Source organism: Mauremys reevesii, linkage group 4 (genome assembly GCF_016161935.1).
Source record: "Mauremys reevesii isolate NIE-2019 linkage group 4, ASM1616193v1, whole genome shotgun sequence".
Classification (NCBI taxonomy): Eukaryota; Metazoa; Chordata; order Testudines; family Geoemydidae; genus Mauremys; species Mauremys reevesii.
In genome coordinates this window covers 59,121,358-59,227,548 of record NC_052626.1, presented here as the reverse complement: position 1 = coordinate 59,227,548, position 106,191 = coordinate 59,121,358, and the positions used below count along the sequence as shown (strand labels likewise).

The 106,191-nt window shown below is 46.6% G+C and overlaps 3 protein-coding genes across 3 annotated transcripts; all 3 read right to left on the bottom strand.

Moving 5' to 3' along the window:
• Positions 1–39,676: 39,676 nt before the first annotated feature.
• On the bottom strand, positions 39,677–66,427 carry IVD (isovaleryl-CoA dehydrogenase). The gene is made up of 12 exons (XM_039538572.1): positions 66,268–66,427; positions 59,272–59,361; positions 57,831–57,882; positions 54,009–54,178; positions 51,313–51,406; positions 50,462–50,598; positions 49,230–49,326; positions 45,715–45,808; positions 43,351–43,432; positions 42,424–42,528; positions 41,250–41,322; positions 39,677–41,002 (listed from the first exon to the last, which is right to left on the bottom strand). Exons 1-12 carry the CDS (start codon positions 66,400–66,402, stop codon positions 40,869–40,871), a joined length of 1,263 nt encoding a protein of 420 aa, XP_039394506.1. The 5' UTR covers positions 66,403–66,427; the 3' UTR covers positions 39,677–40,868.
• Positions 66,428–67,399: 972 nt separating this feature from the next.
• KNSTRN (kinetochore localized astrin (SPAG5) binding protein) lies at positions 67,400–75,846 on the bottom strand. The gene is made up of 8 exons (XM_039538473.1): positions 75,342–75,846; positions 73,259–73,391; positions 73,023–73,085; positions 72,600–72,699; positions 69,677–69,791; positions 69,231–69,289; positions 69,031–69,102; positions 67,400–67,856 (listed from the first exon to the last, which is right to left on the bottom strand). The coding sequence occupies exons 1-8, from the start codon at positions 75,829–75,831 to the stop codon at positions 67,725–67,727; spliced, it is 1,164 nt and encodes a 387-aa protein (XP_039394407.1). The 5' UTR covers positions 75,832–75,846; the 3' UTR covers positions 67,400–67,724.
• Positions 75,847–77,605: 1,759 nt separating this feature from the next.
• DISP2 (dispatched RND transporter family member 2) lies at positions 77,606–103,268 on the bottom strand. Its single transcript, XM_039538472.1, has 7 exons — positions 102,844–103,268; positions 99,563–99,592; positions 90,735–90,858; positions 89,527–89,642; positions 88,199–88,293; positions 86,691–86,788; positions 77,606–83,549 (listed from the first exon to the last, which is right to left on the bottom strand). Exons 1-7 carry the CDS (start codon positions 103,125–103,127, stop codon positions 80,124–80,126), a joined length of 4,173 nt encoding a protein of 1,390 aa, XP_039394406.1. The 5' UTR covers positions 103,128–103,268; the 3' UTR covers positions 77,606–80,123.
• Between the last annotated feature and the right edge of the window lie 2,923 nt (positions 103,269–106,191).

Sequence of the window (106,191 nt, the reverse complement as noted above, 5' to 3'; positions counted from 1 at the left end):
ATGGAACTTGGTGAGGAGGGAAGCTGGTTCATCACTGGGTGCAGCAGGACTCTAAGGTCTAGCTGCCTTTCCTGCACCTCAGCCAGATGCCTCCACATGTCTGTTTGCTCCCCCATCAGTCACAATATCTCCTCTTGTGTGTTATGCTCTTGTTCCCTGCATGCTTTCCTGCCCTCTAGGTCAGTGCGCATGCTCTCTGACAGTGTAAGCCTCCATGCATTCAGCTGGGCCCTGTCAGTCTCGGAGGAATGCATCAAATCACAGAACATGTCTTCCCTTGTCCGCTTTTGTCACCTTCTAATCTGGGACAGCCTTTGTGCTGGTGTGGAGAAAGCACCCTCAGACAAGGTTGCAGCTGCAAGGGAAACCCCCCCACAAGGATAGCCTTACAGAACATACATTGTTGAAAACAGAAGGTTAACTCTTGCAATGAATGAAACATTTCACAGCAGTAAATACATTCCCTGAGGTACACGGCCACATTTAGTCTTTTAAAAGAAGTGCCTACCAGTAAGGTACAACACATGGCAGACTTTCGGTTTGCAGGCAGTTGTGGTAAGCACACAAGAAAGGGAAGGAGGTGTCAGGGCACACCCAGGGACTTTTTTTGGTGGGGAACTCTTGGCACATAATCAGGCTTTTCCGGGGAACACCCTTTGCATGACTGCACTGGCCACCACTGTATCCCAATTGTTTACCTCAGATTAAATATTAAACACAATTGCATTTAATCCCTGTAGTGTGATTACAAGTGTGCACTCACCAGAGGTACCTTCCCGCCATCACAGTCCCGCAACAATAGGCCCTGGGAGGGGATTGGCTCCAGAGTTAGGAAAAGGTCCTGGCTGTCAGGGAGAATGGATCCTCCGCTTGCCTGCTGCACATTCTCCTCCTCTTCCCTGCTGCGCATTCTCCTCCTCTTCCTCATCAACAATGTCCTCCTTGTTGTTGCCTGAGGCTGCCTGGGGCCCCTGGGAGGTATCCACAGAGAGTGTTGGGGTACTGGTGGGGGCCCCACCTAGAATCGCATGCAGCTGTTCCTAGAAGCAGCATGTCTGTGGGCTTAGAACCAGGACGACTGTTCATCTCCCTTGTCTTCAGGTTCGCTGGCCTGAGCGTCTTTATTTTCATGCAGCACTGCTGCGTGTCCCTGGTGTAGCCTTTGTCCCCCCTTCCCTGCGCAATTTTGGCAGAGACGTCAGCATTTCTTTTGCTGGTTTGAGCTCTGCTTGCACAGACTCTTCTCCCCACACAGCAATCAGATCCAGTGTCTCCTTTCTGCTCCACGCTGGAGCGCGTCTGCAGCCCTGGGCAGGCACGGTCAGCTGTGCTAGTGAGCTCTCCATGCTGATCAAACAAGAAATGAAATTCAAAAGTTCCCGGGGCTTTTCCTATGTACCTGACTGAAGTGCAGTGGAGTTGAAAGTGATGTCCAGAGTGGTCACATTGGAGCAATCTGGGACACCTCCCAGAAGCCAATCCCATCAAATTACACAGCGTTGTGTCTACACTACACCTAATTTGACCCGGGAAGGTCGACTCTAGTGCTATGCCTCTCACCGAGGTGGAATACAGGTGTTGACTTTACAAGCCCTTTAGGTCACCGGAAAGGGCTCGGTAGTGTAGACACACACATTATAAATTTGACCTAACGCAGCATATGTTGACCTAATGCCGTAGTGTAGATCAGGCCTCAGTTCCTCACTCTCATTTGATAACATCAAAACCTAAGGTTAATCCCTTAGCTGTGAAGCAAGAGCTCAGAGGGACATAGAGGGGAGAAGTAGCTAGAAGAAACTTTTGAGTGATCTGGTTGCACTTGTCCAGGCAACCCTCTCCCTCACTGCATTCAGCTCCTTGAAAACTGCAATAAACTGGACTTCGCTGGCACGGGACATGCTTAGTATGGAAAAAAATGGTTATAGGAGATTAAAGAGGAATTTTTAAACTAAATATTTTCTTTTCAATGTACTATTCATTAGTTTTAAACACATGGAAACTTTGCTTGTAATAGACACATTCTAAGCGTGATTGTTACTCTACAGCAAAAGCGAGAGCGGGTGGGTGTCACAAGGAGCTGCAGGAGCTGTGCTTCCCTGTTATTTGAAAAGAAAACAATTATCCACGCATTGTGTCAGGCCTTTTCCTCATCAGCTCGGCAAGGACTTTCAAAGTCAGTCATTTACATTTCGCAGTGCAACGATTCCAGGTTGCAGGAGTCTCACCAGCCAGCCAGCTGATCTATGCTGGAGTGAAAATTCACAGTACAAATCTGCATATAACTTTCAAGTGCCACATGACCAGATAAACTGTAATTCATTTGTTAATTACTGAATGAGGTTGTTGCTGTACAAAGCACTAATTGAAGACAAGCCCTCCCCTAAAGACTTTACTTTCTAGTAGATGAACAGAGACTATGGGATGAAGTTGGAAGCCCAGAGGAAGCCTCAACATTGGATCAAAGAAAGTTCCCATAGCTCAGCAGACTGCTGGCTCAGTTAGTCTAGCATCCTTTCTTCAGCAGTGGCCAGTACCAGATGCTTCAAGAAGGTGCAAGAAGCCTGGTAATGGATAATTATGGAATAACCTGCCTGCAGGGGGGAAGGTTCTTGAAAACCGCAGGTATTTAGGCACTGAAGCAAGAGGGTTTATATCCTGTATAGTGTAATTGTGGTATAGGAAGTATGAGCAAAAGCCAGAGGGCACAGCCAGAGCGCAGCTGTGCTCCATGAGGTTAGGGGGAGCTGAGTTCAAGACAGAACAGCCCAGACGCTGGCCCCAGAATATGCTCCCCCCTCCTCCCATTTCCCAAGCTGACAGGAGTTTGGGCAGAACTGAGAATCAGGCCAAATATCTCCTCAGTCTGAACTAGAGATGGGCCTGAACCAACCCTCCCCTGAAACTGGGGGAGGTCTGGATTAGAAATTGAGGGCTCAGACCCATCTCTCAGCTAAGCCCTTAGGGCCTGTTAACCAGGCAAATTGATCATAACATGAGCTCCTGCTATGGTCAGTTTGCTTGTGCAGATGGGCTCTGGCTCAGCCCATTGGGGAGACACACGGTTAGCAATACTTGTTATGGGTGGAGTATACAGAGAGGAACAAACTACACCCGGGTGAATTGTGCTACCAGCCTCTGCTGTAGGCTTGATTCCCTCTCCCACTCTGGAGACAGCCGGGTTTTGGTGGAGGTGGTCGGAGGGCCACTCTCCTTCTTCCTTGTGTTGCTCCCAACATGTTTGGGACATACCTGTCCTCTCTGGTGCGCTCCTGCCCAAGACAACCACAGTGTGTACACTCCCCTGAGAGATCTGATCACTCCTCACAAGAGACATCCCATGCATGCTCCCCTTCCTCTGTGAGACATCTGCTTCTCACACACGCAAGAGATATTGTGGCTAAATCAGCCCATGTATAAGAGCCAAGCACTAATCCCACATCCTGTGGAGAACTAATCCCATCTCCGCCACTGACTCCTTCTGTGGCCTTGAGCATATACTTAATGTCTCTATATACTGGCTGAGTCTCTACCAACCTCTTTTCTGAAAGACTCCTCCACTGCTGAACCTAGTGCAGCTCTGGCAATGGTAAGAGCACTAGCATACACACTGCTGTGGTGTTATAACCACCATGTTATCTCATCCTGCTCAGAGCAGGTCGACCCAATGGTTGGTGGCTACTAGCGCTTTGTCTACACTAGAGCTGCCACTGGGGGAGCTGTGCAGGTATTAGCACTGGCAGGACATTTTTCAGAAAAAGTAGGCTATTGTAGACAAGGCCCCTGTGTTTCCATTTCCCCATCTGTCACAAGTGAATGCCGCACATAGGTGCTAACAAATAACAACTATGTGGGTGCAACCAGACAATCACTGTGCTCTCCAAAGAACTCATATAGGAAAATGATAAAAGACAAAAACGCCCTATCACCTTTCACAAAGCGACCACTCCAAACTGACCTCTCAGTCTTCGTCCTCTTGGGAAACCTGCACAGCATGTTCAAAAGACGAGCCTGGGAGCTTAAATTCATAACTTTGCTAGACACTAAAAATCATGGACTGAACAGTCACACTGGATATATGGATTATTACAACAATCTATAACCCACTAACAATCTGCTCCAGCTTCTCCCCTCCCCTCTTCCTTTCTTCCCTTTGACTAGAGGAGTGTTAACAGGCCACTTCACCTTGAGTGGTCCCTTGAAATATGTGTTTACTTATGCCAAACAATCTGTTCCACCTTGTATTTAGTTGTGACACTCTGCGTACCTTTCCCAGACCTGAAGAAGAGCTCTGTGTAAGCTCGAAAGCTTGTCTCTCTCACCAACAGAAGTTGGCCCAATGAAAGATATTACCTCACCCACCTTGTCTTGCTAATATCCTGGGACCGACACTGCTACAACATCACTGCGTATCACATTGGTGTTATGAGGATTATTTAGTAAATGTCTGTGACAGTAACTCCTCACTTAACGTTGTCCCGGTTAACGTTGTTTCGTTGTTACGTTGCTGATCTATTAGGGAACAAGCTCGTTTAAATTTGCGCAATGTTCCCCTATAATGTCATTTGGCAGCTGCCTGCTTTGTCCACTGCTTGCAGGATTCTCTGGAAGAGCAGCCCCTCCTTGTGGGGATTAGAACCAGGGGGGTTCAGCAGCCCGCCCCCCCCCCATCAGCTCCCCTAAATTCCCTGTGAGGTATGTGGCTCTGCAGCTGCCCAGCAGCAGTTCAGGTGGCCCTCCCCCAACTGCCGTGCTGCTCCTACCCTGCCCGCCCCTCGAGCTGCTCCTGGGAGCTTCCTGGTTGCTGGGGGGGGGAAGCTCCTGCCCCCTCCCCCCCATTCTGTACCCCCTCTCCACAAAGCAGAGAAGGGGGGACAGGCCTCAGGGATAGACAGGAGGGAGCTTGCTGGAAGCTGTTGCTTCCTGTCTGATCCGCGTAACAGGGCAACATACTTGAAGTGGGGTCCGTGTACTTAAAGGGGCAATGCACGTCTCTCTCTCTCTCACTCATGCACGCACTCCCCCCCCCCCCCCCCCAGCACTTTGGAAAGTCAGCACCTGTGCAGCCGTGCATGTGCTGTCAGGAGGAGGGAGTGGTGTGCTCCAGCTGGATAGCGTGGGCTCATCACTTTCAGTTTTTGCAGGGAAGTGTTTGCAGCTACTGGCCTACATCTATTGTGTTTCATCCCTCCTACCTCAGTCCATGCTGCCTTGTAGAGTGTGAGGCTACATTAACAACAGCGTATTAACCCTTGAGGGCTCAGCTGAGTGCTAGTTCATCATTTAGCAGCAAGGCATTCCCTGGGAAATATTGCACCCTCTGACTCCACCACCTCAACCAAGCTTCACAATCATTCATTGCTGTGTACAATATTAAACTGTTTGTTTAAAATTGTTTAAAACTTATACTGTATATGTATATAATGTCTTTTGTCTGGCAAAAATTTTTTCCCTGGAACCTAACCCCCCCTATTTACATTAATTCTTATAGGGAAATTAGATTAGCTTAACATCGTTTCTCATAAAGTCTCATTTTTCAGGAACATAACTACAACATTAAGTGAGGAGTTACTGTACTGTGCTCTGGAGATATACAGTGATATGTAAATGCTGAGTTATTATATGGGCAGCTGCTCCAGATAATACACCTGCCCTCCCCATCATGTGCATCCCTGACACATTTGTTCTTTACTCAGGTCAGCCTCTGCCTATGCAGTTTTCCCTCCCTGCCATGCTTCAGGGGTGGGATAGCTATTTTTTTCCCGCTGAATGACTTCAGAGAATTGCACGCACACAAGAAAAGGAAAGGATAGCCTCTCCTGGCCCAACCTCCACTCCGTGCTCACTCTTTCACAAAGAGGAAAACCAAGAGAGGGCAGCATCTCCAAGTTCAATCCTTTGGTGTCTTCTCTTGGCCTCTTCTCTTTTAGGGGAGGTAATATTTCTCCCCACTATACAGCATAGTGTTGGGGTGGGAGTGAATAGGTTCACATAGCTAGATCCTCCCCACGCCTTCATTGAAAAAGAGATAAAGCGAGGAAAGGCCTGTCACATCTTTAGAGATGGAGCCCTACCCACTACATCCAGAAAGTAGCCTGAGACAAGACTTACCATCTGCAAGGCCCAGTGCAAGAGTCTTCTCTTCAGCCAGGTCTTCCCCACAGTGGAGTTACATGATGGCTCAGCAATATTGCCTCTTGGAAACCAAGAGGAATCCCAGGCGACTCAAGAACACTGTTTAAAACAGAGATGAAAGCTGGGTCCATCTTTAGGATACACAGAATGTCACTCTACACTTTGTATATGGTACCTACATACTATGGTTATGGATGCATTAGAAATGGAGGGGTGGATAGAAAAGAATAGATAGGAGAGGAAGGGTGTTGTTCCTTTGAGATCTGAACCGGGGCGGCTCCAGGCACTGGTGCAGCAAGCACGTGCCTTGGGCGGCAAACTGCGGGGGTGGGGGCGGCATGCCAGTCGCCGTGAGGGTGGGAATTAGGCGGCCTTCGGCAGCGTTTCTGTGGGAGGTCCGCCGATCCCGCGGCTTCGGCGGCAATTCGGTGGAGGGTGTGGAACCATCAGATCACCCGCAGAAATGCTGCCGAAGGCCACCTGACTCCCGCCCTCACGGCGACCGGCAGGCGTACCACTGAAGACCGCCTGACTGCCATGCTTGGGGCGGCAAAAAACATAGAGCTGCCCCGATCTGAACTCATGTAAACTGAAAAGATACAATTTCAGGGGAATACGGCAAGGTCTGCAAATAGTTATATGTAATCTGAATTTTACTTGAAGAGGCAGAAAAACTCCAGGGTGGAAAGGAAGGGTCAGTGAAGGGTATTAGAGAAGGTGGGAGAAACGTTATAGCTACTAGTTACTGCTGAGATAAAATTTTCTCTCTCTCTTTGGGGTTTCTGTAGTGCTCATCCATAATGAGCTTCCATTATCAAGGCTTAGAACATTCACAAGCCTTATTTTTAGGAATAAAATTGCTCAACTTTGGTCTCATCCCCAACAGCAAAAACTACTTTGGATGGAAAGTTTAATAAAATGTTGTTATCCCTCCTCCCCCCCTTTTTTTTTTTTTTTTTTTGAGTATTACAGAAGTGGCTGTCATCAGTGGAAAGATGGTTCCCCCCTGCACACATGCACTTTTTTTGTCCCTGCTGATGGCTGTTTCCAAACTGCAAACTTGGCACATACACAGTCCTGAATGAGGAATTCACCTTGTTGGAAAAAATTTGCATTAGCAGTAACAAAGCTATTAATATTTGAAACTGAGCATGCCCAGTACACTTTCCTCACTTGTTCAAGTATGCACCAAAGTGCAATGTTTCCAGTGCAGAGAGGAAATGTGGGATCATCCTCACCTGTGATTCAATTCCATTTAAAACTGAGGCACTGGGGAGTAAGGGTTGGTTTGCACCTGGCAGTCAGTAAGCCCTAAAGAGTCTCCTCATGTGTCTCCTTTGTCAATAAATGCACACTCTGCAGAGCTTGGCCCTGTTAGTCAGGTTGAGTCCTGTTTAACACCCTTTCCCTGCAGTAATTATCCTCCTTAACTTTAAACCTTGCCACCTGCACAGTGGTTTATAAAATTTTAAAGCTAATGCTCTAACAATATGCAACTAGCACTCCAGCAGATGTTTAAGTGCGTACTCAGATGAATAAATTATGAACATCCACAGAAGTTGCTATTGAGGAGGCAGTAGGTGGATGTTTTTGACAGCAGATGTAATTGAATTAAATGATAGTGTCCAGAGCAATCATCTGGGATTGTCTTTTGGGGTCTGGTCAAAATGTGACCTGGAGCATTCAATGATATTGTGATAATAACAGCAGTGGTGTGAGTGCAAACTACTTGTACTAGAGAAGTAGCAAAGAATCCTGTGGCACCTTATAGACTAACAGACGTTTTGCAGCATGAGCGTTCGTGGGTGAATACCCACTTCTTCGGATGCAAGCAGTGGAAATTTCCAGGGGCAGGTGTATATATAAGCAAGCAAGAAGCAAGCTAGAGATAACGAGGTTAGATCAATCAGGGAGGATGAGGCCCTGTTCCAGCAGTTGAGGTGTGAAAACCAAGGGAGGAGAAACTGGTTCTGTAATTGGCAAGCCATTCACAGTCTTTGTTTAGTCCTGAACTGATGGTGTTAAATTTGCAGATGAACTGGAGCTCAGCAGTTTCTCTTTGAAGTCTGGTCCTAAAGTTTTTTTGCTGTAGGATGGCCACCTTAAGATCTGCTATTGTGTGGCCAGGGAGGTTGAAGTGTTCTCCTACAGGTTTTTGTATATTGCCATTCCTAATATCTGATTTGTGTCCATTTATCCTTTTCCTTAGAGACTGTCCAGTTTGGCTGATGTACATAGCAGAGGGGCATTGCTGGCATATATTACATTGGTGGACGTGCAGGTGAATGAACCGGTGATGGTGTGGCTGATCTGGTTAGGTCCTGTGATGGTGTTGCTGGTGTAGATATGTGGACAGAGTTGGCATCAAGGTTTGTTGCATGGGTTGGTTCCTGAGCTAGAGTTACTATGGTGCGGTGTGCAGTTGCTGGTAAGAATATGCTTCAGGTTGTCTGTGGGCGAGGACTGGCCTGCCACCCAAGGCCTGTGAAAGTGTGGGATCATTGTCCAGGATGGGTTGTAGATCCCTGATGATGCGTTGGAGGGGTTTGAGCTGGGGACTGTATGTGATGGCCAGTGGAGTCCTGTTGGTTTCTTTCTTGGGTTTGTCTTGCAGTAGGAGGTTCATTCACCTGCACGTCCACCAATGTAATATATGCCATCATATGCCAGCAATGCCCCTCTGCTATGTACATCGGCCAAACTGGACAGTCTCTAAGGAAAAGGATAAATGGACACAAATCAGACATTAGGAATGGCAATATACAAAAACCTGTAGGAGAACACTTCAACCTCCCTGGCCACTCAATAGCAGATCTTAAGGTGGCCATCCTACAGCAAAAAAACTTTAGGACCAGACTTCAAAGAGAAACTGCTGAGCTCCAGTTCATCTGCAAATTTAACACCATCAGCTCAGGACTAAACAAAGACTGTGAATGGCTTGCCAACTACAGAACCAGTTTCTCCTCCCTTGGTTTTCACACCTCTACTGCTGGAACAGGGCCTCATCCTCCCTGATTGATCTAACCTCGTTATCTCTAGCTTGCTTCTTGCTTGCTTATATATACACCTGCCCCTGGAAATTTCCACTGCTTGCATCCGAAGAAGTGGGTATTCACCCACGAACGCTCATGCTGCAAAACGTCTGTTAGTCTATAAGGTGCCACAGGATTCTTTGCTACTTCTACAGAACCAGACTAACACGGCTACCCCTCTGATACTTGTACTAGAGAGGCTGTCTGCAATTATTCCTGCTTTCCCCTAATATATTTCTATTAGTGATGGGCCCCAAACTAAAACCTGAACCTAGATGCCTGCAAAATGTGGAAGGGGGCAGATCTGGAATTTGATCCCCAATCTGAATTTGGCAGCTCCATCTCTATAAGACAAACCAAAGCTCCCAGATATGAACAGCTCTGAACTTCAGCTGGAGGGATGAAATCCAGGTTTAAATGTGAATTTTGTTGCTTAGACCCATCACTTATTTTTATTTCTATTTAGGCCTTGGATTTTGTGCCTGTGCAATTGCATATCTGAAGTACTGTATCAAGGATACCAATCCCCTGTGCTCTCTTACTTGCTGTTTTGAATAATATTTTTATTGTATTTGTTAAAAAGAGCAGAGTGGTGGTCATTGGGACCTATCTGATCCCACCCAGCGTACCCATTCAACTCCATTAACCTCCAGTGGAGTTTCTCCTGGTTTATATTGGTGGAAATGAGAGGAGAATCTCATGCCAAGAACCATGCAGGTTCTTGTGACTCAAGTTGCTGCTTGCAGGCCTCAAATGGGAAGTAATGCACAGATATAAAGTAAATTCTCCCCTAGCTTTCCAGGTCATACATCCAGGAACAAGGAACGTAGGCCAGACGGGGAGGGAGGGGGGCGGGGGGGCTGTATCCTGGAAAGTAGTGATGCTGAAAAGCATCCCAGGGTCCTAGTGGACAGGCAACTCAACATGAGCTCCCAGTTCGATGCTGTGGCAATAAGAGCTAAAATGATCCTTGGATGTATAATCAGGAGAGTAGTGAGTAGGGGGTTGATTTTACCTCTGTGTACGGTATTAGTGAGACAGATACTGGACCACTGCTTACAGTTCTGGTGTTCATGTTTTAAAAACGGAAGAGGGTGCAGAAAAAAAAGACACAAAAATTATTTGAGGGCTGCAGAAAATATCTTCTAGTGAGAGACTAAAGAGCTCAACTTGTTTAGATTTTTCCAAAAGAAGACTGAGGTGACTTGATTACAGTACCATCACGGGGACAAAATATTGGGTACTAAAGTCAGAACAAGAACCAATGGTTGGAAGCTGAAACCAGAGAAATCAAAATTAGAAATAAAACACAAACATTTAGTAGTGAGGGTGATTAGCCAGTGGAACAAACTACCAAGGAAAGTGGTGGATCTCCATCGCTTGCTGTCCTCAGCCCAAGACGGGATGCCTTTCTCAAAGATACGGTTTAGCCAAACACAAGTTATTGGGCTCAGCACATGGCTAGCTGGGTGAAATTCTATGGCCTGAATTTTACAGTAGGTCAGACAAGTGGCTCTAGAAAGGAAACACAGTCCTGTGGTTACAGCAGTAGCCTGGGATTCAGGAGACCCAGGCTCAAATTCCTGTTCTACCACAGGCTTCCTGTGTGACTTGGAGAAATTACTTAAGCCTGGGTCTTCAAAGGCATTTAGGGCCCTAATTCCCATTGAAACTAAGACCTCCATACAGGGCTGGCTTTAGGAAGTGCAGGGCCCAATTCAAACAGTTTTTACATGTAAAAAAACACGTGGGGCTTGTACTCACCAGGCGGTGCTCCGAGTCTTCGGGGGCACTTCGGCGGTGGGTCCTTCACTTGCTCCAGGTCTTCAACGGCACTGAAGGACCCGCCGCCGAAATGCCGCTGAAGACCCGAAGCGCCGCCAGGTGAGTAAAAATTAAAAAGGCGCCTCTAGCCAGGGAAGGGAATCTCACTGAGCACAGGGCCCTCTTAGGCGTGGGGCCTGATTCGGGGGAATTGGTGGACTAGGCCTAAAGCCGGCCCTGCCTCCATATTTGGAATTGGGATACAACTTCCCCCTCAGTAAAACTGGGATCATTGCACTTCCCTACCTCCCAGGGCTGAGGTGAGGATAAATACATTACAGCTTGTGAGGTACTCAGACACTATGATAATGTCATACAAATGTCATATGATAGGCCATACAACTATCTTGGATGGATCCAATAGTCTCTTTGGCCTTAAAATCTCTGAGCTTTACAGGTAGCCCTCCTGCCTTTAGATGCAGAAGTCCTGGATGCTATTATTTGCTGAAACAGATTCTTTAGCCATAATATGTTCACAGCAGCTCGGGCAGCATTCTAGGGCCTTCTGAAACACAAAAGACAGTAAGGGTCAATAAGGGTGATCCTCAATTTGTTGTTCACGCTCTTTGATACCATTCTGCAATGTCCACATCAGGTTTGCAGGTTATATTTAGTCTAGCCAGAACTGTCTTCTTCACCAGCCCTTTCCAGTATGATGGCACGTTCACTCTAAGTCCCTATTTGCAGCAGCCCAGAACTTTATGAAACAAGAGGTGATTGGGTAGGAGTCCCACAGGAGCAAACATTATTAAGCTGGAGCCTCACAAGAACTTCAAGTCTGACCCCCAGTCCCCACTTTGGCGGGTGTGGGTGGAAATCTCAGATTTAAATCCCCAGATCCAAATCCACCCCTATGTTGTTGGTACTGGGTGGGATCCAAAGTTGGAAGAGGTCTATTTTCTGGCCCTGGTTGAGATGCAGCCCAAGATTATCACTAGTCACATGCCACGTTGTATGCTAGGCACTTCACAGAAGCACAGTCCTTGCCTGCAAGAGAGTAAGTGGTGGCAATCTTTTTGTGAGATCAGCTGAAATAACTGCACAGGTGATTTTGGTGCTGTTGCCTATTTCAGATCAGTTCGGCATCTTCTGGCCTGCCTAACTATTAATGTCATTACTCTGGAGACTGAAATTTCTCATTAGTGTAACATTAGGGTTGGATGGCACAGAAGTCAGGAAAGGCAGGGCCCAGTCCTTGGGCCTGACTACACTGTTTGTCCCAGGACAAAGGGGGAGAGGGAAATGGGACACTATGCTCCTTTTGCACTCTTCCAAGTTACAGCCTGCCAGGGCCAGTTCACCCCCAGCGTAAGGCAGAGCAGCCTCTTAGCTGCTCTAACTTCCTTTGGTTGATAATGGCCTCAAAGGGGACAATTCACCTGGAGAGCTAGGGCTACATTTTATATTGCAGGAGCCCTGCAGAAGTGCTCTCAAGTTGGTAATTCTGTCATATGTGAGCTAGATTTTGGAGACCATCTTATGTGTGATGTCACCATAAGCTAAAACACCCACATTCAACACCTAACGTACGTTTTACCAGTAAATTGTATCAAATTGAAAATCTGCTCAACAGAAATTATGAGACTTCACACATTAGTATTAACTACACATACTGTATCAACATAAAACGTATCAGCTGTTATACACCCCACTGTAAACTGAGGAGCAAGGCACAGCCAAAGCACATGTCAAAAAGCCCATTGGCAGCACATGTAAAACACTGTTTGGCCAATATTAATATTCTCTGCAAGCTTCAAATAAGGGAAAGACTCACTGGTGTTCTTCAGCTGCTTTTGAGCCACAATTAAACTGCTGATCAGACCAGGTTGACAATTGTTTTCCACCAGCCCCCACTTGGCCTGGCAGCTACCCCACCCCCAGCAGCCCTGACAGACATCCCGCTAACTGCGGCCCCCAACACCTCAGCCCCACCGGCCACAGCCCCCAACATCCCCATACTCCAATAGCTCACCAACAACTCTGCCCCAGACCCTCACCCACCACCTGTGGGACCTCCCTGGCCACTCACTGTGGCGCCCCCAGCTCAGCACTCTGCTCCCATCCTGGGTTAGGGGAGTTGCTCCTAATCCTGGCCACCCTGCAGCTCTGCTCGCTCCCACTGCCCACCCCGCACTCACATAGCTCAGGCGAAATTTGTGTGATGAGTGGTGTTGCGACCTGGCACCCAGGCTTGCACTGCCACTCAGGTTTGGCCTGGTTGGCCACCCTCTATCATGACAGGGGGCAGCCGGGCCAAATCTGAGCACTGTTGCAACCCCATGCACCAAGTCACAAAGCTGCTCACTCAAATTTGGCCCGGCTGCCCTCCCCCACAATCAAGATGGAGGGGCAGCCAGGGCAAATTTGAGTGGCATTGCAGCATCATGTGCCAGGGAAGTGCTGGAGCACTGCTCTGTCCTGGATTTCAGGGGCCAGAGCAATGCTCTGGACTGCTCCAGCACCACTACAGTCCTGTTACACCGGCCAGGAACCTGCAGCAGCATTCTAATCATGACCCCTCCCAGTGACACACTGCCAGCATACCCCCTACACAGGAGGCGGCTAGGAGGGAATGCTGCAGCATGGGTTATGATAACTCTACACCAGCCAGGGATTCCTCCATGTCAAGGCGAGTGCCAGCGGTCTTAGTGCAGCTGCACAAGCCTTTTATACCACCAGAGCAGTGCCAAGGGGCCAGATTGGAGCCGAGTATCTGGTCGTCAGAATTAACGTTTTCACAGCAACATTGGGCCTGATTGTGATCTCATTTACTCCACTACAGACCAGGAAGCATGGAAGCCAGTGGAATTACACCAGTGTAAAGGTGGCGAACATGAGATCAGAAGCAGGCCCTGTGCTCTGCCTCCTTGCATGTCACAGGACTTTCATCCGCTGATCATACAAACTTTGTACTTGGTGTTAGTGACTCGAGAGAGGCCCCCCAGCCTGCTAAAACTATTGAGATCAGTGCCCCATTTCCAGAAGTACACTAGCTGAGGACCTCAACACATTAAGGATATTTTTTCCAGGCACAAAATAAGTGAATTTGCTGGAAATTAGTCTAATAGAAGTTTGTTTGCCAAGTGGCAGTTCCTCCCACTTTGGTTATGCAAATGGTTTGTGTTTAGCTGGGAAAACAAACAGATTCCCAGTGTCCAGCTTCTCACCAGTATGTTCACACCTCATGCATGGGGCTTATCGTTGGCACACGTCCCTGCCCAGTGCTCAGTTTCCTCACAATGAAAATCTCAGTGTTAATGATATTCTTTGTGCTTCTCAGAAGCCTGCCATCTGAGGAGCTCAAAGTATTTCACAGCTGTTAATTGCTTGATTCCTGCCTCAGTCATGCTGGTGTAAATCTTGATGTCAGCACAGTTATTCTGGCTTTACACCAGGCCCAGGAGATTAGAATCTGATGCTAGTGGACCCCTGTGAAATGGGCAAGTGTTATTTCCATTTTACATAGGGGAAACTGAGGCACCGAGCAGTTAAATGACTTATTCACACAAGGAATCTGATCTACAGCTGGGACCAGGAGCAGCTATCCTCATTCCCAGCTTACTGCTCTAACAGTGGATGGTCTGGGAGGGACTTGGTTTGAATGTAGTTTTTGCATCTCATAAATAGTTGAAACTATAGTGCTAGCTCTGCCTTAGATATTACAGCTCAGCACCATGCATTGCCTTTGAATCAATGTCCTCCCTCCAGCTGCTTACAGCCTGCTGGTAATGAGGACAGTCATACTAGTAAGAACACCTCCTTCAGATCGCTCTCCTCCTCTCTCAGAGGCAACGAGCTCAAATAATGCAGAGCACAGAAGAATGATTTATACAGCCCAGAAGAGAACACCCAACACAGCCAAAGGGGATGGGCTTATCCAGCCATTAAAATGCCCTTTCAGGCCTCAGAGCACAGATCCAGAGCCCAGGAAAACATTTGCCGCCTGTCTGCAATCACAGCATGTTTACATAGCGAGCGGGGAGGGCTGCACAAAGGGAAGGCAGGGAGAATGCGATCAGAAGGGAAGGGACAGGGGGTACTAGCACTGCAGCCTGGGGAAGGTATTGAGACTGAGACAAACTCCCCCCTCCCTGGGATAGGGATATAAGGGGCAGGGAGGCAGACTGGAGTTAAATCCTTCCCAGCTCCAGGTTTAAGCAGTTGATGGGACTTTCGTTGGGTGTGTGTGTCCCAGCTCAGAGGGGCCTCAATCCTGACTGGGGCCTCTGGGTGGTACCGTAATAAGGGCAATGAATGTAAGGGGTGTGAAGTGCTTAGAGATGGAAGGCGCTCCGTTATAATGAAAGCAGCTTTATGGAAAGCTGCAGCAAGACTTTGCTGCTGCCCAGAGATGCCTGATTTCCTGAATTATACTGAATCAATGTGAAGAAAGATACACACCTCTCTGCCTGCTGCAGGGTTCTTGCACTTTCCTCTTAGCATCTGGTGTTGCTGGTCACTGTTGCTGACAGGGTACTGGACTCATGTGGACCCCCAGTCTGGCAAGTCCTCCATGGACATGAGTAATTCTGACCCTCTCCCTCAACTCCTCTGAAAAAAACAGTATGGAACAGGAATGGCAGAGGCCATGAGAGAGTCAGGACAGGTTTGGCAAAAGCAATATTTAGAGAAACAAGAAACACGTTCTCATCTGTGGGAGCTTGGTGAAAAAGCAAGAGTGGTCTTATTGGGAAGTGGGACATACACTGTGTTGAGGAAAGGTCTTATGATTCATTGTTTCCACTGGGAAGTGGGATACACACAGAATGAATAAATAATAACACCTAGCTCTTTTATAGAACTTTTCTTTAGTAAATCTCAGGTATAAGAAAGCCAGGACTTGATTCTTCATGCCACCAATAAGGAATCTGTTCTCCCTAAGGAGAACAGAACAGAATTGCTACAGCCAACTGTATGTTAGTACCATTCCAGGAAGGAGTTCCATTCCTTTCTCAAAGGACTGGTCCCCTCAGGTCAGGGATGGGGTCCTCTGATGGTGTGCAGAAGTCTGGCACTGAATTCCCTGTGAAGACCACATGGTTCAACTGCTGCTGAGGATTTCAGGCTACAGCAAAGCTCGGAGATAAATATAAACCTGGAGAGAGGAAACAGTCACAGGTGAAGAAGTGAAATCAGCTGAGCCTCTGAGCTGAAGGGGAAGTTAAGGGCAAATAAGAATCTGGCTACACACAAATCTGCTCCTGCCGAAATGCAGAAGGCCAAAGGTCCTTAGGAAGCCCTCAAAGTGCCAAGTCCTCAGTGCACCCTATCCTGCTTTCAGTGGCACTTCTGAGTGCTGAGCCAGGCATTACAGAAGACCTCCGGCCAGCCCAGAAGTCAAGGCCCGAGCTAGACCAAGCCAGCTAGATGCCCATGCAGCAGTGCTGGGAAAGAGCCAAGATTTTTGGCCTATCAAGCAGCTATGCCCAGGGAAAAGCTGGACACGCCTGAGAACTGCCTGCATTACAATAACCCTCTGCTTATAGAACTCCAGTGGATAGAAGATAAGGACTCTGTTGGGGGCTTATAGATTTACTTACAAAATGCTTCATATTTCCCTAGTGCTGTACAAACATTAGCTAATTAATCCATTTAATAGAGATCATCTCTTGGCCTGCACTGGAAGAGAGGAAAGAAGGCAGAGAAGGTCGGCATTGACCTGAACGAGGAGCACTGGCTGCACTTGGCAGAATGTCATTTTCAGACAATGGCCTGAGACAGGCAGGTTTCCATTTGTTTGTTTCCTTTTTAATAAATTCAGCCATTTCCTTGGCTTAGTGTTCTGGGCTATGGATACACCTAATCTCTTCTCTCAGGTAACTAACTGCTCACATGACTTGTGTTGGGATCACTTGCTGGGCATTCCTTTCCATCTCTCTGATAACCAGCATGCTGCTCATCTCCAGGGCTTGATTTCACCCCCAAGGAGCTTTTCTTTGTGACTGTTCTTGTTTCAGTGGGCTTGGGAAGAATTCTGATCTCAGAACCCCAATTAGCTTGACCTTTGGGCTGTGTATCAATGGAAATCCTTTGGATGTTCTCTCCAGGAAATGGGATCGGGGTAGAGAATCTAATTTTTTAAATAATTATACAAGCATGTGGATTGCAGTATCTTTTTTGTTGTTGTTGTTGTTGTAATTGTGTTGAAAGTAAGTACCATCAGGGTTGTGTTTATCAGTTCCGGGTTGCTCACAACTGACTGCTGGTGTTTATATAGACATTGTAGCCCAGGGGTCGGCAACCTTTCAGAAGCGGTGTGTTGAGTCTTCATTTATTCACTTTAATTTAAGGTTTCACGTGCCGGTAATACATTTTAATGTTTTTTAGAAGGTCTCTCTCTACAAGTCTATATATTATATAACTAAACTAGTGTTGTATTGTAAAATAAACAAAGTTTTAAAAATGTTTAAGAAGCTTCATTTAAAATTAAATTAAAATGTCGATCTTACGCTGCCGGCCCACTCAGCCCGCTGCTGGTCTAGGGTTCTGTTCACCTAGGCCGGCAGCAGGCTGAGCGGGGCCTGCAGCCGGGACCCTGGCTGGCAAGGGTCCAGCAGCCAGAACCCCAGACAGGCAGCAGGCTGTGCAGGGCCGGCAGCCAGAACCCCAGACCGGCAGTGGGCTGAGCGGCTCAGCGCACTGCCACTCAGGGGTTCCATCCGCCGGCTCCTGTCAGCCCGCTCAGCCCACTGCCGGTCTGGGTCCTGGCTCTGCCCACATACCAGTGGGTACCTACCGTCTCCCTGGTTCTGGCCCATTCTCTTCCTCTGTCTCTGCACTGAGCTGAGGGTGGGAGTGCACTGAGCACAGGCCTGGGGGTGAAGGAGCAGGCTGGGGATTGGGGTGTAGGGTCTGGCCAGGAGCTAGAATGAGGGAGGGGGCTCAGGGTTGGGGCAGGAGGTTTGAGTGTGGAGCGCTTACCTGGGTAGCTCCCATTTGGTGCAAGGGGTGATGGTGGGACTGTTGTGGAGAGGGGGGTGCAGGAGCTCCCGTTGGGTGCTCAGGGTGGGGATGTGGGGGGTGCAAGAGTCAGGATGTGGGGGGGTGCATGGGGTGTGGGGGGTCGGGGTATGTGGGGGGATGAAAGAGTCAGGGCAGCGGGCTGGGAGCATGTGAGGGGGGTGCAGGTGTCAGGGCATGGAGTGTGGGGTGTGGGTGAAGGAGTCAAGCAGAGGGCTGGGTGTGTGTGAGGGGGGTACAGGGCTATGGGCAGGGACATGGGGTGTGTGGGGGGCTGCAGGGCAGAGGGCTGGATGGGTGTGTCGGGGGGTCAGGGCAGAGGCCATGGGGGGACTGCGGGGCTGCAGGACAGAGGGCTGGGTGTGTGTGAGGGGGGTCAGGGAAGAGGGCTGGGGGTGTGGGCTGGGGTCGTGGGGTGCTCACGGCAGGGGACTGGAGGGGATATGCCCCTATTCCATCCCCTCCCCCTTCCCCAAGGCCCTGCCCCCTGCTTCTTCTCTGCCTCTGCTGGGAGCAGTGAGCATGCTGACTCCACTCCTCCCCGACCCCTTCCCTCGCAAGGGCCACCAGCTGATCGGCCAGCAGGGAGGGAGGGATGGAGAGGAGAAGGAGGGACAGGAACCCAGCACACTGCGGGAAGAGGCAAGGGAGCCGGCAGGACCAAGCTTCTGCCCCCTGCCCCCGTGGGAGGGGGTGGGGGAGTGGAGGGCGGAGAAGAGGGTCGGGCAGGATTTTTAATGGCACGCTGCTGCCTGCTGGGACTCCGGCAGACAGCAGCGTGCCATTAAAAATCGGCTCGTGTGCTGTCTTTGGAACACGTGCCATAGGTTGCCAACCCCTGTTGTAGCCACTACAGATCTGGAGAGGGGTCATTAGATAATGACTATGACAGATCATCAGACAGCTGGCAGAACAGATGGAGATTTAGTGTTAAATGCACAGGTTCAGATACAAAAACGTATTTTGTAATAACCCATATTTTCTGAGGAGAACAATAGACATTTCCTGGCTACAAACTTCCTCCCTTCATAATAAACTCCCAATAGCTCATTTATCAGTGAATGTGTTCTTGGGTAAGGCAGATAATTTGGGGGCTGGGCGGTGGCAGTGGATTCTGCTCCAATAATGTTAGCTAGGTGTCTTTTCTCTTGCTTGGCTCACAGGCCAGGTGTGGCTGGGAACTGAGGGATGCATGCTTTGGGTGCCATCATTACTTGGTGCTCTTTCAACTCTGTCCTCTATGGGGAACGATTCTTTGCTTTCATGTGGTGTCTGCAGAGGTGCAGTTTCTTGGAAGTCTGCCCACGTTCATGCTATACTTTTGGTATCTGTGGTTGGCAGCCAGCATTGGGGAACTGATGGTTTACTCACATCAGGAAAACACAGAGTTGGGCACCTGAGCTATACACAGTTTGTGAGAAGACATCTGCCTTCAAAGGAGAGATGGTCTCTGATGCACCTCTGATTTACTAGGAGCTCCTTTTAATCACTGCATTGAGACTTAAAAGTGAGGTATATAATTATGATTTGTGTTGACCATAACTAGCCAGAAGTTCATGGGTATCCACACAATGCCCACGAAGCTCCCTCTCCCTGGATACACTGGTTTCAAAGTAAAATTTGGGGCAGTTCCCTTTGGTTGCACCAACGTCCTGGTCACGGAGTGGGAGGGCTTAGTCCTGTATATATGTGAAGCTTAGCTTTGGAACTGGATCCTAATCCAAACTTCTCCAAAGTTCAGCGTTGTTCAGAGCCTGTTGTCCAGTTCAGCTCCATCTCTGCTATAAAGAGGCTTTAACACTGCTGTTGAAAAGAGAACCATTGCTGCTGCTAGTTGCGTTGCTTTTCACCTCTCATTCCTTCAATTCTGTGTGGTTAAATGTTTCCCTTCAGTGCTCTGCTTCTCCTGTTGCTGGTCCCTTCACTGGAAGTATAACCCTGGGTTTATGACTCCATAACTTGTAGCCAAGGGAACAGCCATAATGTCACGTTCACCAGAATGATCCCACTGCCTGCTCAACTATGAGAAACAGAGACTGGCTGGGGAGGCAGCAAACCTACCTTTTCAGCCACAAATATTCTTACCTAGGAAAAAGGAAGTTCTTAAAAAAAAAAAAAGGAAGAAGAAGAAAAGAAGAAGAAGATCCATGTTTGGAAAAAGATGTTTTAAATAGAACTGGGGCTGAATCCAGAGGTTTGGAGATAGCTCTGGAGCAGACTTCCCCAAAGCTCAGGGGCATTTGGATTCCATGCCTCAGTTTGGGCCTCTCTCTAACGTGAAGGTTTTCCAAAGAATGGCGGCTCCTCTTCAGGAGCCAGAAAGGTCTTTGGCAGTTCACCAGCTCGGCTTCTTAGTGCTTTGCATCCCCAGGCTCCTGGGTTCGAAAGAGTAGACTAGCCTCCTAAGAGAGAGAGGGCTGAGTCTGCTTTCTGACTGGCAGGCTTTGCAACAGAGATTAGTGTGAGGGTTGAGGAGTCCTGCCTCTAACCTCTCACTGTGACTCACCCATAAAGCTGCTGTGACTTGGGCTGGCCTTTGTGGCTGAGGTGGAGGTGGGGAAAGCACCCGTCTTTCAGTGGCACGACCGCGCTGCTCTGTCACAAGAGGCAGTGCAGAGGCCTCCTCCTGTCTTTGGTTTATCTAGGTAGCAGATTTTCATTAGGTTGTAGGCTGCTTGTGTCGGACATTTACACTTTTCCCCACAGGCTGACTGTTCCTTTCCCCCTACCACTGGTCAGCTCGAGGCTATTTGACTGTGGTGGGTGACCTCTAAAAAGACAATCAAACCAAAATTGTAATCTTTTAATTATAAATTCTTGTACTGCAGCCCAAATGCCGTGGCAAGTGCTTAATAAAACGGTTACAGTCCTGCTAGATACAAAGAAGTCGTTGCCACTGAGTGGATGTTATTGTGTGCTACATGCTCGATCCGTGATATATGTGCACAGTGGCTTCTGATCTGGGACACTGTTGCCAGCTTTAGATAAATACCGTATTATTAGAAGCAGGCCTGAAATCCAAATCCACGTTCATATCAGAACTGACCTCTTAAACCTCTCTCTGTACAATGCTGCTCCCACATACACCCCCGCCAAAATCAAACCAAAAACCTCAACCCCCTGATTTTGGGGAGTGCTTCGATTTAGAGATGGATTTTCATCCATGGGTTTGGAGAGCGTTTAGATCGAGCCTGGCACTTGCCAAATGTGAATAACTCTTCTCGTGTCGCCTGATCTGCTCATTTTTTTTCTTTTATATACATAATGCCAGATTCAATCATCCACCATGGGGTGGAGCAATCCCTTACTCCACCAGTAGTGCCATTGGAGTCTGTGGGGTTTGATCAGATTTCACTTACACCTATGTAAAACGGGTGTAACTATCTTGACTTCAGTGAGATTCCGCCAGCATCAGGGAGATCAGAACGAGGCAGTCTGGGTCTGTTTGCAGAGCAAGGCACTAGTCAGTGTGAGTAAGGATGGCGGAATATGTCTTGCTCTGTTGAAAACATCAACAGGAGGTAAAAGGAGCGACGTCTCTCTGACAGTCACACAGAAGGGATGGTGAGCCTCCACTTAATTTAAAAAAAAATAAATTCTGCATATTTCCAGAGTTCCTCTGCGGTCACTTCTAGGTGAAGAAACTCTCTGCAGGCAGTAACACGCCCACAGAGCAGAGTACTGATGGCAAAAGCAGGGGGCTGACATGACCCCAAAGTGTGTCATTCTGAAATAGGGACCCCAGTAGATGTTGGTGGATCCAGCCAGGCACAGTTCTCAACACTTGTTCTCTGGGAGAAGAGGGACGGAAGGGCATTGACTGGAAGCATAACTTATTTTAAGCTGGAAACCGCTGGCTGTGCTGCTTCTGTCAGAGCGGGAGAAGCCATTTCTTTGCTGGCACAGGAGCGACCCTACACTGGCACAGTTCTGCTTCAGGGAGAAGCAGACAGGAGGAGGAGCTCCTAGGCAGGATGAATAATGGGGCAGTCTGCAAGGAGCATTTGCAGCAGGACAAAATGAGCCAGAGATCTAACCCACTGACACAGGGATGGGATCGCACTATATTAGACACTCTGCAAGGAGACAAGTGCAAAGAAAGGCAGCGGGTGAGGATCTGCCCCAAAATCCCCCCAACTGGGCTTATATTAGAGAATTCAGTCTGATAGGCTTTCCTTGGCAATTCCTCCAGAGCAGAGCATTGCATTACCTCAGCCTTTGCCATCAGGCTGTACTCTCTGGCACAGAGATCTTCCTGGGCTGAGCCATAGTCCTGACGGGTGTTCCTCAGGGCAAAGACTCAGCTGAATGAACAATAAGACATGACAGGCAACGCATTTCCAGAGGATTGTTGCAGGCCTCAGGCAGTTTTATTGCATCCCGTAGGCCGCTCCAGGCTAAATGGTCTTAACCACCCAAGAAGCGCACTGGGTGTCTGATTTCCACTAGGTAATGGGGTTTGTAAATAAAGATATAGCAGTAACAAGCCATGCACATTCTGGACAAAGAAGCAGGATTAGGGCACCAATTAGTGCCAGCTTGGGTTCAATGCTCAGAATCCAAACTAGATGATAGGGGAAGCACTCAGAGAGCCACTCTGCAGCATGGTCACGCTGCGTTGCAAACGAAGACCTGGCAGCATTTCCACAAAAGACAGACTGTGGATGCAGGAGTGGAGCATTCAGTCTGGCCTGCTGTATAATACAGGGTAGAAAGGTGTTGGGGTTCTGACCGCAGAGAGACAGGCAACAAAGGTCACTCCGGGAAATGGAACCATTTCCCAACGATAGTCATCAGCAGCAACCATTTGTGTTTTCAGTGCGACAGGAGCCACTGCACCCTAAATGTGCATGAAGCAAAATTGTAGGGAGCTAGAATCGTGCAAGACAAGACAGCCAGTGTGAGTGGGAAGGTGCATGAAATGAGCAAGGGCCACTAATGCACCCTGTGGTCCTGCCTCGAGTGACCCTTTGCCATTGCTAAGGCTACCTGAGCCCCAAGGCTCAATTGTCATTAACCTGAGCCCCAGAGAGCACTGCCTGAGGCTGAAGCTCCAACGAAAACTAGTCGCAGCCCCTGGGGATGCCGGGATGCCCCATGGCAAAGGCTCGGCTCAGCTAAGACTGTTTGATTGCAAAGGCTCAGCTGCTGCTGCTGGTCCCTGCCCTTGGGGGGCTGTCCAGCCTGAAGGCACAGCTAGTGCGAGGGGGAAGTGTTCTCTACCCACGGCTGGAGGCTCCTGTTGATTATTTGTGCCTGTAATCTCTCCCCTGTCAGGTAGATTAGTCAGAGCAGAGCGAGGGAGGCGAAGGCCTCTCCCTCCCACTGCTCCTGAAAGGCCCTGTGCGGTTCCTGTCGCTCCAGCCCAGCAGGACGCACAGATTTCAACAGCAGTAAAGTGACTTCCTACGGAGATGGGCTGCTTGCCAGCTGCGCGCGCCACGCAGCAGTCCTGCTGGGCCGCAGCCCCGAGCTCACGGCCTGGTGGGGCAGCAAGCCTGGCTCAGCATCTTGCCACTCCAGCCACCAGGGCTTAGCTCTCGCAAACGCGGTGCCAGCAAGCTGCAGGGGGAATTGACAGGACAATGCCACCTCCACAGTTACTCATGCAGCTCACTTTCGAGTCCTCTGCCGAGACTTCAGGGCAGGGTGTGTCATCCTTGCTGCTGCTGGTTTTGCTTTGCTGGTGCTGCTCCTTCCCCCTTACTCAGCACAGCGGAGCAAAGGCAACCGCCTTTGAAAGCTCTGGGCCGAGTGAAAGCAGCAATGATTGCAGGAACGTTTAACCCACACAGCCCCCTCCCACTCACACAGCAGCAGCAGTAGACAAGGAGAGTGTGTTTGGGATCAGCTCACCTGCAGCAAGGATCATTTCCATTCATCTCCTCTCCGCCCCTCCCTGTGGCTGGTTGCTGGTGGCAGCGGGATTCAGTTAGGGTGACCCCCCGCCATGCAGTGCCTGGAGGTGAAAGTCCGTAAGCTTCTGGGCTCATAGCCCTGTCAAGTGCCATTAGAATGGAGTACCTGGGGGTAGGTACAGGATGGGATTCCTTCCCAGCATCCCTAATTTCACTCTCCACTTTTCTGGAGGGAGCTCTCGTTTCTAGGGCCCCCCCAGTGGTGCCAGGGCTCTGCCCAGCACAGCTGAAGAGAAGCAAAGCAAAGGTGGCTCCACAGAATCTTTGCACCTCTCTGATCCCTGCAGCAGATGGTGGCCACTTGGCATAAATGAGAGCAACCTCAGGCCTGCAATTTACACCTGTTTGTAACAGCCCCTTAGAGGATGTTTTGCTAGCTGGGAATTGCTGGAGTACAGGTGTTCTGCCTCAACACCTACCCTGCAGGAGGTGGGGAGAGGGTTGGGTGGGGATAGGATAGTACTGGCTATATCTGCTCTACATCAGTCAGAGAAATCCCCAACTACCCCTTTCAGGGCCGTTTTACAACCCACTTGTGCTGTGGAAAGGCTTTACAGAGCAAACCAGGATCTGACCGGGGGGGGCCTAATTTCTAAGAAAGCCTCAATCCAGCCTTCAGTTTTACAGATGCAGTTTTGCATTCATAAATAACTGTGCCTTCAGTTTGGCACCTCGTGTAATAGTGGGTGCAAAGCTGTGTCTGAAAACCAGGCCCAAAGGGTTTTTCCGAACTTGCCCATGCTATATGCTGGCTACGTTAAGAGAGACATTCATCTGCCTAACAGAATTCTTATACAGTTAATTTAGTGCTGGTAAAAAGGTACTGGACTTAGATCACGAGAGTTTGAGGTCCCCTGTTTATCCATGGACCAGGCCTTACAGCATATACATTACAGCAGCTTAGATTCCCTTAGACACTGATAAGTGGGTGTAACTACCCCGCACTGATACAGCCTCAGCTGGAGTACTGTGTCCAGTGCTGGGCACCACATTTCAGGAAAGATGTGGACAAATTGGAGAAAGTCCAGAGAAGAGCAACAAAAATGATCAAGGGTCTAGAAAACATGACCTATGAGGGAAGATTGAAAAAACTGGGTTTGTTTAGTTTGGAAAAGAGAAGAAAACTGTTATGTCCCATCTCAGTCAACTACATAAAAGGTTGTTACAAGGAAGGAGAAAAATTGTTCTCCTTAACCTCTGAGGATAGGACAACAAGCAACGGGCTTAAATTGCAGAAAGGGTAGTTTAGATTGGACAATAGGAAAAACTTCCTGTCAGGATAGTTAAGCACTGGAATAAATTGCCTAAGGAGGTTGTGGAAGCTCCATCATTGGAGATTTTTAAGAGCAGGTTAGACAAACACCTGTCAGAAATGGTCTAGATAATACTTATTCCTGCTGTGAGTGCAGGGGTCTAGACAAGATGACCTCGAGAGGTCCCTTCCAGTCCTGTGATTCTATGACTGCCGAATTCGGCCCACAGCATATTATACAAGTACCTCAGCTATGCAAGCAGCAGCAGGAGTAACAGAAAGGAGAAAGCAATTTTGCATTTAAAGGTTTGTTGGTTCAATTTTAAAAAAGGGTTGTGTCATCGTCTTTGCAGCCGTTAAGGACAGAACTATTACTGACTTGGCCGGCCAGACAGCTGGCACTAAAAACAACCTCGGCTGGATCTGCCTAGCCATGTCAGCAGATCAGGTTCGTCAGCTCTGAGTAGCAGGCGAGGGTGGAACTGTGTTTATTTATCTCGGTGTCAGTTTGCCTCAGGTGTTTTTTTTTTCTTAATTCCACAGATTTTGTGCATGGAAAAAGGTGCCAAATTAGAAGCCGGCGTCTTCTGTTTGTCCACTAAAAATACACAGAGAAGTTGTTGGCTGTATTGGCTGCCTAAACACTCATATTGTAGGTAGGGTTTTATAACATGCTCATCTTTGTAGTAACTGACAATCCAGAGAGCTCAAAAAAGATATATTAGAATTAGGAAATTAAAAAAGGCAACAAAAATGATTAGGGGCATGGAACAGCTTCCATATTAGGAGACATTAAAAGACCAAGGTTCGGCTTAGAAAAGAGATGACTAAGGGGGATATGACAGAGGTCTACAAAATCATGAATGATGTGGAGAAAGTGAATAGGGAAATGTTATTTACCCCTTCACATAACATAAGAACCGTGGGGTCACTCGAAATTAACAGGCATCAGGTTTAAAACAAGCAGAAGGAAGTACTTCTTCACATACATACAGTCAACCTGTGGAACTTGTTGCCAAGGGATGTTGTGATGGCCAAACACATAATTGGGTTCAAAATAGAATTAGATAAGTTCATGGAAGAAAGCCATTGATGGACCTATTAGCCAAGATGGTCAGGGATGCAACCTAATGCTCCGGGTATCTCTTAAGCTCCAAGTGCTAGAAGCTGGGTCTGGATGACAGGAGAAAGACCACTCTAAATTACGCTGTTCATTCCCTCTGAAGCATCTGGCACTGGCCACTGTTGGAAGCAAGGATACTGGGCTAGACAGACCATTGGTCTGACCCAGTACAGCCATTCTTAGGTTCTATTTGTTGATAATTAAAGCTATGTTTTAGTTATAGGTATTTTTAGTAAAAGTCATGGGCAGTAAACAAAAATTCATGGCCCGTGACCTGTCCATGACTTTTACTATATACCCCTAACTAAAACTTGGGCTGGGGGCCCTGCGGGTGCTCTGGGAGGATGGTCCGGGGGTGCCATTGGTGCTGGGGGTGCTGGCCCGGGACCCCTGCTGGTGCTGTGGGAGGTCAGGCAGCGGCGGCACACGGCCTGGGACCCCTGCTGGTGCTGCAGGGGGGAGGGTTGCCAGGGCTGGCAGGCTCCCTACCTGGCTCCGACTAGTGTACCTGCAGCTCCTAGGGGAGGGTGGCCGGGGGGCTCCGCATGCTGCTCCCACCACAAGCACTGGCTCTGCAGCTCCCATTGGCTGGGAACCACAGCCAATGGGAGCTATGGAGGCAGTGCCTGTGGGCACAGGTAGTGTGCAGAGCCCCCTGGTCCTTCTGCCTAGGAGCTGCAGGGGCCATGCCAGTGGGAGCTGGGGAGTCCCCACCTCCGAGGTAAGTGCTGCCCTGCACCCCAACCCCCTGCCCCGAGCCCCCTCCCACACACCCAAACTGCTGCTGCTCGCCCACGGAATCCGTGACTTCCGTGACAGACGCACAGCCTTATCCATAAACAATACACAGCAAGTTCATTGGTGCAGCCATATTGTAGTAGTGTTTTACAACATGCTCATGTCTGTAGTAACTGAGCATCTAGATGTCTCAATACACACCAGGAAGGACCAGCCCTAGGAGTAAAAGAGAGATTCAGTTTCCATGTCTCAGCCAGGAAAAAGGGCCCGCCTGATAGTGGAGCAATATGCGAACTGGGATGACAGAAACCTGCCCGTAGGACTGGAACGAGGACCCTCAGCTCGAGCTTTCGTGGGTGAATACCCACTTCTTCAGATGCAAGTGGTGGAAATTTCCAGGGGCAGGTTTATATATGCAAGCAAGAAGCAAGCTAGAGATAATGAGGTTAGTTCAATCAGGGAGGATGAGGCCCTGTTCTAGCAGTTGAGGTGTGAAAACCAAGGGAGGAGAAACTGGTTCTGTAATTGGCAAGCCATTCACAGTCTTTGTTTAATCCTGAGCTGATGGTGTCAAATTTGCAGATGAACTGGAGCTCAGCAGTTTCTCTTTGAAGTCTGGTCCTGAAGTTTTTTTTGCTGCAGGATGGCCACCTTAAGATCTACTATTGTGTGGCCAGGGAGGTTGAAGTGTTCTCCTACAGGTTTTTGTATATTGCCATTCCTAATATCTGATTTGTGTCCATTTATCCTTTTCCTTAGAGACTGTCCAGTTTGGCCGATGTACATAGCAGAGGGGCATTGCTGGCATATGATGGCATATATTACATTGGTGGACGTGCAGGTGAATGAACCGGTGATAGTGTGGCTGATCTGGTTAGGTCCTGTGATGGTGTTACTGGTGTAGATATGTGGGCAGAGTTGGCATCGAGGTTTGTTGCATGGGTTGGTTCCTGAGCTAGAGTTACTATGGTGCGGTGTGCAGTTACTGGTGAGAATATGCTTCAGGTTGGCAGGTTGTCTGTGGGCGAGGACTGGCCTGCCACCCAAGGCCTGTGAAAGTGTGGGATCATTGTCCAGGATGGGTTGTAGATCCCTGATGATGCGCTGGAGGGGTTTTAGCTGGGGACTGTATGTGATGGCCAGTGGAGTCCTGTTGGTTTCTTTCTTGGGTTTGTCTTGCAGTAGGAGGCTTCTGGGTACACGTCTGGCTCTGTTGATCTGTCTCCTTATTTCCTCGCAAGCGGGTACTGTAGTTTTGAGAATGCTTGGTGGAGATTTTGTAGGTGTTGGTCTCTGTCTGTGGGGTTAGAGCAGATGCGGTTGTACCTCAGTGCTTGGCTGTAGACAATGGATCTTGTGGTGTGCCCGGGATGGAAGCTGGAGGCATGAAGGTAGGCATAGCGGTCGGTAGGTTTTCGGTATAGGGTGGTGTTAATGTGTCCATCAATTATTTGCACCGTAGTGTCTAGGAAGTGGACCTTAGATTGGTCCAGGCTGAGGTTGATGGTGGGGTGGAAGCTGTTGAAATCGTGGTGGAATTTTTCCAGAGTCTCTTTCCCATGGGTCCAGATGATGAAGATGTCATCAATGTAGCGTAGGTAGAGAAGGGGCGTGAGTGGACGGGAGCTGAGGAAGCGTTGTTCCAGGTCAGCCATAAAAATATTGGCATATTGTGGGGCCATGCGGGTGCCCATAGCGGTGCCACTGATCTGGAGATATATATTGTCATCAAATTTGAAATAGTTGTGTCTGAGGATAAAGGCACAGAGCTCAGCAACCAGTTGTGCTGTGGCATCATCAGGATACTGTTCCTGACAGCTTGTATTCCATCAGCGTGTGGGATGTTGGTGTAGAGAGCCTCTACATCCATGGTGGCCAGGATGGTGTTTTCTGGAAGGTCACCAATGCATTGTAGTTTCCTCAGGAAATCAGTGGTGTCACGGAGATAGCTGGGAGTGCTGGTGGCATAGGGTCTGAGTAGAAAGTCCACATATCCAGACAGTCCTTCAGTGAGAGTTCCAATGCCCGAGATGATGGGGCCCAGGATTTCCAGGTTTGTGGATTTTGGGCAGTAGATAGAATAGCCCTGGTCGGGGCTCTAAGGGTATGTTGATTTGTTCCGGTGTTAGTGTAGGGAGTGTCCTGAGTAGATGGTTCAGTTCCTTAGTGTATTCCTCAGTGGGATCTGAGGGCAGTGGCCTGTAGAATTTGGTGTTGGAGAGTTGTCTGGCGGCCTCCTTTTGGTAGTCAGACCTGTTCATGATGACAACAGCACCTCCTTTATCAGCCTCTTTGATTATAATGTCAGGATGGTTTCTGAGGCTGTGGATGGCATTGCGTTCTGCACGACTTAGGTTATGAGGCAAGCGATGTTGTTTTTCCACAATTTCTGCCTGTGCACGGGCGGAAGCATTCAATGTATAGGTCCAGACTGTCATTTCGACCCTCAGGAGGAGTCCATGTGGAGTTCTTCTTTTTGTGCTGTTGGTGGGAGGGTAACTGTGTATCAGTGCGCTGTTCAGTGTTGTCCTGAAAGTATTCTTTGAGTCGGAGACGGCAAAGTAGGCTTCCAGATCGCCGCAGAACTGTATCATGTTGGTGGGGGTGGCAGGGCAAAAGAGAGTCCCGAGATAGGACAGACGTTTCTTCTGGGCTGAGTGCGTGGTTGGATAGATTGACGATAGTGCTGGGTGGGTTAGGGGTACCACGGTTGTGGCCCCATGTGGCAGGTAGGAGTTTAGACAGCTTACAGTCCTTTTCCTTTGTAGAGAGGTGAAGTGAGTGATGTAGATCTCCTGTCTTATTTTAGTGAAGTCCGTTTGTATGGAAGTTTGGTTATTGATGAGAGTCTCCAGATTGGAGAGCTCTTTTTTGATGTTTTCCTGTTTGCTGTATAGGAGGCTGATCAGGTGGTTCCTCAGTTTCTTTGATAGAGTATGGCATAATCTCTCACTGTGGTCTGTGTAGTATGTAGATAGCAGTGGATTTTTTACCTTTAGTCCATTTGGTATGATGTCCATCCGTTTGCATTTGGAAAGGAAGATGATGTCTGTCTGTATTTGTGCAAGTTTCTTCATGAGGTTGATGGATTTCCACTCCATACGGCTAAATGCAGTGCCTTGCATGGTGTCAAGTATCAGAGGGGTAGCCGTGTTAGTCTGGATCTGTAAAAGCAACAAAGAATCCTGTGGCACCTTATAGACTAACAGACGTTCTGCAGCATGAGCTTTCGTGGGTGAATACCCACTTCTTCAGATGCAAGCCATCTGTTAGTCTATAAGGTGCCACAGGATTCTTTGTTGCTTTTACAGATCCAGACTAACACGGCTACCCCTCTGATACTTGACCCTCAGCTCATTTCCCATAGAAATGACTTTTCATCACCACTGAACCAGGCCACCCTGAAATCTGGTGAAAAGCCTCTTCTTACCAAACACATGACACATTACCACTTACCTAATCCCTTTAGCTCCTCTGAAGGGCAATGTGATGCAATGACCCTAAGCTCACATACTTCTGCAAAAGGAAATGTTTCCAGTTGCCATCTGCAACAAACAGCCCTGGATCAGAGGGGCAAGCTGTTAAAGCAAGAAAGAATTACGCTCACGCAGTTTCACTTAGACAGTTCCAGTATCAGCAATTGGAAACCTCCTAGGGGATTTTTAAGATTCCCAGTTCTGCAAAAGGGCCATTGTTCAATAAATACCAGGAAGTTTGATCCAAATAAAGGCAAGGCCCTGTGTAGTCCATAGCATGTTGGCCCTATATCAGAAAATGAAGACATAGGACAACATACACATAAAACATAAAAGAAAGTTCAATCTCACAAAAAAATTGGGTATGCTGCTTGTTTCATTCCAAATCCAAGGATGAGTTTCACTTAAAGATGAGCTACAGTAGGATCTACTAAGAGTGGTTTCCTGTCCTGCGCCAATATAGTTGCTATGAAGGTTGGTTCACTGTAGCAGAAGCCCTACCCAGTAAAATACCCCCTTGTCTTCAGCACAGAAGAGGTGAAAGGGCCTCCCTTCAGCACCCCTGCTGACATAAGAGGTATTAACACCCTCTGATAGGTTCCTGGATGACATTTTCTTCATTTCCCCAGTGGGAAACAGCTGTAGCAAGACAAGCCTAGCTCTTCTTCACTGCCTACCAAGACAGCTGCCCTGCAGCAAGCTCTGGGTAGGGACAGGAGACACTGTAGTAAACACCTGCCCAGTCTATATTAGCACTGCCACAATTGCTGCCACCAGTACAGAAGCACAAGGCAGGCAAATGGTGGGCAAAGTGTGGGAAATCCACAGTGTAGAAACAGCCTGAGTCTCCATTGAAATCTGCTGAAGCAACTCAACATTCTCCCCACTTCCTTGTGAGTTCCACTTTATTTCCTCAGACGGCATTAAACATGCAGCCTGACTGAGCGGCTGACTGGGGACATGCAGGCCAGCTTTTTAGGTGCTCAGCTCCCACATAGGCCCCTAAATAAGAATCAGCTGTTCAAAAGTGTTCAGCACCCAGCAGCAACCTCTGCAACATTTATGGCCAGATTCTCAGGGGAGTAATGCTGAGCTCTTATGAAAGTCTCCCCATTAGATCCCAATGCAGTAGCGGTCAATCATCCTTGTTCTCCACTAATTGGGCCCCACTTCAGCTATCTCAGCAGAGGCCAGGGATCCAACGTGAACTACTGCTAGGGTGACCAGATGTCCCAATTTGATAGGGACAGTCCCGATTTTGTGGTCTTTTTTATATAGGCTCCTATTACACCCCCCCCCCCCCAAACACACACCCTGTCCCGATTTTTCACATTTGCTGTCTGGTCACCCTAATACTGCACCTTCGGGAGGTTCCTGCAGCTCAGGAACAAGCCGGGGGGTGGGGGGGGGGAGGGAAAGTTTGTGGTGTTGCTGTCTTGTATATTTATTCCTCCTTCATCCCTGGGCGGGTCAAGCTAGCACTTTCACCAGCACTAAATAAGAATACAGAGTCCTGGTGGTTTCACAGAGAAATTCACTTGTCTATTTGAGGATTCCAATAGCTGAGAGAATGGGGGAATGTTTTAAATTGGAGTTGCAAAGGTGGGCGAGAGTTCAGGCTTCTCCCCACTTCCTCTAGATCTGTTTGAAACTCAACATTCACAGCTCCATACCAAGGCAGGCAATCCCACTCCCAGTGTCTGTCCTGCTGATTTAGCCACTCATGAAGGTCCTCTGTGCTGGAGGTGGGAGAATCTAGCCCTGCAGAGCAATTTGCTATCACAGCCATGTGTCTGGGAGATTCACTCAGCCGCACGCCTAGCCTGTTGCATGTGGGTGTCTGAGTTATGTCTAAGACCCACACACATGCTCCGCTCCTCCTCCTGCTTGTGTGGAGGGGATGCTGGACGGGGCCTTTGGCAAGTGCACTGATCAGAGGCTTTTTTTTCATTCTGGCTGACAACTGGGCCTCAGCATCAGCTGCTTATTGCTCAGCATCAGCCTTTTCAGCAAACAGCAGGTGCAAGTGGCGAGCCCCTGGCACTGCTACAGTAATCCCTGCTCTCCCTTTCACCCCCCACAATATTGTCCGCTTTGCTCAAGAATGTTTTTGTCTCCTCTTCACAGTTGTGAATTCTTTTATATTGAAAAGAAATCGCCTTCTAATCTTTCTGCCCAGCGATTCCTCTGGAAGAGCAGGCCCTGTCATTGTAACCAGGCCACGGGAGCACAGCCGGCACAGCTGTGCCAAGCACAGTCTGCCTCCTGGGCCAGGGATAGGAGCTGCTGCCTGCGTGTCAGCTGCCACATAGTCCAACTGGCTTCCCTGGATTATGAGGATTGACATAATAGAGAGAAGCAGCAGGAAAGTTTTGCCTTAAATGTAGACTGCTCCTCTCTTTCCCTGCGCCCATCACTCCAGGGGCAGCTAGAGCATGCAGCTGGATGGCGTTTGCAAAACAGCTGCAGTGGTTCTCCGCTCCTCTCCCTCCCCCTCAATACGTGGGCTGCATGACATGCAAGAAGTTTAAAAATAAGCAATGGCTTTCTGCTGCCAATATTTCGCTCTAAACCAGATCCTTCCATCAACTCCAGTGCGGCCTGAATTGGAAGCTAAAGCCAAAGGCTCAGGAGACCAGAAACAGGCTGGATACACTGAGTAAGGGCCCAAGCCTATAAACAGTACTAGGTACATTACTTGCTAGCATGAGATAATCCCATTGAGTATGGTGGAGCTATTCATGCAAATATGTACTATGCTTGCTAATGATGGCAGGCTCAAGCCCTAAAAAAGACTCCTTCCCCTCAAGGTCCCATCTACCCTGTGAAAACCAGCATTGATGATCCTTTTATTATGCATCACATTACTTTTGAATTATGCAGTGAAGCTCCTCACTCACTACCACAAGCCTCCCTCCCCTTCATTCATACCTCAGCCTAGAAACCACATCTCTCGCCACACACAGCCTACCGCCACAAGTCAGCTCTAAGCAATCCTCCATCCCTGGGGAGCATGCAGCAGGGACCAAAAGAGAGCAGGGATCTTCCAGAGTCCCGGCACAGCTGCAGCTGGACAGCTCTTAACAGTGACCAGGGGCAAGGCTTGCGGGAACTCTGCAGATCAGGAGTTCCACAGGGCAGGCAGAACACCAGCTGGGGAGCTCCGAGGGTGCACAGGAGAGGAGCCAGCCCGCATGTCTGCCCAGGCTCCATCATGGCAGAGCTCCTACAGTGCACATCCAGGATCATCTCTCTTGTCCACCTTAGGAGCCCAGTGTGGAGCAGATGCCATTTACAGGATACAAAAAGGGGTCTCTGTGGCAGCTTTGCGAAGAGGAGAGTTATGTAGGGAGCTCTCTGGCCAAACAATCCCATAGTGATGGGGTCTTGACTGTCCTCTTGAGACCCATTTACAATATGATAGGCCCCCTGCAGGTGTATGGTTTGAGTTACAACCAGAATCAGCTTTGCTGTCACTTTCTGCCCGTAGGAAGGGCTCACCTCCTCCTGCCTGTGGGGTTGGCGCGGTGGCTGTGTGCCCTGCTGCTGCCTCCCGCTGCAGAGTGAGAGGTGCTACAAAGCCTTGCTTGACACACTCTCAGGAGGCAGCACCTGGCAGGGGCCGGACTCACAGCTGCTGTGGTGCTGACCCTATGGGCAGGAGGAGGAGTGCTGACCTGCCCTGAGCCCAAGAAGGTCCAGTTGTTTTCCCGCCCAACCCGGACCCAACACATGTAATAGGGTCCTGTCAGGTTTGGATCAAGTTGGAATGCTCTAGTGTGATCATGTCAATGTAGACGGAACTTGTTCTTAACCACAGCCCCAAACCACACCATAGCTGGTGCACAGTTTGTAAATGCAAGCGTGTCTGTAAAGCACAGAAACCATAGAAATGTAGGGCTGGAAGGGATCTCAACAGGTCATCTAGTCCAGGCCCCTGTACTGAGGCAGGACCAAATAAATCTAGACTAACTCTGACCAAGTGTTTGTCCAACCTGTTCTTAAAAACCTCCAATGACGGGAATTCCACAGCCTCTCCTGGAAGCCTGTTCCAGTACATAACCATCATTAGACAGACAGTTTTTCCTAATATCTAATCTAAATCTCCCTTGCTGCAGATTAAGCCCATTACTTCTTGTTCTACTTTCAGCAGACACGGAAAACAATTGATCATGGCCCTCTTTATAACAGCCCTTCACATATGGATGACTTTTATCAGCCCCCTCCCCACAAGTCATCTTTTCTCAAGACTAACCATATCCAGTTTTTTTAATCTTTTCTCAGAGGTCAGGTTTTCTAAACCTGTCACCATTTTTGTTGCTGTCCCCTGGACTCTACAATTTGTCCACATCTTTCTTAAAGTGTGGTGCCCAAAACTGGACACAATACTCCTGCTGAGGCCTCACCAGTGTTGAGGACAGGAGGACAACTACCTCCTGTCTCTTAAATACAATGCTCCTGTAAATACATTCCCAGAATGATATTAGCCTTTTCCACAACTGCATCATATTGTTGGCTCATATTCATTTGTGATCCACTATAACCCCCACATCCTTTTCGGTAGTATTATTGTCTAGCCACTACCAGTTATTCCCCATTTTGTAGTTGTGCATTTGATTTTTCCGTCCTAAGTGTAGTGCTTTACACTTGTCTTTATTGAATTTCATCTTGTTGATTTCAGACCAATTCTCCAATTTGGAAAAGTCCTTTTGAATTCTAACCCTGTCCTCCAAAGTGCTTGAGACCCCTCCCAGCTTGGTGTCATCTGCAAATTGTATAAGCATATTCTCAATTTCAAGACATTAATGAAAGTACTGAAGAGTACCAGAGCCAGGTACTGACTCCTGTAGGTTCCCACTGGATATGGCCTCCCAGTCTGACAGCAAGGCATTGATATTTACTCTTTGTGTATGGTCTTTCAACCAGTTATGGCTCCAACCTTATAATAATTTAATCTAGACCCCATTTCTCTAGTTTGCTTATGAGAATGTTGTGTCAAAATGAAGATATATCAAGTTTACTGCTTCCCCCAACATCCAGTAGGCCAGTAACCCTGTTAAAGAAGGAGAACAGGTTGATTTGGCATTATTTGTTCTTGACAAATCTATGCTGGCTATTCCTTATAATCCTATTATCCTCTAGGTCCTTACAAACTGATTGCTTAATAAATTATTCCAGTATCTTTCCAGGTACCAAAGTTCAGCTGATGATCTATAATTCTTGGAGTCCTTTTAGTTCCCCTTTTTCAAGATAAGTACCATGTTTGCCCTTCTCCAGTCCTCTGGGACCTGACCTGTTCTCCAGAAGTTCTTAAAGATAATTGCTAATGGTTCAGAGATTGCTTCAGTTAGTTCCTTAAATATCATAGGATGAATTTCATCAGCACTTCTGACCTGAATACACTTAACTTACCTAAATAGTCTTTAACCCGTTTTTTCCCTATTTTGGCTTACCTATTTCTTCACCATTGTTGTTAATATTGTGTTAAGCATCTGGTCACCATTAACCTTTTTAGTGAAGATTGAAGCAAAATAGGCATTAAACACCTCAGCCTTTTTGATGTCATCTATTAGCTCTCTTTCCCTGCTAAATAGTGGACCTATATTTCCCTTTGTCTGTCTCTTGATCCCGCTGTATTTATAGAACTACTTCTTTTTGCCTTTTATTTCCTTACTGGGTATAACTCTTCTTGTGCCTTAGCTTTTTTTATTTTGTCCCTACACGTTTGTACTATTCTTTTATATTCATCCTTAGCAATTGGTCCGTTTCCACTTTTTGTAGGACTCCCTTTTGATTTACAGGTCATTAAAGAGCTCCTGATGGAGCCATATTGCCCTTTTATTAATTTTTCTATCTTTCATATCACGATTGTTTGCTGTTGTGCCTTTAATATGGTCTCTGAGAAACTGCCAGCTCTCCTGAACTCCTTTTCCCCTTAGGTTTCTCCCCCTTGGGACTTAGGTACCTGTTCTTCGAGTTTGTCAAAAGCTGCTTTTTGAAGTCTATTGTCCTTATTCTGCTGCTCTCGCTCCTTTCCCTTAGATTCACGATATCTACCCTTTCATAATCACTTTCACCCACATTGCCTTCCATTTTCATATTCACTACCAATTCCTGACTCCTTCACCTTGGCCCTAAAGGCCTGTAGTCACTGCTATCTGCTCAGGGTCATATCTGGCAGTATCATTAGTGCCCATGGGGATGAGCAGCATGGGGTAGCAGATAGAGTGGTCTCCTTTCCGTAAGGTCTCAGATACAGGCTTCAGGCAGGCAGCACACCTCCTGGGACGTCAGGTCAGGTTGGCAGATAAATGCATCCATCCCCCTCAGAAGGGAGTCCTCAGCCTTTACTAACCTGTTTCCTCCTCTTGGGTGTGGTAGCTGAAAGTCTCCCAGCCTTGGGAGCAGGTGGATCCTCTTCGCCAACCACTGGGGGCTGCTCCTCACCTCTTGTTGCCAGCAGAGCATACTAGTTCTTGACCTTGATGGAAGGTGGACCTGGGGGGGGAAATGGCGCGCTGTCTATAGCCTGAGGTGGTCAGAAGCCTGTCTCCTCCCTGCAGAGTGGCAGGGCACAATCGATCTGTGTTGTAGTCACATCCCTCAACACTAGCTTTATCCCATAGGTGAGATCTAAACCAAAGATCCTGTTTGGTGTTTGCAAAAGAAACTGTCCCTTCCACCGGCCGTTCCCTAACACAGAGCGCTTGGTTCTGTTTCAAGTTTCAGTTTTGTCTGAGGAACATGGGAGGGGCCAAGGTCCTATTAAATTCTCCCTCCATCAGGAGCGGCATGAGGCAGCTTCTCATGGTAACTACAGCAGGGGGCTCTGACACCCTGTCTGATCCACTTACATCTCATCCACCTTCTTACTCTCCCTCCCACTAACTGGAGGCTTATTCTCTCACAGCCTTCCCCTTTCCCTCCGTCAAGGTCTTCTGCATCAAACACGTCTCTGCATGTTCTCTTCTAGCGGTATCGCAGAAAAAAGCAATCACAACAGGGTGAGGATACGGAGCTGTGCCACAGTCTCCAAAACCCTGCACACATGGCTATTAACGTAACCAGCTTCTGTTCCATAGGGGAAGTCCATGGAGGACCCAGTGGAGAGGCAAGGGCTCTCAGAACAAAGGAGGAACAATCAGGGATGCCTTAGATAGACACAGACACTAATAATTACTGAAGTGTCTTGAAAACCATCTAGATTGCAGGTGCTGTTTCACTGTTGTCTCACCAATTCAGAGCTACTTTTTCTATGACAGGATATTTGACTAATCCAGCTCTGTGATCAGGTGAATGTCCCTTATTGGGCTAGAATGATTTCTATTACAAATTAAATGCAACAGATACCAGAAACAACATATGCAGGGGCACAGTGCCCTTCTAGAATTTCTCCTATTAGCTGTGGTCTCCGGAGGCGGCCAGAGGCTTCCGCACCTGCCAGATCTACCACAAGCTTTTTAAAAAACAATTAGAGGAAAAAAGTGGTTGGTGGAGAAGAGGGAGGGAGGGGAATAAAAGGCAACATCCGTTCCCATGCACACCACAAGCTCGAATCACACAGGATGTGCACTTTGGGAGGAGTCCAGTTCTCTATTTGAGTTGTAGTTAAGAACTAAACAAAGTCTATATCTGCCCCCTGCTGGGCAAAATCCAAGAAGCTCAGCCGGCATGTGTTTAAGAGTAGATATCTTTATTGGCATAGTACACATTAAAAAACAAAACCCTAATCACAGACCCTCTTCCACTTAGCCAGGAGATTCCGTGACATTCACCACAGTGAGAACAGCTCAGTATGTGGAAAGAGCCCCTTGATCAATGCTTTTTGCAAGACAGATCACTCGATATTCACCACAGTGATGTATGGAAGTGTATGCAATTTGATTAATGTAACCTTTCCTAAGATTTATGGATCTCTCCTCCCACTCTATCTGATGGTGAATTAGATGCAAATTCATTTTGCCTTGACTTTGAGGTGCTGATCAGCCCAGAAAGTGGGATGTTATTTATTGTTTGTATTAAAACAAGCAATGCCAGGGCTAGAGGCAGGTTTAAAAGCCATGGTATATAGGTTCCATTCTGACTCAGAACATGGATTCTTAACAATTCTAGTCACTTGAAAGATCTTGAGGTTGTCCCTTCCAACCCTGATATTCTATGATTCTATGATTCATTTCAGTGGGGTTCCTTGGACCAAGCCAGATTACAAAGCTATGATTCAGTGCCAATGTGTGGTTTTGTTTTTGTCTTTTAAACAAGTCTTCAAGAAAAACTCAAGGAAATTAATTCTCATATCAAAGAGCTAAAGAACATATCAGTAAAAAATGAATTTTCAATTATTTAAAAAAAAAGTATCATGCATGGTCTCGGCACCTTCATTGCCATCAGTGCTGCTATTGGCTCCCTCTCTAAGGAGCTGCCATTCTATTGATATATCATGGGACTGGGGCTGAGATTTTCAAAGATGGCTACAGGAGTTGGATACCCAATTCCCATAAACTGTCATGGGAACTGGACATCCAAATCTTTTAGGCAGTGTTGAAAAATCCCACCTTAGATCTTTCTTGAGGCTCTGGTCATGATGCAGTGAATGCAGTTTGAATGTAGGAGAGGGGTTGACATTCATATTTCTGAGGTAAAGCTTAAGTCGTTCTCTCATCTAAATAAATGAGAACATATTTCCATTCTCATATATTCAGTACATAAATGTACTTGGTGTTTCACAAGTGAAGCATATTTCACCTGTGCTTCAAAGTCTGCCCTGGATTCAAAATTATATTCAGGTGCAAGCCAAGGTGTCAGCCTGGATCAAAGCCCTTTGTGCTTTGGGCCCAGGGTATCTCAGAGATCACCTCTCTGTGTGTTTTTCCTGAGTAGTAAAGCTCAGTTGGGATGCTTGAGATGACAATCCCCAGTCTGAGGGTTGGGCATTCTAGGGGCAGACCCATGGCTCTGGGAGCTGCCTCTCCCCTTGGGCCAGAAGACCTTCTGGGCATACTGCATGACCTGTGTAGCTATCAGTTTTTGTTTTGTTTTTTCAGAGGAAACTGAGTAAGGTGGATTTTAGTTGGGTCTGGGCGTTTCTTATTATATTTTTATATTTTATTATATTGTTGGTTTAGATTATTAAATAGATGCTTTAAAATATTGTATTGTGTGCTGGCTTAGAGTCACCATCTAGACAAACACCAAATATAGAGAGAAAAATAAAAACTACAAGGTATATTGTTTTTAACCTACATGAGATGGTCAAGATGGCAGCTGTTTAATTCATTGATCTATTATATTCAAGAGATTTACTTTCTTCCTGTAATTCACTCTTTGAAGTTGTATTACACACTGCTGTATTCCTTATTAAAAATAGACCACACAAGATTTAAACTACTCCACATAATGTTTCCCTAACTCCCTCTTAAAACTGCCCCAAATTTTCTCACTAGGCTCTTTCTTTCTCCTTATGGCCAATTAAATTTAGGAGTGCAAGTGCACACACTCACCAACAGAGAACCCTTTAAAATAAGTCAACCTCCTCTTGCCTGATTCATTGATGGATGCCACAGTACAAGGTTTGACATTTTAAAAGCTTCCAGAATGACTGATAGTGACATCAACAAATGAATCAGACAGCGGGAGGCAGCCAATCAGAAGAGTGAAGACTTCAGATTACATTCAAATATCTTGGTAAGCAGCAGGGATAGGAAAGGCAATGGGCAAAGAAAAATACATGACATCTTAACAGGGTTTTAGGTGACATTTTTTACAGTATTGCTTGTGTAGCTTAAATCCTTTGATGTTAACAGCAGACAGTAGCTACCACAAAGTTAGCTGGCATTTGGATTCCCAAAGCTGAAATTGTTAACTGGATGGCACCAGGAGGTTAACATACTGGTGGAATGTTGCATTGGGAAATTACCATCTTCCAGCAGCAGCGTGTTAAAAATGCTACTTGTTTATGGCACTCTAAATTTTTAAAGATGATAAAATTCCATTCCCATTGTCCATTCTTTATGGATTGATCCAATGTCCATTCCCTCTAGATTGATCTAGATTGAGGAGAATGCTCAGTAACTGATTTTTCCTATTCAAAGTTCACCATGCAAGAAACATCCTGCTTTGACTGTCATATACTCCTGGCATAAACTTCATCCTCAACTCCTTAGATTTTAGAATCAAAATGGCTGCTGAGTATGATGAAGGAACAAATTCAGGCTGATCACATGAACACATTTACTTTTGTTCTCCTGCCCAATTCATTCAGTCAGCAGAGCCCAGTTAAACCTAGCAGCATTTGTTCATCAAATGGATAATAATCAACCAGATGTGACAGTGATATGAGAAAAAAAGTTTTGCGGACCACCACTATGATCAAAGGCTTCTTGGTGTTGAGACTGTTTCTCGTTGAATGGTGGGGTGTTATTTAAAAGCAGCATTAAATGCCCGGCCAATGACAAGTCTCCGCACCTCGCTGGTTCCTGCCCCTATCTCATACAACTTGGCATCACGCAGGAAGCGACCCATAGGATAATCATTGATGTAACCATTTCCACCTACAATCACAAAGAGAAGAGATGAAAACCAAGAAAGAACAGGGTATGGGCTGATTCTGTACAGACACATTCACAGAAAGCTTCCCAGTTGAAGAACAGAAGTAAATAGTTAAGTCATACTGCAGAAGGCATTTCTTGCCTACTGAACTCAATGACTAGGAGAGGGACAACAGAGAGCCTGTATTCCTGCATGTTTCAATCCATCACAGGTCACCCTTTCTAATGGTGGAGGAAGCAACATTCTTACCTAGACACTGAATTCCATCCAGAGCTACTTGTGTAGCACATTCTGCCGAATACAGGATCACTCCTGCACAATCCTAATGGAGGGACAAGATCATTTATATTTACAGCAACAGAATCAGCAAAGTTTCATCTGCACCGTTCCAATCATGCCTACTTTTCACCAAGTTTGTATACCTGCAAACAGGCCCAAGCTTGTCCCTCTCAAGCACACAAGATTGTGCAGGGCTATAACCAGGGTGGGACAAGTGGGGTAGCTGCCCAGGGAACAAAACCAGGGGGCAGAGAAACTATGGGGAAAAAAACAGTAGGGGGCAAAGGTGGCATGTAACTGGTGACAGTGGGGTGGGGCACATGACTGCCCCTCAGAGGATTTCAAACTGAGGGGGGTGCAGAGGAATGTTTGGGGGTGAGCAGCAATGCCAGGCGGCTCAGTGGGGCCAGCCCCATGCAGCAGGGCTGGGGCTCTGCGGAGCTGGGGAGGGAGTGTCACTTCCATCCCTTGACTCATCTCAGTGGGCCACCCACTGAAGGGGGAGGGGAGGAATGTGACCCCGCATGCCACTCTCCCCACATCACCTCTGCTTGCTCAGCCTGGGTGCTAAAAATGCCTAGTTACGGCTCTGACACACTGAGCCAAACAGGGGTCACAGCAGAAAAACAGAAAAGCTTGTCTGTCATGCAGAGACACAAGCTTTCTATCAGATCTCCCATATCCGTTCCATAAGGACCAAAAAAAAAAAGAATGCAGCAGGGAAACTACACCCTCCTTCATGAATTTACATCATGCCCATGGAGGTTATATGCAATTTGACTTAGGATGTAAAACTTTTCTCCAACAGTTAGTCTCTTTTAGTTGCCTTCTTTGAACCAAACATGCTTATGGTATCAGTGGTGGAAGTGATAACACCTTATAGTGACTGCCATAGCTACTTTCAGTAGCCTGAACATTTTGTATGGACTTACTAGGATGCAGCTCTGAATACTGGTAAATCTGCTGACATGCACAATTAAGTTCTCTTTTACTTGTGGGGTACAAGGGATTCAAAGGTACAAGGTATAAGATTTTCTGTAACTGATTCATGGACACCTACGATCTAGAACCTCCGCCCTCTCACGTGAACAAGGGTAAAAGATACATGCAGTGGCCTGAGCAGCCCATCAGGAACTGAGCTCACCTTTGCATTGAAGTGTCCTCGGTCACAGGCCTTTGCCACATTATACACATACTGCCGACACGCCATCAGCCGTGTGTACATATCTGCCATTTTACCCTGCATGAGCTACACAAGACAAAACAATATTCTTAAATTCAACAAAATCTTAACACTTAACATGAAATAAAGGGGAAGAGGGCAGAAATGACAACACTCTGGGTTCAAAGCCAGGGAAATGACATTGTTTTATTTGGTCGTCTTATGCTACCAACTGAGGACTGGACAAACCAGTGAAGCTGGATTCACAAGTCACATGACTGAGCCTGGGTTACTGTTGGATCATAAGTTCACAAAAGTTAGAATAGAGAGACCTGGGACTTCAAATCCTAGTTCACCCCAACACCAGCCTTGGGTTACCATGCTGACTAAGCCAGTGCCTTTCACATTCAGTACGAGCAGCAGCGTCACTAAGAACTGGGCCAGATATCCAATTAGGCACAGTAGGCACATGCCTAGGCATTCTAGGCATGCCTTGCCTCTCTAAAACAGTGTGCAATGCAAAAGTCAGCTGTATGCAGGGGAGAGGGGGGCTGAGGATGCTGTGCCAAGGGGTGCATAAGCCCTGACTAAGAAGTGCAACTTCAGGAAAAATCCAGGATAGATTTCATCACCCTAACCTACAAAAATCTGAGGTTCCATCAGCATGAGACCATGTTCTCCAATTTCTTATTACAAACCAGCAGATACAAATTACTTCAGAGTTAAATATTCTCACCAGATTTTGGGTAATTCCAGGCTACAATTTTGCATACTGGTACAGAAATATGTACTGTGATCATCATCATAATGGGACAACCCCACCCTCTAAAGAAGAGTTCAGGATCTGACCATAGATGAAAGCAGCCTGTTCTAAGGGTATCACTGACAGCTCTTTCCCCTCACTCTCACCTGGAAGTGGCCGATTTTCTGTCCAAATGCTTCTCTCACGTGTAAGTATGGAAAAGCATGGTCAAGAACAGCCTGCATGATTCTGAGAGAAACACAGACACAGGTGAGGGAGTGGAAGGAAACAGAAAAAGGAGGAAGACAGAATAAATAACAAACAATAATCCAAATTCTGTATCTCAGTCTAAGGCAGTGCCTGGCATACAATGCAATTATGAAATTACCCTTCATGAATTTACTCTGTATAATTGTATTCCAGAATCTAAGCTCTTATTAAAAAAAGTTTCAATCCTTATAGTCGCAAAGAAAACCTTCCAAACATGGAGTGTAACCAATGCAACAGTGTCTGGCTGAGTCTGCAGATAGCCTGAAACAACAGCTCCGAGAGGCATGCACTTCCCCATCCATCCCAATAGCCCATTTACTCTGAAGCCTAATGGGGACATGTTAAATAGCCACATTGTTAACTGCTTAACTGCTGATCATTTGAGCAAAGTCAAGCTACCGTACTTTAATCAGCATCTATGAGACTGGCTGTAGTAGCCGATATTGGCGAAGTGTGCAGTTTACAATGAGACAGTAAATGTTTGCTGAGGGGACGAAATGAAGCATTCAACTCCCTCTCCTCCAAATTTCTAGTCACCTCTTACCTTGCCCAAAAGGGAAGGTGCATTTCTTCCCTTGTCCAAAAGCCTCAATTGTCTTCTGGATTTCCAAAAACCTAAACCAACTTCCACTACTTCCTGGTGCCTGAAGTGCCCATTGTCCCCTGCCCAGATCTTAAGATCCTCATCCCACTCCCAAACAACTTCTATACTTCAGTTCTGGATTTTGAACTCAGAAGTCTGCAACATGTTGAAAACTTAAAATCTTGGGACAGAATAAGATTCATTACTTATTTTGATATGAAAGTCAATGTATCACCTAGAGTTATTTGTACTGTATTGGTGGGATGTAAAAGAGTGGAGGAGAAAGCGCTAGTTCAGGTCCTTGCCACACACTTTAAGGCTAATATGTTACAAAGAAAACAAGGGCTTGGTTTTAAATAACATTTCACATCAGTGTGTGCTGAGCTGTTCCTTCGAGAACAATTCAGTGTTCAGAAAAAAGGATGCTTTAATGACAGAGAGAAACACCTGTTAAAGATAAGGCTTGGTTTAGTGAGATACTTATGGCACCATCACTAGGGGCATGCAAGACATTGTTACATTAAGTTTATGGCTGGATTAATAAGTGCTCTACTCTTCTCTAGCTCCTTCCAGGGCGCTGCAGAGTCAGTAGCTCCACAAAGGTGCAGTGAGAATTCTAGTTTACAGATAGGTAAAAAGGGACATTGAGAACTTAAGCATCCTTCCTAAGGTTACACCTAAAACAGAAGCAGAGTCAGGAATAAAACTCAGGAGAGTCCTGGCTCCCTCTCATATGCTTTACACACTAGACAACACTGCCTGACAGGGACATATCCTAGTGTCTTGTTTGATGCAAGGGGCTGAACTGCACCTTCACTGAACAGAGTGTGGGGAAAGGCCCTTCGGGTTGGGCCAAGCCTCCAACCTGAAGGATGCATCCTTATTGGCAGTTTTCTCCTGCATTTCAATGCTGAACTGCCACTAGGGAGCCTGCATAGGACAACTGAAGACTAGGAGACAAGTCCCCCACACTGTGTCACTTGTTTAAAATTTAGAAAAAGTCCATACTCTGGTCCCTGGCACAGAGAGCTGTCTCTTTATTTAAATTTGCCTTTTTTAAGATGCTGTTAGTTTCTGGTGTTCGTGATTATCTTATTTATTATGAGCATATTATAAAATTGGGGGATTTAAAAAGCAGATGTTATTGGGGGAGAAAATACAGTAATAGAAACTGTTAAATTTAGAACATGTAGCAAAGAGAATGTGAGCATAAAGAGAATCTGAAGTTGTCAGAAGGGGGTTGTGGTGCAATGAAGTTTGAGATCCTCTGAACTAGAGGATTCAACAGCTCCTTTACAACCTCAGCTAGGATTACCCTGCACTTCTGTGCATCTCGTTCATTAATTGAGCAGCATAAAGAAGCCCAGAACTAAGTAAGAGAGGAGGAACTCCATCTTCCTATTGGAAGAGGGTAGTCTTTCTAAATAAAGGTTACCATTTAGCCCACTAGATGGGGACACAAAGATTTAAGATGAGGGATCAGTATGGAACCTAAGGATGGGATGAATAAGAAGAATGTATCCCTTTCTCAAGCAGAAGCACCTCTCTTGTGAGGAGGATTTAAGTTGTTATGCTGTAAAGAAACCAATGCCACAAATTGGGACCACTGGTTAAACCAGGTGAAGTGATATAAACAAAAACGATACGTGATTAGTAGAAAAATTAAAAGACCATTTACCCTAGTGGTCCACCAGACAGCACGAGTCTCTCCAGATCCAAGCCACTCATCAGAACGTAGACTCCTTTACTCAGCTGCCCCAAGATATTCTCAGCTGCAATCAGCAAAGAGAAGTTACTTACTTGTAAGCAGAGCTCTCAGAAGGCAAGTTGTTGCCTATGGATCTACATTTTATGGGGAGAAGATTCAAACCTCTAGCAGTATTCTCCTTTTGCCTTGGGGCACAACCATTAAGGCAACACACATTCCCTACCCGCACAACAATTTTTCTTTCCAACCAAAGCTATAAACAAAGCATTAGTGTGATCTAAGATGCCTTTACAGCCAGTGTTACCTTTTAGAAAATGGGGAACAGAGTAAGTATTGTTTATAGAGCCATAAGGCTAAAGATTAAAATAATTACAACAATGGGGAAGTGAGAGTATGGCTACACAGCAATAAAAAAACCCACAACAGTGCGTCTCACAGCCCGGGTCAACTGCTCTGGGCTTGTGAGGCAGGGGCTGCACAGGGCTAGCAATAGTGGTGTAGACGTTCAGGCTCAGCCTGGAGCCTAGGCTCTGAGCCTCTCCCACCTCACTGGTGAGGCTTGGCAAGTCTACCCTACAGTAGAACTGCAGTCCCTGGTCTTCACTGTGTTTTTACCTCAGGCCAGCTCATGCACATTAGTTATCCTGAGGTAAAACACACACCTTTTTTAGCAATGGAGACAAGGCCTTAGTTCTTAGTTCAAATCTAGCTGAAGCTGATAGTGATTGAAATGTGTTATTGTCAGATGGCTATTAGGTGACCTCTATGAAAGCAGTGAGATTCCTGCTGTCCGATATATGTATGTCTCCATATCACAATGGAATCTCTAACACTGACGCCTAGGATTAAATGTACAGTGTACCAGAACTCTCCTCTGATCCAGCAGGTCAGGGTTGGGACACACTGGCAAGATGGTGTTGGAAAATTTTTTACTGCCATTATCCACGTGCTCTGTGCAGGGCTGTCAATCCAGCAATTTGCACAAGTACTGCAATATTTTTTTTTATTTTTTTATTTTTTTTTAAAAAGAGAGCTAACATTAGCTTTTTGAAGATGAACAGAGCTGATACACTAGATAGCAGGTTAAAGACAAAAAGGGATTAAACCCCCCCATATGTTAGCTTATGAGGATGTGAAAAGCATGCATCAAAGTGTGCCAGCAAAGAGGGAGAAGCAGGAAAAGAAAGCTTAACCCCTCGGTGATGCTGTACTGTGATAAGAATGGGAGAATTGAATGCCTTGCAAACCATGCCTGGTAGGATTGAAGAAGAATGTTCATCGATGCTGCTGTAGTCCAAAATAAGTAAGCACTAATGTGCGCACTTCAATCACATAAGAATATAACTGTGCAGATGCAAGCTGAAAACCAGATATGAATGGAATTTTTGGACATAGGCAGATAGGTTGGGATCACCTGAAGCTAATACTCTGGATTTTAAGGTATGTCGACACAGCAATTAAACACCAGTGGCTGGCCCATGTCATCTGACTCGGGCTTGCAGAGCTCAGGCTGTGGGGCTGTAAAACTGCAGTGCAGACATTTGGTCTCGGGCTGCAGCCTGGGCTCCTCACCACTTGCAGGGTCCCAGAGTTTGTGCCCCAGCCTGAGCATCTATACCACATTTTTACAGTCCTGCAGCCTGAGCCTGAATCAGATGACAGGTCAACTGTAGGTGTTTAATTGCCAGGTAGACATACCTCGTGCAACTTCTGTTCATTGTGGATAGAAACTGAAGGTCTGCCAGATGTCTAGCTCATTCAGGAATTGTGTTGATGGGCTCTGTGGGGAACTGCAACCAATCCTCCTCCACCAGAAGGTCAGTCGTCATGTCATGGGACTTTGAGAACGAGCTGAAAAAATGCAGGAGAAGAGAAAGGAAAAATACTAATAGCAAACATCTTAAATATTTTGTCAAAAAAGAAATGTCCTCATCAGTCACAAGAAGCTAACAAGACAAAATTACTCACAAATAATGGAGTGTCACAGCTAAAGGGGACACTGAACAAACACAAATGCCCCCTTTGCAAATGAAGAAAAGGAACTGATGATTATGCAACAAGTTGAAATATATATGCGCTCAATGCACAAGGGGTGCAGGGCTAATGGTTGTGTCTCAGGGCAAAAACCTGAAAGTGCTCTGAATTGGCTTCTCAATCATTCCATGTGTCACAAGAATGTGGATCCACAGAAGGTATCCACTATGGCAAAAAACACTCAGTGAAGCACTGCTGACAGTGAAACCATGTACCTTAGAGTGGATGGGATTGTAGTGCTAGAGGACCCCTTGATCTATAAGGGTTTGTCTACACAGGAATAAAAAAAAAAAAAATGGGTCACCCGGGTCAGCTGACTTGGGCTCAGGCTCCAAGGCTGAAAAACTGCAGCGTAGACATTTGGGCTCAGGCTGGAGCCCGAGCTCTGGGACCCTGCAAGGGTGGACGGTCTCAGGGATTGAACTGGAGCCTGAGCCCAAACATCTACACAGCAATCTTTAGCCCTACAGAACAAGCCCCACGAGCCTGAGTCAGCTGACCCAGGCCAGCTGTAGCCAAGCCAGAGGGCTTTTATCCCCATGTAGACTTACCGTAAGAGAAAGATGTCCTGAAGTCATATAGGAAGATATTGAATTGGCTCAGTCTCCAAGACTGGAGATCAGAAGCAGCAGTTGTAGCTCACATGCAAAGAGTGTACGGTTTTAGCACTATCCTGATCTGCTTCAGTGAATGATCAGAAAAGAGGAATCCTGTTGCCATGAGAACACTGTTCTGTATGGATCAGAGCATACATGGAATGGCTAAAAGACCCAACCTAGGTTCATTGACCTTTCTGACCAGAGGTTGGGGATCTGGTAAAATTAGAAATGTTGGCAGTTAGGGGTCTGAATCAGCCCCTCAAACTCCTCTGAAGTGATACCAAACCTTGCCCTCACAGATGAGATTTTCGGAGTCAAGAAAATGGATCTCTTCCATGTACTGTACACTGGTTTTTAATTTCCTTCCGTGAAAAAAATGGTCACAGGAATTGAACAAAATAAAGCATGTTGGACAGTGACCACAACCTACTACCAGGGGTTCTGGAAAAGCGGCGCTCAAGGACTCGTTAAGAGTTTCTCTAAAACCCCATTCCCAGTATCCAGACTGGAGGCTCCAAGATAAACAGCATAATCAGTAGTTTCTTCTAAAGCTTCATCCAAGCTTTGCAAAGCCAGTGGCTAAGTGTCATGTCCAATGCAGCTCAACCCAGAGAGTGGAACAGAAGTGACCCATCACTGGCAGACTGAATCACTCTAATGCACAAGATAGCAACCTCTCCTAGCCTCATCTCACCTGCAAGACAGTCACCGAGGAGAGAAGTGTCTGGAAAACCTTCTACTCAGAATTTGAACACACACATAAGTGATGTTTCAGCCTATATGAGTGAGGAGAGTGGAAGCCACTATGTGGATATGGTAAGGGGTTTTGCTCAGCTCTCAGAAGTCACTCACCAGGAATCTTGCAGTCCTCAAAGATCAGTTCACAGGTATTGGACCCCCTCATTCCCAGCTTATCAAGCTTCTGAGCAGTGCTGAAACCAGGCATACCCTGCAAATGAAAAAGAGAAGCAGGTTACTAGCTTCTCTCTTCTGGAAGTTGAAACAGACCATGACAGAGAAATTAAAGCAAAACCTCCTCAACCTAATAGATGAGCAGGAGGGATTGCAACAAGTGAGGTGTGCTGGAGGACTAGCAGTGTCAAATGTCTGCTGTTGGAGCAAACACAAGTGTGAGTATTAGTGTGGGGGAAGCAAACACGTGTACCAGAAAGCAGTGCCTGAGACGACAACATGAACCGTGGGAGTGGAATTTGTTTTCTAACGCACATGAATCTGGAATGAGTAACAATGACTTAGTCAGAACACAGAACCAGATGTTAAATATTTAAATCAATACATGGTAAGGATAGCTGTGTGGGCCCAGCAGTTGTGTGGTTCCAGCCACTGACACTGGAAACGCCATCAAAAGGTTAACTGGTCTGAACCATTCTTATCAAATGACCATTATGTTTAGCCCTTTATCATAGCTTCCTGCCTTCATGAAGACGCCTTGTTATTTTTTCTACAGTGTGATAGGTGTATATGGCTCTCTACAGTCAAATTAAAAGGAGAGAGACAGGTTCCTGACCCCAAGCGGCTCGCAAGCTAGCAGCCTGATTCTGCTTCCACTGAAGTCAATGGAACAGGATTGGGCCGTTGGACCAAGGTCTGCAAGGTTTGACAAACAGAGGATGGGGAGCATGGGGATTACAGCAGAAGATCACAAGATATGTTTTATGTACATGTTTTGTAGGTTCTGAAGGCAGTGTGGGGGGGGGTGAGAGGGTAGTGGGTAGGGGAGGGTTAATAATGAAGATTGTTTTCATGGTGATATACTGAAAAATTTGAGGGAACAAAAACAGGCATGAAGGTGGCAGTGCAGGTCAGCAGAGGAAGTGAGGCAGCATAGTGTACAGGCTTAGAGAAGGCATTCCAGACCCTATGTGCATGTGGACGAGTGGGGTGAAAGCATTACTTGTCCGGTTATCACTACCATATCACAATGCTCCTCTGAGCACGGGGCTGCTAATTGTTAAGACTGACTACTTTAGAAGGCCAAGTAGTTCTATTTGGGAAAGGATTGTAGGCTCAAAATAGGATAAAATAAGGCAGGGTGACTTACTTTCCAGTGAAGTAAGGCCTACCTTCTCCACGATGAATGCTGTTATACCCCGGGAGGCTGGAACAGCACTGAGATCTGTTTTAGCATAAACTATTAGAACATCAGCGTCTGGTCCATTAGTGATCCAAAACTTGTTCCCATTCAAAACAAAGTAATCCCCTAGAAACATAAGAGATGGGCTCTGTTAGTTCACAACAGACTCAGTCAGGGATTCAGAAACAACACCTCTCCTCTGCCTCATGACCCAATAAACTATAAACCAGGCTCCCTACGGCACTCTCAGAAGTCCACAAAGCAGCCTTGGGTAAAATACCTCCCCAGACTCTGGGGTCCAAAGGATAAGATCAATAAGCCATTGTAGAGCCCACCCCAGGCCTCTTAATAAGGCCTTTATACAGCCCTCTCACACAAGCTATTCTTCCCACCATAACCAACTCTCTGTGTGAAACAACAGACTAGAGGTGTCACAGGTGTGCCATTGTGATGGTTCATTTTTTAACCCTTCTCCCAGACAAAATTCCATATTTACATTTTCCGGGTCTGGAATCACTCAGTCTCTTCCATCATCGTCAATAATGGACCTGGCCCATCCCGCTCTACAACTTTTCCGTCAAATCCTTGAGTGAACCTTCTGCTTGCCTACTAGGGAGTGGCATGTTGGTGTTGGTCCTGCTTTGAGCAGGGGGGTGGACTAGATGACCTCCTGAGGTCTCTTCCAACCCTGATAGTCTATGATTCTATGAAAGCTGATTCTGCCCAGAGCACAGCTGAATGTGTTGAGAAGGTTAAATTTATTTTTTAAAGGAAAGATGCTTAGGCTGGCCAGGAGAAGCACATGGGCAATTTCCCCAGCTGGCACATTAAATATTTTACCTTTTCTGTCTGCCTTGAGCTTCATAGAGACAACGTCAGAACCAGCGTTGGGTTCACTCATTGCCAGGGCTCCAATGTGCTCCCCATTGATCAGCTGGGAAAAAACAAGACAGAAAAATGGAAGAGGAGGAGGAAATGTTTTTGTTGCATTTTTGAGTGGGGAGGGAAGGGGCTGCACTCAATCTCAAAGTTCATTGTGTTCCATATAAACTATAAGTAGGAAACTTTGTCCCTGGAAGAATTCCAACAACAAGCTCACGTGTGCTATTGTGCTGAGGGCACAGAACAGAATCAAACCACAAGATGAGTCAATTCACATGTCAGTTACTGTTTTAAAAACAGAGTTTTATCCATCCATCTCCAAGAAGGTGCCAACAGAACCATGCTGACAGCCATATGCCTTTTTCAAACTCCATGTTCCCCGATTGCCTTTTAAAATGGCTGATTGGCAGAGGCAAATATTTTATGCATATGCAAAAGAAAGCTCAGCTTGTTTAAAACTAGAATTGTAGAAAACAAAAAAGTCAATGAGGGGGACAGAGAGTCTGCAGTGTTCAGCACTAGATTAATACCATGATTCACCACACACTTGTGATGGCATGGCAGATGGACACCCTCCTTCTGTGTCCCCTCATGCCATGTTCTGACACAGCTGCTGCTGTCTCTTCTCTGTTCATGTTCTCCTGTCCTTTTCTCCTTCTTGCCCTTTACCTTCTCTGGGTATTTTTTGTATGTCCCCCCGCCCCGCTTTTGTTCCCTTGTTTTGTGGAGAGAGATTTAATATACAAAAATATATATGACATATTAAATCTGTATATTTCAACCGCATTTTTAATGATGTACTGGAAACTAGTTTGGTTTTATAAATTATATAAACTGACCAAAGTAGTTTTCAGCCCATCAATAAAGATTCAGTTAAAATTCAGGAATAATGAAAAATAAGGTGGTTTGTCATATTGCAAACCAGTGAATGACAATAATGTTAAAATACACTGAGAAATGACAGGGACACATGGAGTTTATGTACTGACAGACTGAACAAGATTTCTTTTGTTAAGTAATTGAACCCTTTTCTTGCTGCGGAATTTAAGTCCCTCATGTTGACCATTTTAGATAGCTGTGATTCAACTTATGAAAAAATACATCCAATATGTTTAGTTATTGAAATCTGTTTAACAGAGGCTGGGGTTTAAAACACGGAGGTCACTTGAGTGCCAGAGAAGACTTACAATCAGTTGATTAACAAACAAACGAAGCAACCAGACAACAGAATAAGGAAGCAATGAGTGATACTTAGTACGCATGCAGCGCTTTTCATCCAGAAATATCAAAGTGCTTTATGAAGGTAGAACAAGATTCTCGTCAAAGTCTTTTTGGGGGGAAACCAAAAAAAAAAAAAATTTACTTCACAGCCACACACAAGAACTGAGGTAGAGAGAGATTAAGTGACTTGCCCAAGGTCACCCAGCAAGTCAGTGGTAAAGGCAGATATACAAGAGCAACGTTCCTCCCTCTCATGGTATGTCTACACTTTGAGCTGGGGTTTAATACTCAGCTTGAGGAGACATACCCACGTTCGCTCTAATTGAGCTAGCATATTACAAAGAGAGCATAATTGTGGTTGTGCAAACGTCAGAGGCTAGCTAGTCCAAATACGTACCCATCTGACATGCTAGGCACATACTCCTGCTGTTCACGTCACCATGACTACACTCTATTTTGAGTGTGCTAGCTCGATCAGAGCTAGTGTGGGTATATCTCCTCCAACTGGAATTTATACCTCCAGCTCCAAGTGTAGACATACCCTTAGGTTACTGTCCTATCCACTGTACCACGCTGCCTCCAGAAATGACCCTGAAAAAAACTCAAACAAGACATCTGTACCAGTTTTAAGTTCTGCAGGAACCTTCATCAAGATGGATTAGTTAGGACAAAAATTAACAAGCTGGAGAAGGGCAAATTTGAAAGGTACAATCCTTTTCCAAGCTTGCTGCAGTAAGCTCACGTGATGTATTGGAAGATTAAGCCCTGTGAAAGACAAACATATCCGGACATGCAGTTGTAATACATGCCTCTGGTGCCTCATGAGCCATGCAGGGCAAAATGCTTCTGGCACCTGAGAAGTGCATATCCCACACTGCAACCACTCATTTTAAAAGGGTCAGCAGTTACTCCAGCAAAATGTGTGTAAGCAACACACGTTTGTTAGAAAAAAAACAGATGTGTTTGCTGGCTTAAAACCCCTTTTCAAAATGTCTTTTTAACTTTTAAACTTTTTTCTTACTAAAGGGCCTGATCCTGTGCCCACTGGCTTCCGTATTTGTTTTAAAGAATATAGGGATCCCTACAGTAAGAGCAGCTTGCTGTGGTACTTTCTGTCCCAGGTGTAAGACAGAAATGGACTGACCCAAACAGCCACTGGGAAGAGATACTAATGCCAGAAGTTCAGTACTGTCCCATTCAATGTATGCAGCTGTTAGGCACACAAGGGGAGACAAAGTGCTAGAGCTCAGTTCAGCCATGGTATGTCTGTGAAATGTTGTGAACTCTGTTGCTACTTCAAATGTCAAAAAACATGTAGTTTTATGCTATAACTAGATCTATTACTTCACATTTCTTCTTACTGCGCACCAGATACCACAGGCACCATGTAAACAGATATTCTCTCAGGTCCTCTGCCTCCACCAACTACATACCTTGGGTAGGTATTTCTCTTTCTGTGCTTCATTGCCATTCCGTACTAACTGGTTAATACAAAGGTTTGAATGGGCACCATAACTGAGTCCAACAGCTGCTGAAACTCGAGAGATTTCCTCCATTACTAACACATGGTCCAGATACCCCATTCCAGATCCACCATATTCCACTAGCAGGAGAAAAAAAATTCATGATCACCTTAGATCAATAACCCTATGGTAAATAAAACATATACAGTCTCCTGCAACATAAGAAAAGAGGAGACTAAGGAGGGACATGATAGAGGTATATAAAATCATGAGTGATGTGGAGAAAGTGGATAAGGAAAAGTTATTTACTTATTCCCATAATACAAGAACTAGGGGCCACCAAATGAAATTAATGGGCAGCAGGTTTAAAACAAATAAAAGGACGTTCTTCTTCACGCAGCCCACAGTCAACTTGTGGAACTCCTTACCTGAGGAGGTTGTGAAGGCTAGGACTATAACCGTGTTTAAAAGAGAACTGGATAAATTCATGGTGGTTAAGTCCATAAATGGCTATTAGCCAGGATGGGTAAGGAATGGTGTCCTTAGCCTCTGTTTGTCAGAAGATGGAGATGGATGGCAGGAGAGAGATCACTTGATAATTGCCTGTTAGGTTCACTCCCTCTGGGACACCTGGCACTGGCCACTGTCAGTAGACAGATACTGGGCTAGATGGATCTTTGGTCTGACCCGGTACGGCCGTTCTTATGTTCTTATGCAAATTGAGTCCAATGCTGGACTTAAACTTCACTGGATGTCTCAGAAACTTTCATTTGGACTTCCGCTTTAGACTGACTCACTGAGCTAGTTACTTCTGGGTTCCCCATCCTTCCTGAATCCCAACTCTCCTATCTTAAAGGCACAGTACATTACTTATTCAGAACAATTAGTAACACTTTGTGCATATAAAAGCATAGTAACCACATATACACATATATATGAATAAAACATTGACCCAACATCCAAGCATCGTAGACAACTGCATGATTCTGCATCTCTCATACTAACTGTATCCCAAAACTTAGCATTAATTTAATATTACCACAAAAATTAAATGGAGAAAAAGCAAAAAGGTACAGAAAAACAAGAAGACTTTTCCAGAGGATAATTGATATAAGATGGAGAATGAGTAGGGCAGAGGGGAACAAAAAGGCTGCTCCTGACTAATAGCAGGAGCTGCAAAAGAGAAGACTTTCACGTATGGCCAACTCGAGAAGCAGGAGCCAGTGACAGATGAGGGCATAGTAGAATAGATGAGGGCTTAGTAGACTAAAGAGAAACAAAGTGGGTGAAGTCAACTGGGGCGAATTCCATGGACGGTTTTCAAAACAAGAATGGCAGCTTTCAACAGGATTCTGAAATGAACGGGGGAGCCAGTGGAACTGCCTAAGGGTTGGGGGGGTGATATGGTCAAACTTTTCAGAAGCAGGATGGAGAAAAATTGATGATTAGTTAAATAAAAATATTTTTTAAAGGTAACTAAAAGGGTGACTAAAGATACAAACAGAATAGTCTCAAACTGAAGTGGTAGAAGATTAAAGCTGGAGAGGAAACAACAGAAACAGAGAGAGAAGATGGAGGAAAAAAAGATCAAAAACTGAGGAATATATATACGCCCAGGAGTGTATATATATTGGCTTGCAGACAGAGAGTGATTTTATAGGTAGCACAGAACTACAACGGGAGGGAGGCAGAGATAGCTGCTTAGCTAGGGAGGGAATCCAGGAGGTCTGGATGGTCAATACCACTGAATGTTGCCCTATGGGAGCAGCAGCCAAGAAGAGAGCAGAGGCTGCTTGCCATGCTGAGGAAAGTGAATGAAGAGCAGAGTGAGTGCATAGCCTGGAGGTGTGTGCTACTGCCTGTAACTCCTAAAGCTAAAAAGGTGGCCTCTGATTCCAAGTGCAGCCCCTTCCACACCAACACTCATTTTGGTGGCAGCTGATCAATTTGTGCTCTAGATTCTCATCCTCCTCACCCCACATCAGAGTCTGTATTCTTACTCCCAGCATGCTAACCGATGAGGAAAATATGAAGCAGATTTGTGGGAACAGTAAGAATGCTGGGTGGGACACACACAACGCTATGGAGAGGAAACCACCATGTTAAACATTACTGACATAGACATTTTACATAGACATTTTTGAATTCCAAAAGTTACCAGGTGAAATAAGACAGACATTTAAAAAATACTGCCTTCAGTGCAGCCAGGATTTCACTTTAAGTGCTATCAAATGCACAGAGAAAACAAACGAAAGGAAAATAGAAAAAATATTTCCCCCCTAATATCCATCAGAGTTATTACAGAAACATGTTATTTGTAACAACAGTAAGTCAGTCTTTTAGACAAAAAAGTGTGATTCAAGATGGTGTCCCTTCAGAATTTTTATATGCCACATGGTTGCATTATGGTTACTGTAAAACCATATATTTGCATTTCCTAACTCTGATATAATGTTGCATTAACATAATTTATTTTTAGGTCTAGAAATTGAAAAGAGCGATCATCATTTAATACACTATTGAAGAACCATGATCCATTGGTACCTGAACATGTGGTTCAAATGACCACACATTCCCACAGGATCTCATATCATCAACATTATGGTCCCAAAGTTTGTGTCCTGCACAAAATAAATTTACAGACAAGACCCCTTCTCCCAGAAAACTTCCACTGCGACACCAACAAAAATCACAGGGCAAAAGCTCAGGCACCGAAAGGTGCTTGTGGGAAAATCCTTGAGGAAATCAGAATAGGAACAATTCACGGGAGAAGCATGCTCTGAGGAGGGATTTGGAGGAGAGGCAGAGATGGAGCTTATGCAAAGTGGGAAACTATTGCAGCCTGGGGTACAGCATTAAAGAAGACAAAAAGGCAAGCATGAGAAAAAGCTGAAAGAAAGGAACTGTAAGGAGTTGGGAAGAGCAAAGAGAGCGAGAGCAAGAGGAAACAAGGGCAGAGAGACTCACTCAAGCAAACTCAGGTCTGACCACTGAAATAAATGCAGGTGAATTATTTCAATGTATAACTAAACAGAAGGGCTCTGCATGGGTTAGTCATGAATACATAACCAGAGTCCTGGGCAGGGCAGTCCAGCCTGTGCTGCTGCAGCTTCACTATTGTTATCTGAGCTAGCTTTGATTTAGCTAACTAAATATATGTCAACACATCTGCAGTTACCCCTCTGATTACAGTTGTGGTCAGCGCTACATCAGCTAATTCAACTCTTCACCATGCTGCTTGAACACACTAATATTTTGTAATGTAGCCAGATACTTATTCTAAGAATTTTTTATTTTTAACCTTCTTTCTTCAAACCTCACCACTGCATTGCTTATGATGAAGGATAACAAGACAATTTGAGAGTTATCAAACTGCAAAGTGGTAATAGCTGAACGTCCTTAAACTGTAAAAGCCATTTTGAAGTGCTCAAAAAGGGATAAAGTGATGTTCTTCAAAGTTTCAACAAAGAGAAGCACCTTGAGAAATTTCAGCACAAAGATAGAATTCTCTGCATCTCTTCAGAAAAGAGGTTTAAATCACACTGAAATACGAGTTTTGGGTGAGCGGTGAGTCTTCCATGATGTTCTTTATTATAATTAGAAAAACCTGATCCTACCACAAAAGGTCTGTATAATAAACTGTATCCCAATTTGAAGGGACAGAGTCTGCTTACAAGACTGTGAGGTATGAATTAATGTGGACTAGCTTGTAAAGGGCTGAGACAGATGAGCCTAAGTGGCACTTCATGGAGGTAATCATTCAGTAGGTGTAAAAGATAAGAACAGACTCACCAGGAGTTGTAATTCCCAGAACTCCCAGCTCCCCGAGCCTCTTCCAGAACTCCTATGAACACAAAATAAAGCAGTTATAATACAGCCTTGCCCAACCATGACACAAGAGCAGGACTCCTCACAACAATCCCCATCAACATATTAATTTCCATGCACTGCAAAAAGATTCTGAAGATTAACTCCTGCCTGTGCATAACATTATACATGCAAGTAGTTCCATTTGACTTCAATGATATTGTGTTATATATATACTTAAGTCACTGCAGGATCAGGGCCTAAGGCTGTAACTCATTCCCCAGTTTAAACCCAATTTTGACGTAACCCAACCCGCACTTCCTCCGAAACTGCTTTTCTGACTAGATTTTCAAACATTGTCTCTTGCCAAAAATAATTTCCCATCTCCACCGCCGCCCCAAATCTTTTTTTTTTTTTATGAAAAGTTTCAGGTTTATTGGCTAGGGTGACCAGATGTCCCGATTTTATAGGGACAGTCCCGATTTTTGGGTCTTTTACTTATATAGGCTCCTATTACCCCACAGCCCCGTCCTGATTTTTCACACTTGCTATCTGGCCACCCTATTATTATTATTCAGATACAGGACATTTCTCATTTTTTAGAAGTTGCCATGTTATGGAAGTTGGATCCCCAAAAATGGCCAGCACTAGACACAGCAGTTCCGTTTTACGCAATAGCCCTGGATGCTACCTGATGCGCTGGACCATATTTATAAAGGCTATGTGCAAAGCTTTGGAGTTCTTCATTATGCAAATGTAAACACCAGAGATTTGTGACGTCTCAACAAATATTACAAGTTTCTTAGTCTTGTGGAGCTTATGCTCTCCAATGATGGGACCTGAATACTCCATAAATCAAAAAGCTCTTGTTCGCAGAACTTACAAGTTCTGTTGGAATGTGAATTTCACACTGGAAGTCAAATATCTGTTTGGATAGTGTCTGCACTGAGTATTTTCTATAACAAATTTCACAGAGAACTCTAACATCAGGGAGCCTGCAAAGAAAGCATTATGCATCAGAGAGAAGTTCCATGCCTCTTTTAGCCAGGACGCAGAAGAGTGCAGTGCTTCAAAGTTGAGACACCAACTAGCCAAGGCCAGTATGAAAGATGGAGTCTCTGGGCGGGGCCCAGAGGCAGCAGCCTGATGACAATCCCAGCAAGCAAGGAAAAGGCCTTATCACCAGACTCTCTGCCAATTTTTTTTAATGGCCTCTGGTTAGGTTTATTTCTCAGGCTTGTTAGAGCTTAATAACTTTACGAGCCCCATGTATTTCCTACCGTAACTCTTTCTTCAGGGTTTGAGAATAAATGTAAAGTGAATATGTTCCTATGACATGGATTACACTTTCTCTTCTAGACACAGCACATGACAGAGAGGGACCTTGACTGCCATCTCACTCCCAGATCACACAGCAAGGACTTACCCGCATGCCTTTAAACTCATTCTCCTGGTCGATTTCTTGGGCCTTTGGAGCCAAATGCTCCTGACAGAACTTGACCATTGTCTGTCTAAGCTGTAAATGAGGTAAGGAGGGAGAAAAAAAATACACATTAAACCATAACAGTAGATCTTCATGGTCTTCCCTGACACATCTCCAACATGCCCCAACAGGATGTTTCCTATGCCCCCCAAGAGAGCACAGTGAAATCACGCAGCTCTGAGTTTCAGGTGATAGGACAAAAAGAAAACCCCAAAGGCCTTTTAAGAGAAGTTAATAATAAGGTTGGATTTGAATCATTAACCTGCAAGTGACAGTCTTACACTAAGGGTATGGCTACACTTACAAATCTACAGCGCCGGTAGTTGCAGCGCTGGTCGTCCAGCTGTGCAGGGCCAGCGCTGGCGTGTGGCCACACTCACAGCTACCAGCGCTGGTGTGTGGCCACATTTGCAGCGCTGTTGGGAGTGATGCATTATGGGCAGCTATCCCAGCATTCAAGTGGCAGCAACGGTGCTTTTCAAAAGAGGGGGGTGGGGTGGGGCGTAGTGTGACAGGGAGCGGGGGGAGAGGGAGAGAGAGTGGATTTTTGGAGCCAACACTGTGTGTTAGCTTCCTGACTTGAAAAATCAGAACATGTTCCCAATCCCTTACCCTTAACTCTTAACTGCAAACAGCCTGCAGCCAACGCGACTCCCTTTCTCCCCTCTGCCCCCGCTGTTTCTCTCAAGCAAACACTCACTCCCTGCCTGCCTCATTATCTCATTTGATTGTTCACAGATTGATCACAGCAAACAGGAGCTGTGTTTGTAGATAAACAGCTCCAGGATCAACGGAGCTAGGGAGCTCGGAGTTCACAACAAAACAAAGAGAGGCTGCATAACAAAACAAAGGGAGTAATTTAGTTAAAAGCATTCTGGGATACATCCTTATACCCTGGAGGCCAATCACAGCGCTGGTGTGTGGCCACACTTGATGACCAGCGCTGCAGCACCAGCGCTGGAATCCTTATTCCCCATGCTGAGTGAGGTGTACGGCCAGCGCTGCAGCCAGGGAGTTGCAGTGCTGGAAGTGCCCTGCAGGTGTGGCCACTTACTAATTGCAGCGCTGGTGGAGGCTTTCCAGTGCTGCAACTCGCCAGCGTAGCCATACCCTAAGGGCTTGGCTACACTGGAGAGTTGCAGCGCTGGTGGTGGCTTTACAGCGCTGCAACTCACTCACCGTCCACACTTGCAAGGGACATACAGCGCTGTATATCTCCCTGGCCACAGCGCTGAATGTACTCCACCTCGGCCTGGGGAATAACGAGTGCAGCGCTGGTGATGAAGCGCTGCTCCGCCAGTGTGGCCACCAAAAGCGCTGTTATTGGCCTCCAGAGGTATTCAGAGGTATCCCAGAATGCCTGTTCAGCCACTTTGCACATCAGTTCGAACTCTACTGCCCTGGCCTCAGGTGACCCGCCCTTTAAATGCCCCGGGAATTCTAAAAATCCCCTTCCTGTTTGCTCAGCCAGGTGTGGAGTGCAATCAGTGACTCTTTCCAGGTGACCATGCCTCCATGCGCCAAACAAGCCCCAGCATGGAGCAATGGTGAGCTGCTGGACCTCATCAGTGTTTGGGGGGAGGAAGCTGTGCAGTTCCAGCTGCACTCCAGCGTAGGAATTACGATACCTATGGGCAGATATCAAGGGCCATGCTAGAAAGGAGCCATGACCGGGACGCGCTGCAGTGCAGGGTTAAAGTGAAGGAGCTGCCAAGTGCCTATTGCAAAGCCCGCGAGGGAAACTGCCGCTGCCCCCACGACCTGCCGTTTTTACGAAGAGCTGGACGCGATAGTTGGGGGTGACCCCACCGCCAATCTGAGGACCACAATGGACATTTCAGAGTGGGGAGGGGGAGGAGGAAACCGAGAGTGAGGGTACTGGGGTGGGGGGAAACACCCCAGAGTCCCTGGAGGCATGCAGCCAGGAGCTCTTCTCAAGCCAGGAGGAAGGTAGCCAGTCGCAGCAGCCGGTACTTAGTGGAGGACAGAGGAGCTGGTTCCCGGTAAGCAGCTTTTATTTTCAGGATGGAAATTTTTCAGGAGAGGAGGGAGGGTTCTGCATGCATGCATGCCTAGATGTAGAATAGCCCATTGATGCGGTAATTGGCCTCGGTAATCTCTTCAAAAGTTTCAGCCAGAGCGTGGGCAATGCGCTTGCGCAAGTTTATTGGGAGAGCCACTGTGGTCCTTGTTCCAGTCAGGCTAACGCATCCGCGCCACTGTGCCGCGAGGGGTCGGGGGACCATTGCAAGACACAGGCAAGCTGCATAGGGGCCAGGGCGGATTCCGCATCGCTGTAGAAGACCCTCCCGCTCTTCCCAGGTGACCCGCAGCAGCGAGATATCTTCCAAGATCAACTCCTGTGGAAAATGTTGGGAGAGTGTTCAGTGTAGGTGCCCCCTGCAGCTGTTTGCTTTCCCCAACGCACAGTACAGTACAGCCCTGAAGCAATCATTCTCCCTTCCCAGGTGACCCGCAGCAGCGAGATATCTTCCAGGATCAACTCCTGTGGAAAATGTTAGGAGACTGTTCAGTGTAGGTGGCCCCTGCAGCTGTTTGCTTTCCCCAACGCACAGTACAGTACAGCCCTGAAGCAATCAATCATTCTCCCTTCCCAGGTGACCCGCAGCAGTGAGATATCTTCCAGGATCAACTCCTGTGGAAAATGTTAGGAGACTGTTCAGTGTAGGTGGCCCCTGCAGCTGTTTGCTTTCCCCAACGCACAGAAACCCTGAGGACAGTACAGCCCTGAAGCAATCAGTCCCCCTTACTCACCATTTTGGGGCTCCTGTGGGTCATGTGCGCTCTCTTTGGTATGGGAAAATTATGCTACTGTGAAGACTGTAAACTCCTTCAGTGTGTAGGAATAACTGTCTGAGAAACAATGCTGCCTCTGTTAAAGTGTTGCCTTTTTTGCCTTTCCACAAGCAACCTTGAGATCTTGGCTGCCCGTGTTATCAACAACTCAAAGACTCCAAAACCAGGGGCAGCTCTAGCAATTCGGCCATCCCAAGCACGGCGGCATGCCGCAGGGAGCGTGCTGCCGGTCCCGCGGCTCCGGGGGACCTCTTGCAGACGCGCCTGCGGAGGGTGCGCTGGGAGGGCGGCAGGCGGCTCGGGTGGACCTCCCGCAGGCATGACTGTGGAAGGTCCACCCGAGCCGCGGGACCAGCGCCCCCTCCGCAGTCATGCCTGCGGGAGGTCCGCTGGTCCTGCAGCTCCGGTGGACCTCCCGCAGGCATGACTGCAGAAGGTCCGCCGGAGCCGCCTGCCGCCCTGCCGGCAAAATGCTGCCCCAAGCGTGCGCTTGGCGCGCTGGGGTCTGGAGCCGGCCCTGTCCAAAACCTCTGGAAGAAGACGCGAAAAAGCAAAGACGACATGCTGCAAGCAGTTATAGATCACTCTGCCACAGAGAATCAAAAACTGCAGGACTGGAGGGAAAGGGAAAGCAGGATCCGCCAGAATAACAGTGGCATGGAAGAAAAGCACAAAGCAGCTGATAAGCATCCTGGCACGCCAAGCGGACTCTATCCAGGCGCTCGTAGCCATGCAGGCAGAGCACTACCACACCGGCCCCTCCCCGTCCCAAAGCTCTTTCCCTTGTGCCCCAATGTCAGCTCAAAACGCCCTTCCCCAGCATCCAGGTTCTTACCACCACCAGCTGCCTCCAACACCCGTACGTTCACCAACCAGCCCTGAGAACTACGACCCTTACCCTCTGCACTCAACCCCCATCACCATGCAGTATAGCCATCCTGAAGTGCAGCACTCATTGCACAACACTCCAGCCAGGACATATTCAAACCTGTGACTCTACAGTTCCCCACCCCACCCCCTTGCCCTTTTAGGTTCCCAAAATGTTGTGTGTCTTGTCAATAAAGTTATTTTCTTTTCAATAAATGAATTCTTGGCTTTGAAAACAGTCTTTATTATTGCAGAAAGTCAAAGATACCTTAGCCCAGGAAAGAAACAGGCACTGCAAATCAGCTTAGGAAACACAGATTCCTACTAACATTGTAACCACTGCACTTCACTCCCGTGCAAGGCACCAAACATTACTGTTGGTTTTCAGCCTCAAATTCCTCCCTCAAGGCATCCCTAATCCTTGTAGCCCTGTGCTGGGCCTCTCTAGTAGCCCTGCTCTCTGGCTGTGCAAATTCAGCCTGCAGGCGTTGAACCTCGGAGGTCCATGCCTGACTGAATCTTTCACCCTTCCCTTCACAAATATTATGGAGGGTACAGCACGCAGATATAACCGCGGGGATGCTGCTTTCCCCCAAGTCTAGCTTCCCATACAGAGATTGCCAGCGCCCCTTTAAACGGCCAAAAGCACACTCCACAGTCATTCGGCACCGGCTCAGCCTGTAGTTGAACCGGTCCTTGCTCCTGTCAAGCTTCCCTGTATACGGTTTCACAAGCCAAGGCATTAACGGGTAAGCGGGGTCTCCAAGGATCACAATGGGCATTTTGACATCTCCTATTGTGATCTTCCGGTCTGGGAAAAAAGTCCCTGCCTGCAGCTTCCTGAACAGGCCAGTGTTCCGAAAGATGCGTGCATCATGCACCTTTCCAGGCCAGCTTGTGTTAATGTCAATGAAACGCCCATGGTGATCCACAAGCGCCTGGAGAACCATAGAGAAATACCCCTTCCGATTAACGTACTAGGATGCTAGGTGGGGTGGTGCCAGAATGGGAATATGCGTCCCATCTATCGCCCCTCCACTGTTAGGGAAACCCATTTGTGCAAAGCCATCCTCAATGTCCTGCACGTTCCCAGGAGTCACGGTTCTTAGCAGGATGCGATTAATGCGATTAATTCCAACAGTCAACTTTCCCACTCCAAACTGGTTCCCGACCGATCAGTAGCTGTCTGGAGTTGCCAGCTTCCAGATTGCAATAGCCACCCACTTCTCCACCATTAGGGCAGCTCTCAATCTCGTGTCCTTGCGCTGCAGGGTGGGGGTGAGCTCAGCACACAGTCCCATGAAAGTGGCTTTTCTCATCTGAAAGTTCTGCAGCCACTGCTCGTCATCCCAGATTTCCATGATGATGTGATCCCACCACTCAGTGCTTGTTTCCCGAGCCCAAAAGCGGCGTTCCACGGTGCTGAGCATTTCCGTGAATGCCAGAAGCAATTTAGTGTCATACGCGTCAGGCGACTCGCTATCACTTTGGATCTTAAGGAATAGCTCAACTGCCAAAAGTGATGTGCTGGCGAGACTCGTCAGCATACTCCTCAGCAGTTCGGGCTCCATTTCCCACAGAAATTGCGCTGCACAGAAACCGTTGAGAGAGTCAAGATAGCGCCAAACGTGGACCGAAAAACAGGAATTGCTGGGATGTGAAGTGATGCATCACAGGGCATTGGGACAGGAAGCAGAATGACCCGCCCCCTCCCCACAACGCCAAAATGGGACGAGGTGCTCTGTGGGATAGCTGCCCATAATGCACCACTCCCAACAGCACTGCAAATGTGGCCACACTGCAGCGCTGGTAGCTGTCAGTGTGGCCACGCTCCAGCGCTTTCCCTACAGAGCTGTACGAAGACAGCTGTAACTCCCACCGCTGCACACCTGCAAGTGTAGCCAAACCCTAAAATGGAAAAGGGGACACTTTTGGGGGCGGGGGGGTTGTAGCTGGATTATTTCCAGCAAACCAGTTCCTTCCCCACCTTTTCTGTCAAGAAAGTCTGACAGCTGATGCACAGAGACTATGGCAAAGCAGTGCCCACCAGGCAGAGTCTCCTAGATATATTTTTATAATGCACCGAAGCCTGTAATAAGTATGCATATAAACAAGATATTTACATTCTTATAAAGCCAGTAATAACACCACAGGAGAGTGATTCACAACCTTTACTATACTTAACCTCACAGTGCCCCTATGAAGTAGGGAAGTATTATAATCCCCATTTTTTTCAGATGGGGACCGAGACACAGAGAAGGTAAGAGACTTGCCCAGGGTCACATAGGAAGTTTGTAGCAGAGCAAGGAATTGAACCTGGGGCGCCCAAGCGCTAGGCTAGAATGTTCCTTGTCTACTTAGACAGATGTTAAGAACAGCAAACTCATTGCTGAAGCAACTAGAATGATAATGACTTGTGATCTCTAAAAGCAACAAAGAGTTCTGTGGCACCTTATAGACTAACAAACGTATTGGAGCATGAGCTTTCGTGGGTGAATACCCACTTTGTCGGATGCATGACATCTCTAGTGACTTTGGTACAGATGGAAACTGGCAAGGCTAATGACTTTTACTAGTCACCATCACCAATCTGTTGTTTTGTAAATTAATTCGGGGGGGAGGGGGCAAAGGCGACACTTCTCACTGACACCAGCCACCAATCAAAGTGCAAGGTTTGAACACTCCCTCCTCCCCAGCACTGAAAGCCAAGGAAGGCCTAAGACCAGTAGTTTAGGTCAGTTTCAAGGGTAAAGGTCTGGAGCCCTCCCGCAAAGTAACCTGGTCTCCCTGTAGAGGGCGCTTTGCTCCGCCAGAGCTGTCTCTATTACATCTCTCTCCCTCCCTCCGCCAGGACCCTGTCCCCGCTAAGCAGCTTTTTAGGCGTGCGGGAGGGTGGGGGGAGAGATCCGGGCCAGCGGCTCCAGTCCCCCTTTACCAGAGCCCGGCCGGAGGCGCCGCTGGCGCTCTGCGGAAGGGGGGACACAAGCGGTGCGGACAAGCCCCCGGGTAGCTGGACACGCCAGGAAAGCTGCACGCGACACACAGGCAGCAGGGGGCGGGCGCGGCGGAGAGGCGGGCCCAGCCCGGCCGATGCCAGAGCGCAGCAGGCGGGACTGAGGGGGGCGGGGGGCCACCGCCGTGCGAGCCCCGCTGCAGGCGAGCGGCGGGTGTCCGCGCCCCAGGGCTCGGCCCCGGAGCAGCAGGCAGCCCGCCGGCCGGACGCGCCCAAGCCTCTCGGGGGCGGCACCGCTGTACCTGCCGCTGCTCCTCGCTCAGCCCATTGACCGTGTCATCCGCCGCGACCCCGGCGCAGCCCCGCCGCACCAGCCCCAGCAGCAGGCGGCGCCGGGCTCTGCCCACTGCCGCCGCTTTCCCCAGCGCCGCCGCCATCTCTGCCCAGGCCGACGCTACGGCCGGCCACGTGGCCCCCGCGCCCCCACCCATTGGCCAATCAGAGGGCAGGGCAGTGAGCCAGGCCCAGCCTAGCGGCGCCAGCGGGCGGGCCCCGGGGAAACCCAGCCTCGCAACGACCAGAGTAGGCAGCACCTGGGGGGCGTCTCGCTCCATCGCCGCCCACGCCCCGGCCCGCCCCCCTGCAGTTGAAGCGCAGCTTGCTCTGGGATGAGACGGGGCAGGCAGTGCACAGCAAGACCCCGGCCCGACCCACCCTGGAGTCTTCACCAATCACATCAATTTCCTGCAGCTGCTGGCAGGTACAGCCAGGTATTCAGAAGGGAATGGGGAGGGCTGGAAATGAGCTAGGAGAGCACGAACAGCAGGTTAGGAAAAGTGATTATAGTTTCACTCCACTTAATCCACACCTGACTTAGGGGTAATACAATCAAGTATCAGAGGGGTAGCCTGTTTCTGGATCTGTAAAAGCAACAAAGAATCCTGTGGCACCTTATAGACTAACAGATGTTCTGCAGCATGAGCTTTTGTGGGTGAATACCCACTTCTTCAGATGCAAGTCTGAAGAAGTGGGTATTCACCCACGAAAGCTCATGCTGCAGAACGTCTGTGGGTAATACAATGTTTACTAGAAATATGAGAGTACAGTTGAGTGATAAAAGGCAGGCATTAAAATAAGCCTAAACAGGAGGGTTATTTCCCCCCTCGAGACCAGGGGCGGCTCCAGGCCCCAGCACGCCAAGCACGTGCTTGGGGCAGCATGCTGTGGGGGGCGCTCTGCCGGTCGCATGGCAGGCGACTCCAGTGGACCTCCCGTAGGCATGCCTGCAGAGGGTCCTCTGCTCCCGCGGCTTTGGTGGAGCATCCGCAGGCACGCCTGCGGGAGGTCCACCGGAGCCACAGGACCGGCGACCAGCAGAGCGCCCCCTGTGGCGTGCCGCCGTGCTTGGGGGCAGCGAAATGGCTAGAGCCACCCCTGCTCGAGACAAATCAGTTTTACAGCTTAAAATATGTCTAAGCAATACACGTAAATTCACAAAAGTTGAAAGGATTTTTTTTTTAATAGATCACATTTACAAAAGAGTAAAAAAGTATATATAGTTATGTTGTGAAGGGGACCCTCCTACGGTAGAATGACTTTAATACATCTCTATTAGGTTTATCCGTCCACTTAAGTCTCTGTGACCCATCAGTAACCTTTAATTCCTTTGTTTACAGTAAACTATGGTCCTGGATCAGAGTCACATATGTCATGAGAAGCTGATAAGGGCACAAACATGACATGGATTAGTCCTTACTCCTCATGTGTCCAAGAGGAGCTCCATCTGACCAACGATGGCAGCATACTCTTCTGTTTCTCTCTGAAAGGATGTCTGCTTCTCCAGGAAATTGTTCCGGTCATTCTCTGCCAGTTTCCACATAGCTGTTGCTGTCTATATGGAAAGAGCAAGTTAGTGCACAGTAGGGACTGTTACAAATATGTATGACTCCATAGAGGTGGCAGAGCTAAAAGCACACAAACTTATTTTAAGTCAAGCCACACCAGGAAGACCAGTTTGCTTCAGACCCATTTCTTGTCAGCCCCTTCCCCACGCATCAATTTCTTACTAAGACATCCTGTTCAAGCCCAGCCCTTGGTAACTTCAAAACTCCGGCTGATCAAGTGAGAGCACAACTAAGTATTTTTTTTTTTGTCTTCATCCAACTGAATCAAAGTTAATTCAGTAAAGACCACCGTTTAAGGACTCTCCGGTATTCTGAATTTACCATGCTAGCTGGCATAGTAGGAGTTCTCACCCCGAAGAGCCACTTCCGAAACACTGATACATAGCTGAAATTTGGCTAGGATGCTACCTGTGGTAGTTATATGGGCATTATTGTAGCATCTGACACTCGGCAACCTAATTTATTTTTAAGACCCCCATAAGGAAGGTAAGTACTGTTCTTCTTGTTGTACAGATTGGAAAGTGAGGCACACAGACCAAATGACATGCCCAAGGTCACACAGGAAGTCTGTGGCACAGCAGAGAATTGGACCCAAGTCAGAGTTCCAGGCTAGTGCCCTAACTACTAGACCATCCTTTTTCCCCATGAAGTCTAATGCATCATCCGTTGTGAAAGGGTCACTAAAGATCTCATGACCCTAAGTAGCAGAAACTTCTCGGCACATATGTAAATTTGCACTTCCAGAACATTGCTGCCATGCTTTCCCACCATTCTGCGACACTGGTTCATTGCTATTTTCAGAATCATTAGTGTCCTGATGCACCCTTCGTTCTCACTTGGAGGCCTCTCATTCCAGTTCTGACTACACTTAATCCTGATTATCCTTGATTATACTGGCTCTTCCAAGTTAAATTGGCTGTTAATATCAGTGACATGACTGATTTTAGCTGTAATCCCTTCCCATCTCTTTGGGAACTTAATACCACCTAGAAATGTCCTTACAACATGCATATTTAGAATTGAAGACAGGAGGCAAGGTAAAAGGCCTGCTACAGTACATTAGTTTGCTTGAAGAGAACCCAGGAAAACCAAACTTCAGAATTTCAGCTAACCCCAGATATTCAATTGCCTAGTTTGGAATGAAGGAAAGGGTTGTCTTACCAGAAGCTCTTCCTGTTTTGCAGCCATTTGGCTGAATAGTCTCAGCTCTTCTTTAAGCTTCTCTGTCAGCAACTGAAGAAAAAGTCCAAAGCATCTAGTTTATCCAGATTCTGCACCACACCGCAATTGCCTCTATTATCAATTTAAACTTCTAGTAAACAAAGTCTGTTTAACCCATTTCCACTCTGACAAGTTCTCACCATTGTCTGCTTCTGACACTCCTTCGTATCTTCTTCCTCCAAGATTTCATTGCCTGTAACTGGTTTATAAATACTTTCATAAGCTTCTTTAGTAGTTACCCATATGATTCCCCACTAGCTGTTAGACCTCACCTTCACCCACAGTATTAAGTCACTTCATTGCAGAATCAGCCTCTAAACTTACATTAAGAGCAAATCAAGTATTCTGGGGAGTTGTGAGTCTGGTTCTTCTGTAGTAAGCAGAGAGCCAGATGGAACAACTTCTCCCTTTCAGCCCAGAGTGATTAGTGTTATGCCAAAATCTCTGCTACACTGAAATCAAGAATGAATGTCACATGAGCTCCTTGGTTACAACAAAAAGAATCGGGGTACCAATTATCATAATGGGTAGAGATGGGGGGCTAGCTCCCCATCTTATGCTCCGAACTGAAATAGTTGGTTCTTACCTGGATCAATATTTCTGCTTTCTAAAATCACCATACAGTTGTCTTGAAATTTCTTCAGCTTTTGAACTTCTTCTTCCAGGACTTCATTCTTTTCTCTCAAGTCTTTTATAGTGCCCTATCAATACCACACAAGTTAGAAGTCAATAGAGCCCCTAGAAAGATTTTTCCTGTTCCCTCCATCTTCTTCCCAATTAGCAGCCATACCTGCTCCCAATACATTGGAGATAAGTTCTTGGACACTGATTTAGTGCTCACCACTTTTTAATACTGACAGATATGGAGCTGCCTGTAATAATTTACTACTTTCTCTTGATTCAATTACTGTAGGCATATGTTGTGTTAATTCCTAACAATGTTGCTAATTAAATGCATCCTAGGGGAAGGGGGGGGGCAGTAAATCTTGCCCCTCAGCAACCACTTGATGAACAGTGCTGGAGTTGTTTGTTCTGGAGTGCCGGCTAGACCCCTTATTGACTTGCTAAAACAGGTTTATCCAGGAATGTCTCATTCCCACGAGGAGAAAGCAAAACCTCCAGAAGGATTTAGAAACAGAAAGACCAGGTCTACAGTAGGAGCACTTGGCTGGTATAGCTATACCAGCATATTCTACCAGCAAAGCATTTCTAGTATAGACACAGCTTATACAAGTAAAACCATACTTTTGCTGGTATAGCTTACTCAAGCACTGCCCCCCTGCTCTGCAGAGAAATAAGTTATACCAGCAGAAGCCCAGTTTTGCTGGTACAACTGCATTTGCACTAGGGGGTTTTACTGGCATAGCTCTTCATAACCCTGATGGGCATAGCTTTGCTGACAAGATTTTATAGTGTAGACCTGACCAAGCTGTGGAGGAAGTCAAAATGTTAAGGGTCAGAGTAAGAGGGAGAGACTGAAGCAGAAACTATTGAGTGTAGGCAACAGACTGCTCCCCAAGAGGTCAGGGGGTCTAGGGTAATATAGGCCTATTTAAGCTTTTAGGTAAAATGACTTTTGTTTTAATAAATCTGATATTTTAATTATTAAATTGTTTTGTTTTACTCCTGGGGGAATTCACAGAAATTAACAAAATTAATGTTGAGTGTGCAGAATTTCCTTTCCTCCCACAGAAATGGGCTACAGTGCTGCTGGCTGCCACTAGGGCCGTTGGACCCAGCAGAGTCCAGTTCAAGGCTGGTCTACATTCCGGGGGGAAATCGATCTAAGATACGCAACTTCAGCTACGTGAATAACCTAGCTGAAGTCGAAGTATCTTATATCGAATTACCTACCGTCCTCACGGTGTGGGATCGATGTCCACGGCTCCCCATGTCGACTCCGCTACCGCCGTTCGGGTTGATGGAGTTCCGGAGTCGACAGGAGCTCATTCGGGGAATCGATATATCGCGTCTAGATGTGACGCGATATATCAATCCCCGAGAAATCGATTGCTACCCGCCGATATGGCGGGTAGTGAAGACATAGCCTCACACACAGAAGAAATGGCTGGGGGAAGAGCTTCTTAAACATTTTAAAACCCTTATTTCCTTTACATACAACAATAGTTTAGTTATATATTATAAACTTATAGAAAGAGACCTAAAAATATTAAAATGTATTACTGGCACACAAAACCTTAAATTAGAAGGTCTCTTTCTATAAGTTTATAATATATAACTAAACTATTGTTGTATGTAAAGGAAATAAGGGTTTTAAAATGTTTAAGGAGCTTCATTTAAAAATTAAATTAATATGCAGAGCCCCCTGGACTGGTGGCCAGGACCCAGGCAGTGTGAGTGCCACTGAAAATCAGCTCGTGTGCCCCCCTTCAGCACACGTGCCATAGGTTGCCTACCCTTGAGCTAGAGGATTCCCAACAGCTGCAGTTCCCCGCATGCCCGGAGGGAAGGAGACATGGCACACAGGAAACTCTACACAAGCTTGGGAGCTAGCATCAGGCTGTTTCTCCCACTGGATCCCTGGGCTCAGGAGGGGAGAGGTGTCTGGGCGGGGTGTGTGTGGTGGTGCAGGTATCTGGGACAGGTGGGCCCTGCAACTGGGCTTTAGTGGGGAGGGGAGGAATGTATTGGGGGGGGGGGGAGATGACAACCACAGCTGGGCTCTGATGGGGAGGAGTTGTGGGTGTCTGGCCCCCCAGCTGGGCTCTGGGGGAGGAAGGGGGCAGAGAAACAGGACACTGGGTTGTCATAGTGGTTTCTTTAACTCTACTGCTGGCGGACTCTGTGTGTTTGTGTGTGTGCGCACGCGCGCAGTATTGTTACAGGCATACTTGCTGACAGCTATTTTGAAATAGATTACCAAAATAATTGAAACTGGCGTGATTATGTAGTGTTATTTTGACAAATAAAATTTTGCAAAATTTTAAAATATTGTGTGCAAAATTTTTAGTTTTTTTGGCACAGAATACCCCAGGAGTATTCTTATGCTGTGTTCCCAATGTTCAGATTTAAGAACACTTTAAAAGAAGGCTGTTTTGTGTCACTGTGTTCACCACTGGTCACAGCTCCTGAAGAGAAGAACTGCAGGTACCCAAATCCAGTTGGATCTACTGAGTAGTCCCACTTGGTACTGTAGCCTATAGCCTGGTCTAAGAGTGGAAGAATCACATGATTTTGCCTGAGATGTGAAGGGTCAAGGCCTAAAAGCTAGAAAGATCAAGAGGGGACAGAGGTGCAGCTAGCCCTGAATCTTGACAAACTCATTGCCTTCTATTCCACATACTAGACCTAATAGCAGGCTTCAGTCACAGCTTTAAACAAGTAAATTGGGAGTGTGGTACATCAGAACAGAACTTCTCGTTGGTTTTATGGGAACAGAAGAGATCTTATTTGGACTCCATGAGCCACAGCATTATTCCCCACACAGCTCTTAAAAGTATTATCAGATAATCTTCTAACAAGATGATCAGCCAAGTATTGCTTTTTACCTGTGCTCCTGCCAGCTTTGAGTGCAGTTGCTGTTTCGCTATTTCCAACAACTGGTTCTTCGTCTTTAGTTCTGTCTCCAATCTGTATCGGCTCAGGGGTCTGTCAAAAGTCACACATCACCGAGGATTTAACAGATGCCAGTTTATGGTTAGTATTCAGCTAAGCATATGGTTAAGACATGCTTCAGCCAGGGAACTGTCAGACAATGTTCAGCGCACCTGCAGTAGTGTAGCTTCCTCTCTTGAAAGATGGAGTGCGCAGTGAACTAACTACTAGAGTGTTTTGGGCTCCATGTATCCTGAGTTTATTGTTGGCCATCAGCACATGAATTAGACAATACTGTTCGTTGCCATACAAGGCTGGGCCTCATCAGAAGAGCTACTAGTACTATTTGAGATAGGGGTTTTTTTGCACCAACTTACCCTCGTGCAGTTGTTGCTGCCTTTTTAGAAAGAGGCTCTGCTTTCTTGGTAGACCTACAGAGACTAAAAAGGTAGACGTATTACTATCAAAGCACGTAGCATTTTGCCAAACCAACTATCACTTTAACAAAAGCCTGATTTTCTATGCATATTTTCTGCTACTGACTGGGGTACTTTTGGACATTTTTAGATTACCAAAAACCTGAAGTTTGTCAGTGCATGTATTTTCCATTTACCCTTGGTTTTTGGCTTTGAAGACACCATCCTCTGGAACATTTGAGCTAAAAGTGAAATTGGGATCTTTGCTGAATTCTGGCTCAACTGTTTCGTTGATACGTTGTTTCTTCGATGGAAATGGCGTCTGTGTGTCTGCAACAAGATACAAGTGTCACCGAACAATCTGAGGAATTAACAAGAGAAAATAGTCCTCCAACTTCCACATTAGCAAAGAAATCTTGAACTTTGGAGGAATCACTTGTATGTTAACATCTCACTCTAGCAAGATGTGAAGTAATGATGACTAAGTAGCATGCTGCATCCCATCCCTACAGTCTCCAAATTCTGAACAAAATACAAGCTCAGAATGAAAAATTTATGTTACTTAAGCCCTGGATGGGCTATGGTAAGCAATTTTAGAATGTAGTTTACCATTCCAGCACTGGATGGGATGGCTTGACACCCAGGTTTAATAACTCAGACAGTCATTTCAGCATCAGACAGGTACATGAACACTGCTTTGATAGCGAAAGTTGTTCAGTGTTGAATGAAGAACAGATCTATTTAACACTTTTAGGGTTAGAAGATCTAATTTGATGTTGCTTAAGCAACTACAGACTTCTAACATTAAGATGAATGTCACACAAGGTCATGAGAAAGCTTGTTCCCTGAATATACAGTCAGACTGTATGTCATGATGATCTGGCCACTCTAACATCTGATATTTCCACTAATTATGTAGAGCTTTGTTCACACCAAGCAGTTTTGGAAGTTCAGCTACAGGCTAACAATAGGAGCATTAATGTAGAGCAGCCACACATGGGTTTTGGCCAGCGTATTGTTTTGACCTCCTCTGAGCAAAGTTAGGCAAAACTGTGGTTAAGATGACTGTACCTGGCTTATGCTGGCTCTACCAGTATTGCTTGCACTGGTGAGTTGCACCAGCACTAGACCAACAGTAGGAGAATTTTTGAAAAAGCTCAGCAATGATGCAAACTGATTTTAAAAAAGAACAGCAAAATAACAAGTGTGAGATAGCTATCTTGCTGTAAAATCCAAAGCGGAGCTGTGAGGTCAGCAACATATGCTCTCCTGTGACTGATCTCACCTAGTTAATCCAGTAGCAAAACTAACATGCCTTGGCTCCACTATGTTTTTACAGAGATAGTTAACACACATGTGTTATCCCACAAACAAATTAAAAACACAGGGAATTAAGACAAACCTAGGAGGCCAAGCATGGAGAGTTTCTGCCCAAAATACAAGTTTCAAGAGATTATGAACACATGAGGATGGCATGCTAAGAGTTTTCTATTTATCACTTTTATAGTTAAGGATGCAGAATAATTACAGGGTTTAATATTGGATCAACTATAATAGTTATTAGTAAGATTAAAACCATCCTGCAAATTAACACCCCCATGATGCTCATGGGTTTACTAAAAGATATTGACGAGCACTTATCCCTGATTCTTTAGAGAACAAAGTTAATACTCTAGGAAATTAAGACCTATGTCACCCTCTGAATCCAAAAGCCCCTCAATGCCATCTCTCATCAGCCTTCTGAAAGTCAAGTACCCCATGGCCATTTTACTCCTAAAAATGGAAGGGGTTGTATTCTTTCCCACCAACCTACCTTGCAATAATAATAATAATAATAAAAAATAATAATAATAATAAAAATAATAAAATAAAAATGGACTCTTCTAGCACACCCTCTCCCACCCTATGTTTTACAAAAAAACAACTGGTTTTGAGACGCAAACAGGTGCTCAGCCAATGAAAAAGAGGGGTCTTGGAAAAGTGCCATATTAATGACACCTGAAGAGAAGAGAGTACCTCCGCAAGCGGCGAACCAGTGTTGACAGGGCCAATTCGATCAGGGTGGATGTGGTCCACTCCCAATCATAGATGAGGAAGTGTCAATTCCAGGAGAGGCATTTGCAAATTTAACGTATTCATTGTTTCAGGATATAAGAGACCACATATAGGCAAGAATGCGTCGCTGCGGCTCAGAAGGCTCTGTTGGGCCACCCTTACTCTAAGGAAAGAAGGGCGGCCGAGGACGGATGAAGCCGAGACACCCCGCGCCGTGCCACTGACCTGTGGGGCCGCCACGGGAGAGCGCTGTGGGGTGATGGAAGCTGTAGACCGGGATCCTGGAATTCTCGTTCTCCATGGCCGGCGGGTCTCCGCAGCGCGAGGCCGGACGCCCAGGGTGACGCAGGAAGGACGTGCTGAGGCCGGGAGCTGCGTCCCCGAGCAGCCCAGCGAGCGTCTGAAAGAGCCAAGGGACGTTCCGCGGGGCGCGGCCGCTCCGACCGTTTCGCTTCGCAGCCGAAGCCCGCGCGTGTCGGACTCGAGGAAAGCGCCGCCCCACCCCCACCCGAGCCTGACTCGCCCCGCGCGCTGCACAGAGCGGGAACGAAGGAGCCCCGGACCGGGCGCCGGCTCGCGGGGCAGCGAGAGGTAACAGCGACACGCACCGCTCTCGCTGGGGGCCGCTCCCGCTGCCGTTTGAAAATGGGAACGGGCGACGGAAGGGCGGGGCGAAGAGCCGCGCAGGCGCAAAGCCAGCTAGCGGCGTCTCCATAGTGCGCAGGCACCGCCAGATGTGTGCACATGCGCAGTGGGGAAAGCGACGCCCCCACGCATTCACTGCCCTGAGCTGGGGCGGGCGAGTCGGAGACGCAGGGAACGGTTCCACGCGCACGTGCCCCTGGGGGAGCCTCCCGCGGGCGGCGCGGAGCCTTCTACCCTGCGGGGCGCCGCGCTGTGCTGCGCTGCTGCGTTTTGGCTTGCGGGGCGGCGGTTTTCCTGCTCTGTGCTGCCCTGCGGCTGCGGGGGAGCGAAGGGCGCAGCAGGGCGGCCACCCCCACTCGGCCCAGCCCGGCCCCTCGCCCCGCTGCCGACCCGCCCACACTTGCAGTAGCCAGCAGGGGCATAGGTAGACTCAGCAATTGTTCAGAGCAGGACAAGGGCCCCCCTCGTTTTTGGTTTGTGGGAAAGTGCAGTTCGAAACTTGTAGGGGACATTCCTGGTAGGGCTCCCACTGACCTAGCACTGTCGCTGCTTAGTATCGGTGCACCACTGCCAAGCAGAGTAGCTGCAGGGAGGCAGGAGCAGAGCTGCTGCGAACTTGGGGTTTCCATTTCGCAGGAAAATGAGCATTTTGACATTTGTTTTCATTCCAAATCGAAAGAAAACCGACTATTTTTGCAATTTCCTTCACAACGGATATTCTGAAAATGTTCCTTTTGTTTTTAGTTTCACATTTCAAATTTTCTCTGTAATGTTTTCAATTGTATACTATTTTGTATTATTTATACATTATTATGTGTTTAAGAGGTGTGCATAGTAACTAGTGCATAACTTAAATGTCAACCTTTCCTTACACCACAAGCAGGACCTGGAGACAAGCTCCGTGTAGCTCAAAAGCTTGACTTTTTCCACAACAGAAGTCGGTCCAATAAAACAGTGGTTCTCAATCAGGGGTACCCATACCCGTGGGAGTAAGCAGAGGTCTTCCAGGGCGCACATCAATTCATCTAGAGCTTTGCCTAATTTTACAACAGGCTACATAAAAATCACTAGCGAACTCAGTGCAATCTAAAATTTCATGCAGACAGTGACTTGTTTATACTGCTCTATAATGTATACACTGAAATAAGTACAATATTTTTATTCCAATTGATTTATATGATAAAAATGAAAAGTAAGCAATTTTTCAGTAACTCTGTGTTGTGACACTTTTGTCTTTTGATGTCTGATTTTGTAAGCAAGTAGTTTTTAAGTTTGGTGAAACTCTGGATACACAAGACAACTCACACTCCTGAAAGGGGTACAATAGTCTGGAAAGGTTGAGAACCACTGCAATAAAAGATATTACCTGACCTGCCTTATCACTCTAACACAAGCAGGAAACACTTTGATCAGTACTAAACTTAATGATTTCACAAATAAGAGACTATTTCAATTATCGTATTATTGCCATGTCAGCTGTAGTGCATAATATGTATATGCACTACTATATATATGGTATATACACAAATATATTGTGAACTACTACTGCTGACATGTTAGGAAATAACATGCAAATAATAGACAAATGAAAAAATAAAATTTGAAACAAACTTTAGAAATGTTTCCAAAATGAAATTTTTCATATTGAATATTTTTATGAGAAATTTCATAAAAAATGATACGATTTTGGGGGAAAAAAGCTTTGTCAAAAACAGCTTTTCCCAGCAAAAAAACTTCTGATGAAAATTTTCTGATCAGCTTTAGTCACGGGCTGATGTGGGGGAAAGACCCTTAAAGGGTACCAGTGCCGCAAGTGTTTACCATATGTGACAACAGTGGCCATCTGTTTTTTTAACGATTTATTTTAAAATTATTTCAACAGATACAGTAATATGCACAGTCCCCAAATAGTGAGAAATAATGGGACACTAGTCAGGTATGAATATACAGGCATGAATTTGACCAATTAAGACTGAAGCACATTTTATGGACTCTAATACTTCTAAAATCCTAAAAAATATGGTTTGTAATGGAAACAACACACCCAAAATTGCATTGTGGTTGTTGGTTGCCCCTAAAAAAGTGTGCTTAGAGGTCACAGACATATAATTGTATTTTTGAAAACTCCCTACTTAAAAATGAGAACTTCAGATTTTTCAGACATTTCATATTTTCTCTCTCCCTCTTTTTTAACAAGTAAGCCAATCTTTTTTTCCCCAAACATCCTTTAGCTTATTTGCCTTTTAAGAGACTTACAAGCCCTTTGGAACTCGGAGCTTGTCCTCAATATTTGAAGAAGGGTGGATAGTTTTAGCTTTTGCTGCTATTTTTTATTTTTCTGAATATATAATCCAAGGCATTTCCATATGTCTAAATATCTTGTTTGTCTTCCTTCTTTTACCCAAATCTGATAGATAAGCTTTTCTATTCAAGGATATCACATACTCTGGGATACCATTAGAATGAGTTACGTTTTTAAAGTTAAGTATGTACTTAAGTCTTTGCAGGATCAGTGCCTGAGATAAAACACAAGAGAGATTGATTTTCCCACCACTGAGCCAAGACCAGCCTTGCTGCCACTAGTTTTATTAGGCTTTTGTTACAATTATAAGAGATCTCTCTCACAGGGAGGTCTCATAGAACTATTGCTGGGTCATTTGAAATATTACATTTAGTTATTAACTTTATTGCTCTGTAATTTTGCACTAGTAGATACTGCTAAAGGATAAGTTTTTACATAATCAGCTCTTCTCTTAGGGCCCAATTGTGAGAGCTGATTTGTGCAGGTGTAAATCCTCTAGTTTAGATCAGCTTGCAGAACTAGGCCTTCATTTTGTATTTCAACCAGATGATTCTCCCCTCTCCTCCTCCTCCCCTCCTTCCCCCGCACACACTTGTCCCACTTGCACAATGATATAAGCAAAAAACAAACCAAAAAAAGATATTTATAAAATCTGTCATTGACTTTCTGGAATGCTTAGATCATATTTGCTGACATTTTCAGATGTGGGCTACAAATCATTGCAAACAATGAATATGAGGTCCCAATTTACAGAAGAACAAAGTCACTGTGTATTCTCAAGTCACTTTTTGTATTTATTACTGTAGAGCTGAAATGCAAGTTGTAGGTGCCATCCATATGGGATATAGGCAAACATAAAATCAAATTGGAAAATTGAACCATATTAAATACAAACCAGAAGGTCCAGTGTTCCAACTTGAATTTCTTGCTTTTTTGAATTTCTTAGCTCTTGCTAACCTGCACCAGCCAGCCTTGGTGAGTTTCCCAGATAGCTAATATGAACGAATAGATAGCTACAGTGTGCATGTTGATGGATGGAAGCTCAGAGGTGCAAATTTCCTCTTGCTGATGCCATAGGAAAACACATTAGGCATGTACTACATAAAGAAAACGAATCACAATATTCATAGCAAAGGCACAAGGTGTGGTGTTCAGGAAAATTTGTCATAAATATTTATTTTTATGCTGACTTCTAGAGAGAAAGCTTTTTCATATTGTAACAGATAAAGACAATGTTTTGTTTTTCTGGTAAAGAAAAAAGTAAAATTCAAGATTCAGCAGATATGCCAACTTTAAAAATATTTTTACATTTTTGCCTGGGATAGAAACTAGCTATGAACATGAAACACAAGCTGCCCAAGTCACAGAGGACAAGGAGATGGCTTTCTGCCAAGGAAAACCCCACATTGAAGCAGTGTCAGAAGGAGTTCCCTCCAGCAAAACCAGCTGAAATCCTGATCTGAAAGATATTTGGGGCTGGACTATATAGTCTTCTCGTTGAAGAGTAACAGACCACACCAGTTGAAAAACACTCACTGGACAGATTTAAACAAATATCTGAATACAATTCCTTTGGGGAAATTTGTAAACCTGGACTGCTAATAAAAACAGAGAACTGCTTCAACAGGAAACAGTTCTTTCTCCAGCCATTAGTCAGATTCCAATGATTAAGAATTATATATATTTTTGTACATGGGATTTATTTCTTTAAATATTCGGAGCAAGTCACCTCTTTAATCATTATCCCCTTCTTTCTTGTACTTGGCAGGAAAACAAAATCTAATCACTGTAGGGAATGTCATACAGTACAATTGTGAATATGGCACGGGCTGCTGGACAGTCAAAGACTTTTTTTACTGCATTAAAATTCATCTCTAATCCTCATTTTTTTAATATCAGATTTGCTGACTCTGTGAAAATGTAGGCATCTCTGCAGCTGAAATATCTGGAAATATTCCTAGCTAAAAAAGGGAAGGGAGGAAAGATTTTATATTTACAGTGTACATAGGAGGTTCATTTCCTGTTTTCTTCTGTAATTGAGTTTTGCTTTCTTGGAGATTTCAGCTGCTGTAACCAGAATTTTGTGCACTGGATCGTTTGATCCAAACATCAGGCATGTCTGGTTGGCTGTTTGGTAAAACAACTGGACCTTCACTCCCTAATCCCAGTCGGTTTTTCCAAGAAGAGCTGTTTTGCTGGGATGCTGGTAGAGATACGTCAAAGACAGTCTCTCTCAGGTCCAACCTCAGGGTGTCTCTCTTCCCATTCAGCTGACCTCTCTCTTCTGCACAGCAGGAATCAGACACATCTAAGACATTGGGACAAGAACTGGCTGACTCAGCAAGTTTTATGCTCTGCTCAAAATCACTCAGCGAGATCTCACTGGAGACATTGAGCACATTGAAAGAACTGCTATGAGAACAAAGGCCTCTGTGAAATTTGTAAATTTCAGCTTCAGGGAGATTACTATTTTCTGAGGTATAATCTGATTGTTGTTGAGCAGTGTCTCTAGAACACTGAGAGTTATTTAACTGTCCTTCATCTTTCATGCTGGCTGAATAAAGATAGTCCAGCATGTATCCATCCCAGGCTTTTGGACCATACTTTTGACATCTACAATCTCTGCAGAGTCTCTCTCTATGAATTTCTGCTTCTGCTCCTGTGCTGCTATGTTTGTAAGGAGAAGATGTTTGCAAGGCGGGACACTGACAAAGATCTACATGGTGGTCCATTAGAGTCTCCTGCAGATTCTGTCTGTCTGTTTCAAGAGAAGGATGGATTCCTATTCTGGGACACCTGCTGTCTTGGAGCTGTATGTCTTCAGACAGGACAGAAGGACGATTAGACAATTTGCTTGTGGAAGTGCTGTTGTCAAAACTGTCACTAAGTTTTCTGGCCAAGGGCTGGAGCTCATACTGTTCATTTGCAGTGTTAGACTCTTGCACCTTCCGTAATCTGTTCTGCTTCTCTTCTCCCCCACAGTTAAAGCTTCCATTTGGCCTGGAGTCATCAGAATAGTCCTTCAAGGCATAGGTGCAAGGCCAAAGGATCTGACCACAGTTCTTCTCTGGGCCAAAGAAGCAGCATAGAGACTGAAAAAAGAAGCTGGCAAATCCACAGCTGATACATTTGATCATCATTATGAATATCCCCAGCTTCCGGTATGCCAGCACTGTGGCAGGCAGCATGATGATACCTGCAGAAAACAGAGCAGATGACACCATAGCAGTGGCACAGCTCATCTGCTTCAGAGAGAAGGCCACTCGGCTCAGGCGATCAGAATGTGGGCACAGGTGGTAGGAAATACAGTAGTTCACTGTAAAGTCAGTGGAGAGGCCTACTGCTGCTGAAATGAAGAGAGACTCCACTGCATTGAGCTGCCATTCCAACAGCACCAAAAGTCCAACAGTTACCAGGACAGTGCCTGTGATAGCTGTAACAGAGAATATGCTAAGAATGACATTCCAGGTGGTGAGCAGCAGCACCACAAAAGAGATGGTTATGGATAGCCCTATGACCACCATTGTCTCTGTGCTAAGACTGTGCTGGAGATTATATAGCTCTAGTTTACTGGTGTACCATCCATTCTGAAGCCCCATGGGGGCAGTCTTCATTTCCTCTGTTATCCAATGGCCAATTTCATTGTAGAATTGTTTGGCTTTGCTGTAGTTGAAGCTGTAGTGATAAATAGTTTGAAACTGTAGCACCAAGGCAACTAGGTTTCCCTCTCCATCAAATCTAAGACCCAAGTCATAGGTTTCAGCTCCATCTCTGCCTTGTTCCATGATCATCATTTTGATGCAGTGCAGGAAGACTTCACTTCCATAGGGGAAGGGGAAGTGGTTACAGCAGAGATTGAAGCTGTGATCTTGCTGGGAGCACTGGCGACTGTCCATCCACATGTGAAACTCCTCCATGAAACAAACTGTAGATTTCTGCTCCAAATCAGAATAGTAGAAAGTTTGATTCTTCACTTTTTGGCAGAATTCCAAGAGCCAGTTTTGAGCTTCAGGATTTTGGATTGTAAATGTGGTATCTTTTACCAGTGTGCCATTGCTTTTAGGATTGAAATGATCCCCGTTGTCCACAGGCAGTATGCCCCAGACTATAGTGATGGGCATGCGTTGTCCTTCTCCATGCTCCAGCCTCTCAAACATGAACTGGTGACAGTATTCTGCATCATATCTTTCAAAGGGATGGCTTAACCTAAACATCTGGACAGATGACATCTCTAAACTGGGGAGTTTTAGTTTAGGATTAAAACAGGAAATGTAGGCACCGCCTATTGCCAAGGCTGTAAACCAGCAGATCCAAATGTAACGAAACTTTATAACACCACATGGAAGAATCTTCTCAAATAACAGCTTGGAGGTTTCACACAAAGTATTCTGGAGACCCCTGAGTATATGATGGAGAGAGAAAATAACTCTTTTATGCCCACTATAGTTCCAGTAGTCTTCCGGTTTATAAATGCAGTTTGTTGCTATGTAGCGTTCATACAACACAACAGAAGATGGAAGCCAAGTTACCATGAATACTAAATTCACCAATACACAGGTGCCCATGTAGATGGCAAAACAGCAGATGGCAATTATATTGCTCATATAGCTGGCATAGAAAGCTGCACCTGTTGTAAAGGAAGACGCCAACATGAGATACCCAAAGTGGTGCATGGTTTGGCTCATCCACTGCAGGAGGCCTGCAGAAGGATTCTGGCTCTTGCTGAGGCTCCAGAGATCAAAAAACACAAAGGTGTGATTGGCGCAAATGCTACTGAGAATGACAACTGCTGTCAGGTTTACAAAAGGGAAATAGGTGAATCTGAAGGCCACCTTATACAAGAAGAAGGAGATCATCAAAGAACTGACAACAATCATAAGAACCATAGAAGTAATAAAGATTGAGCGTAAATAAAAAGTCATACTTAGAAAAATGGCTAATATTGCCAGGACTGGATACATTGTATCCAGTAAAAGATAGTGCTGGAATAGTTTCTGTTTAAGACCCAGGTCCATTCCAGTGATTAATGTGTAATTATCAAACAGGTCCCATGACTCAAGGTTGTCCAGGTAGATTTCCATCATAGATGCTCCTTTCTTTGTAGGCAAAAACAGCAGGCTGTATTTCAGTGATGGCACTTGATATTCCATTGTCTGAAGACTGAGAAAGTCTCTGTCAACCAAGAAGTGAAGAAGCTGGTAAATACCACTGAACCGGGTACATTTTTCTGGTACTTTGGCACACTGAGAGTGTTTCTCTCTTCCAGTCCTGGGACCTATGCAAGAAGGAATAAGGATGCCTTTGTGGTAGTCTGGGGCACAGGAACGGAGGAGTGCCAGGGTGTGGGAGACATCTGCTTGAGTTATCTCCAAACAAGAAGATCTGTTGTGAAGGACAGCAATATAGTTACCCAGAGACCAGCTTGGGCAGCATTCATTGCCTTCAGTACGTTGACAGAGATTCCCAAAATGAGCATGTGAGCGGATCTGAAAAACAGCCAATAGGAGGACACCAGATTAGACTCTCCCGATAAAACTTTTTACCCCACTGCCTTTATACAGCAGTGTTTAAATTCTCACAAGAATTATTTTATCCTCCCCATGTTTATAAACCCTGACTCCCCAACCTTTTGTTGACAAAATACAATATATTGTAGCCATTGAAACAAGATGTTTGGGCAGCACTTTTTCCAAAACTAAATTAATAGCCTCCGTTATGTATTTTTTGCACAGATTTAGGAATTGGGACCCTTCCTCAATCCATTGTCCTACTACTAGTGACAGCAACTTTCCTCAATTTACATTCATTCTCTGCATTAGGACCACTAAGATGAGAATTTTTACACCCTTTATCCTTTTTCTCTTAAGCTTCTTTTTTTTTTTGTACCGCAGTGACATTCTGTGAAGGACATAAGCAGGAGGCATAATGCTGTAAGGAGAAGGCCTTTTCCTGTAGCCATATTGTAAGACCTAAGGCCTTTGTCTGCAGCCATATTAGGAGAGCAGCAGCCATTAGCTAAGAAACAGAAAATCACATCCTCACATTCCATCTAAATTACATTAAAACAATGTAATATCAGGCTGTTAAGAAGGCAATCCTGTCCTAATAGCACCCACCATCACCAGATAAAGAAACAGAACTTATGATGGTTAAAGAAAACTTAGTTTGATAGCATTCTGTCTGGCAAGAAATCACTTATCAATAGTTGTGGTTGTGAAATCCTCATTTCTTTATAGTTTTGTCTTTATAGTCCCCACTTCTCTAGTGTTTATCTGTATGATCTCTGTCTGGTTCTTTGATTGATTGTCTGTTACATAATTAATTTTGCAAGGTGTAAATCAGTTAAGGTGGTGGGGTATGATTGGTTAGAGAATTTTGTTACAATATGTTAGGATTGGTTAGTCAAATTTTAGTAAAATGATTGGTTGAGGTATAGCTAAGAAAGACTGAAGTTTCACTATATAAATTGGGGTTCAAAAGGAAGTTCTTGGAAACCAACTCCAGGACACAGCCCCAAGATCAGAGCTGCCAGACCTCAACACTCTGTTAATGACACCATGCAGAAACTGGAGCCCTCCAGAGGACCTGATCCTGACTGGCCATCAAGAAAAGTTCATCTGCCTTATTGGGACTGGGAGTGGTGAGCATTGTATGTTTAGCATATGCATTTTTTTGGGGGGGAGGGGGTAATTGTTAATAAATAGAGGTTAAGTAGGATATTACTGTGTAAAGCTCTTTCACTGGTAAAAGACCCCACAAACCTGCCGAGTATCAGGTTATGCCTGAGCCAAAGGAAGGGTAAGGATGGGTGCCCAAATTAACAGGGTTACACCTGAGCCCTAGGAACAGGGTAAGAGTGGATGCCCCTAGGGTGTGTGAGTAACAGAATTTTGTGCGGGTAACAGGTGCTACAGACTCTCTTCCACCATGATCTAATCCAGGGGTGGGCAAACTTTTTGGCCTGAGGACCGCATCAGGTTTAGTAAATTGTATGGAGGGCTGGTTAGGGGAGGGGGTCGTGGCCCGGCCACCACCTCCTATCTGCCCCCCCAGGACTTCTGCCCCATCCAATCCCCCCCGTTCCCTATCCCCTGACCACCCCCGGACCCCCGCCGCCCCATCCAACCCCTCCTCTCATTCCTGCTGCCCCCCTCCCGGGACCCCTGCGTCATCCAACCACCCCTTCTCCCTGTCCCCTGACTGCCCCCGGAACCCCTGCCCCTGACTGCCCCCTGCTGCCCCATCCAACCACCCTCCTTCTTGACTGCCCCCCGGGACCCCTGCCCCCATTCTACCCCATGTTCCGCCCCCCGACCGCCCCAACCCCTATTCAGACCCCCGCCTCCTGACCACCAGCCTGAACTCCCCTGCCCTCTATCCAAACCCCCGTGCTCTCTGCCTCCTTTCCGCGCTGCCTGGAGCACCGGTGGCTGGCAGCGCTACAGCTGCACCGCCTAGCTGGAGCCTGGCCACGCCGCCGCCACCACCACCATGCAGCACAGAGACCGAGTCAGGCTGGGCTCTGCAGCTGCGCTGCTCCAGGAGCTCACAGCCCTGCCACCCAGATCATTACGCCGGTGGCGCAGCGAGCAAGCTGAGGCTGCAGGGGAGGGGCCGGGGGGCGAGCCTCCTGGGCCAGGAGCTCGGGGGCCTGGCAGGACGGTCCCGCAGACCGGATGTGGGCTGCATGCTGTAGTTTGCCCACCTCTGATCCAGTCAATGCTTAACACTGTTTCCCTGTTAATTGCATAGGGCAAATACTATTCCCTTCCTTCTCAGGGGCCCTTTTGTCTGGCACTTGCACAGAGGATACATTCAAACATCTTTTTCTTTGTAAGGCTTTCATAGCCCTTCCAATTTTAACTCTTCAGGCACACTAGCTATTGGTATTTCTTACCATCACTGATAAACTAGCCCTAATTAATACTCCAGTCTTCCACTCACTGTCCTGTCCTCTGCTATGTCTTTCTACTACTGTAGCAAGGAGCATTCAAGAGACCACGGAGCCATTCTTACCAGTCTTAGATGTAAAATATTATTGGCTATTTAGAAGATTAAATCTAGTCACATCCAGTGCAGTGCTCTCTGGATAGAAGGCCATATTGCTGATCTATCTCCATCTACTTACTTGGCACCTCTAATTTAGAGAGGATGTTGTGCTGTTAGAGTTGCCAACTTCCGATGAATATGATCACTTATGTTTATTAAAGATCCCATGGTGCTTTTCACAAAACTATCACAATCTAATCCAATCTAATCTTTCTGTTTATATGGCTCTCCTCACTGTAGTGAGGCTCAGTATATGGGCCAAATTCCTCTTTTGGTAATTACATTAACCACCCTAAATTCTATAGTTTCAGTTCGATATACTATCATCAGATTCTTGCCCAAGCTGTTGTGTGTGTACTATAAAACAGCTATGGCTCTTCAGCCCAGAGGCAGCTGCATTTCAGTGGTAGGTAAAGTTATTCTTTTATTAATAAGCCTGTAAAATCCACTGGGATTCTCCAGGATGAAAGATACTATCTCTCTCATATGATTTTTTTCCTGCTAGCTTTTAGTTAATGTTTAAACCAGTAAATTGAAATGAGATTGCATGTGTATACATTCCGCATGATATTACTAACCTTGTCCTGTTCAATTTGACACATAGACTGAATCGCTTGCAAGTTCCACAAGCTCCCAGCAGTTGTGGACATAAACACCAGCTGAGAATAACTCTTTCCTAAAACCCAGAAATGTAGTTAGGTAACCGAAGAGGAATCAGCCACACTGTTTGAAATAATTAGTCTATTTAAAAAACATAACGTTGTGTGTAAGTCTACTACTGATGAGTCTATCAGTTGAATGGAGCAACAGGGCTTATGGATCTTGATGAATGATAGGGCTATATAGTGTGCAAATTGCCTCATGTGACTGTGCCCCATCATGCTTTCCATATGTGTCAGAGTCAGGAAAGGGGGGACATGGGGTTCTCTCATAATTTTCACTTGTGAATTTCATTTCTCTGCAGTGAAACTATTGTGGATCAGATTCAGGCCATTTCTGTTATCTCCTGACAAAAGTCTGTACAGTCGGTCGTGGGGAGGGAGGGAGGGTCTGAGGCCCTGAGAAACTGTTGGTTTCTCCAGTAGTTGAACCATTTACTTAAGAGGATGACTTAAAGCAGGGGATTGGGAACCAGAATATCTAGGTGCTATTCCCATAAATCCACTCACTTGTGCTATTTCTGGCAAGTCACTTTAACCTCTCTGTGCTCAATTTCCCCACCCATCTGTAAAATGGAATACTAATGCCCCCACCAACAGAACAGACTCAGATTTATTTCTCTTTGGGTCAAAAATTTTCAAAAGAAAAATCAACACTTTTCATTTCATTTGAATTTTTTTGTTTTTCAATTTCATTTCTGCTGAAAACATTTGAAACAAAATTTTCAAAACAAAATTAAGATTTTTCTTTTGAATATTTGGGATAGTCCCCCCCCCCCCCGGCGCTCACTATTTTCCTCCATTTCTTTAATTAAAAAAGGGTGTATGGAGGGGTGTGGAAGTGAGAGAAAAAAACCTCACTTTCTCTTATTATTTACTTTTTTCCACTCGAAAAGTGTAAAAGAAAATAATTGTGGCAAAGTGTTATTTTCATTTTTTTACTTTTTACATACTGTTCCAGTTGGGAAAAAAGAAGGAGAAAAAAGTAAGAAACTGAGAGATAAAATGGGTACTGTCTCATTATTTAAAAATAAACATTTTTGAAAATTTTCAATTTTGGAAGAAAATATATATATATATTTTTTAAAAAACACACCCTTCAACAATGATTTTTTTGGGGGGCGGGGGCGCGAAGGGAAGAATTCATTTTTCATGAAATCCAATAAAACCCATACCAAATTTCAGTCAGCTTTGCTCACCGATAACTGGGGAGGTTTAATAAATTAATGTTTGCAAAATGCTGCAAGATCACTAGATGAAATACACAGAGGGCACCAAATTGTATTATGCCTGACTGCTTTCTTGGGCATTTTCTGAACACTTCCACATGTACCGGATGTTACATCTCTTCGTGCTATTGCAGTTTCCCACTGTCCCCTCTTTTTTGGTGGTTACATTTTGAAGGTGTATGTTAAAATTTCTCTCACCTGGGGGGCCACAAAAGAAACTGTCCTTTCCATAGTCTTGTTCTACCATCCGTCGTGTTCTTGCTTCTTGCTCGCCATGGATAAACCTCTGCCCTCTGTTAATACCAACGTCACCATAGCTATCAAGAGATCACAGTTATCCTTCTATGGAACAGCTAGATTCAACATCTTTCTACAAGTCATGTGGTTGACTAGCCATGGGTTGTCACACCATGAAAATGTGCTTTGATGACACATAATGCAATTGGAGCGGCCACTGATCTAAAATGAGGACATGGTTTAGGTCCAGAGATTCAGTATTGGACTGTTGTGCAGGTCTGACTGCATCAATTTGCAGTGATGAGTGATTAAGTTAGATCCCACATCACTCCTTTTCGAGTCACTGAATTATCTCTGCAGCTGCTTAAAGCTGTTGAGTAAAATTTTCAAAAATGCCTTAGTGATTTAATTTCAGAGTAGCAGCCGTGTTAGTCTGTATCCGCAAAAAAAACAGGAGTACTTGTGGCACCTTAAAGACTAACAAATTTATTTAAGCATGAGCTTTCGTGAGCTACAGCTCACTTCTTCGGATGCATAGAATGGAACACACAGACAGGGGATGTTTATACATATCATTTCATGTTCTCTGTATGTATAAATATCCCCTGTCTGTGTGTTCCATTCTATGCATCCGAAGAAGTGAGCTGTAGCTCACGAAAGCTCATGCTTAAATAAATTTGTTAGTCTTTAAGGTGCCACAAGTACTCCTGTTTTTTTTAGTGATTTAAGTGACTGTACTGCAATGAAAGACCCATTGCATGGCAGTGGGTGGCCTGGGTCAGCTGACTCAGGCTCGCAGGTCTTGGGCTGTAGGGCTATACAACTGTAGTGTAGACATTCAGGCTCGGGCTGGAACCCAGGCTCTGAGACCCTGTGAGAGGGGAGGGTCCCAAAGTCCAGGCTCCAGCCTCAGCCCAAATGTCTACACTGCAAATTTTTAGACCCACAGCCGATGCGCTACATGGCTGAGCCAGCTGACCTGGGCACTTGAGTTTCATTGCCGCAGCTTTTTTATTGTGGTGTAGACATATCCCTAGAAGCCTAATCCTATTTTGAAAAGTGATTTTAGGAGCCTAAGTCTCATTGACAACCAATGGATTTAGGCTCCTAAGTACATAACCAATTTTGAAAATGGGGATTTAGGCTCCTAATTCACTTTGGGATGTTTGAAAATGTTACTTATCAATTTTACAACCCAATTGCAACCAAACTAAGATGTCACATCATCAGTAAAGCAGTCTCATCATGGCATTGCAAGCACTGAAACCCAAAGAACTAAATTCAGATACCTGTTCTTTTCAGAGTAGGGAGAAAGCGAAAGGGTCTTCTGATAGCCTGTATGGGTTTGTACATTCTTCCAGACAATGAGTTTTCTGCCAATGTCAGTATCTCGAGGCTCAAATCCCTATAGCCAAGCAAAAGGGTTTAATTAACTTGTCAGACTTGTGCTTTGGCTTAACCTTCCTTAGCCCACCTCCTCCACACCTTGTGTCAGACACAGCATGTGTCTGTGATTATTAGAATCTAATCACATTTTTTGAGGCACACACAAATTGAATTTCTCCTAGAAAGGAGGGCATAGTGCATATGTGAACCTACAGAAATATAATTTATCCTTTCCTTTTCAGCCAGTAGTGAGATAGTTCATCCTGAACAGGCCAAGCAGGCTTTCTCTCTTCCTCTCTAGGTAAGGGGCGTCAACCAAAATCAACAGCTGCAGAAGCAGGATTTATTTTCTTCCCTCTTGACACAGTCTATAGTCCACACTTGAACCTTGACCAGAATGATTTTCTTCTCTCTCTCCTGGAAAGGTGTCCTTCATCTTATCCTAGAGCTTGTCTGTGTAGGATGGTATTTTTCCATGTTTTTTCTTAGGTAGAGGAAAAGGGTAAACACCCAGGAGGGAGAGGAACTATTTAGGAAATACTGAAGGGGCACTACTAGGAGCAATACGTTGAAAAATGAGCAAAGGAACATTAAGACTGAATAATAATAAAAATATTTTAATGAACAGTGAAATAGTCTCCAAAAGGAAGTAATGGAAGTACTTCACTAAAATCCTTTAAAACTATGACAGGCCAACCCACAGGCAAATACAGTGCAGCGAACACTCCTGTACTGAATGAGAGAGATGGACTAGTTTACCTAACAGGTTTCTTTTCAGTTTCAATTTCTGTGATTCTCGTATCAAAAGAAGAGCAGGGAATGCAGATTCCCCTTGTAACCTAATAGGCTTTCCGATATTTCTGAGAATGAGGGGGTAGCAGATTGTCATCTAGTGGTAGATATTATAAACTGTTGTGCATTCTGGGGGAATGTGAGAGTGTCTTTAATGTCCTCATGTATTTATAGGCCTGCTCTCTTCTCCATCCATTTCCAAAGGAGTAGGGAATGTGATAATTTTACACTGCAGGAAGAAAACATAACTGATTGTTCCACTGATTTTCCTTGCATTCATGCATGACATGCTTGCCCCATATTATCTGCAAGGACTTACCATCAACGGTTCTGAAAAATCTGGCAGATTTCCAACTAGCAGGCCAGCTAAAGTACAAACCAGAACTGTCACCGAACAGAGCACAAGGACAGCTACCGGCCACTCAGCAATCACTTGGGAATAACTGGAATGAACAGGAGAAAACAAATGCTGCTGTTAACCTGATTTCTAAGATTAACATAAAACATGCTGCGGTACCAGCACAACGTTAGAAGAAGAATATTTAATAGAATGAGGGCTTCCTGGTTTGGGCATTTATTTGTTGAAACACTCAGGAGGTAAGAGTTCCACTGAACACATTCTGTCAGCAATTGGATGCTTGCATGCAGCTCTCATTAAATTGGGTAATTACATTCTGCATCCCTACACTTCCCTGTCTTTTCAGTTGGAATTAGTAAAAACCAGGCACTTGCCTCCCTGGGCAAAATGTAGCTTTTAATATTTAACTGCAAAAATCCCTTTGGGAAGGTTGTTTTTCCCCTCTTATTCTTTTGTTCTCCTCCTCCTCCCCCACATTGCACAATCCAAACTATCTACTGACAGACAGTCTAGTCACTGTGAAACTGACAAGGAGCAGCATGAAGTTTGGGATCTCAACAGAAAACACAGGTAATTAGGTAATTAGCTTGTGAATCTGCTGCCACAAGATATTATTGCAGCTAAGAGCTTACTAGGATTCAAAAGAAAATTATAAATGTATGTGGATAATAAGATCATTCATTAGATAATTATTTTTATAAGGGATATAAACCCTTCAAAACATACAGCAACCTCTCAGGCCAGGTCTACATGAGAAACTTTTGCTGATACAGTAATGTTAGTTAAGGGTGTGTGTTTGTGTTTGTGTGAGAGAACTAGCATAAACTGACAAAGAACAAGTTATGCCAGCAAAAGCACTCTTTTGCCAGTATAAACTGTATCTACACTAGGAGATTTTTCTGGTATAGCTATATTGGCAAGCACAGTTGCCAACTTTCACGCGGTAAATAAGCACCACGACTTTCACAATATGCCAAAAAGCAAGCTAATCCCATTTCAAAACAAGCCAATCCCTAAGAACCCCAACACTCTATGTGACTAAATCCCCCCGGCATGGTACTGTGGTGTGCCTGCTGTGCACCCTTGACTCTCTCTCCCTTGCCCCTACTTGCCTCCCTTAGCCCCTGCTTGCTGGGAGCCGATCAAAAAAAAGAAGCAACAAGCTACAAGCCAAACAAGCAACAAGCTACAGTAACTCCTCACTTACTATCCTCCCGCTTAACGTTGTTTCGAAGTTACGTCGCTGCTTCATTAGGGAACATACTCGTTTAAAGTTGTGACTTTACAAGGGAGCATTGCACAAGTTCCTCTTCTCCGCCTCCTCCCCCTCCCTTTCTCCCTCCCTCCCAGCGCTTCCCCTGCCGCGGCGCTTAGGACTTTCTGGGAGGGAGGGAAGCCGCCTCAACCCCCCCCACCCCACCCCGGCAGGCAGGACCACCCGGAATGAAGGGGCTTTAGGGGCTGCAGGGCCCTGGGCTAAGGGTGCCCCAGGGCTCTGGCCTGCAGCTCTAAAGCCCCTTTCGGAATGTGGCCCTGCGAGCACAGACCAGAGGACTCAGGAGGAGCAGGGGCAACCGCGCAGAAGCGGCGCTTTCCCCTTCAAAGCGCCGCTTCTCTCCAGCCGGCTTTGAAGGGGAAAGCGGCGCTTCTTTCCAGCCACTACCTGCGTGGCTGCCCCTGCTCCTCCTGAGTCCTCCGGTCCGTGCTTGCAGGGCTGCATTTCAAAAGGGGCTTTAGAGCTGCAGGCTGGGGCCCCCATAGCCCAGGGTCCTGCAGCCCTTAAGGCCCCTGCGTTCCAGGTGGCCCTGCCTGCCAGGGGAGGGATCACCCAGAATCGCGGCCATGGGGGCGGTGGCACGCTGTGCAGAGCCAACTGCACACCCCCTGCACCAAACAGGAGCTGCCCCAGGTAAGTGCTCTGCACCTCCTGCCTGCCCCAGGCCTGAGCCTCCTCTCGCACCCCCACCCTGAGCGCCCTCCCGCACCCTAACTCCCTCCCAGACCCCGCACCCCACCCTGAGCGCCCTCCCGCACCCTAACTCCCTCTCAGACCCCGCACCCCACCCTGAGCGCCCTCCCGCACCCTAACTCCCTCCCAGACCCCGCACCCCACCCTGAGCGCCCTCCCGCACCCTAACTCCCTCCCAGACCCCACACCCCACCCTGAGCGCCCTCCCGCACCCTAACTCCCTCCCAGACCCCGCACCCCACCCTGAGCGCCCTCCCGCACCCTAACTCCCTCTCAGACCCCGCACCCCACCCTGAGCGCCTCCCGCACCCTAACTCCTCCCAGATCCTGCACCCCACCCTGAGCGCCCTCCCGCACCCTAACTCCCTTTCAGATCCTGCACCCCACCCTGAGCGCCCTCCCGCACCCTAACTCCCTCCCAGATCCTGCACCCCCACCCTGAGCGCCCTCCCGCACCCTAACACCCTCCCAGACCCCGCACCCCCACCCTGAGCGCCCTCCTGCACCCTAACTCCCTCCCAGACCCCGCACCCCACCCTCAGTGCCCTCCTGCACCCTAACTCCCTCCCAGACCCTGCACCCCAAGCTGAGCGCCTCCCACCCCACAACTCCCTCCCAGACCCTGCACCCCACCCTGAGTGCCCTCCCACACCCCAACTCCCTCCCAGACCCTGCACCCCACCCTGAGCGCCTCCCGCACCCTAACTCCCTCCCAGATCCTGCACCCCACCCTGAGCGCCCTCCAGCACCCTAACTCCCTCCCAGACCCCGCACCCCCCCCAGAGCGCCCTCCTGCACCCTAACGTCCTCCCAGACCCCGCACCCCACCCTGAGCGCCTCCCGCACCCTAACTCCCGCCCAGACCCTGCACCCCACCCTGAGCGCCCTCCCGCACCCTAACTCCCGTTCAGACCCCGCACCCCACCCTGAGCGCCCTCCCGCACCCTAACTCCCTCTCAGACCCCGCACCCCACCCTGAGCGCCCTCCCGCACCCTAACTCCCTCTCAGACCCTGCACCCCCACCCAGAGCGCCTCCCACACCCTAACTCCCTCTCAGACCCCGCACCCCACCCTGAGCGCCTCCCGCACCCTAACTCCCTCTCAGACCCCGCACCCCACCCTGAGCGCCTCCCGCACCCTAACTCCCTCTCAGACCCCGCACCCCACCCTGAGCGCCTCCCGCACCCTATCTCCCTCTCAGACACCGCACCCCTCCCTGAGCGCCCTCCCGCACCCTAACGACCTCACAGACCCCGCACCCCACCCTGAGCTCCCTCCCACACCCTAACTCCCTCCCAGATCCTGCACCCCACCCTGAGCCCCCTCCTGCACCCGAACACCCTCCCACACTCTAACTCCCTCCCAGACCCTGCACCCCACCCTGAGCGCCTCCCGCACCCTAACTCCCTCTCAGACCCCGCACCCCACCCTGAGCACCCTCCTGCACCCTAACTCCCTCCCAGACCTCACACTCCACCCTGAGCGCCCTCCCGCACCCTAACTCCCTCCCAGACCCCACACCCCACCCTGAGTGCCCTCCCGCACCCTAACTCCGTCTCAGACCCCGCACCCCACCCTGAGCGCCTCCCGCACCCTAACTCCCGCCCAGATCCTGCACCCCCACCCTGAGCGCCCTCCCGCACCCTAACTCCCTCTCAGACCCCGCACCCCACCCTGAGCGCCCTCCCGCACCCTAACTCCCTCCCAGACCCCGCATCCCACCCTGAGCGCCTCCCGCACCCTAACTCCCTCTCAGACCCCGCACCCCACCCTGAGCGCCTCCCGCACCCTAACTCCCTCCCAGATCCTGCACCCCACCCTGAGCACCTTCCTGCACCCTAACTCCCTCCCAGACCCTGCACCCCACCCTGAGCGCCTCCCGCACCCTAACTCCCTCTCAGACCCCACACCCCACCCTGAGCGCCTCCCACACCTAACTCCCTCTCAGACCCCGCACCCCACCCTGAGCGCCCTCCTACACCCTAACTCCCTCCCACACTCTAACTCCCTCCCAGACCCAGCACCCCACCCAGAGCGCCCTCCCGCACCCTAACACCCTCTCAGAACCCGCACCCCACCCTGAGCACCCTCCTGCACCCTAACTCCTCCCAGACCCCACACCCCACCCTGAGCGCCTCCCGCACCCTAACTCCCTCCCAGACCCCACACCCCACCCAGAGTGCCCTCCCGCACCCGAACTCCCTCTCAGACCCCGCACCCCACCCTGAGCGCCTCCCGCACCCTAACTCCCTCCCAGATCCTGCACCCCACCCTGGCGCCCTCCCCTCCCACCCTAACTCCCTCTCAGACCCCGCACCCCACCCTGAGCGCCCTCCCGCACCCTAACTCCCTCCCAGACCCCGCACCCCACCCTGAGCGCCCTCCTGCACCCTAACTCCCTCTCAGACCCCGCACCCCACCCTGAGCGCCCTCCCGCACCCTAACTCCCTCCCAGACCCCGCACCCCACCCTGAGCGCCCTCCCGCACCCTAACTCCCTCCCAGACCCCGCACCCCACCCTGAGCGCCTCCCGCACCCTAACTCCCTTCCAGACCCCGCACCCACACCCTGAGCACCTTCCCACACCCTAACTCCCTCTCAGATCCCGCATCCCACCCTGAGCGACCTCCTGCACCCTAACTCCCTTCCAGACCCTGCACCCACCCTGAGCACCTCCCGCACCCTAACTCCCTTCCAGACCCCTCACCCCACCCTGAGCGCCCTCCCACACCCTAACTCCCTCTCAGACCCCGCACCCCACCCTGAGCGCCCTCCCGCACCCTAACTCCCTCCCAGACCCCGCACCCCACCCTGAGCGCCTCCCGCACCCTAACTCCCTCTCAGACCCCGCACCCCACCCTGAGCGCCCTCCCGCACCCTAACTCCCTCTCAGACCCCGCACCCCACCCTGAGTGCCCTCCCGCACCCTAACTCCCTCCCAGATCCTGCACCCCCACCCTGAGCGCCCTCCTGCACCCTAACTCCCTCCCAGACCCTGCACCCCACCCTGAGCGCCCTCCCGCACCCTAACTCCCTCTCAGACCCCACACCCCACCCTGAGCGCCCTCCCACACCCTAACTCCCTCTCAGACCCCGCACCCCACCCTGAGCGCCCTCCTGCACCCTAACTCCCTCCCACACTCTAACTCCCTCCCAGACCCTGCACCGCACCCTGAGCGCCCTCCCGCACCCTAACTCCCTCTCAGACCCCGCACCCCACCCTGAGCACCCTCCTGCACCCTAACTCCCTCCCAGACCCCACACCCCACCCTGAGCACCCTCCCGCACCCTAACTCCCTCCCAGACCCCACACCCCACCCTGAGTGCCCTCCCGCACCCTAACTCCCTCTCAGACCCCGCACCCCACCCAGAGTGCCCACCCCCACCCGAACAACCACCCAGAGCCAGCACCCCCCCCCCGAGCGCCCTCCCGCACCCTAACTCCCTCTCAGACCCCGCACCCCACCCTGAGCGCCTCCCGCACCCTAACTCCCGCCCAGACCCCCCCCCCCAACCTGAGCGCCTCCCGCATCCTAACTCCCTCCCAGACCCCGCACCCCACCCTGAGCGCCCTCCCGCACCCTAACTCCCTCTCAGACCCCGCACCCCACCCTGAGTGCCCTCCCACACCCTAACTCCCTCTCAGACCCCGCACCCCACCCTGAGCGCCCTCCCGCACCCTAACTCCCTCTCAGACCCCGCACCCCACCCTGAGCGCCCTCCCGCACCCTAACTCCCTCCCAGATCCTGCACCCCCACCCTGAGCGCCCTCCCGCACCCTAACTCCCTCCCAGATCCTGCACCCCCACCCTGAGCGCCCTCCTGCACCCTAACTCCCTCACAGACCCCGCACCCCACCCAGAGCACCCCCCCCCCCCCGAACTCCCACCCAGACGCCACACCCCACCCTGAGCGCCTCCCACACCCTAACTCCTCTCAGACACCGCACCCCACCCTGAGCGCCCTCCCACCCCCTAACTCCCTCCCAGACCCCGCACCACACCCTGAGCGCCCTCCCGCACCCTCACTCCCGCCCCGATCCCGCACCCCCACCCTGAGCGCCCTCCGGCACCCTAACTCCCTCCCATACCCCGCACCCCACCCTGAGTGCCCTCCTGCACCCTAACTCCCTCCCAGATCCTGCACCCCAACCCTGAGCACCCTCCCGCACCCTAACTCCCTCTCAGACCCCGCACCCCCCCCAGAGCGCCCTCCCACACCCTAACTCCCTCCCAGAACCAGCACCCCACCCTGAGCGCCCTCCCGCACCCTAACTCCCTCCCAGACCCCGCACCCCCCCCCGGAGCCCCCACCCGCACCCGAACGCCCACCCAGATACTGCACCCCAACCCAGCGCCCCCACCCGCACCCTAACTCCCTCCTTGACCCCGCACCCCACCCTGAGCACCCTCGCGCATCCTAACTCCCTCCCAGACCCTGCACCCCCACCCTGAGCACCCTCCCGCACCCTAACTCCCTCCCAGACCCTGCACCCCCAGCCCTGAGCCCCAGGGGTAAGCCAGGGACACCTCCCCACCACAGTACAGTCTGCCCTCCAACAAAATTTCCTTGAACCTAACCCCCTGCCTTTATATTAAATCTTATGGGAAAATTGGATTTGTTTAACATCATTTCACTTAAAGTTGCATTTTTCAGGAACATAACTACAACGTTAAGTGAGGAGTTACTGTACAAGTCAAAAATTAGCCAACAACCACGCCCAATTTCTGCATTTTTTTCATGGGTTTGGCATGTCTTTTCTAATGTAGACCTAGCCTGGGGTTTCTTGTACCTTTCTCAGAAGCATTTGGCACTAGCTACTGTTGGAGACAGGATATTGGACCACAAGAGCTATTGATCTAATCTGGTTTGTTTTTAAATATTTCTGCCTTTGTAAGGTCTAAGGACTATTTGTTAGCAAACAGGTCCTGATGTATTTTAGATTTATGAATGAATTTACTGTTTACAAGCCTAAGGAGCTGTGCCACTGCACTTCAATCCTGTATTGTAATACTCGAGTTAGCCCAGTCCCATGCGTCTCTTGAGCCAAAGACTGTTAATTGTGACAAATAATGTAGCTTTTTCATAACCAGGGACAAGAATGAGTCCATGTGACTGAATCTGGAATTGAACCTATGACCTGATTTTTTTAAATTTAGACAATTATTAAGCTTGCATGCACAAAGCAGGTATTTGTGCAAGCAAAAGATCAGAAATGGCCACTTGCACATTAAGTTATCTATTTATGTGTGGGGCTGGGGTAATTTGATGCCTAACTTTTTAAACATCAGGCCCTCAACCTCCAGAGGTGAAAGATTCTTTCACAACTCCACTAGAGAACCTAGCTGATAAACACAGTTTGGAAACCAAAAACTGGAAGCGCTAAGAGGTAGAGAACCACCTGTTAAAATAGTTTGTATGTTGCTTATGTCAGCTTAAATGGATGTTGTTAATTAGTTTTAGGCCTCAAAATTTTATTTTTAAATGGAGTGTTGTGAAAGGAATTACAAAAATGTTTTCATGATTTTTTTTATTTGTGCATTTCAACAAAACCAGTTTTTAAAATTGTTACATTCCATTGCTGTGCTGGAAACCCAAATGTAACAGCCCTGTAGCAGCCAGAAGGGGTCCCTCCTGCATGTATTTTCATTCTCTGAGCTAAGTGTTCTCCAAGCATGATATTAAGAAGACTAGAAGGTGAAAAATACTGCAAATTAGCCATACTTTTAATTATTCTTTTGATCATTACGTTATTAATTCTAAAAATTAAGTATTCCTTGAATTGTAATATTTTGTTATTATGGTTACACAAAAAAGGATTTAAAAAAATAATTATGTGTATTGACAATGTCCCTTTAAGTATTCTCATTCCTTTGGATTTAAATATGAGAAACATAGGGCAGGAGATAAGGGCAACAATTCATTATTTTATTTATCTTTTCTCATATAACATTTCTTTCCTGAAGTGTGTCTAGATTGTCCATAATCTCCTTTCCATCATACACATGATTCCATGCTGCCACAGCATAGAGTTGCACTTTATACTCCCTGATCTCTGTTAAACATTTTAGTCATCTAAATTTAATTGTAGAGGGTCTGGTGCATTAATACACGAAGAACTAGGAAGCACTAAACATAACCTTGACAAACACATCTCCATCACTAGATACTATGGGAAAATGCAAAGCTCTGAGACTATTACTGCTGTTACCCTCACATCGAGCAATCTTGTGTCTGAAGATCTTCCAGTCTGCTTTAATTCTGAGATGCAGGATCCAGGAGAATCCACTACAGTCATTTAATAATGATACTTGTGTTGTGCTTTTCATCCATGGATCTCAAAGCATTTCACCGAGGTAGGTAAACATTATTATCCCTATTTTCCAAATATGGAAACTGAGGCACAAAGAAGTGTAATTACTTGATTTAAGGTGGCACGGAAAGTCAGTGACTGAGTGGGGAACAGAATCCAGGTTTCCTGACTCCCAGGCCAGTGGACCCGGCTGCTCCTCTAGGCTTGGTTTAGACCAGTCAAGAAAAACAAATAAAGCTGTTGGCTGCACCAGAGAAAGCGCACACTCAGAGGAAAGCTAGCTCGACAAAGAAGCTCTTCATGAATGCAGGTTAAATTTATTACACAAACAGAAACAGATTTTTTCAGACAGATGGGAAGCCTTTAATGAGGAGCTCTGCTCTTGCCTCTGAAGCTGCGCCTGTCTGGAATGTCACCAGGAATAATACACTGTGTTTCCTAATAGCAGGGTAGGAGAGCAATGATAATAGGATAGCAGGACAGGAAGCATTTGATATTAAACATACCTTTTTGGCATCCTGAAAGCTTTGTCATGTCTGCAGACAGAAAGAGAGTTGTTGGTTTATTATTTTAACTTGAAGTAGCATGCTGTGCTGTTAATGAGCAAATTAACCCTTTCAGGAACTGTAAAACAAGAAAGCTGTACAGTGCAGTTCCAGCTGATGAAAGCTATCTGGCACTGCTCTAGATACATCCTGAGGTAGGCAGTCTAGTGACTAGTACACTCTTCTCCCACTGGTATTTTAAAGAAACACAACGAGAGAAGACGTAGGTTTGAATCCCACTCCTGATCTTTTGTCTTATGGGAAAATCCTATAGAATTTAATTGGAACATAAACAATTTAGTTCTATGGAAATTACTCTATATTCTGGATACACTAAAATCTATAGATTTTAATAGAAAATTATATATTTTCAACAGATTTTTAGTCATTCCATAGCATGGGTATAATTCTCCATTAAATTCTATAGGATGGTTCAAAATAGAGTATAATTTTCTATTAAACGCAACAGGGCTTTTCCATCAGGGTACACATTATTTGTGCATTGGGCTCTGTTTTCTGCAGTTAATGCTGATGATGGTTTGAGGGATATGGAACTGCTCATGACAATTTTCCACAAAACAAATACCTTCATAGATGAACATTTGTTATTCCTAGCTGCACTGCTCTAAGGAGTTCAGCAAACAAGACTTCTCTGAGGGATTCCAAGGTCACTTTTGTTAACAAACCTGTGAGCTTGAGCTTTCCACTTGCACAATTAACAAAAGCTCCATTTCTGTATATCTTTCAAATCTGAAGAACCTTTTTTCCTCTCTCATCCCCTTTAAGTGTGTAGCCTAACCTCCTCCTCATTCAGAGAAGGCTCAGGATTGCCCAGCATAACAATTCTCTGTCATAGTGGTTCTCAAACTATGGGTCAGGACCCCAAAGTGGGTTGCGACCCTGTTTTAATGGGGTCATCAGGGCTGGCGTTAGACTTGCTGGGACCTGGGGCTGAAGCCAAAGCCTGAGTGCCATCCCCCAGGGCTGGGTGGCAGGGCTCAGGTTACAAGCCCCCTCGCCCAAGGCTGAGGCCCTTGGGCTTCACCTTTGGCTCCCTGGGGTGGCAGAGGGCTTTGGCTTTTCCCCCACCTGGGGCAGTGGGCCTTGGGTGGGCTCAGGCTTCAGTCCCCTCTCCTGGGGTCATTTAGTAATTTTTGCTGTCAGAAGGGGATCGCAATGCAATGAAGTTTGAGAACCCCTGCGTATCTCATGTACAAGGGCATGCTGCTTAAGAGACTTTCAGTTGTATGTTCTTTTCAACGTTCCCTTACGGTACTTGTTGACTATTGGTCTCGTGCCAGTATTCAGCCTTAGATGGAGTTTACCACCAGCTGTTGTATGGTGGCAGCTTTTTCAGAGTGAGATGGATGGGAGAATTGCACTACAGAACAGTTCTGGTATTTGTTAAGCAAATGACGAGGGCCCAAACATTGTACTGTACTCTCCAAGGTAGTTAATGGCACACATTCATTTGGTATAAATCACTTTTAGTTTTTCACGCAGCCTTAGCTCTCTCTGGATTCTGGAGTGTTGTTTACATTCTTTTTTTAAACTGAGATTACAGTCAGAAGATACACTGTGGATCTCTACAGTAATTCTCTTTCAATAAATTTATTGCACATTTGCTCAGATTACAAATCACAACTGTGTTTTATGGTGATGATGACGATTATGACTTTTCTAACTACCAGCACTGCAAACTCTGCAAGCGCTTTGCAAAACCAGCTGAGTCTGTAGCTTAAATCACCTATTATAAAGAATTTAACTGATAATTTTGTTGAAGGTATATGAGCTAAAATAGGATCCTGGTCACTCTCTGATAGCTGTGCAAACAGAGAAAAACAAAGGGTTTTTTTCTGTTGCTAGATACAGCTTAAGAAAATAAAGGGACAAAATGTGCTTAACCTTGTACCAGAGTGCAGGGATAGATTCAACACTATCTAATCTACCTCCATGAGGATCTTCTAAGGTGCCTGTCACTGTGATATTAAAGGGCTTGGGAACTTTAGTGCCAATAGTGGTCCTAAAAATCCATATGGACCAGAGAGGGGCAGCGCTCGGTGCAGGATGATGGAGAATGTACACTTCACCCTGTTAAGGGGTGCAACAGATGCCACTCCTCTGTGTATTCTTACAGCACTTCCAGAGACATGCCTGCCTCAGGAGCAATGTCACTGGCACTAGGCTTTTCCTCAGCCTCCACTTACAACCAACCCAGGCAGTGGCTTTACGTCCCAGTTTAGTTCTCAGAGGGCAACTATGTTGAGTGAGAAGATCATTTTTACAATCATTTTTCTGACCATAACCATACTTTAAGAGAGAACACCCCAGTTCACATGGAATTTTCCTTCTACCAGAAAGGAAACCCTGGCAGCTATTTGGGATTCTCCAACATTTTGATAGCCTCACAGGATGAAATGCACTCTTCGTCTCACTGAAATACTTCAGAACCAAAGGGTGTTGGAGTACTTCTTGCAATATACCAGAAGAAAATATGAGAACTGCAAAATATGGGCCTGATAATGGCTATATTAGATATCTTGACCCCAGTTTGAAGAGCACTGGCTTTATCTAATGAGTCCTATTAGGATCAAAGTGTGGGGTGCACAGGGGGAAGGAAGTAGGAACTGCTTGTATGCCCTACACAAGTAGCACTGCTCACTCCATGTGCCTATTGCCCCAAAGCAGAAGAGGAGCTGGCAGAGCCTTGGTCCCCATCTCCATCCTCACCACCTCTCTAATTCAGCACTTTCCCTTCCCAGCACATCCCAAAGCTCTAAGACAGGTTGAGAACAGAACTGTGTGAATAGTGGATATTTTGTTTCACTGGCAATCTTGAAAAATTAGGGAACCAATTGTTTCAGGTTGATGCAAAAATGATATGATTTTTAAATTTTCAGCAAATCAAAAGTAAGAAAAAAGTTGTTGAAACTGAATGTTTCATTTGACCTGAAATGAACTGTTTGGTTACACAGAATTAAAGGAAATTTAAACATAAAAAGTCAGTTTGAATAAAAAAACCTGAAATGCTTTGTTTAGAAAATGTCAAACAAAACATTTTTGATTTTTCAGATTTTGTAGGGGTTTTTCCCTCAATTGAAACAATTCAGTGAGATTTATATAAATTTGTGAAATATTTTGGTGTCACCAAATTTTATTTTTTTGCCAAAAAGTTTTAGTAGAAAAATTTTGCCCAGCTGTAATTGTGAGTAACTCTGTGACCTGTACAGACTTTGGCTTACCTGACTGTTACAATGTGGTGCTGCACTGGTCGTGACTGCTGCTGGTCATGTGACCACTGTTTCCATTGACTTTCAGAGGTCTCGTGGTGGGCAGCTGGTAAAGAATCCCTACTGGAATGGTGGGAGCACAAAGTGGCCCTCTCTCCATGCCCTGGCAGTGGGGGCAAGCCATAGCTGTCTCTAGGTTCTTGCTGGTTGCAATGGTAATATAGGTGATGTTGATGTAAGTCCTGGGAGCTGGATGGCACCTGACCATTGGACTGAACAGACATTGGTCCAAGCATGCGGTTGGAGGAAGACAGATGACTTCTCACCAAGCTGGGAGATGCAGTGATAGGGCACCGATGGACTGGACAGACTCTTTCCCAGGGAGCTCCACCATGGCTTGGTTCAGTCTTCCTGATCTCCGGCACATTAAGACAGGTTTGGCAAGGTTCTGGGTTTACTTTCTCTCTGTGAGAAAACATGGAACAATTGTATCATGTACTAGAGTGGTTGAAAGGCCCTGTATGGGATCACATCTCCCAGTCTAAAGGATTTGATAGATTAATAGATTTTAAAGTCAAAAGGAACCATTATGATCATTCAAGGCCAAATCCCGCATAACATAGGCCACAGAACTGCACCCACTAAGGCCTGCATCAAGCCCATATTTTGTGGTTGAGCTAGGGGGTCTACATTTTTTTCAGAAAGACATAGGAGATGGATTTAAAGACTTCAGGTGATGGAGACTCCACCACATCCCTAGGTAATTTGTGCAGTATATGGCAATTGGGTAGTAGTCCTTTTAATAGTTTGTGAGCCTGGTAGGGATGCTTATTGTGTTTTAGAAACCTGGCAGAGTAGCATTGTGAATATGTAACTAGGTTTTCCATGTTGTGTCATAGTTATTCGGACCCCACAGTTCCTTTTTGGTTTCTTCAAGCTCTTATTGTTGTGTAAAGGGCAAAAGAGACAACAATTAATGACAAGGATGGGATCATAATCCAGGAATACAGTGAAACAGAGAGTAACCAAGAGGCTTAATGAAACTGAAACTAAAGGAAGCTAATCTACCACCACTGAGAGTATGAGCGAACTATTCATTTAGAAAGGGAAAAGGGGTTAAAATGTCTGGAAGTTTGGGGAAAACACAACACATGTCTAAAAATGCTCCTTTGCATCCTTGGGTGTGGCCAAACCCTGTGGCAGTAAATCTACATAGACTATGCTATCCCATTTATGGGACATATCTTTTTGATTGCACTAGATGACCACTCTAAATGGCCTGAAATATGCTATATGAATTCAACTAAATCACTACAGATGGTAGAAGTGTTAAGACTCTTGCTTCCAAAGTCAGGAGTACCTAAAGAGACTGTCAGCAACAAAAGAATTCAAATCACAATTGTGGAGGTTCAGTTGTTTGTCAGAAAGAATGGTATAAAACATGTCACATCAGCTCCTTACCATCTTGCCACAAATGGATTAGTGGGAAGACTTATCCAGACATTCAAGCAAGTGATTTGTGATATGACTCCAGATAAAGGTAGTTTGCAACATAAGAGTACGGATTTTCTATTGGCCTAAAGGAATGCTTGTGATTGTTTAATAATTTGTTCCAGTATCTTTCTGGATATTGAAGTTAGACTGACTGGTCTTTAATTCTCCAGGGTCCTCTTTGTTCCCCCTTTTTAAAGACAGGTACTATGTTTTCCCCTTCTCCAGTCCCTCTAGAACCTCTCCTGTCCTCCATGAATTTTCAAAAATAATTGCTAATGGTTCTGAGATTGCTTCCACTAATTCCTTAAGTACCTTATGATGAAATTTGTCAGGCACTGCTGACTTGAATACAGCTAACTTATCTAAATATTCTTTAACTTGTTCTTTCCCTATTTTGGCTTGCATTTCTTCTCCCTTGTTAATATTAATTGTGTTAAGCATCTGGTCACAATTAACTTTTTTAGTGGAGACTGAAGCAAAATATGCATTAAACACCTCAGCCTTCTTGATGTCATCCGTTACTAGCTCTTATTCCCTGCTAAATAGTGGCACTCCTAACGTATTTATAGCACCTCCTTATTGCCTATTATGTCTCACAAAGTAACTCATTTTGTGCCTTAACCTTTCTGATTTTGTTCCTACATGCTTGTGCTATTATTTTGTATTCATCCTTAGCAATTTGTCCATGTTTCCATATTTTGTATGATTCACTTTTTGAATTTTGGGACATTAAAGAGCTACTGATGGAGCCATATTGCCCTCTTTTTAGTCATCCTATCTTTCCTTCACATTGGGATAGTTTGCTGTTGTGTCTATAATATTTTCTCTTTCAGAAACTGCCAGCTGTCTGGAGCTCCTTTTTCCTTAGACTTTCCTCCAATGGGACCATAGCTACCTGTTCTCTGAGCCTGTAAAAGTCAGCTTTTTTGAAGTCCATTGTCCTTATTCTGCTGCTCTTACTTCTTCCTTTCCATACAGTCATGAAATCTATCATTTCATGATCACTATCAACTGCTTTCTACCTTAAGATTCATAACTAATTCCTCGCTGGTATTCAGAATCAAGTGTAAAATAGCTGCCTCCACCTTCTGAAACAAGAAGTTGTCCTCAATACCTTTTGGTGATCTAACGCCTATAAGATATTTGGATTTTTCAAAATATTATACATCTAGTGAAAATACATTTTTTCTTCCTTTAAAGGGCTAGTGCTAGATAGTGGAGCGGGACCAGAAACTGTTAATTGATTTTTCATATATAGAGTGGCTTAATATCTACTCTGCCATGTCTGTCTGTATTACAGGAGGAGAAAAACATTGTCATGCACAACACTGTGAAGCCAACTGGGGAGATGGGGGAAACAAGCTGTGAAAAAATCCTCCTGACATGCTCAAAAAAGCAGTCAGCTACAAAAATAACTGATCATAAAAATGGACAGATAACCCTTTAATGTATTCAATTGCATCCAATTGTTGCTTAAATACATGAATAGTCTTGACTCTAACACTCCTAGTGGAAGTCTATTCTCCCTATTCACCACTCTGCCTGTAAAATAATGCCACTTTAAATTCTTCCTCCAGACGTTCCCTCCAGCTGATACACTTGACCCTGGCCTGTCCAAGAACTTCATAGTTTATAATAACTTGAGCTAGTTTAAATCTTTCACTTAAGTCACCTGTTAATCATTGCTCATGACAAAATAATTCCAGTTCTGTCAATCATTTATCATATGTAAGCACCTAATTTCCATTCATCATCTTAGCTGCCCTATGCTGTACTCTCTCCAACTAATTATAGCGTCATCTTGGTTATCCAAAGGTCTTACAGGAGACCTGAAGCTTTTGGATAATTGTGGGTTGGTAATCACCT

Coding starts and splice junctions, on each gene's coding strand:
- IVD (XM_039538572.1), bottom strand. CDS start 66,402: ATGGCGGCGGCGCTGGGGAAAGCGGCGGCAGTGGGCAGAGCCCGGCGC. Junction 49,327..50,461: donor CAGCATTCATCGTGGAGAAG/GTAGGCCTTACT, acceptor TTTCATTTGCAG/GGTATGCCTGGTTTCAGCAC. Junction 41,003..41,249: donor GGATGGAATTCAGTGTCTAG/GTAAGAATGTTG, acceptor TTGTGATTGTAG/GTGGAAATGGTTACATCAAT.
- KNSTRN (XM_039538473.1), bottom strand. CDS start 75,831: ATGGAGACGCCGCTAGCTGGCTTTGCGCCTGCGCGGCTCTTCGCCCCG. Junction 72,700..73,022: donor GCAGCAACAACTGCACGAGG/GTAAGTTGGTGC, acceptor GACTTTTGACAG/ACCCCTGAGCCGATACAGAT. Junction 69,792..72,599: donor CAAAGCTGGCAGGAGCACAG/GTAAAAAGCAAT, acceptor TGGTATTGATAG/GGCACTATAAAAGACTTGAG.
- DISP2 (XM_039538472.1), bottom strand. CDS start 103,127: ATGCTTGGACCAATGTCTGTTCAGTCCAATGGTCAGGTGCCATCCAGC. Junction 99,593..102,843: donor CACCACATTGTAACAGTCAG/GTAAGCCAAAGT, acceptor TTCTGTCTGCAG/ACATGACAAAGCTTTCAGGA. Junction 83,550..86,690: donor GTCAAATTGAACAGGACAAG/GTTAGTAATATC, acceptor GCTGTTTTTCAG/ATCCGCTCACATGCTCATTT.